General features: G+C 45.2%; 3 protein-coding genes across 3 annotated transcripts; 1 reads left to right on the forward strand and 2 right to left on the reverse strand.

The window, feature by feature from the left end:
* Nucleotides 1-2,165: 2,165 nt before the first annotated feature.
* On the reverse strand, nt 2,166-14,954 carry abcg5 (ATP-binding cassette, sub-family G (WHITE), member 5). Its single transcript, XM_038975276.1, has 13 exons — nt 14,622-14,954; nt 13,728-13,849; nt 10,663-10,799; nt 8,987-9,085; nt 8,710-8,842; nt 7,793-7,932; nt 7,531-7,660; nt 7,220-7,433; nt 6,763-6,968; nt 4,458-4,596; nt 3,659-3,844; nt 3,321-3,433; nt 2,166-3,106 (listed from the first exon to the last, which is right to left on the reverse strand). Exons 1-13 carry the CDS (start codon nt 14,915-14,917, stop codon nt 2,919-2,921), a joined length of 2,103 nt encoding a protein of 700 aa, XP_038831204.1. The 5' UTR covers nt 14,918-14,954; the 3' UTR covers nt 2,166-2,918.
* A 25-nt stretch (nt 14,955-14,979) lies between these two features.
* On the forward strand, nt 14,980-30,794 carry abcg8 (ATP-binding cassette, sub-family G (WHITE), member 8). Its single transcript, XM_038975275.1, has 13 exons — nt 14,980-15,207; nt 19,651-19,755; nt 22,448-22,595; nt 23,274-23,512; nt 25,735-25,867; nt 26,116-26,385; nt 27,105-27,249; nt 27,392-27,484; nt 27,662-27,861; nt 27,966-28,042; nt 28,812-29,079; nt 29,277-29,404; nt 30,220-30,794. The coding sequence occupies exons 1-13, from the start codon at nt 14,998-15,000 to the stop codon at nt 30,355-30,357; spliced, it is 2,154 nt and encodes a 717-aa protein (XP_038831203.1). The 5' UTR covers nt 14,980-14,997; the 3' UTR covers nt 30,358-30,794.
* A 1,508-nt stretch (nt 30,795-32,302) lies between these two features.
* Nucleotides 32,303-103,595, reverse strand: lrpprc (leucine-rich pentatricopeptide repeat containing). Its single transcript, XM_038974799.1, has 38 exons — nt 103,404-103,595; nt 102,534-102,742; nt 102,247-102,369; nt 101,884-102,005; nt 101,622-101,680; nt 101,435-101,521; nt 97,936-98,062; nt 95,485-95,629; nt 95,092-95,249; nt 94,452-94,557; nt 94,247-94,354; nt 89,268-89,386; nt 88,973-89,066; nt 88,068-88,137; nt 82,811-82,838; nt 82,383-82,440; nt 80,052-80,158; nt 79,747-79,824; nt 79,585-79,644; nt 79,387-79,500; nt 79,016-79,146; nt 78,480-78,565; nt 70,340-70,547; nt 63,820-63,944; nt 62,027-62,133; nt 58,336-58,404; nt 58,170-58,260; nt 57,086-57,228; nt 52,395-52,563; nt 51,997-52,123; nt 50,234-50,322; nt 49,945-50,149; nt 41,971-42,107; nt 41,627-41,742; nt 37,715-37,789; nt 37,281-37,365; nt 35,820-35,962; nt 32,303-32,554 (listed from the first exon to the last, which is right to left on the reverse strand). The coding sequence occupies exons 1-38, from the start codon at nt 103,580-103,582 to the stop codon at nt 32,477-32,479; spliced, it is 4,335 nt and encodes a 1,444-aa protein (XP_038830727.1). The 5' UTR covers nt 103,583-103,595; the 3' UTR covers nt 32,303-32,476.
* Nucleotides 103,596-144,179: the final 40,584 nt, after the last annotated feature.

A 144,179-nucleotide genomic window follows, 5' to 3' on the forward strand; every position in this document is an offset into this window, starting at 1 on the left:
GTTCCCAGTCCAGAGCTTCCGGCGACAGGTCCCAGTCCAGCGCTTCTGGCGACAGTTCCCAGTCCAGCGCTTCCGGCGACGTTTCACAGTCCGGAAACTCCAACGACGGTCCATGGTCCGAAACCTCCTGAGACGGTCCGCGGTCCGGGAACCTCCTGAGACGGTCCGCGGTCCGGGAACCTCCTGAGACGGTCCGCGGTCCGGAGCATCTGGCGACGACCCACAGTCCGATTCCTCCGATGATGTGTCCACGAGCGGAGTGGGTACTTCGCCCCACACCGGAGCCGCCCCCGACGGTAGATGCCCACCCGGACCCTCCCCTATTGAGTCAGGTTTTGCGGCCGGAGTCCGCACCTTTGGGGGGGGTACTGTCACGCCCTGACAATAGAGAGCTTTTATTCTCTATGTTGGTTAGGTCGGGGTGTGATTTAGGGTGTCCATCTAGGCGTTTATATGTCGATGTTGGCCTGTTATGGTTCCCAATCAGAGGCAGCTGTTTATCGTTGTCTCTGATTGGGGATCATATTTAGGCAGCCATTTCCTCTTTGTGCTTTGTGTGATCTTGTGTTTGTGTAGCTGCCTGTGAGTAGTCCAGAACGTCACGTTTAGTTTGTGCTTGTTTGGTTTTTCTATTTATTAAAATATGTGGAACTCTACGCACGCTGCGCCTTGGTCCATTCCTTATGACGAACGTGACAGTTATGCTGCATTTACACAGGCAGCCCAATTCTGATCTTTTGCCCAATTATTGACAGAACAGCTGATCTGATTGGTCAAAAGAGCAATTAAAGTGGAAAAAGATCAGAAAATGATCAGCCTGTGTAAACACAGCCCTAGGGTTAGAAGAGTTGGCTACAGCACACACTGTATGGGACCAGTCAAGGTCCATGAAGATTGTCAATAGAGCCGACCGATATATCGGTTCACCAATATTATCGTTTTGTCCCCCAAATAATTGTATCAGACCCCAAAAAACATATCGGTCGGGCTGTAATTGTCAAGATGATCATGTTCTTCTAATCTAGCTCAACTATCTCTACTTCTAGTAACCCCAGTTACATTGCATTGCGGTTGCCCTGTAATAATCCATGTGTAATTGTCTGATCATAACTGTTTTAATGTGCAACGATAACCCTTGGAATGGCTGCAGCCAGATACACATGTGCCACTGTGGCGCTTGAACTAAAATAACCTCTGGTGTGTTTCTGGCTCCAGCCAAGTGTCCACATGAAGTTTTATTTATTGTCCCTCACCTGATTCAGCTCAGATAGCACTCCTATTGGACAGGGATCATATGGTGGGTGGAGTCAGCCAATAGGAGTTGAGAGACTGGGGTACTGACTCCATGCCAATATAGAGAATGTGAATACTAAAGACTCAAACACGTGCCTTGATAGTCTAGAAATCCAGACAGAGCCATTACCTGGAACTTGGTTCAGATGTACCCTTGATAGATGGATTTTTATGAGGTCAGAATTCCGTTCTGGCCCGGGTCACACTGAGTTTATATGTTTTTACCAGCACTACTGATTGAGTCTTTGTAATAAATGTCATACATGGCATGTGTCAAGTTTATCACCTAAATGAATCTGTGTCAGTTGGACCCTGAGCTCAGCATCAGGTAACATCTTTACCTCAGCACCAGGTAACATCTTTGAAAGTCATCATAAGTAACCATTTCACGGTAAGGTCTACCTGTTGTATTCAGCACATGTGACAAATAGTTTGATTTGATTTGAATTAGTACATTTCAAGCTAGAGTCTAACAGTATCCTTACATGGTTTTAACACTATACGATCTATACGATTGTGTGAAAACCATTTAGGATGAACCCAAAACAATGATAACATTGTCGCCTCTTTCTTGTCTAAAGAAACTGGACCAGTACAAGAGGAATGTGTCCAAGTCTTAGAACTGGAGACCTAACTTAATAGACTCATCACCTCTCAGCCAATGAGAACATCACAACAGAATGTTCTGGAGCTTAGACAGACTTTACCCTCTACTTCAGACTTGGCAGACACCTGTACGGTCATTTAATATACCCAGAGAAATGCTCTGATTACGATATCCTGTAGAACTTACTATATAATACATGTTTCATATCAATTGTATTGGATTCATACATTGATTTTCCTATTCACATACACAGCATAACAGTTTGTATTGTAAGTATGTTCATTAGAAACATTTATTTAGAAAAATACATTTACTTGGCATTTTTACAACAATATGGAGATCCAACACATCCCATCATACTGGCATGTCACTTTCTGCAAGCGTAGAAAACACAGATATCCAACAATATACCTTATTTCTAAAGAAAAAAAACAGTATTACAGTAGTATTACTTCTTTACAGTGTGTCAGAGAATCATTCACTAGATTTGTTGCCATACCGACATCACACCAATCACGTTCTTTGCTCATGACACTCCTAGTAAATGTGATAGTCCAACTCAAGAACCACGTCCATGGCTGTCTTTACAGGACAGACTTTACCACAGAAGTCCAGTATTCAATAACAGCAGAAATGCCCCCCCCCCCCCTTCCCTCCCCAAATGGGCAGGGAATATAACTCCATTTCTTATTTGTGTTTCTTACTTTCAATTAGACATTTCGAAGACAGATTGAAGGGGATGAACTGCATAGAAAGTGGTGGATCAAGGGTTCGAACCCCTGCTATTGTGGAATATACACTCATTGGCCTGTCTGCCTGCTTTATATAGCAAGCTACGTGACTCACTTTCTGTAAGAGCGAACCATTTTCGTGAACGGGGTGGTGTACCTAATAAACTGGCCACTGAGTGTATGTGGTATATTGTGCAGGTTGTGCAGGTTGTGCTTACAGTACCACAAGACCAAACTACAGCACTCCCACACCCCTTTCTGTCTCCATGTTGGTGTCAGTGTCTGTTTCAGTGTTGGACGAGGCAGTCTCTGATCTTGTAGCTGATGACTCCCAGCAGCACCAGGGCAGGCAGGAAGGAGTAGAGCAGGAGGAAGTCCAGGGTGTAGCGGTCCAGGGCTCCTGGGTAACCCTGGTCTATGATGTCATCTCCATCTGTCATCAGACAGGCGCCTGGCAGAGGTATACTGCTTGTACCTGCATAGAACATAGACAGAAGTAATCAACCCCAGACTCATTGTAAAGATCAGCCGATATACAGTATGCATGAGTCTTGACATTGGCTTTTTAGAGCAACCTGATAGGGATGTTCCATACTGTTACAGTGCACTGATCACAGAATCTCCTGATTCATTTGGACACTGGTATCACTAGCTTTGTTAACTGGAGAAAGATTTGGTATGAGTCTTACTGCATGTGAAGTTGAGGCCATGGAACTCTGTGACGATGAGCAGCTCACATCCATACTTCTGAAAGGTTAGGTAGCTGAGCCACTGGAACACCACAGGCATCTGCTGGTAACTCCTATGGAGGGAGAAAAACAGAACAGGACCATTAGTTAAATTATGGTCCATAGTTTACAACTTTGAGAGTGGTTATGGGAGCCAATGCACAAACACATAAAACTTCACCAGTACCAATAATTTACTCAATGAATTGTTAAAGGGAATTGTTAAAGGATATGTAAAACAATAGCATGACAATTAGACACTGAAAACACAAGTCCATATTTCCTCGTAGTGCTCTGACCTGAGGAATCCGGAGCCCACCATGATTCCAGCTACGTTGAGCAGCGCCACTCCTGTGTTAACCATGTTGGGGTCCTGCACCACTCCCATCAGCACCAGGGTCAGCAGCTCACCCACCAGATGGGGCACCAGGATCACCGCCGAGAAACACAGGAACCTCCACATCTCTGGGTTCATCCCCACCGTCCTGAGAGAGAGTGAGACACCCATGCATGGACACACAGTCACGTGTGAGAGACTATGAATGCAAATCTACATGGTAAACACACACACATACATACACACGTTATGTTCTTCTATCCTCGTTGGGACCTAAAATACATTTACATTCAAAATACTATTTTCCATAACCCCTGAACCGAATTTGACTTGTTTTACTTTAGGTCCTCACAAGGATAGAAGAATCTCTCTCTCTCTCTCACTGTCACTCTCACTCTCACTCTCACTCTCTCTCTCTCTCTCACTCTCACTCTCACTCTCTCTCTCTCACTGTCACTGTCACTCTCTCTCTCACTGTCACTCTCACTGTCACTCTCACTCTCTCTCTCACTGTCTCTCTCACTCTCACTCTCACTCTCACTCTCACTCTCACTCTCACTGTCACACTCACTGTCACACTCACTGTCACACTCACTGTCACACTCACTCTCACTCTCACTCTCACTGTCACTCACACTCACTCAGTCACTCAGTCACTCAGTCACTCAGTCACTCAGTCACTCAGTCACTCAGTCACTCAGTCACTCAGTCACTCAGTCACTCAGTCACTCAGTCACTCACTCACTCTCTCTCTCACACACCAGTACAGGAAGGAGGAAAAGATGAACACGCTGATGATGCTGAAGGGGAGGATGTGGAAGATGTAGGCCAAGAACATCTGCCACTTTTGGTACAGGCCATCCTTACTCTCCTGGTCAGCCATGGCCCTCAGAGCAGGAACTAGAGATGACAGCATCATTAGGGCAGTGGTGATTATGATATGAACACAACCCCTGCTATTGCATCCAGGTAAATATTCCAAGGATACCTTGAATTGTTTTACCATTAAACTCTTACACTGATTGTATTAGTTTCTCTTGTATAATGTCATTTCAGCACAGAGATGTGTGTACTAAAAGTAGCTTTGCCTATGGGCTACTAAATATCCCAAAGTTCAAGACAGATAAACATTATAAACCCACTGCCGCTATCTACAGCTGTTTGGGTGCTTATTGACTCGTGGTTGCCCTTAGGTCGCTTGGCCTAGTCCCTTATCTCCTTCTATATCCCTTATCCCTACTCCGTGAGATAGGGGATGGACGAAGATGGGGTAAAATAGGAGGGTTCATTGAACTTTCTATTGAGATCTGGAGAAAAGTTCCTAGTCAGGGTCCTCTCACCAAATAAGGTCCACGTGACCAGAACATAGGCAGTTCATGTTACGCAGGCATGGTTTGACAACATTGGACCATTTTGATGTTATTGTAACTCAATATGTTTCTCCGCAGGTGTACAATAGTAGCCTGTAAATCAGCCTGATCTGATTTTTAAAATGAGAGACTTACTGAGTGATTATCTACTACTCTAGAGCCAGCAAACATAGTGCACTATTACAGGAAATAGGGTGCCATTTCAGACATAGACCATGCAGAAACAGCAAGCTAACTCACACAGAGCTACAGCGTTCAGCATGTCAGTGTAAGAAACAGCAAGCTAACTCACACAGAGCTACAGCGTTCAGCATGTCAGTGTAAGATACAGCAAGCTAACTCACACAGAGCTACAGCGTTCAGCATGTCAGTGTAAGAAACAGCAAGCTAACTCACACAGAGCTACAGCGTTCAGCATGTCAGTATAAGAAACAGCAAGCTAACTCACAAAGAGCTACAGCGTTCAGCATGTCAGTGTAAGAAACAGCAAGCTAACTCACACAGAGCTACAGCGTTCAGCATGTCAGTGTAAGAAACAGCAAGCTAACTCACACAGAGCTACAGCGTTCAGCATGTCAGTATAAGAAACAGCAAGCTAACTCACACAGAGCTACAGCGTTCAGCATGTCAGTGTAAGAAACAGCAAGCTAACTCACACAGAGCTACAGCGTTCAGCATGTCAGTGTAAGAAACAGCAAGCTAACTCACACAGAGCTACAGCGTTCAGCATGTCAGTGTAAGAAACAGCAAGCTAACTCACACAGAGCTACAGCGTTCAGCATGTCAGTGTAAGAAACAACAAGCTAACTCACACAGAGCTACAGCGTTCAGCATGTCAGTGTAAGAAACAACAAGCTAACTCACACAGAGCTACAGCGTTCAGCATGTCAGTGTAAGAAACAGCAAGCTAACTCACAAAGAGCTACAGCGTTCAGCATGTCAGTGTAAGAAACAGCAAGCTAACTCACAAAGAGCTACAGCGTTCAGCATGTCAGTATAAGAAACAGCAAGCTAACTCACACAGAGCTACAGCGTTCAGCATGTCAGTGTAAGAAACAGCAAGCTAACTCACATAGAGCTACAGCGTTCAGCATGTCAGTGTAAGAAACAACAAGCTAACTCACACAGAGCTACAGCGTTCCACATGTCAGTGTAAGAAACAGCAAGCTAACTCACACAGAGCTACAGCGTTCAGCATGTCAGTGTAAGAAACAGCAAGCTAACTCACACAGAGCTACAGCGTTCAGCATGTCAGTGTAAGAAACAGCAAGCTAACTCACACAGAGCTACAGCATTCAGCATGTCAGTGTAAGATACAGCAAGCTAACTCACACAGAGCTACAGCGTTCAGCATGTCAGTGTAAGAAACAACAAGCTAACTCACACAGAGCTACAGCGTTCAGCATGTCAGTGTAAGAAACAGCAAGCTAACTCACACAGAGCTACAGCGTTCAGCATGTCAGTGTAAGAAACAGCAAGCTAACTCACACAGAGCTACAGCGTTCAGCATGTCAGTGTAAGAAACAACAAGCTAACTCACACAGAGCTACAGCGTTCAGCATGTCAGTGTAAGAAACAGCAAGCTAACTCACACAGAGCTACAGCGTTCAGCATGTCAGTGTAAGAAACAACAAGCTAACTCACACAGAGCTACAGCGTTCAGCATGTCAGTGTAAGATACAGCAAGCTAACTCACAAAGAGCTACAGCGTTCAGCATGCCAGTGTAAGGCGACGCCCCCATAGCTTGGTAGATGATGCCAATCCGGTTCTGTACCGCTCCCTTGGTGATGTCATCGTCCAGCCTCATGACAAAGAAGGCCACAAACAGGCCATAGATGAGGTTCTGGGACAGACGCATCAGGACACCCATCCTGTCTCGAGACAGGTTCCTCACAGTCCTCCTACAGAAAGAGAGAAAGGTTAGACCATTGTCTTCCGTCAGGTGGCGTCATTCTAACACGACACGCGTTGCCAGAAGCCAGATCAGTGCAGACAGCACTGGAGACAATGGAGGTTAGACAGGACTGAGTCAGACAGTAAATCAGAGGTAGTGGCATCATACTAGCACATCATAGGCTACTATACCCTTAGGAAAAAAACAGACTTATTTTACCTTCATAATCAAACACAGCACGGTAGTTTGACCTCTGACCTGAGAAGCACAGCCAGTTTGGCCAGGCCGCTGGGTGACTCTTTGCTCTTGAAGGGGATGCTGGGTTTGTCTGTTCGCTGGCAACTCTGCTCAATCTGTCTCAGCATGCTCTGATTGATCTCTGAGTCCTGATAGGACGAGGTGATCTCGTGCATGCGGCTGTAGGTGGTGGCCTCTCTCTCACTGCAGCGCGTGTCCACTGACGTCAGATCCACTGTTGGTCAATCCATAGGGCAGACCAGGAGGGAGGGTCAATAGAGAGATAGGGGTGGTACATGAATACATTGTGTGAAGTTAATATATTACTGTACCATAGATATCAAAGGGGTTGCAGTAGTCTGGACAGTTGTAGCCACATGCGCTGAAAAAGTCCACCATCTCTCCAGGCTGGCCACAGAACACCAGCTCACCTTTACTCATTATGGCTATTCTACTGAAGACCTAGGGAACACACATAACAGAGAGTATAATGCATCAACAGACAAATATCAGGGATGAAAATAATCAGGAAAGTTGACATAATCACTGAACGTAAGGGAATAACACAAAGCAGCTTTGTTCTCTTTCCCTCACCCTGAAGAGTTCAGAGCGTGGCTGGTGGATGGTTACTATGACAATGCGGTCCCTTCTGGCCAGCTCAGCCAGTAAAACAACAATCTGATTGGCCGTCATGCTGTCAAGGCCCGTGGTTGGCTCGTCCAGAAGGATGACCTCTGAAACGACATCACATGTCCCAAAGTAACACATCGGAATATTTAACATTGAAAAAACTTCCACATCAATTTTATTCTAACTTTTAAAAACAGAGTTGAACTTTTTTAAATGGCACAGGGGCCACTCTTTGAGATAAGTGTGTTCTTTTCTGTTAATTTATCCAATTAGCACAATTAAAAGATTGCCTTTTTAAAAAGGATGAGTGGAATTAACAGATGCATTAATTGTGTGATGATTAATTCATTTCCTGGTTGATTGGCGAGGCAGCGGATGGGAACCCTTCATTAATGTGGCCTAGTGTTTGGGTGGAGAGTGCTCCGTCTAATCCGAATGAGGACTGAGACCCCCTCACCCCCTGTGGGTCCTCAGGCCCTGATAAACTCCACCTGGGACCCCCCACATGATTCACTCAGCTTAATACTGAGTGTGTAATAACCCTGTCTTTCATTACCCCCCCATCTCTCCCTCTCTTATCACCCCTCTGTCCATCCCACTCTGTTTCTAGTCTATTATTAGACTCAGGTCTCATTGTTAGCCGCTCAGAAGTGGTTGAACTTTGTGATGATCAACTTTTTCCTTCGCTCAAGGTGACATACTCTTATTCTAATCCATGATATTGAAAATGTGTTTTCTTGGTTTTGTAGAATAGCCTGTATTTTTCTACATATATTTTAGTCATGTATGGTATAGTTATGTGTTTGTTTAAGGGGTATTTACATGCTTGTCTCCTGAAATTCTGCACAGGCAATGACCAAAGACAGCTTCTTTGTACTCACTAGGGTCCTGAAGCAACTGCATGGCAATGGACACCCTCCTCCTCTCTCCCCCAGAGATCCCTGGGAAGATGCGTCCTCCGATCACACTGTGGGCCACGTGACCTAGACTCAGCTCCGCCATCACCGCCAACACCTGCAGGCCAGGCCAAGTGGTCAGGGGTCAACAACTTATCACAGTTGATACCAGAATCGCTTGAGAAATCAAAGATATCTTAATGTGTATCTGTTGTAGGCCAGCCCTGGTCTGGAGGTTATCTATAGTCTGTACGATTCACACCTTCTTGTGGATGACGTCTGCTGAGTGTCGTCTCAGGGCCAACTGGGCTGTGTATGTCAGAGTCTCCTCCACTGTCAGGTAACTCAGCAGGTTGTCACTCTACAGAGGGAAGAAAGAAAGCCAGGGATAAAGACAGATCGAAGGCATAAGATCAAAATATTAGTAGTCCATGTATTGTGTATGCACTGTATAGTGAACTCTATGTTTTCTACTCAGAGCACCATGTATCCTTTGTAAAATGGTCAACTGATGTCAAGTAGTTGTAGCTGTTACCTACCTCTGCACAGACGTCGGGGACTGTCTGTTACCTACCTCTTCACAGACGTAGGGGACTGTCTGTTACCTAACTCTGCACAGACGTAGGGGACTGTCTGTTACCTAACTCTGCACAGACATAGGGGACTGTCTGTTACCTACCTCTGCACAGACGTAGGGGACTGTCTGTTACCTACCTCTGCACAGACGTAGGGGACTGTCTGTTACCAACTCTGCACAGACATAGGGGACTGTCTGTTACCTACCTCTTCACAGACGTAGAGGACTGTCTGTTACCTACCTCTGCACAGACGTAGAGGACTGTTTGTTACCTACCTCTGCACAGACGTAGGGGACTGTCTGTTACCAACTCTGCACAGACGTAGGGGACTGTCTGCACATACGTCGGGGACTGTCTGTTACCTACCTCTGCACAGACGTGGGGGACTGTCTGTTACCTACCTCTGCACAGATGTAGGGGACTGTCTGTTACCTACCTCTGCACAGACGTAGGGGACTGTCTGTTACCTACCTCTGCACAGATGTAGGGGACTGTCTGTTACCTACCTCTGCACAGACGTGGGGGACTGTCTGTTACCTACCTCTGCACAGACGTAGGGGTCTGTCTGTTACCTACCTCTGCACAGACGTGGGGGACTGTCTGTTACCTAAGTGATCCGTGTTAAAGGTGAGGTGAACTGTGAGAGTTTTGTGTGTATGTATGGCAGCTGTATAATGTTGTCTTTCTCTTTCTGTTTACTGTGTGCCCCTAACATAGATTGAATGGGCTGAGCTTTAATGATTGACTGACAGCAGAGCCCTACTGGATTATGGAACTTTGATGTGCTCACGCACCATGGGTATGAGCGTGGAAGCATGGGTGAGTGCGTGCGTGAATGAACTCTCCTGCTCTTCTTCTTAATTACTGTGCGATTTAATATCACCATCTCATCCAAGGCTTAGGAGGGAAATTTAATGACTGGATTAGTTTATGGCTCCGGTGAGCAGGGAGGATTTTATCTGCAGTAAAAGGAGAGATTATTTCAAAGGACTGGGTTCTAAACTCAGTGATTTAATTTAGCTGTGGATACACATGAACATCCCAGAGAAAGATTACTGTATGTAGAAGCTATCTGTAACTCCAGTTAATTCCACCCTGGCTGGCCACCCATCCCCTACTTGAAGTGAGTAGAGTTGATGGAGAGAGTGTATTTGTGGACTCTTATTTACCCCATGCCATGTATTTCACCCACCCTCTCTCACTTTCTCATGCAGCAGTTTACGGACAAAGCTCAACGTAATGTCAGCCAGCTTGAACTTTATACTGCTAGCAAATATGATAAGCTAAGAACAATATTTATGGCGGTCTGTGAATAGTGAGTGAGAGGTGAGACTGTATTACTTTGTTTGTGTGTGTTTACCTGTAGCACATAGGAGAAACAATCCTGGTACTGCTCTCTTTTCAGCTTCCTCCCGTTGACAGACACATCTCCCAGTAGAGTCCCTGAGTTCCCAATCCTCCCAGAGATGGCATCCAGGAGAGTGGTCTTCCCTGAGCCTGGCACACACAGAAAGCCAAGGGCAGCACAGGATGAGACAAATATGATTGTGCGGTAGTAGAATTACAGTATTTTACATAGATTGCATGGTAAGTGGAGGCATTGTACTATAAAATGTACTGTAGGTCTATGTTAGGTATGATTTGTGCATTTATGTTCCACTGTGGTAAGTATTTAATGTTACTGATTATGTTAGTAGTTTCGGCACCCAGAAACAAATTACTCTGACAGTCTGGTCTCAGAGCAAAACATATTATATGTTACTAAAATCTATGCCACTCCATTTAGTATAATATATGTTGCGTTATGTTACATTATTTGACACGTTTATTATGATTTACTGAACAAAAATATAAACGCAACATGTAAAGTGTTGGTCCCATGTTTCATGAGCTGAAATAAAATATCCCCAAAATTGTCCATACGCACAAAAAGCTTGTTTCTCTCAAATGTTAGTGAGCATTTCTCCTTTGCCAAGATAATCCATTCACCTGACAGGTGTGACATATCAAGAAGCTGATTAAACAGCATGATCATTAAACACAGCATGATCATTACATAGGTGTACCTTGTGCTGGGGGAAAATAAAAGGCCACTCTTAAATGTGCAGTATTGTCACACAACACAATGCCACAGATGTCTACATTTTGAGGGAGCGTGCTGACATGTTGACTGCAGGAATGTCCACCAGAGCTGTTGCCAGATAATTCAATGTTAATTTCTCTACCATAAGCCACCTCCAAAGTGGTTTTAGAGAATTTGACAGCACATCCAACCAGCCTCACAACCACTTCGCCCCTGCCCAGTAATGTGAAATCCATAGATTAGAGCCTAATGAATGTATTTCAATTCACTGATTTCCTTATATGAACTGTACCTCAATTAAATCATTGACATTTTTCCATGTTATGTGTATATTTTTATTCAGTATATATTATGGTCGATAAGACAAAAATTAGATTAGGGTGGATGGGTAGGTGTATAACGCAAACGTCTAGCAACCCAAATGTTGTGAGTCAAATCTTATCACGGGCAACTTTAGCATTTTAGCACGAATTGCAATTTGTAACATATCATATGAATTGTAATTCGCAACATACGATATGTCTTACAATTCATATTATATTGTACGACTGCTATTACATTGGTAGGCCAATATAACGTAACCTAACATGCATTGGCTTGAGAAAGTATTCACCCCCTTTGGCATTTTTCCTATTTTGTTGCCTTACAACCTGGAATTAAAATAGATTTTTTGGGGGGTTGTATCATTTAATTTACACAACATGCCTACCACTTTGAAGATGCAAAATATTTTTTCTTGTGAAACAAACAAGAAATAAGACAGAAAAACTAAAAACTTGAGCATGCATAACTATTCACCAACCCAAAGTCAATACATTGTAGAACCACCTTTTGCAGCAAATACAGCTGCAAGTCTCTTGGGGTATGTCTATAATCTTGGCACATCTAGCCACTGGGATTTTTAGCCATTCTTCAAGGCAAAACTGCTCCAGCTCCTTCAAGTTGGATGGGTTCCACATGTGTACAGGTGTACAGCAATCTTTAAGTCATACCACAGATTCTCAATTGGATTGATGTCTGGGCTTTGACTAGGCCATTCCAAGAGATTTAAATGTTTCCCCTTAAACCCCTCAAGTGTTGTTTTAGCAGTATGCTTAGGGTCATTGTCCTGCTGGAAGGTGAACCTCCGTCCCAGTCTCATATCTCAGGTTTCCCTCAAGAATTTCCCTGTATTTAGCGCAATCTATCATTCCTTCAATTCTGACCAGTTTCCCAGTCCCTGCCGATGAATTTTTTTCTCCAAAAAACATCCCCCATGATGCTGCCACCACCATGCTTCACTGTGGGGATGATGTCCTCGGGGTGATGAGAGGTGTTGGGTTTGTACCAGACATAGCATTTTCTTTGATGGCCAAAAAGCTCGATTTTAGTCTGATCTGACCAGAGCACCTTCTTGCATATGTTTGAGGAGTCTCCCACATGTCTTTTGGTGAACACCAAACGTGTTTGCTTATTTTTTTCTTTAAGCAATGGCTTTTTTCTGGCCACTCTTCTGTAAAGCCCAGCTCTGTGGACCGTACGGCTTAAAGTGGTCCCATGGACAGGACTCCAATCTCCGCCTTGGAGCTTTGCAGCTCCTTCAGGGTTATCTTTGGTCTCTTTGTTGCCTCTCTGATTAATGCCCTCCTTGCCTGGTCCCTAAGTTTTGGTGGGCGGCCCTCTCTTGGCAGGTTTGTTGTGGGGCCATATTCTTTCCATTTTTAATAATGGATTTAATGGTGCTCCGTGGGGTGTTCAAAGTTTCTGATATTTTTTGTATTACCCAACCCTGATCTGTACTTCTCCACAACTTTGTCCCTGACCTGTTTGGAGAACTCCTTGGTCTTCGTGGTGCCGCTTTCTTGGTGGTGGCCCTTGCTTAGTGGTGTTGCAGACTCTGGGGCCTTTCAAAACAGGTGTATATATACTGAGATCATGTGACAGATCATGTGACACTTAGATTGTACACAGGTGGACTTTATTTAACTATTTATGTGACTTCTGAAGGTAATTGGTTGCACCAGATCTTATTGAGGGGCTTCATAGCAAAGGGGTGAATACATAGGCACGCATCACTTTTCCGTCTTCCGTTATTTTTTTCATTTCACTTCACCAATTTGGACGATTTTGTGTATGTCCATTACCTGAAATCCAAATAAAAATCAATTTAAATTACAGGTTGTAATGCAAAAAAATAGGAAAAACACCAATGGGGATGAATACTTTTGCAAGGCACTGTATCATACTAAACGGAGTGGCACGGATGTAAGTAGCATATAATACATTTTGCTCTGAGACCAGATTGACTGAGTATTTTGTTCTTCATTGCCTGTCAGCTGTACTGGTGTGTTTGTGTTGCCCACCTGAGTTCCCCAGTATTCCCATGATCTGCCCACTGTTCACATGGAAGGAGATGCCATTGAGAATCTGTCTGGTCCATTTCTTTTTGAAGGTGGCGAGGTCCCACCAATGCCCCACGCGCTCACTGACAAGGGCGCACGCACGCACATACACAAAGTTTACTGAATCTGTGTTATGAGTATAATTGGCTCGTTCCATGAAATGTGTCCCTTTTGGACCCATTTAATATCATAAGTACAAATTGTGCACCAATATTGAATTTTAAAATATAATTGTTTTATTAAATTAAGTACCTTTTAATATAGACCACATGGAACATTTAAGAAATAAGATTTTGAAATGAATAAAGGTGAATTATGGTTGATTTAAGATGAAATCGTCAACCCTGATAGGGTCAACCCTGTTACTTTATTTGGCACTTAATAAGCACTTACTATAGTAATTTGAAATGGGAAAACATGTTTTTTATTAGGTTGAACATGTGCTCTTTATTACAGAATGTAAAAATGAGGTGAAATCGACCCCAAAAAATCTAGTTACACCACCCATTTCGTGGAACGACCCAATTCATGTAATGATCTGCACAGTAGATACAGAGATGCAGCTAGACACTGCTGCTCTGCTTTAGATGAGCAGATACAATGTTTCCATTTTTACCTCCCTGTTACTGTACCAGAATAGTATGTTCAAGTACAAAATCTTGCCGCTTGATGCGACTGTTTACTGGTGTAACAAGCCCTATCTTATTAAGTAGAGTATGACCTAAATGTAATATTTAAAGGCACAATCCGTAAGATTGTTTTAACAGTTCATTCACAGTTCCAAACCAAGGGACAGTGATATCACGCATCACATTCGTAACACATCTTTCCATCTTGTCAATAGCATTAGCTTACCTGACGCTGTAGGAGACGTGGCTAACGCTCAGGCAGCAGGAGGGTTGCGGTTGGTCAGAGGGTCCTGGTCCAGACCTCTTCAGCACGCTCTTCTCCGAAAAAAAATTAAAAGATTCCTTAGACCTGCTCTCTGTCCCCTCTGGTGTTACGTCCATAGAGTAGGACCCATTCATCATGGTTTCACAGCTCTGCTCATCCAAGCCACAAATATATGTTGTCTCTATGTGCGTCTTCTTTCTGTAGTCAGCTGTTTGTGGCCATTCAGCATTACGTTGTGACAGTGGCGCCGGCACCATTAACACAGGGCTCTTATCAGTGGAACTTTGCTCTTGGGCTGTATAAAGAGAAAGGTAACAATAAGTCACAGGTCTCCCCTATGCTGTGCAGCCAGTCTATGTCAGCCTGGGAGAGGAGAGGGAAGACCAGGGAGACATACAGACTCAGAATCAACCAGGCATATGGGGCACTGACCCCTATATCAGAACTTCCACCACCGCCTACAACTCCACAAGCCATGTATACTGGAGGGACAGACAGCAGGCCAGATCCAGAGACAGGGATCGTTACCGGTGGCCCCCCACAGACGGTGAGTCAATGACGATCTACAGACCAGCTCTGACCTTCAACACAGGTACAGTGATATGGGACAGGACACACAGAGGCCGAGAAACAGACTGGGAAAAATTAGTTCTTAGGTTCATTCACTTGTTTTTTTCTATATGTTTGGGTTTAGTTTGAGTTTCTATGATTTCCGTCATTGACTCAATAAGCTGTGTAAGTCCATAAGCAAACAAGAAAATGCTCATCCAGAAGCGGCGTTCCTTGCGCCAGTTGACTAATGCAGGAAAACTTAAATCAGTTTAACCTAATTTCTACCAGCATGTCACATGTGCAACCAGAGCAAAAAAAACTCTAGACCACCTTTACTCCATGCAAAGAGATGTATACAAAGCTCTCCCTTGCCCTCCATCCGAACACTAATCCGGACGCTTATAAGAAATCCCGCTATGCCCTCAGACGAACCATCAGACATGCAAAACGTCAATACAAGACTAAGATTGAATCCCACTACACCGGCTCTGACGCTCGTTGGATGTGGTAAGGCTTGCAAACTATTATGGAGTACAAAGGGAAACCCAGCCGCGAGCTGCCCAGTGACGCAAGCCTACTAGACTGGCTAAATGCCTTTTATGCTCGCTTCGAGGCAAGCAACACTGAAGCATGCACGAGAGCTCCAGCTATTCCAGACGACTGTGTGATCACGCTCTCCGTAGCCAATGTGAGTAAGACCTTTAAACAGGTCAACATTCACAAGGCCGCGGGGCCAGATGGATTACCAGGATGTGTACAATATTTTCAACCTCTCCCGGATCGGGTCTGTAATACCTACATGTTTCAAGCAGACCACCATAGTAACTGTGCTCAAGAATGCCAAGGTAACCTGCCTAAATGACTACCGCTCCATAGCACTCACATCTGTAGCCATGATGTGCTTTGGAAGGCTGGTCATGGCTCACATCAACACCATCATCCCGGAAACCCTAGACCCACTCCAATTCGCATACCGCCCCAACAAATCCACAGATGATGCAATCTTAAACGCACTCTACACTGCCCTTTCCCCCTGAACAAAAGGAACACCTATGTGAGAATGCTGTTCATTGACTACAGTTCAGCGTTTAACACCATTGTGACCACAAAGCTCATCACTAAGCTAAGGACCCTGGGTTTGAACACCTCCCTCTGCAACTGGATCCTGGACTTCCTGATGTGCCGACTCCAGGTGGTAAGGGTAGGCAACAACACATCTGCCACAAGGATCCTCTACACAGGGCCCCTCAGGGGTGCGTGCTTAGTCCCCTCCTGTACTCCCTGTTCACCCACGACTACGTGGCCAAGCACGATTGCAACACCATCATTAAGTTTGCTGATGACACAACGGTGGTAGGCCTGATTACCGACAATGATGAGACAGCCTATAGGGAGGATGTCAGAGACCTGGCAGTGTGGTGCCAGGACAACAACCTCTCCCTCAACGGGAGGAGCTGATTGTGCTACACAGGAAAAGGAGGGCTGAACACATACCCATTCACATCGACGGGGCTGTAGTGGAGCGGGTCGAGAGGTTCAAGTTCCTTGAGGTCCACATTACCAACAAACTATTGTGGTCCAAACACACCAAGACAGTCGTGAAGAGGGCACGACAAAGCCTATTACCCCTCAGGAGACTGAAAAGATTTGTCATGGCTCCTCAAAAAGTTCTACAGCTGCACCATCGAGAGCATCGTGACTGGTTGCATCACCGCCTGGTATGGCAACTGCTCGGAATCCCACCGTAAGGCGCTACAGAGGGTAGTTTTGTACGGCCCAGTACATCACTGGGGCCATGCTTTCTGCCATCCAGGACCTCTATACTGTACTAGGCACTGTCAGAGGAATGCCCCAAAAATTGTCAAAGACTCCAGCCACCCAAGTCATAGACTGTTCTCTCTGCTACCGCACGGCAAGCGGTACCGGAGCGCCAAGTCTAGGTCCAAAAGGCTCCTCAACAGCTTCTACCCCCAAGCCATGAGACAGTTGAACAATTAATTAAATGGCTACCCGGACTATTTGCATTGAGGCCCACACACTGCTGCTACTGGCTGTTTATTATCTATGCATAGTCACTTTACCCTTACCTAGATGCACATATTACCTCAATTACCTCGACTAACCTGTACCCCCGCACATTGACACGGTACCGGTACCCCCTGTATATAGCCTTGTTATTGTTATTTTATTGTGTTACTTTTTTTACTTTAGCTTATTTAGTAAATATTTTCTTAATAACCTCTCTGGGATATGTGCAACGCTAGCATCCCACCTCGCCAACAGCCAGTGAAATTGCAGGGCGCCAAATTCAAAACAACAGAAATCCCATAATTAAAATTCCTCAAACATACAAGTATTATACACCATTTTAAAGATAAACTCTTGTAAATACAGCCACAGTGTCCGATTTCAAATAGGCTTTACGGCGAAAGCACACCAAACGATTATGTTAGGTCAGCACCTAGTCACAGAAAACCATACAGAGGGCTCACAAAAGGAGAGAGCTCACAAAAGTCAGAAATAGCGATTAAATTAATCACTAACCTTTGATGATCTTCATCAGATGGCACTCACAGGACTTCATGTTACACAATAAATGTGTGTTTTGTTCGATAAAGTTAATCTTTATATCCAAAAACCTCATTTGAAATTGGTGTGTTACGTTCAGAAATGCATTGTCTGAAACAAACATCCGGTGAAAGTGCAGAGAGCCACATCAAATTACAGAAATACTCATAATAAACATTGATAAAAGATACAAGTGTTATGCATGGAATTATAGATAAACGTATCCTTAATGCAACCGCTGTGTCAGATTTCAAAAAGGCTTTACGGCGAAAGCACACCTTGCGATTATGTTAGGTCAGCACCTAGCCACAGAAAAACATACAGCCATTTTCCAAAGAAGGAGAGGTGTCACAAAAGTCAGAAATAGCGTTTTAAATATTCACTTACCTTTGATGATCTTCATCGGAATGCACTCCCAGGAATCCCAGTTCCACAATAAATGTTTGTTTTGTTCGATAAAGTCCATCATTTATGTCCAAATACCTCCTTTTTGTTCGCGCGTTTAGCCCAATAATCCAAATGCTCAATGCGCGATCGCTTAGTTCAGACAAAAATTCAAAAATGTTATATACAGTTCGTAGAAACATGTCAAACGATGTATAGAATCAATCTTTAGGATGTTTTTATCATAAATCTTCAACAATGTTTCAACCGGACAATTCCTTTGTCTTTAGAAAGGAAAAGTAACGCAGGTAACTCTCATGGGCGCACGCCTGACTGAGCTCATGGCATTCTGCCAGACACCTGACTCAAACAGCTCGTATTCTCTCCCCCTTCACAGTAGAAGCCTGAAACAAGGTTCTAAAGACTGTTGACATCTAGTGGAAGCATTAGGAAGTGCAATATGACCCCATAGACACTGTATATTGGATAGGCAATGACTTGAAAAACTACAAACCTCAGATTTCCCACTTCCTGGTTGGATTTTCTCTCAAGTTTTGCCAGCCATATGAGTTCTGTTATACTCACAGACATCATTCAAACAGTTTTAGAAACTTCAGAGTGTTTTCTATCCAAATCTACTAATTATATGCATATTCTAGCTTTTGGGCTTGAGTAGCAGGCAGTTTACTCTGGGCATCTTATTATTCAAGCTACTCAATACTGCCCCCCAGTCCTAACCTGTACCCCCGCACATTGACACGGTACCGGTACCCCCTGTATATAGCCTTGTTATTGTTATTTTATTGTGTTACTTTTTTTACTTTAGTTTATTTAGTAAATATTTTCTTAACTCTTTCTTAAAACGGCATTGTTGGTTAAGGCTTGTAAGTAAGCATTTCACGGTAAGGTCTACACCTGTTGTATTCGGCGCATGTGACAAATAAAATAGTAGTTGAATATTCATGCTACTCTAGAGAAGTGGCAAGGATCTGCCTATCTATCTCTAGGCTTTTTAAATTACATAATGGTGACATGTAGCTCTGTTTGAGTGGACCCTGGACAGGCTGGAGGTCTCCTACACGGTTTACCAGAATGCTATATAACCTTTTATCACACACCACTCAGTTTAGGATCCATTTATCTGGAATCATAACTAATCACTTTTATACAGGACTCATCAGAACCGTCCGATAAAGTGGTAATTAAATCCATTGTGCGATGCATTGGTGGCCAGAACAATGAAGCCTCTAAAGATACACCATTTTTCTTAGATTTGCTGAGACAAATGTCTGGCAGAATATACTAAGAGAAATACAAGGGTTTATTACCATAGTAAATAAGGTAAATGGATGCCAGTGAACATATAGTTACGATATGTGAATGGCCCTCTGATAAGTGAATGGTATGTGTACACAGTACAAAACTGAGTAACTTCTTGACCGCTTCCTCACTCAGTAACCTACAGTAACCTCTACTTCTTCCTTAGAGAGGAGACACTGAGCTGTTCTCCTCTTCTGAAGAGGACAGTAGCCTGTACTTCACCTACAGTGGAGGTCGCAATGAGATAGAGGTCAGCAACCTGCACTATGAGGTAACAACACCTTTCTCCCACTCTATTCTTTCTCTCTACTCTTCCCAATTTCCCTATGCTCCTTATCACTGACTGTATCAGTCTCAGTTTTGCCTGCCTTTTACATTCTGTCAGTATTGTAATAAAGCTCTCTAGACCACCTGAGAGGTGGGGCAAGTACTGGATAGAGCAGAATAGCTGTGAAGCTGCCACCACCTTTGTTTGACCGGTATGGTCCGTCGTCAGAGGATAAGACACAACAAAACTCAACACAGATATAGCAAAAAATTATCTTTATTAAATATACAATTTCATATTTTTATGAAATGCTAGGCTACCTGCTAAATTCCTGTAGTCTCTGTAACCCAGTCAGGATTGCTGCAATGACCCTAATAATGTAAGGCAAACAGGCTATTAAGTGGGGAGGCAAGTAGCCTAGTGGTTAGAGCGTTGGGCCAGTAACTGAAAGGTTGGTGGATGGAATCCCCGAGCTGACAAGGTAAAAATCTGTCTTCTGCTCCTGAACATGGCAGCTAACCCACCACTCCTAGGCTGTCATTGTAATTAAGAAGTTGTTCTTAACTGACTTGCCTAGTTAAATAAAGGCAATTTTTTTTAAAGAATGTGCGATAACGCACTAAAAAGTGACACTACACACACACTAGTGAGATATACGTTAAGGAGAACTGATTTGGTTACAAGGTTCTAGTACTACTTCACTGCAAACCGGGCCAAGCCCAATGAAATGTAATTGTACAAACATGCAAATTCTCTGCACACAGGGGCATAATAGCCTACACACAGTCCAGAGACCCACAGTCACAGTCCAGAGACCCACAGTCACAGTCCAGAGACCCACAGTCACAGTCCAGAGACCCACACCTGATAATAAAGACATAGAACCCCTCCCCCACTTTGAGCTACATGGTCTGCAATTCTGTTCGACCCACATAACCCACACTTTAAAAACTATACATTTAAAAAGACTAGGCCGACGAAAGAGAACATTGACATAACATTTAACATTTAAATGTAACTTTTAAAAACGCATAGCTCTCCCAGCTGATGGGATAGCTAATTCATTTGCATGTCAAAGAACACGCTACAACGCGAAACGTGGTCTGTTCTCAAAAGCAGGAGAGGTGGCTCGCACTCCTACCGACCACACTATCTTATCCGGTTCCCCAAATCCCCCCTCACTACCTGTCTTCATCACCTGCTGCCCTACCCAGCAGCGAATGACAACATCTCCCCGTTTAAGGTGCAATGCGTTATCAGGACAGAGAAACCACACACATGCTGATACGGAGCACTCCAAATGAAAGACAATGGACAAATTTACAAAACTCCTAAAGTGATGGTTATAAAATTAACCAAAACTTGTTTCTCACAAGTGTATCAGGTTGTGAACTCCGCAAACAACGTTTCCACTCCAAAAATGAGAACAGTAAATGACTGTAATACCTGCATTAACAGAAATGTATGTAACCAAATGACGGGGATAAACAGTACATTTACAAGGCCTACTGGTAGCATGTAACGGGGAATTGATAAAACTGAACAATCAAAGGGCAAACATTATACACAATGAAACAATGAATGTGCTAGAATTGGCGGGAGACAGTGGAGCACATTCTAGAGGGCTGAGTGCATTCCTCCCCTTCTTCTTGACTCAACATTTTGAATTATATTCACACATGCTTTTCCGCAACTCAATAATCAGCTAAGCATATTGCCAGGCATTGGCCTACACACTTGTGATTTGAAACAATCCACAACAATTTTTTTTAAAGAGCTAATGATCCTCTGTGGCTAAGTCAAGCTCTCTGGTAAAGTATTTAGAATTATTTTATTTTGATTGAAGTAATTATATAATTTGGGCAAAACATCAATTTACTTTATGGGAAGGCAGCATCCTAACAGTGCCCTGTGCACCCGCCAACTTTCCTTTCTAATTCGCAAGCGGCTGAAACCAGAGATCTGTATATAATGTTGCTCATGTCTCCACCCTAACAATGCAAGTAGTTGTCCCAAAGCCAGTAATGCGATAAGCTTAGGTCTGCATATGATACCCATAGAAACGCATTGGATTTATTCAGGACCGATTTTGGCGAGTGAGCCCTCGAGGTCGCTACGCCGCATCCTCTCTGCTGAAACTGGCGAGTGAAACAGCGCCCCTCTGTCTTACTATATGTAGCCTATGTATCTGATGCTGTCTGGCTAGAAAAAGTATGACATGCTATACTCTTTTTGTCCGGACAGCATCAGATACAGGTTCTACACATACGGAGACAGAGGGGCGCTGTTTCACTCGCTCGGATGCTTTATCTGAGATTGATGCGTCTTTCTGTCGGCGTGCGTCTTGGTCAATCTTTCTTTCCACGTGCGTCTTGGTCAAATAAATTATCTATATTTTATTTGGACGGGCAAGGAGGTACGGTAGGGCGGTCCAGGCCCCGCCCATAACGCCGGCCCTGCTCTGCCTTATATCAGTTTCTCACAGAGTCACAGGCAGAGACTTGCAAGCAGGCACAGGTGCGAGCAATTAGTTTACATTTACATTTTTGTAATTTAACGGACGCTCTTATCCAGAGTGACTTACAGTGGTTTATGATTTAGTGACATCCTCCCTTACAAGCTGTCCCACAGCTTCACCACAGTATCAAAAAGTCTAATGTGTGTGTGTGTGTGTGTGTGCCTGTGTGTGTGTCAGGTGGACACGGCTGCTCAGATCCCGTGGTATGAGAAGCTCTCAGAGTTTAAGATGCCCTGGGAGATGAAGGGAGACAAGCAGACAGCCATAAACAAACTCAACCTGCGAGTCCGCAGTGGCCAGATGCTGGCCATCATCGGTAGCTCAGGTACATACACAGCTACTCTCCACAGGAGGCAGCACTAATCTTAGCTCTGTTTTGTCAACAACTGGCTGTACTTCTACATGAGAAAGATATGATTCAAGATAATTTACTCCAAATGGTAGACAGCACAGTAGGCCTACATTTTTTGTTTGTTTTAGGTAAGGGGTTAATTGTTACAAATAGTACAATTTGCCCCCACTACAAATCTGAGTCTTGTGAGAAAATACAACAATAATTATTGTCATCAACTATACCAATCAAAAGACCTCTTCTTACTGATAAAAATGATATATTATTAGATATATGGGGAATGTTCCACAGGTCAATATTCAAAAAAGAGAGGCGGCAAGAATATTTCGAATTCAGCCTGAAAAGCAACAGACATATTTATGGATTTAAGCAAAACTTCCTAGGCATGTAGATACACTAACCAAGCAGAAGCACATTGAATAAGAGCTTTCTAAGCGTGAGTTACTTAGTTGTTGCTTTGTGCACTGTGTTACTTTGTGCCCAGTCTCGCCTAGTTACAGTTTGTTCCAATATCCAAACTAGCATATCACTTCTAATGCATTCCCAATACATAGCTTAATCTAGTGTGGATATTCCCCAAACAGTTATGGTCTGATGATGACTATGCAAAGATATGCCTTATAACCTCTTTCATATCCTGTCCCTCCACAGGTTGTGGAAAGACCTCACTGCTGGACGTCATAACGTGTCGTGATGAGGGTGGCTCCATGACGTCTGGCCAAGTGCTAATCAACGGGCAACCTAACAACCCAAAGCTGGTGAGGAAGACCATCGCCCATGTCCGCCAGGACGACCGCCTGCTGCCTCACCTTACTGTGAGGGAAACACTAGCCTTCGTGGCTAAGCTACGGCTACCCACAAACTTCAGCCAGAAACAGAGGGACCAGAGGGTAAGCATTGGTAACTTCCCAGGTCATGTCACATGGGAAGTTATAGCAGTGTTCTTCCCAATCCCAGGGACTCAGAGGGTGTACAGGCTTTTGTTCCAGCCCAGGACTAACAGACCTGATGTTCTGTTCCAGTCCAGGACTAACAGACCTGATGTTCTGTTCCAGTCCAGGACTAACAGACCTGATGTTCTGTTCCAGTCCAGGACTAACAAACCTGATGTTCTGTTCCAGTCCAGGACTAACAGACCTGATGTTCTGTTCCAGTCCAGGACTAACAGACCTGATGTTCTGTTCCAGCCCAGGACTAACAGATCTGATGTTCTGTTCCAGTCCAGGACTAACAAACCTGATGTTCTGTTCCAGTCCAGGACTAACAGACCTGATGTTCTGTTCCAGTCCAGGACTAACAGATCTGATGTTCTGTTCCAGTCCAGGACTAACAGATCTGATGTTCTGTTCCAGCCCAGGACTAACAGACCTGATGTTCTGTTCCAGCCCAGGACTAACAGACCTGATGTTCTGTAAGTGCTGGGCCAGAACAAAAGCCTGCACACCATGAGGACCATCAACGTTATCCAACAATGTACACTGAACAAAATTAAACGCAACATGTAAAGTGTTGGTCCCATGTTTCATGACCTGAAATAAAAGATCACAGAAATGTTCAATACGCACAGAGCTTATTTATCTCAAATTCTGTGCACAATTTTGTTTACATCCCTGTAAGTGAGCATTTCTTATTTGCCAAGATAATCTATCCACCTGACAGGTGTGTGGCATATCAAGAAGCTGATTAAACAGCCGGATCATTACACAGGTGCACTTTGTGCTGGGGACAATTAAAGGCCACTCTAAAATGTTCCGTTTTGTCACATAACACAATGCAACAGATGTCAACATCGTTGCAGAGAATTTGTCAGTAGGTCCAACCATGCTCACAACCGCAGACCATGTGTAACGCCACGCCAGCCCAGGACCTCCACATCCGGCTTCTTAACCTTCGGGATCGTCTGAGACCAGCCACCTGGACAGCTGATGAAACTGTGGGCTTGCACAACCGATGAATTTCTACACAAACTGTCAGAAACCATCTCAGGGAAGCTCATCTGCATTCTCGTTGTCCTCACCAGGGTCTTGACCTGACTGCAGTTCGGGGTCGTAACCGACTTCAGTGGGCAAATGCTCACCTTCGATGGCCACTGGCACAATGAATCTTGGTTTCAACTGTACTGGGCAGATAGCAGACAGAGTGTATGGCCGTCGTGTGGGCAAGCGGTTTGCTGATGTCAACGTTGTGAACAGAGTGCCCCATGGTGGCGGTGGGGTTATGGTATGGGCAGGCATAAGTTACGGACAACAAACACAATTGCATTTAATCGATGGAAATTTGAATGGACAGAGATACCGTGATGAGATCCTGAGGTTCATTGTCGTGCCATTCATCCGCCGCCATCACCTAATTTTTCAGCATGATTATGCACAGCCCCAGCCTCAGTTCTTCCATGGCCTGCATACTCACTAGACATGTCACCCTTGAGCATGTTTGGGATGCTCTGGGTTGACGTGTACAACAGTGTTTTCCAGTTCCCGCCAATATCCAGCAACTTCGCACCGCCATCGAAGAGGAGTGGGACAACATTCCATAGGCCACAATGAAAAGCCTGATCAACTCTATGCAAAGGAGATGTGTCGAGCTGCACGAGGCAAGTGGTGGTCACACCAGATACTGACTGGTTTTCTGATCCACGTCTCTACCTTTAAAAAAAAAGAAGGTATCTGCGACAGATGCATATCTGTATTCCCAGTCATGTGAAATCCATAGATGAGGGCCTAATTAATTTATTTCAATTGACTGATTTACTTATATGAGCTGTAACTCTTGTTGCATGTTGCTTTTATATTTTTGTTCAGTGTAGAACTTAAGTAAAATCATAAACAAGCTCCATACACTCTTAGAAAAAAGGGTTCCATAAGGGTTCTTCAGCTGTCCCCATAGGATAACCTTTTTTGGATAACCTCTGTGGAAAGGGTTCTACATGGAACCCAAAAGGGTTCTACTGGGAACCAAAAAGGGTTATTCAAAGGGTTCTCCTATGGGGACAGCCGATAAACCCTTTTAAGTTCTGGATAGCACTTTTTTTTTCTAAAAGTGTAGGAATTATGATCATCATCATAACACTTCAGCTGTTTGTCATGTGACTGTGGCTGCACTGCCTGTATAGGTGGATGACGTCATTGCAGAGCTGCGTCTGCGACAGTGTGCCCACACCCGGGTGGGCAATGACTTGGTGAGAGGGGTGTCTGGGGGAGAGAGGAGGAGGGTCAGCATCGCTGTGCAGCTGCTCTGGAACCCTGGTGAGATCTAGAATGAGGGAGGGCAAGTAATGAAGAATGCATCAATGACTTATTTTGAAATGAGTGGACATGCGTTGATATAATCCAGATGGAGATGTTTGCTCCCCTCAGTACTGTAATTAACATACATTACCTTTATGCAATGTTACTGTACCTGTACTTTTAACTACTTCAGATTATCATTGTACCCAGATCCCTGTATTGAGCACAGTAAAAGGCACTAATCTTATCTCATTCTCTGTGTGCAGGTATCCTGATCCTAGATGAGCCCACGTCGGGGCTGGACAGCTTCACGGCCCATAACCTGGTGATCACTCTGTCCCGGTTGGCCCGGGGGAACCGCCTGGTACTGCTGTCCGTCCACCAGCCGCGCTCAGACATCTTCCAGCTCTTTGACCTGGTGGTCCTGCTCTCCTCTGGCTCAGCCGTCTACTGTGGGACCGCTAAAGACATGGTTCCATACTTCACAGCCCTGGGACACCCCTGCCCCCGCTACTGCAACCCCTCCGACTTCTATGGTAGGTTAAGGTAAGGGATATACTGTACGTTGGGTATACTGTATCAACGGGGCTGCCGTGGAGACGGACAAACATGTTAAGTTCCTCGGCATACACATCTCCAAGGATTTGAAATGGTCAAACTACTCTGACACCATGGTGAATAAGGCTCGACAGCGACTCTTTAACCTCAGAAGGCTGAAGAAATTTGGCCTGTCCCAGAGGGCTCTCACAGTGTTGTACAGGAGCATCATCAAGAGCATACTGTTCTGTCGGGCTGTATCACAGCCTGGTATGGCAACTCCGCCGTTGACCGCAAGGCACAACAGAGGGTGGTATGCTCAGTCCAGCGCACCATTGGGTGCCTGTCCTCCAGGACACCTACAACACCAGGTGTTGCAGGAAGGCCAAGAAGATCATCAAGGACCTCAGCCACCCGAGCCACGGCCGGTTCTCCCCGCTTCCATCACTCAGTACTGGAGGATCATAGAAAAACTAACAGACTGGCCAATAGCTTGTACCCCCAGACCATCAGGCTGCTGAATAGTCAGCTATCTGTTTCCCATGTTCCTCTCCCTTTTGACACAGACGTTTACCCTGCCAGAACCCCAATGGACATGTATCATGCTGAATAGCCACCACTACTCCCTTCTAATCTAGAAAGGGGAAATTGTGAAGTCAGTTGAGTGTATCTGAATGTGTGTGTGTACCTGTGATCATGCGTGTGTCCATCCCCTCAGTGGATCTGATAAGTATAGACCGGCGCAGCCCAGAGAGAGAGGCTGAGTGTCTGGAGAGGGCCAGGGTGCTGTCAGCCCAGTTTGTGGAGAAGGTGAGAGGGACAGATGACTTCATGTGGAAGCCAGAGGAGCCAAGCACAACCCTGTGAGTCTCTCTTATGAAACCTTCTGAGACCTTCTCAGAGACCTTCTTAATGTACTCTTTTTAATGCATTACATTAAACATCTTCTTTTGCTTTACATCATTGTAACAACCAAGTGATTCTGTTTGTCTGTCCCCCACACAGCACTCAGTCCGCACCTCAGGAGGAAGTGATAAATATATCCAAACAAAAGGACCGCCTGCCAGGCCGACTACACCAGTTCTCCATCCTCATCAGGTAAGATGATGATGCATTTGGGACATTCTGTCTCAGTTTTCTGAGAAATCTTCCATTCACATGAATGCATGATTTACGCAAATGGCCGAGTTATGTGCATACATCTTAAGATAGGATTCATCCCAGTGATCTGAGAGGAGAAACTGCAGTAACGGTGAAAGTGCTTCCTCCTCACAGGCGGCAGGTGCACAATGACTTTAGAGACCTGGTCACTCTGCTGGTGCACGGCTTCGAGGCTCTGCTCATGTCTCTGCTGATTGGCTTCCTGTACTTCGGGGCGGGGGAGGAGCGTCTGTCGATCCAGGACACAGTCGCCCTGCTCTATATGATCGGAGCTCTCACCCCATTCGCTGTGGTCCTGGACGTCATAGCAAAGTGTGAGTGGCAGCCACAGTGACCAATCAGAGTGCTCAGTTGAGAGTGAAAGTATCCATCATGAGCCAATGAGTGTTGTTCCTTGTGTAATTTTGGACATCCGCAGGTCACACAGAGAGAGCCATGTTGTACCATGAGCTGGAGGACGGCATGTATAACGTCACATCCTACTTCTTTGCCAAGGTAACAATTCACACTACTACCTCAGGGTTCCCCAATTGGTGGCCCGTGGGCGATTTTATTTGGCCCCCCAAGTTTTCTGAGCAAAAAATAATTACATTAAAAAATATACTAATAAAATACATATATATATAATTTTCGTTGTTGTAAAATCACCAGGAACTCAGTTCAAAGTGATTTTAATTGATGAAATCTGTTCCCAAGTATTCCCACGCATAAATAGAGAGGCCTATGTGAACGTATCCCACCCAATGTAGTCAAGGTTTGAAATGATTCCACTTCTGTCAAATACGCTATCTGTTTGGGCTTCTTGCAGTTTACAAATGATTTATAACTATGTTCTGCCGCCTGACCATCCCCTCAAGAAAAGAATCGGCCTGCGGCTGTCCTGGTCCTCTGTAGCTCAGTTGGTAGGGCATGGTGCTTGCAACGCCAAGATAGTGGGTTAGATTCCCGCTACCACCAATACGTAAAATATGTATGCTAAATGGCCAAAGAAAGAAAGAAGAATTTACAGTGGTTCTCAAAATGTTGGTTTACACATGAACCAGTAGGGGTCAGTATAGGACCATGCTTGCCTGACCTTAGTGAGGATTTCATACTGTTGTGTAACAACCCTGCAAACAGGACACACATTTTTCACAGTGACAAAAAGCAATGTAGCCACAGTATTTACATGCTATGTAAACTGTGGTCCAGTGTAAGCAGTTGTTAGTGAGAATATTAGTTAATGTGATGCAGAAATGTAAATGTGTGCGTATGTCTCATCCAGGTCCTGGGGGAGCTTCCGGAGCACTGTGTGTTCACGTTGGTCTACGGCCTACCCATCTACTGGCTGGCTGGCCTGAACCAGGCCCCGGACCGCTTCCTACTCAACTTCCTGCTGGTGTGGCTCATGGTGTACTGCAGTCGCAGCATGGCTCTGTTTGTGGCTGCAGCCTTACCCACCCTGCAGACATCAGCCTTCATGGGCAATTCTCTGTTCACTGTGTTCTACCTTACTGGAGGCTTCGTCATTAGCCTGGAGAACATGTGGTTAGGTGAGGAGGACACAAGTCTCTGCTCTGGTCTCCTACATTTGCCACATTCTAGGCCTTTTTTTAATGAAGATTCTATAGGGCCACATGCAATACTAGCAATCCCAATCCCTTAGAAACATATGACAGTTTACATGAGCATGACAATATGGGACCCTCTATCTTGTGTGTAACGTGTACTCTGCAACATCTCTCCTCAGTGGCGTCCTGGTTCTCCCATGCCTCCTTCATGCGCTGGGGCTTTGAGGGCATGCTGCAGGTCCAGTTCAGGGGACTCAAGTACCCTGTCTCCATCGGAAACTTCACCCTCAACATCGATGGCATACATGTGAGTCATTAGATATATAGCTCTCCAGTGTGAGACGACACATAGTACTGTAAATATATAATATATATAATATATATATAAATATAATAACATATATATAATATCTGCCATTAAGCAGACATAATTATTATGATTTTTGACCCCCTTCTCCCTAATTTCATGATTACGATCTTGTCTCATCACTACAACTCCCCAACCATGCCCACCACAAGGAGTCGCTAGAGTGCAATGAGCCAAGTAAAGCGCCCCCCCGCCAAACCCTCCCCTAACCCGGACAATGCTGGGCCAATTGTGCGCCGCCCTATGGGACTCCCGGTTGTGACAGCCTGGGATTGAACCCAGGTTGTAATGACGCTGCAACACTGCGATGCAGTGCCTTAGACCGCTGTGCTACTCAGGAGGCCTTAGCAGACACTTTAATCCAAAGTGACTAATAGTCTTTTTTTTAACCTTTATTTAACTAGGCAAGTCAGTTAAGAACAAATTCTTATTTATAATGATGGCCTAACCCGGCCAAACCCTAATCCGGACGACGCTGGGCCAATTGTGCGCCGCCCTATGGGACTCCCAATCAGGGCCGGTTGTGATACAGCCTGGAATCGAACCCAGGTCTGTAGTGATGCCTCTAGCACTGAGATGCAGTGCCTTAGACCCCTGCACCATTCGGGAGTCCATAAGTGTACATACACTTATGTATGAGTGGCCCTGGGAATCAAACCCAATATCCTAGAATTGCAACAACATGCTCTACCACCTTAGCTACAGAGGACCAACCATATAGTATAATGATATCTTTGACCTTTTTTTCTGTCCAGGTGGTGGAAGCTATGGATATGAACCAGTACCCTCTCTACTCCTGCTACCTGGTTCTCATCGCTGTCGTAGTGGGCTTCATGCTGCTCTACTACCTATCACTCAAATTCATCAAGCAGAAGTCCAGCCAGGACTGGTGAAACCATGGTTACAGAAACCAGTCTCTCGTCTCATCCTAAACGGACTGTAAAACGAACCAATGCTCGTTTCAGTACCACCCTCTGCCATTGGATGGCAGCAAAGTACTGCATTCTGTGTAAATTAGTTTCAATGAGGGATTAAAAAAAAATTCTTGGCAAATGATTTGAGCGCCACTCAAGCTTTCCATTTTACATCTTTTTTTCTTGTTTTCGTTTTTAGTGCTTAATCTTTTTTGTATATGTAAGGTTATTAAGTTTAACAATATGTGTACCAGTAGAAGGTCTAGTAAAAGCTAGTGAGAGGTTTAGTAAAGTCACACTGAAAAGGGGTTGGTGTTGTAGATTGGTAGATTATGTACATTTTGCACTGGTGCAAAAGCCTGATAAATGTACAGCGGCCATGTTTTAGATTAAAGGATTAAATCAACTGGAGTACATCCGCTTGAGTTATGTTCACATTGTGCCCCTTACTACGATTCCAGACATGTAATCAAACCCAGTCTAATACTGCCATGGAATAAACCTGTCTTCCTTACATACATGTATGCAATTTAAGGGTCAAGAGTTGAGATCTGAGGGATATTGAAACTTGGCATAAGAAAAACTAATATTCTTAATGCAAGTTGATAAGAGGTCAGTGAGTATCTTAGACTAGTCATAACTGCGTGTATAAACTTTGCACATCTGGATTTGGGGATTTTCTCAAGCTCTGTTAAATTAGATGGGGGAGCGGCAGTGAACTGCAATCAAGTCTTTCCACAGATTTTCAATGGGATTCAAGTCTGGTCTTTGGCTGGGCCACTCAATGATTTTCACATTCTTGTTCTGAAGCCATTCCAGTGTTGCTTTGACTGTATGCTCAGGATTACTGACATGTTGGAACCTAAATCTTCTCCCTCCAGTCTAAGGTTGTTTGCACTCTGAATATAGGCAAATCCTTGAGCACCTGCTTCAATGTTGCCTTTATCCTTACCAGTCTCCCAGTCCCTGCCACTGAAAAGCATCTCCATTGCATGATGCTGCCAACACCATGCTTTACGGTAGGGATGGTATTTGACAGGTGATGAGCTGTGCCTGGTTTTCTCCAGACATGGCACTTTGCATTCAGGCCAAATAGTACATTTATCTCATCAGACCACAATCTTTCACCTTATACTGTCTTTTACATGCCTTTTTGCAAACTCCAGGCATGCTGTCATGTGCCTTTTTCTCAGGAGTGGCTTCAGTCTGGCCACTCTCCCATAAAGGCCAGATTGGTGAAGTGCTGTAGTCTTGTCCTTCTGGCAGCTTCTCCCAAGGAACTCTTTCAGTCTCTACAGCACTTCACCAAGAGTGGTCATTGGGTTCTTGGTCACCTCTTTGATCAAGGTCCTTGTTGCCCGGTTGCTCAGTTTGGTTGGACGGCCAGCTCTAGGAAGTCTGGGTAGTTCCATATTTTCCAATGATGGAGACCACTGTGCTCGCGGAAACTTTCAACACTCTAGAAATTGTTTTATAGCCTATAGTTTCTGCTCTTACATGCACTTTCAACTGTGGGACCTTAGACCAGTGTTTCTAAATCATGTCCAAACTATTTAATTGGCCACATGTGGACTTCAAGTTGTAGTGAAATATCAAGGATGATCAAAGGAAATTGGATACACCTGAGCTCAATTTGGATTGTCATAGCAAAGGGGTGTGAATACTTATGTAAATTTGATATTTCCTTTTCAATACATTAGCAAACATGTCTAAAAACATGTTTTCAATTTGTCATTATGGGGTATTGTGTGTAGATGGTTGAGAAGAAAAAAAACGATTTATTATATTTTTTAATTCAGGCTGTAACAACAAAATGTGGAATAAGTCAAGGGGTATGAATACTTTCTGAAGGAACTGTAGATGGCTACCTACATGTACACCATTTCCCTTTGAAAAGTGTCTCCAGAAAAAAAACAAGTGTCAGTCTAGTTCCTAACATTTATTGCATAAATACTTCTGTACATCAATTTTAATCATCATAAATCAACATGGAGGACAGAGTTTAACATCCAGTAATACTTCCACAAGATCTGTTTTCACAGCTTATAAAAAAAACAACAAAACAAAAAGGACAGAATGAAGAAGAGTAGTGACAGTTTTATTCCTCCACTGTGGTGCTTGGCTGCGATCCCTTGGATTTCTCCTTCAGCTTTTCTGCATAAAACTTAAATGTCTCCTGGAAAGAGGGGGTCAAAGAAGAAAGGTCACCCGATAGTTGCAGTTGAAGTCAGAAGTTTACATACACCTAAACCAAATACATTTCAACTCAGTTTATCACAATTCCTGACATTTAATCCTAGTAAAAATTCCCTGTCTTAGGTCAGTTAGGATCACCACTTTATTTTAAGAATGTGAAATGTCAGAATAATAGTAGAGTGATTTTATTTCAGCTTTTATTTCTTTCATCACATTCCCAGTGGGTCAGAAGTTTACATACACTCAATTAGTATTTGGTAGCATTGCCTTTAAATTGTTTAACTTGGGTCAAACGTTTCAGGTAGCCTTCCACAAGCTTCCCACAATAAGTTGGGTGAATTTTGGCCCATTCCTCCTGACAGAGCTGGTGTAACTGAGTCAGGTTTGTAGGCCTCCTTGCTCGCACACGCTTTTTCAGTTCTGCCCACAAATTTTCTATGGGATTGAGGTCAGGGCTTTGTGATGGCCACTCTAATACCTTGACTTTGTTGTCCTTAAGCCATTTTGCCACAACTTTGGAAGTATGCTTGGGGTCATTGTCCATTTGGAAGACCCATTTGCGACCAAGCTTTAACTTCCTGACTGATGTCAATATATCCACATAATTTTCCGCCCTCATGATGCCATCTATCTTGTGAAGTGCAGCAAAGCACCCCAACAACATGATGCTGCCACCCCCGTGCTTCACGGTTGGGATGGTGTTCTTCAGCATGCAAGCCTCCCCCCTTTTCCTTCAAACATAACGATGGTCATTATGGCCAAACAGTTCTATTTTTGTTTCATCAGACCAGATGACATTTCTCCAAAAAGTACGATCTTTGTCCCCATGTGCAGTTGCAAACCGTAGTCTGGCTTTTTTATAGCGGTTTTGGAGCTGTGGCCACTTCCTTGCTGAGCGGCCTTTCAGGTTATGTCGATATAGGACTTGCTTTACTGTGGATATAGATACTTTTGTACCCGTTTCCTCCAGCATCTTCACAAGGTCCTTTGCTTTTGTTCTGGGATTGATTTACACTTTTCGCACCAAAGTACGTTCACCTCTAGGAGACAGAAGGTCGTCTCCTTCCTGAGCGGTAGGACGGCTGCGTGGTCCCATGGTGTTTATACTTGCGTACTATTGTTTGTACAGATGAACGTGGTACCTTCAGGCATTTGGAAATTGCTCCCAAGGATGAACCAGACTTGTGGAGGTCTAAAAAAAAAAAATCTGAGGTCTTGGCTGATTTCTTTTGATGTTCCCATGATGTCAAGCAAAGAGGCACTGAGTTTGAAGGTAGACCTTTAAATACATCCACAGGTACACCTCCAATTGTCTCAAATGATTTCAATTAGCCTATCAGAAGCTTCTAAAGCCATGACATTTTCTGGAATTTTCCAAGCTGTTTAAAGGCATAGTCAACTTAGTGTATGTAAACTTCTGACCTACTGGAATTGTGATACAGTGAATTATAAGTGAAATAATCTGTCTGTAAATAATTGTTGTAAAAATGACTTGTGTCTTGCACAAAGTAGATGTCCTAACCGACTTGCCAAACTATAGTTTGTTAACAAGAAATTTGTGTGATTGAAAAACGAGTTTCAATGACTCCAACCTAAGTGTGTAAACTTCCGACTCCAACTGTATATGGTAATTTAGCAGATGCAGTTCATAGTAACAGATAAAGTCAGTATGACAGTAAACAACCAAAACGGGTACAATCTACAAATTAACAGTGTGGGTGTGGACTGTGTTGGTGTATTTGTTTGTGTGTGTGTGTGTGTGTGTGTGTGTGTGTATATATCGCAATCGTAGCCAGGGCTCACTCCCCTTTCAACAAGTCCACCGCACCCCTGGGTCTAACTAATAGACTTTTCCATCCAATCACGGGCTCTTGTTTCATCTCCAAATCCTGATTAATACACAAATAAGGGATTTACACTTTTCCTCCCCTCCCACTAGTCTGCCTAATTAAGCCCTGCTTTCAGGCTGAAAAAAGTGGGGCTTTTTTGAGAAGGTGAGTGCTTTCAGGAGATTAACGTTGCTGTAACATTGTATATTCCCCTATTAACCGTGTAATTAAAGTCGATAAATAGCCGTGTTGGCGGGAGGGGCCTGACGCGGGCCGCGCTTCAAATCTCTCCTTATCTACTCTCTCAGGAGACTGCTTTGTACTCCAGCTAGAACAGCAGTCTGAAAACAGAAAGGTGGAAGAGGGTGTAGAGAAGGGGGGCACTACCTGAGATTGGTTTGTTGAAACTTTAAAGGTGATTTGAGAGCTCTGAAGACTGTTCTCAAAAAAAAAAAAAGGGGGGGGGTTATGTTTGACATTCCCCCCCATCTCTACTCTACTGTGGCAGTTTTGGAACGTGGCTGTACCTTTCCGACAGGTATTGAATAATGCAGTGAGCCTGTTATGCGAGTTCTCTCTGCATCTCTGTGGGTGGGTGGGGGGGGGTGGGGGGGCACGGCCTCGACAGAGCTTGCTCTGCAGGTGTGTGCGTGTGATTGCAGGGCAATGTAAACAACTCAAGTGGTTGACCTAGTTAGTGAGAACTCCTAGAGTGCAGTGTGACTACTTTGGCTTATTGCCAATTTGCCGGTGTTGTGTTAATGTACTATATTGTCCGATGATTCAAGTGCTGTAAATCCCTACCTCTCTTACCAGCTCATTACAACCTCATAGTACACAACTCACTGACAGAATTCTGTGCCAAACAAACCTATAGACTTGCACCTAAAAAACAAACAAGACCACTGCAATCAAAACAGATATCACTGTAATACATAGTAATGTGTAGGTTATGACTGCAGGCATAATCCAATGCAAGCCACAAAAACCCAGATAAAAGGAGAAACATGTAGAGCATGGAGCAGAGGCCTTCTGAATGGAGGCTCTCAGAGCAGGCAGACTGTTGGCTCTGATTACACCCAGAGCTCCCATCAACACACAGGCTGAAAAAAGGCTGACATTAGGTCACCAGTGGAAAAGATGCCAACCCCAGTTAGGGCTGGGGTGTGTGGGGCCCGGTACACTGCATGTGTGTGTGTTTTTGTTAGATTATCTGTAAGAGTGTGATTTGTTGCTCTGTAGCCCAGTAGACAATACAAGCCCTCATGACTAGGACAGTCTGGTGACATTGGTCAGGTTTGGATCTTCTTTCTAACAACCAAATTATATTTCTAGTCTAACACTCATGACAGACACACTGCTATACCATTGAGGTGGCAAGCAGAGCAAAGTGTGTGTGTGTGTGTGCGCGCTCACAGGTGGCTCAGTAAAGGGGACGGTTTCTCCTGCGTTCCTGTACAGCACGGCAAGTCTCTTCAGACACAGCTCATCAGCCTCCACTCCCTCCGTCTGCATCTGCTGGTACAGGGCTTTAGCCGACACCAGGTCGTTGTCCACACCTGGGTTTGTGTGTGGATGCATTTGCAAGAGTGAGACAAAGTTGATGCATGAGGTCAAAAAGTGTTGGAAATAATACATACAATAATACATGAAAACAGTGTTAATATTACCACTGTTACCTCTGACCTCTTTTTGACCACCAGGAGAACAGTGTTAATATTACCACTGTTACCTCTGACCTCTTTTTGACCACCAGGAGAACAGTGTTAATATTACCACTGTTACCTCTGACCTCTTCTTGACCACCAGGAGAACAATGTTAATATTACCACTGTTACCTCTGACCTCTTTTTGACCACCAGGAGAACAGTGTTAATATTACCACTGTTACCTCTGACCTCTTTTTGACCACCAGGAGAACAATGTTAATATTACCACTGCTACCTCTGACCTCTTTTTGACCACCAGGAGAACAATGTTAATATTACCACTGTTACCTCTGACCTCTTTTTGACCACCAGGAGAACAATGTTAATATTACCACTGTTACCTCTGACCTCTTCTTGACCACCAGGAGAACAATGTTAATGAAATAGTCAGGTTCCCTGTAAGGCAGGCAGAACAGCAGGCCTGAAGTACTTCAGAAAGTCACGTTTAGCTGAAGCAGAACCAGTCATTAGTGAACATGTGTTCCTGTTCTCCAAAAACACCTCTCAGGTTCCAGCAGACGCCGTCTGCTCCCTCTCGCCTGATGCATATTTCATTTGCTAGCTAATGACGACTTAGCTACAGGCCAGCAAGCCGAATGACGCACCCTGCTTAAGTTGCCTCACTATAGCCTAGACAGGCCAGGGAGCCGAGCACCTAACTGATATACCGAAGCTCATTGTCCTGACCTCTTCATACAATGTGTGGCGTACTCTACCCAACGTCACTAAATTGTGTGATTTGACTGTATAGTACAAAATACAGTAAGCAAAATTACAGTAAAATACGTAAGTTGGATCATTTATATAGAGTATTTTCTAAATATGAGTGCATTATGTAAAATGCTCTAGTCCAGGGGGTCACCAGTATTTTATTTTTGGGGGGGACATAAAAAAAACAAAATTTGGAAATCTATTCCAAAGTATTCCCATGCATAATAGAGAGATATATGTGATCGTATACAAACAAAAGCAAGGTTTGAAATGATTATGTTCAAGTCAATTATTATCTGTTTGGGCTTCTTGCGTTAAATTTGCACTCTACAAGCTATTTGTAATTATGTTCCAGCCCCCTGACCATTCATTCAAGAAAAGAAAAAAAAAGTCCCTCGTCTGAATCTAGTTGATGATCTCTACTCTATTCTGAGCGTGGCTTTACACAACGTTTTACCATAGCACTTCATCAGGTAGGGATACAACGTCTCCTTCTCTGTGAAGTCAGGGATGAGAGTCATCAGGGTCTTGATCTTGCCCACCTATAACAGATAGACAGAGTTAGATAAATGCCATCAAGTCATAACACCCCTTAAATGATAATACTATAGGGATGCAGGTAACCTGCGAATAAGAACGTTGGGCCAGTAACCGAAAGGTCGCTGGTTAGAATCCCTTAGCAGACTAGCTGAAAAATCTGTCGATGTGCCCTTGAGCAAGGCACTTAATCCTAATTGCTCCTGTAAGTCGCTCTGGATAAGTGTGTTTGTTAAAAGACTCAAATGTCAAATGTAATGATGATGCATTTCTCCAGGCACTTCAAATGAGGCAAATAATAAATAAGCCTTTGGTTCAGATATGATATAGTGTGGTTGAAGGAGATGGTTGTACCTGGCCTGGTTTCTGGGCCAGCCTGGACATGTAAGAGACCAGAATCTCCTTCTGTTCAGCCACAGCATTACAGCGCTAAAGAAAGAGAAGAGGGACAGGAGAGATCAGAGTCATGACTAACCAGGTTTCCATCCAACCTTTTTATGCGAGTAAAGTACATGTTGAATAATTTTATTTTTTACAACAGGAGTGATGGAAAATTATAATTTGTCGGTAAACTTTCCATAGGTCAAGAAATCCGAATACGCTAGAGGTGGGATCTTTTTGTGTCTGTAAAATTAATTATGCGAGAAATGGTGGTGGATATAATAGCCATCATATTGAAGTAAACTTCAGGTCATGTGATATTGCGTATAGTCCTCCCACTACTTGGGAAAGCATGCAGTTTATTAGGCTACATATAACAAGTTATGATGAACTTCACAGGGTGGTGAAAGTGTACGGTGATGAGCTTGATGCTCCTTTCCAATAAATATCCAGGGTCTTATTCTGGTGACATGATGATCGATGCTTGCTCATCCATATTCTCATCATGTAGGGAGCCTACCCATACTGTCTGCAATATGTTGGATAGAGCACAAGTGCCAAGACCAGTGGGCACATTCGCTATAACGCAACATTTGTGACAAAACCATCAGTAGAGTTGAAAATGCGATGGAAACGCATGTAACTAGCTTTTTTGGTGGGGTAAATTTAACCGCAAAAGTTATTTTTAAGTGCACTATGTTGTCACACAGCCTTTCCTCAACAACAAGCAAATTTGATGGATAATATCTCATGTTGGAAAATGCAGGATTTAAGAATATTCGCCAATTGGATAGAAACCTAGCTAATGACTGTGCAGAAACAAATGCGGACATGCAAATGTGCAACCACACACAGCAATTCAGGGACTTGTAAAAAGGGTACATGTACTGTAGGAGTGCATCTCTGCTTGTGAACAGGGTTCTATTTGCTGTGCCGTGCGTATTTTGTGTCTTAAGTGTTTTTGAATTGCTTTAGGCCTTTTATTATATGCCCTGCACTCCAGACAGCGCTCTGCAGTTCTAGGTTCATTACACCGCCAACAGGGTGTCAGCCAGATAACTACTTATTTCTTTATCAAATTTAAAAATGTACAGTGCCTGTTCACTTTAAAGTATAATTATCTACACTTAGCAACATAAAGGGGCTGATTGGAATCTGTCCTACGCTGTAGCATTCTAGGGGGTAATTTACTTCACCACCTTTACTTTCTGTCATTAGCCAATTACCAGAGGCAGGAAGTGAGGTAGGGGAAGTAGCTCTCATAACGAGGAAAGAATGAGTGAAACCAACCAAGGTTCAAACCTACGAAAGAATGTATGTAAACAGGCTCTTTATCACAAAGCAGCCATTTTAAATTCAGGGCTACGATTTAGAAATACTTGTTTATATAAAACAATTAAGAGGGATTTGCTTTGGGCTAAAGATGTAACCTTAAAAAAAATGGTAAGAAGTAAAGACTATGAAAAGTGTGAGTGCCGCATTAAACCCTGCCGTGCTCTGAGTCTTCTCTGGGTTCAGTGGCAATGAGGTCACATTACAAGCCATTCGTGAACGCCGTGTTTCTTTTCTTGGGTGGAATTAAAAGCGACGGCCTCAGAGGCTTTTAACCGCAGCGCGGTGTAGCAGCGTATTAAACAGAGGGCCAGAGTCACTCAGCGGCAGAATGGCTTTAGTACAATCAGGCAATTAGAACAACACTCCTCTTCTCTCCAGTCGCTCGCTCTCTCCGCTAGGACCTGTTTTATCCAGAAGCCAGACTGGCCGTGACGCAACCCCCTGTATCCCTGATCCCAGACGAGCATACTCCCTCACGGCTGCTTAAAAGCTCTGGATAAGCAGGGAATGTCAGAATATCTCTACCCCCAACCCCCCCACCTCCCAGAGCAGGTCTAGGAGGACCCTGCCTCACTGACTTCTGGTCCGACTCACTTCTTAATGACTTCATTCAACACACTTGTCATCTGCCTGGTTAAAAGCTTTTCAGAGTTTAGCTAACAGTTTCTTCTAGAATAGAATTGTTCCTCCGTTACAATAAACCTGGAAGAGGCCTGCAGAAATACCAGCCAAGTTGCTAAATATGCTCAAGTAGATGCATATTACACGAAACACAGATTCTTCTAATTTGGCTTTAATTTCTTATGAACTTAGAGTAGTATCTGTGTTCATTTTCATGTCTCCGTTGGAATCAACCATCTTGTTAATCATTGAGCAGCAGTATAATTACATGTGAATTCAAGGGGAACATGATCTGGAGGAGAGTGGCACCAGAAGGTCTCTTTTGATCCTTCTCCCTCTCAATGTTCCTGTGGCTCGAGCTACATTTAAATTACATATAACTGAGCAAACCGATCCATCTTGCATATTTTAAAAGTACATTATACTCATCGACCTTTGTGATGCGAAGGTGATCTATATTTCAATGTGACTGAGGGTGATTTGAAGTCAAAGTATGATAAATAACCTTTGTCTTCATTCAGATTGTGGATATATCGATATGTGCACGGAAATCAAAATATACTTATTAACACATTATTATACAACCCTTTTGCATTCAGAACAACCTAAATTTGGCAGTTGTCAAAAGCTTTCCAAAGGGATGCTGGCCCATGTTGATGCCAATGCTTCCCACAGTTGTGTCAAGTTGGCTGGATATCCTTTGGGTGGTGGACCATCCTTGATCCACACGGGAAACTGTTGAGCATGAAAAACACAGCAGTGTTGCAGTTCTTGGCACACTCAAACCAGTGCACCTGGCACCTACTACCGTACCCTGTTCAAAGGCACTGTTCAAATATTTTGTCTTGCCCATTCAATTGTCTCAAGGTTTCAAAATCTTTCTTTAACCCGTCTCCTCCCATTCATCTACACTGATTGAAGTGGATTTAACAAGTGACATCATTAAAGCTGGGTGTAGACTACACAACTTTCAAAATGCTAAAAATGGCTGAGCCTCTTACATTAAAGGACCAGCTTTCCTGTAGTGTTGCTCACACTAAACCATATGGGACAGACGGGGTGGTCGTGAGGGTTCTCGATACCACGCTGTCCCATGAAAACAATGTGATTACACTTAACGTAGCTACAACAAGATCTGGCTCAAATCAGCCGCAAACGTTTTCAGTCAAATATTCACGCTTTCCATACAGAGTTCAAATATATAGCCAACATTTTAAATGGAATTACATTGCTTGTGAAATGTCAGCGCTGTAACGATTTGACACTTTGGCAAGAACAAACGCACACTAGTAGTGGTCATCGCTCCTGCTCAAGAGTCTACACATTCTGGGTGATGAAAAACAACATCTCACTGGCTTCTTCTCTGGCCAGCTCTCATTGGCTACTGCTGATCATCGTGCTCAAAACGTGTTGTTGCACATCTCACACTACAAGAGCACTGCAGATTTTGTGCCGATAAAATAAAACATGTTTGAAAATATGGGGATGTCTGGGACTGCTCAAAGACGAGATCGGTAGCTCTCAGATTGAGTCTCTGACCCGTCGGTGACGACCGCCCACCCCGAGTAGGCAACTACATGAACATTTTGTCCAGGAGCTCAAAAACTTGTCTGGGACTGCTAAATCCAGGCAAAAATCATGTTTGCGCACACATGAACAGACACACAGAGAGAGAGAAATAGATAGAAAGCCAGACACGAGAGCAACACCCACAGACTTAAGGAATCATAGCATTCACCTAGTCAGTCTATGTCATGGAAAGAGCAGGTCCTAATGTTTGCCCACACATGAACACACACAGAGACAGAGAAACAGACAGACAGACAGACAGGTAGCCAGCCAGCCAGCCATGAGAGCTACACACAGAGACAAATAACTCAAACTGATTGAATGTAGTGGCTGATGTCACTGGGTGAGTGGGATACGTACGGCCAGCATGAACTTGGCGTCCTCTACCATGTTAGCCTCCAGCAGCTGTAGGAAGAGGTCTGAAGCAGCTCTGTACGATGAAAAGTGATTTGCCAGCCTCTCTGCCATGGCACTCACTACACAGAGACAGGATCACAATCAACAGAAATCTCACTCAGCAAGGTTAATGAGAAGATTGATCTTATAGGGTATACAGGTTGGTACACTGCTTGCTGATGGTCTGTTCCAAGAGTATCAACTACTGCAGTAAATTCTATATGAAAGCGGGGACCGTGTTGGACATTAAAGACACATTGTCTGAAGGTGGGGGCGGGTGAGGTTATACAGGTGTCTGTGTTCCTTACATTTATCCAGAGCAGCGCCATTGTTCTCCTCCAACACCTTCCTGAAGACAAAGGCCATGCTGGCAGCCGGACCCTGAGGCCCAGCACCCTGTGTGTAGATAGCCTCCAAGCCCTCCACTGCAGAGTCCAGGTCTCCACTGACAGAGAGAGAAAGAGACAGAGAGAGAGACAGACAGAGAGAGAGAGAGACAGACAGACAGACAGAGACAGAGAGAGACAGAAAGAGACAGAGAGAGACAGAGAGAGACAGAGAGAGACAGAGAGACAGAGAGAGACAGAGAGAGACAGAATATAGGCATTTCGCTAGGTCAAAAACAGAAAGAAACTAAGAATCCAATCTCTTCACTGAGACCTCAATGTATCCGCTGGGGGAAGTAGCAGCAGCAGAACTTTCTGGGAAAGAAATAACCAGTAAAACAAGACAGTAACAGAGATAGAGAGGTCGATGAGGGCATACAGGGAGGTATGATTAAATATTCTCTAAATATGCGAGGAGCATCCCCCTCATCATTCGTCCAAACACAGAAAGAGAAAAACAAAGTGCATCAAACTATTAACGGCTGCATTAGCATTCTCTCCGCTAACAGTGGCGTGGGGGTGTCATCCCCGCCTAGCTCCCAGGGCCAAGACGCAGGACGATAGGACAGCGGAAGTGAAAAGGCGCTCTCTCCCTGCTCTCTCGCCTGCCTGGGTCTGTCAGGAAGAACTCTGACCCCACCCCCACCACGATTGGCCTAAGCAGCTGTGACACGTGCGGGGCGGCACGATTTGAGCTGAGCTGACTGGTTAAGAGGGAAGGGTCCAGAAAGGAGCGCCACATTTAGAGATGGACCTCTGTAAATTATTCAGACTCAGTCACAGCGATCATCGTGGATTCAGGCACAGATTAAATATTAATGTGGGCTGGTGGAGAAGGAGAGGAAAGGATGTAGAGGGAGGGGGAGAACTAGAGGAAGGGAGGAGGGAGAAGGGTTAAGTGTTAGCTTGTTGGGGTCCCAGGTTAGGTTGTTCATATTTGGTGAGTTTAGCCTATTTGGTAGTGGCAACCTCTTCATAAACATTCCTCTGTGTGATCACATCAATGTTAACCAGGACATTGTGTGTGCTGTATTCCCCTAGGGTATTGTTAACCCTCTGGGTATTGAAGGCCAGGGTATTGTTAACCCTCTGGGTATTAGAGGACCAGGGTACTGTTAACCCTCTGGGAATTGGAGGCCAGGGTACTGTTAACCCTCTGGGAATTGGAGGCCAGGGTACTGTTAACCCTCTGGGAATTGGAGGCCAGGGTACTGTTAACCCTCTGGGAATTGGAGGCCAGGGTACTGTTAACCCTCTGGGAATTGGAGGCCAGGGTACTGTTAACCCTCTGGGAATTGGAGGCCAGGGTACTGTTAACCCTCTGGGAATTGGAGGCCAGGGTACTGTTAACCCTCTGGGAATTGGAGGCCAGGGTACTGTTAACCCTCTGGGAATTGGAGGCCAGGGTACTGTTAACCCTCTGGGAATTGGAGGCCAGGGTACTGTTAACCCTCTGGGAATTGGAGGCCAGGGTACTGTTAACCCTCTGGGAATTGGAGGCCAGGGTACTGTTAACCCTCTGGGAATTGGAGGCCAGGGTACTGTTAACCCTCTGGGTATTAGAGGCCAGGGTACTGTTAACCCTCTGGGAATTGGAGGCCAGGGTATTGTTAACCCTCTGGGAATTGGAGGCCAGGGTATTGTTAACCCTCTGGGAATTGGAGGCCAGGGTATTGTTAACCCTCTGGGAATTGGAGGCCAGGGTATTGTTAACCCTCTGGGAATTGGAGGCCAGGGTATTGTTAACCCTCTGGGAATTGGAGGCCAGGGTATTGTTAACCCTCTGGGAATTGGAGGCCAGGGTATTGTTAACCCTCTGGGAATTGGAGGCCAGGGTATTGTTAACCCTCTGGGAATTGGAGGCCAGGGTATTGTTAACCCTCTGGGAATTGGAGGCCAGGGTATTGTTAACCCTCTGGGAATTGGAGGCCAGGGTATTGTTAACCCTCTGGGAATTGGAGGCCAGGGTATTGTTAACCCTCTGGGAATTGGAGGCCAGGGTATTGTTAACCCTCTGGGAATTGGAGGCCAGGGTATTGTTAACCCTCTGGGAATTGGAGGCCAGGGTATTGTTAACCCTCTGGGAATTGGAGGCCAGGGTATTGTTAACCCTCTAGGAATTGGAGGCCAGGGTATTGTTAACCCTCTGGGAATTGGAGGCCAGGGTATTGTTAACCCTCTGGGTATTAGAGGCCAGGGTATTGTTAACCCTCTGGGTATTAGAGGCCAGGGTATTGTTAACCCTCTGGGTATTAGAGGCCAGGGTATTGTTAACCCTCTGGGTATTAGAGGCCAGGGTATTGTTAACCCTCTGGGAATTGGAGGCCAGGGTATTGTTAACCCTCTGGGTATTAGAGGCCAGGGTATTGTTAACCCTCTGGGTATTAGAGGCCAGGGTATTGTTAACCCTCTGGGAATTAGAGGCCAGGGTATTGTTAACCCTCTGGGTATTAGAGGCCAGGGTATTGTTAACCCTCTGGGTATTAGAGGCCAGGGTATTGTTAACCCTCTGGGTATTAGAGGCCAGGGTATTGTTAACCCTCTGGGTATTAGAGGCCAGGGTATTGTTAACCCTCTGGGTCAGGGAGCGTCACCTGGATTAAGCCGGAGACCATTTTTTCTTGAGCGGATGGTCGTGCAGCCGGAACATAATAAACATAATAAATTGAAGCCCAAACAGATATAATATGATTAAAACAATCATTTCAAACCATAACTACATTTGCGGACATTGCCTAGCGTGGGGTGCTGACTTTCAGATGGGACATTAAAACGGCTGTCCTGACTGTGGTCATTCAAAATCCCATGGCACTCGTAAGATTAGGGGTTTTCACCCCGGTGTCATGGCTAAATTCCCAACCTGGCCACATTCCATCATGGTTACCTGATCATCCCCCTCATTCCTAATTGGCATACAGTGCATTCGGAAAGCATTCAGACCGTTTGACTTTTTCCACACTGTTACGTTACAGCCTTATTCTAAAATAGATTTATTCCGTTTTTTTCTCTCTCATCAATCTACACACAATAACCCAAAATGACAAAGCAAAAACAGGTTTAGACATTTTTGCAAATGTATTTAAAACAAAGAAAACTTAAAAATCACATTTACATAAGTATTCAGACCCTTTACTCAGACCCTGGCAACGATTACTGACTTGAGTCTTCTTGGGTATGATGCTACAAGCTTGGCATACCTGTATGTGGGGAGTTTCTCCCATTCTTCTCTGCAGATCCTCACAAGTTCTGTCAGGTTGGATGGGGAGCGTCGCTACACAGCTATTTTCAGGTCTCTCCAGAGATGTTTGATCGGGTTCAAGTCCGGGTTCTGGCTGGGTCACTCAAGGACATTCAGAGACTTGTCCCAAAGCCACTCCTGCGTTGTCTTGGCTGTGTGCTTAGGGTCATTGTCCTGTTGGAAGGTGAACCGTCACCCCAATCTGAGGTCCTGAACGCTCTGGAGCAGGTTTTCATTAAGAATCTCTGTACTTTACGCCGTTCATCTTTCCTTCGATCCTGACTAGTCTCCCAGTCCCTGCCGCTGAAAAACATCCCCACAGCATGATGCTGTCACCACCATGCTTCACCGTAGGGATGGTGCCGGGTTTCCTCCAGATGTGACGCTTGGCATTCAGCCAAAGAGTTCAATTTTGGTTTCATCAGACCAGATAATCTTGTTTCTCATGGTCTGAGTCCTTTAGGTGCCTTTTGGCAAACTCCAAGGGGCTGTCAGGTGCCTTTTATTGAGGAGTGAAATCTATCTGGCCTCTCTATCATAAAGGCCTGATTGGTGGAGTGCTGCAGAGAAATGGCGCCGACAAAAGGGCTGCCTCACTTCTAGCTCTTGTATGTATTACTACTTACATCATTAGCCCAGATTTGTTTTGTGTTATTACATATAGCCGGGAAGAACTATTGGCCATCAGAGCGGCGGTAACTCACCAGCACTACAACTTTCCCGAAGCGGCTCCTTTGTTCGCACCCCCCAGGGCAACATCCTGCTAAAACACTTGACCACTGATACTCCAACTTCCGGGATGCCTACAACGCCATCCCCCACCCTCCTTTCGGCAAATCTGACTTTGACTCCATTTTGCTCCTCCTTTCCTATAGGCAGAAACACACAGGAAGTACCCGTGCTAAGGACTATTCAACGCTGGTCTGACCAAATCAGAATCCACGCTTCAAGAATGTTTTGTTCACGCGGACTGGGATATGTTCCGGTTAGCTTTCGAGAATAATATTGACGAATATACTGATAATGTGACAGAGTTTATCAGGAAGTGTATAGTAGATGTTCTACCAACGGTGACTATTAAAACCTACCCTAACCAGAAACCATGGATAGATGGCAGCATTTGCTCAAAACTGATAGCGCGAACCACCGCATTTAACCATGGCAAGGTGACTGGGAATATGGAATAATACAAAGTGTAGTTATTCCCTCCGCAAGGGAATCAAACAGGCAAAACGTCAGTAAAGAGATGAGACAAAGTGGAGTTGCAATTCGACGGCTCAGTCTTCAGACAATTACGGACTACAAAAGGAAAACCAGATGTCTTGCTTACCGACAAGCTACACACCTTCTTCGCCCGCTTTGAGGATAACACAGTGCACCGGCGCGGCCCGCTACCAAGGACTGTGGGCTCTCCTTCTCCATGGCCGACGTGAGTAAGACATTTAAGCGTGTTAACCGTCGCAAGTCTGCCGGCCCAGACGGCATCACTAGCCGCGTCCTCAGAGCATGCGCAGACCAGCTGGCTGCTGTGTTTACGGACATATTCAATCTCTCTCGAACCCAGTCAGCTGTCCCCACATACTTCAAGATGGCCACCATTGTTCCTGTACCCAAGAAAGCGAAGGTAACTGAACTAAATGACTATCGTTCAGTAGCACTCACTTCTGTCATCATGAAGTGCTTTGAGAGACTAGTCAAGGATCATTTCACCTCTACCTTACCTGACACCCTAGACCAACTTTTCTTACCACCCAAATAGATCCACAGACGATGCAATCGTCATCGCACTGCACACTGCCCTATCCCATCTGGACAAGAAGAACACCTATGTAAGAATGCTGTTCATTGACTATAGCTCAGCATTCAACACCATATTACCCTCCAAGGTCATCATTAAGCTTGAGGCCCTGGGTCTGAACCCCGCCCTATGCAACTGGGTCCTGGACTTCCTGACGGGCCGCCACCAGGTGGTGAAGGTAGGAAACAAGACCTCCACTTCACTGATCCTGAAGACTGGAGCCCCACAAGGATGCGTGATCAGCCCCCTCCTGTACTCCCTGTTCACCAATGACTGCATGGCCAAGCACATCTCCAACTCAAATCATTATGTTCGCAGACTACACAACAGTAGTAGGCTTGATTACCAACATTGAGGGGACAGCCTCCAGGGAGGAGGAGGTGGGGGCTCGGAGTGTGGTGCCAGGAAAATAACCTCTAAATCAACGTCAACAAAACTAAGGAGCTGATCATGGACTTCAGGAAACAGCAGAGGGAGCACCCCCCTATCCACATCGACAGGACCGTGGTGGAGAAGGTGGAAAGCTTCAAGTTCCTTGGCGTACACATCACTGACAAATTGAAATGGTCCACCCACACAGACAGTGTGGTGAAGACACAACAGCGCCTCTTCAACTTGAGGACGCTTTAAACTTTTACAGATGCACAATTGAGAGCATCCTGTCGGGCTGTATACCACATGGTACGGCAACTGCACCGCCGGCAGGGCTCTCCAGAGGATGGCACGGTCTGCCCAACATCACCGGGGGCACACTGCCTGCCCTCCATGACACCTATAGCACCAGATGTCACAGGAAGGCCAAAAAGATCATCAAGGACAACAACCACCCGAGCCACTGCTTGTTCACCCCGCTATCATCCAGAAGGTGAGGTCAGTATAGGTGCATCAAAGCTGGGATGTTTGTCCTTCTGGAAGGTTCTCCCATCTCCACAGAGGAACTCTAGAGCACTAATCAGGTTCTTGGTCACCTCCCTTACCAAGGCCCTTCTCTCCCGGGCCAACAAGCTCTAGGAAGAGTCTTGGTGGTTTCAAACTTATTCCATTTAAGAATGATGGAGGACACCGTGCTCTTGGGGACCTTCAATGCTGCAGGTACCCGTCCCCAGATCTGTGCCTCCACACAATCCTGTCTCGGAGCTCTACGGACAATTCCTACGACTTCATAACTTGGTTTTTGCTCTGACATGCACAGTCAACTGTGGGACTGGTGTGCATGCCTTTCCAAATCATGTTCAATGAATTGAATTTACCACAGGTGGACTCCAATCAAGTTGTAGAAACATCTCAGAAACTCCCCAAATACAGGTGTGCCAAGCTTGTAGCGTCATACCCAAGAAGACTCAAGGCTGTAATCGCTGCCAATGGTGCTTCAACAAAGTACTGAGTAAGGGGTCTGAATACTTCTGTAAATGTGATGATTATTACAAATAAAAAACTTTGCTAACATGTCTACAAACCTATTTCTGCTTTGTCATTATGGGCTATACTCGGCCTTGTCTCAGGATGGTAAGTTGGTGGTTGAAGATATCCCTCTAATGGTGTGGGGGCTGTGCTTTGGCAAAGTGGGTGGGGTTATATCCTGCCTGTTTGGGCCTGTCCGGGGGTATCGTTCGGATGGGGCCACAATGTCTCCCAAACCCTCCTGTCTCAGCCTCCAGTATTTATGCTGCAATAGTTCATGCGTCGGTAGCTAGGCGGTTATATCTGGAGTATTTCTCCTGTCTTATCCGGTGTGAATTTAAGTATGCTCTCTCTAATTCTTTCTCTCTTTCTTTCTCTTTCGGAGGACCTGAGCCCTAGGACCATGCCTCAAGACTACCTGGCCTGATGACTCCTTGCTGTCCCCAGTCCACCTGGCCATGCTGCTGCTCCAGTTTCAACTGTTTTGCCTGCGGCTATGGAACCCTGACCTGTTCACCGGACGTGCTACCTGTCCCAGACCTTTTCAACTCTCTGGAGACAGCAGGAGCGGTAGAGATACTCTGAATGATCGGCTATGAAAAGCCAACGGACATTTACTCCTGAGGTGCTGACCTGTTGCACCCTCGACAACCACTGTGATTATTATTATCTGACCCTGCTGGTCATCTATGAACATTTGAACATCTTGGCCATGTTCTGTTATAATCTCCACCCGGCACAGCCAGAAGAGGACTGGCCACCCCTCATAGCCTGGTTCCTCTCTAGGTTTCTTCCTAGGTTCTGGCCTTTCTAGGGAGTTTTTCCTAGCCACCGTGCTTCTACACCTGCATTGCTTGCTGTTTGGGGTTTTAGGCTGGGTTTCTGTACAGCACTTTGAGATATCAGCTGATATAAGTAGGGCTTTATAAATACATTTGATTGTGTGTAGATTGATAAGGGAACAAACGATGTAACAAATTATAGAATGCTGTAACGTAACAAAATGTTGAAAAAGGGGTCGGAATACACTCCGAATGCACTGTACATAAAGCGCCAGTAGGCAGAAAAGTGCTATATAAATCCAATCAATTATTATGAATTATTATTTGTATACAATCACCTCTATTATGCTTGGGAATACTTTGGAACAGATTTCCAAAATTAAAATGAATTGGAGCTGATTTCCTGGTGTTTTTACAGTGTTTTATGTACAACAATGAACATTTTTGCTCAGGAAACTTGGGGGACCAAATAAAACCACCCGCAGGGTGCCAGTTGGGTAACCCTGCTGTGTATTGGAGGCCAGGAGATTTTTAACCCTGCAACCAAGTGGTAACAGAGAGCGTAGAGAAACAGGTTCACTGCAATGCTACTGAAACCCATGATAACGGCATGACAATACCCCTTCATAAAGCTGGGCGCGATTGAGTGCTAAGTAGGTGAGTTAGATGAACCTTACTTTTTGATGTGTGCCATGGCAGTGTTGTTGAAAAAGACCATGCTTGACAGGTTGAGGGGCGTGCCCAACCCCTTCATCAGAAACTCCACTTCCTGGATGCCCTGGACATCCCCATGGCTACCAAGGGATTGCACCAATCGTGTGACGGACAGTTTTGAGGGCACCTGGTCTCCCTGCAGCATGGACTTGAGTGTGGACATGCCATCTAAGGGTGGGAGGAAGGCAACAGAATGTATGCAACAAAGAAACTCAGTGTGTGTGTTTGTGCACGCGTCACGCAAAAACCCACCTTTGGCTAGCCCTCTCTTGACCTGTGTAATGATGAGGAGGCTGTTGGCTATGTCATTCAGCTTGAACCCTGGGACACGGCCTACGGCACTGAGGAACAGAGAGACAGAAGAACAGACATAAGTCAACCATCTTCAACCTTACAGCAGAGGTGAACAACCCTCCACTCCACTGAAATGGGCATAGAGAGAAGAGGGGGAAAATAAGACTGAAACAGAGGGACAGAGTGAAAGTGAGTCCGATTGCCAATCAAGTCTGGCCATAGAAGTATTACAAAACAACCGGGTGTTCAGACTACTCCCTCTGAGGTCCTATCCAGCTCCGAGTGTGGGGGGCTGTGAGTCTCTTCTGGGGCTGGGCAGGGAGAGAACAGCTGCTGTAGTGATGAGACCCTAGGTAATGTCCCTTTCCCTCCATCCCTCAGTCTATCCCGTTGTCCTTTCAGACATCTTTTTTTCCCATTTCAGAGCCACTAATACCTCAATCAATCTCTCTTTTATTATTACAGTCTCTGACCGGATTAATCTGGCTGCTCAATTGAGCGTTGGCCTCATGCTCCTTATCGCCGGGCCGACCAACCACCAGCCCTCCGCTCACTCGGACAGATTGCTGCGGAAACCTCGGTCAGAGTGATTCTTATCAATCCCAAGGAAAGAAAATCCCTCCTGTCGCTGCCCTCTAGCCTCCCCATCTCTCGCACTCTTTTCACCCTCTCTCTGGGGTCTCCCCCCTCCACCCAACTTCCGCTCTGACCCTCCCACATTTCTCTCCATCCCAATCCCCTTAATCTCTGCTAAGCGCCCCACTGCTCAGTTATGATGCAGCCCCTCCTCCTCCTCCTCCTCTCCCCAACCCAGCCTTGGGCCCCATCTGGCTCCAGCCCTGTCTAAGTCATCCACACGCAAGAGACTGGGCTTTATACACACTAGCGGAATTATTACTGTACTGGCGTCTTGATCATCTTCCCACATGATTAAACCAACCCCCCTGCCTCCCTCCCTTCTCTGATAAATGCAAGGTCCCTCACAGGACTAAAAAACCCTGGGTTAAGTCATGCCCTATACTGGCCTGACGTAGGGGTACCTAAAGTTCTGGAGCGAAGGGGGACCGGTGGGGATGAGATGTGATGTGTGTAATGTGGAAGGTATGCGTTGAGTCCTTGTGGTAATTCTACTAACTGTTCATAAACACACAGACAGACACACGTAGGGAACTTCAACAGCCACCCGAGGGCAGTGAGCAGGGGAAGAGGAGAGGATTATACAAAGACTCTCCTGCTTGAAGGGGACAGATCATCAGTCATGTGTTATGAGCGATGAGAACCTAATTTCGCTCTCGTTTTTTAAAAGGGATAACTCCTGCTACTAAGATCTCAGGACAACCAAAAAACACACACACGATACATTACTAATCAGCAGAAGATTGTCATTTTTGTGCAAAGTCATCCGCTTCCCAGAAAACCAAATTAATCTGTGACGATAGGAAGGGGCTCAAGCGCTTCCGAGGCTTACCAGACCACTGCTGTTCACATCCAGCAGGGTTAAGGGTCAATTCACAATCACTTGGTAATCTCAAACCTAATTCAAGAACCCTGGCTGCCCTGTATACTGTAAGCTTAACCTGTGACAAACCAGAATTTGGAAGTAGCCCACTGTAAAAGTGTGTGGTTTCTTTGTCAGGACCACTGGCAGATAGCGAGGGGGAGTGAGGGAGAGGACACAGGACGTACTGACTGGTGAACACACACAGGATAGACAAACTCACATCTCTTTGACCACCATGGCGTCCTCCATACTACCCTCGGCCAGCAGAGCCCGGATCAGACTGTCGTAGGGGGCCGGGCCCAGGGTCACACCTTTCCTATCAATATCCTTCAGCATATCATAGGCCTCTGGACAGACCAACAGAGGGAGATGGAGGGAGAGAGAATGAGAAATGTAGCAGGAGAGAGGGATTGATAGAGATCACCATCAGGAAACATATGAAAAGCATTCAACAATCCACCATGTCAACGGGACAACCAAACATGTTTCGTAAAACATGTCTCAGTGGTCATGGGACAGTCTGTAGAATAGATGTTCCTGTATTAAGAGAAGCCCAGGAAATCCCCAATATTACCAATGGAGGTCTGGCAACAATATAAACTCCCCAGGGCTGCGTACCTTTAGCCTTGCCCTTCTTGCAGAGGGTGAGCAGTCTGAACTGGTAGTCAGCAGGGCTGTTCTCTGCAGTAGCAGCCTGGGTGCTGGCTGACTTGGTGGCTTTGCCCTTTGACCCTTCAGGCTTGGTCTCTGCCTGTGCTTCTCTGTCTGCAGCCTGCTCATACCACACCTATGGAAAGGTAGAGTACAACATACTGTGAATGACTACTATCAAAACAGCCACTGGTAACATATGGGTCAATATTCACACGATACAAAAACAACGGTCCCTATGGTACAAAAACGATATGAACACAAGAGCATGGTTATCCCATAGAAAAAGTGTGTGCGTGCGCAAGTGAATCTGTGTTTCATAATTCTACAATGAAGCATAGAAACAGAGTGAGTCGCAAATTGCATATCACAACCCATTTACAACATATCTGGGTGATTGGTGCATGTCTGTGTCGAGTTCAATGTAAAACTGATTTTAGTACTTCACTTAATTTCACTATTTTTCATTGTCATGGCAATTCTGAATCATGAAAACACAAAATCAACCAAAGCAAAGTAGGTAGAATGTTTGTATTGAGAATGCTTGGTTAAGAGCCACAGCGTTGATTTGCAACTCAGTTTTGGTTGCAACAACACCAAGACTAGACGACTTGCTTCTGCCATCGAAGATTCTACATTTTTCTAAAATGAGCTTTTACACCCAGCAATTTCATCAGTCAGGACCATGGATGGCACATCAATATCTCCTTGCAAGACCATCAAATATCATTGACAAGGGTAAGAATTAAATAGTGTATTCTCACCAGGATTTGGTTGATTGCCATTTGTGTATTTCTCAACATTCCATGTTTAGAATGCATTAAGGTACATCGGAGTTTTGTCGAGCAAAACGGAGAATAGTGTTCGTGAGAGTCCTCATCTTTCCATATTACACTTCTCAAAAAAATAACACATCCTAGATCTGAATGAATGAAATATTCTTATTAAATACTTTTTTCTTTACATAGTTGAATGTGCTGACAACAAAATCACACAAAAATGATCAATGGAAATCAAATTTATCAACCCATGGAGGTCTGGATTTGGAGTCACACTCAAAATTAAAGTGGAAAACCACACTACAGGCTGATCCAACTTTGATGTAATGTCCTTAAAACAAGTCAAAATGAGGCTCAGTAGTGTGTGTGGCCTCCCTACAACGCCTGGGCATGCTCCTGATGAGGTGGCGGATGGTCTCCTGAGGGATCTCCTCCCAGACCTGGACTAAAGCATCCGCCAACTCCTGGACAGTCTGTGGTGCAACGTGGCGTTGGTGGATGGAGCGAGACATGATGTCCCAGATGTGCTCAATTGGATTCAGGTCTGGGGAACGGGCGGGCCAGTCCATAGCATCAATGCCTTCCTCTTGCAGGAACTGCTGACACACTCCAGCCACATGAGGTCTAGCATTGTCTTGCATTAGGAGGAACCCAGGGCCAACCGCACCAGCATATGGTCTCACAAGGGGTCTGAGGATCTCATCTCGGTACCTAATGGCAGTCAGGCTACCTCTGGCGAGCACATGGAGGGCTGTGCGGCCCCCCAAAGAAATGCCACCCCACACCATGACTGACCCACCGCCAAGCCGGTCATGCTGGAGGATGTTGCAGGCAGTAGAACGTTCTCCACGGCGTCTCCAGACTCTGTCACGTCTGTCATATGTGCTCAGTGTGAACCTGCTTTCATCTGTGAAGAACACAGGGCGCCAGTGGCGAATTTGCCAATCTTGGTGTTCTTTGGCAAATGCCAAACGTCCTGCACGGTGTTGGGCTGTGAGCACAACCCCCACCTGTGGACGTCGGGCCCTCATACCACCCTCATGGAGTCTGTTTCTGACCGTTTGAGCAGACACATGCACATTTGTGGCCTGCTGGAGGTCATTTTGCAGGGCTCTGGCAGTGCTCCTCCTGCTCCGCCTTGCACAAAGGCGGAGGTAGCGGTCCTGCTGCTGGGTTGTTGCCCTCCTACGGCCTCCTCCACGTCTCCTGATGTACTGGCCTGTTTCCTGGTAGCGCCTCCATGCTCTGGACACTACGCTGACAGACACAGCAAACCTTCTTGCCACAGCTCGCATTGATGTGCCATCCTGGATGAGCTGCACTACCTGAGCCACTTGTGTGGGTTGTAGACTCCGTCTCATGCTACCACTAGAGTGAAAGCACCGCCAGCATTCAAAAGTGACCAAAACATCAGCCAGGAAGCATAGGAACTGAGAAGTGGTCTGTGGTCACCACCTGCAGAACCACTCCTTTATTGGGGGTGTCTTGCTAATTGCCTATAATTTCCACCTGTTGTCTATTCCATTTGCACAACAGCATGTGAAATTTATTGTCAATCAGTGTTGCTTCTTAAGTGGACAGTTTGATTTCACAGAAGTGTGATTGACTTGGAGTTACATTGTGTTGTTTAAGTGTTCCCTTTATTTTTTTGAGCAGTGTAGTTTGTAGGCCAAACCGTTCGGACGTGTTGTGGAAATTCTTACACAGGGACACTCAAAGTCCATCTTAAATGGATCATTGTTAATTATCAGTACACTGGAGAGGTTCCAAAAAAAGTAATGCACTTTAATGAACGTCTGTCAGAAGCTCTTATCATCCAAATATCAATCGGCTTATTATCCAAATTTCAAATCAGCTTTACATGTCATATCTCACAATCACACAACTTCACATCCACTTAGTACCATTCCCAAACACACTCGGTAATCTCCCTTATTACCCATGTGCATCTTCAACGATTCTCTTGTTGTTACTTGCTATTAACCTTATGTAGCGTCAACGGTTCTCTTGCCACTACTTACTATACATATAAATAACACCTCGTATTCAAAAACACCTTGTGTTATTTTGTAGTGGTTGCAGATCACAGACATTTCTTCTAAATGCCTACAGTCAGCTGTCAGCGAGGCTTTCCATGGCACCATTACACCCTCGCTCTAGTTCTCTCATAAAACTAGTGAATAGTCTTCTCTCGATAAGACAAAAATATTTTTTATTTATGAATTCTCTATTATCAGCGCGTTGAACAATTTTTTCTTCTTGAGCGGATAGTTATGCTCAATATCACCTCCTCTTGGTGAAACTTGGACGTGTTCTATGGCTACAAAGAGCAGGGAGGAAGGTGAGCCATGGTTGGCTTCGATGCAGTGGCGCGCAATAGCATAGTCTGTTCTTATTTCTAATAGCAGCCTTATTTCTAATAGCAGCGATGCGATGTTTCAATGCTCGCTTAGTTTGACCAATATAAACAGCAGCACAGATGCATTTGAACATGTATAGGACTTTTGTGGTGCTACAATTAATGAAGCTTTAGATTTTGTATTCTTTACCTGTTCTTGGGTGATATTTTTGTTGTTGTTGTATCAGTCATATTGTCAATGTACAGTGGCCACACTTGTAATTTCCATTGGGAGGGCCTGGGAGCCTAGCGTCACGCTTCTTGGTTTGCTGCATGCTAGATTGCGCGCACGGCGAAAACAAATTCGAGGGGGACATGTTGTGAACTCTGGTAGATTTGGATCACATTTGAGGATGTTCCAGTGTTTCAATACAATGGATTTGACCCGACCGGCACATGGGCTGTACTCCGTGGAAAAACACAAACGTGGGGGTGTTTTGTACTGGTTTCTATTCGTGCTAGTGACTAGGCTTTGTCATTCAGTCTCTCTAGCACGGGTATAGGCCTGTTCAATGACACTAACTACACCCATGTTGGAGGAACCTTTTGCGCATGTCATGCAAAATTTCCCTTCAAGTATAAGAATTGCGATGCGTCTTTTTTGAGTGAGGTATGTGTTAAATAGACTGAGTAGGGCCCCTCAATCTTCAGTCACCCGTTCAGCGACCGGGGGAGGGGGTTAAGCTACGCTGGCCAGGGGTAAGTTAGGCTAGGCATATGGGCCGGGGAGGCTAAAAGGGGGTGTGGGGGTTGACAACTCCAGGGCGCCTCAGGTCACAAGGGTCATCTCCAAGGGCTAAAGCCATCACTTTGAGTCTCATCTCCCTCCAGGCCTCCTCAACAAGCCAAACAAACATGGACACAACTGGAAGGAAGTTGGAAAATAATGTATTCCAATGGAGAAATAATGTATTTTGAATCAACAGAGGAAACGGGTGCAGTCAAGCGGAGGGAATGCTGGGTAATTTGGTCACATCTTTCCAGTAGCCTCTGCCAGAGTCCAAAAGAGACTTGTGCTAAAGTCCACTAAGCAGCAGAAAACATGGTGTTATTTAGCAGTGGCTGAATTATTTGGGCATTAGGGGCTAGTATTAATTCCTGTCCCAATGATCATCCCAAATTAAAATTTACCCTAGCTGTAGCTAAAATAAAACGATTTGTTGTTTCAGACGGACTGTCGCCAGAGGTGTGGAGAAATCAGACTAGTTCAGGGATTTCAACCAACTACGAGTCAACCAGAACAGAGGGGGCACCATGGCAAGCCAATGATAATGAAGCCTATAATAAACTCTGAGGTACTAAAAAGGTAGCGTCCTGCCAGCAATTCACTGTGCAACAAACTGAACATTAGCAGAGAGGATGAGCTTTAATGAAGCAAACACTGATTTGGGAAAATTACTGATTTGATGGAATAGAAATAAAAGGAGAGCTGTGCTTACTAGTGGTGGCAGAGCGGTAAGTGATTTCAGAAGGCTTTTTACCTCAGGCACCTCGAAAGGCACCTCCTGTCCATTACTCTTGAGTATGTCAGCCAGTATGCGCAGGGTCCTCTCTCTTGGTATCACGTTCTCCTCCTGCATCTTGGTCCAGGTGGCCTCCGCCTTGCGCCAGTCGTTTGTGTCCTCTGAGGGTGAGAAAGAACATGATCACATGTACGCACACACACAAACTCTTGAAAAATGTATTTTATAAACGAGACTACTTGGATAAATAAAAGGTTGAATTTAAAAAATAAAACACGCATACGAACGTGTATACGCACACAGACATCAAGATTCCTTGTTGACACTCATGCTGCTTAATGCTGAGGGAGCAATCAGGCAGAAAAGGCCTAATCTGCTCATCCTCCTCAGCTAGACACTTAACTCTGGGCTGATTTGATTTGTATCCAGGCAGGCTTTATCTGACCCAGGCTGAATTGGGAAAACAGTTCCAAAAAGCTCAATCTTCCAATCACGAGATGTAATCTAATCATACACTATCTGTGGATACTGGGATTCTGAACACATTCTCTCGCACACAAAATGGCCCTGGGGTTACGCCACTGTTCACGCCACATTGCTGCCAGGGATTTGGGGGGGGGGCAAAGGTTAAACGGTCACATGAGAAGAGGAGATGGAGGTAAGTAGTAGTGACTTTTGGGATAGTTGGGGGGGGGGGGGGGGGGGGGGGGCTTAATATAACCAGTCAGGGGTAAAGTGAGGTTCATAAACTTCCCCTGTTGGAGAATGTAGATCCAGTCAGTCCATCCATACAGCGATGGTGAGATACAGGAAAGACCTTAGAATTATGAATTAGAATCAGGGTTGGGCTCTATTCGAATTGAAGGGAGTCAATTTAGGAAGAGATTTGACAAATATCATATCCTTTTCAGTTTATCGAGAAGCCATGAAAAATAGATGCCCCTTTTTCAATCATTTATTTGAAATGTCAGTTTACTTCCTGAATTGACTGCCTTTGATTCAAATTGAGCCCAACCCTGATTAGAATACTAATAGAATAGTAACTTAATAGGATGTCGACAGGAAAGCCAGCCAGTCAGAGAAGAGTAGGGGGGGGACTTACTGCAGAGCCGCAACACGTAGTGATACAGCTCATCTCGGTCACATTCAAACAGCTTGGCTGTCATATCCACCATGCTCTCCAAAGACTCCATCTACACAGGGACACAATACTTTAGACGTGGTGTGTGCGCATGTGTGTGCGCGACTGTGTGTGGTCTCTCTCTCACCTGGTTGCCGTTAATGCATTTCTCAGCGTACCACTGAAGGCGTCCTGGTCTAGCCCTTAAACCTGGAGTCTGAGACCAACAGAAAGGACTTAATTAAAACAAATACAGCGTGGTTTATGTTAAATTAACTAGTGCCTGATAAACCTTTCTGTATTGCATACTGTTCAGAGTACATCAAAAATCCAACAAGCTGAAACATACAGGGACCTCCATTTCATACCTCATAATAAACATTAAACCCATAAATTCCTGTCATTTCCCAGAAGTGAATATCTGAACTCTAGAACAATCCCCCTGTGAGTTATCCAAGAAAGTAATATCCAACAGGCTCAAAATGACCAGAAACAAAATCACATATGAAAAAGATAGAAGATGAAGGGTGTATATGGATAATACCAGAGCCATATAATAATGGTTCTGGATAATACTATGGTATGATGCCCTTTGGACACGCACACTGAGAGGGTGGCATAAGCACACTGTATTTTTGGAGTGATATGTGTTCATATGGGCTAGGGAGGGTGGGGTGGAAGTGGTTAGAGATGGGATAGCATTTCATCAGTGCTCCAGTCAATCAGAGTGAGATAGTCCCTTGGTTCTTCCACTCTGCCCTGACATGTTAATCTGTCTATGACCAAGATCTCTCAATCCCCCTGTGCTGCAGGACCATGGCTACTTGATCAAAAAAAGACTACGCATTATGGTCTTATACAACCAGCCAAAGGACAAATTACAATTTGTTCTGTTCTCCGCCGCCGCGTCTAATCTGCTTAGCAAATAAGGCCGAGTGCAAGTGGTACATATTTTTCCTACAGCAAACAGGAACCCCCCCCCCCCCCCACCCCTCCAGCCCAGCTTGCTACCCCCCCACCCCTCCAGCCAGGGATCTAAGCCCCCCTAGGGCAAATCTTCCCGGGCATAAAATCCATGGTGATAAGTCCCTCTTCACCCACACACACTCTCTACTTTTCACTTCCAGCACATATCCCAATCCCCAAAAGGACATCTAGGTCAGATTATTAAGACAATCTCCTGCCTGCTGCTTTGTGGTTTATGAAACTCAGCCCCTTTGACTATGCTGTCTGGACTAGAGTGCCACAACAAGCTCACATCACACACACACACAGCAAAGACAATGCAGTAGTGACTGTTGCGCAAACTCACATAGCCTTTCTATACTCATCCTCATGTAGTCATACTACCCTCTCACAAATTATGCTCAACAATCTCAATTCCTTGTATTTGACACTTATAATTAATACTCCCCACTTACACAAAACTCACCGTACCCTACACACACACACACCTACCTAATGGTGCCCACCCCTTAACAAAACCACCTAACCTTAACCATAACCAAAAAGTGGTACCCATTTCTATTGTATTTCATTTAATTACCTGCAATTAAAAACCTTGCAATTATACAAAACAGAGTCAGCGGCTAGCCTCTCTGTTCTGACACTTGAAGCTCCACTGAAGAGGAAAGGTCTCTGTGATAGATCTCCGTCATCCATCTGACCTCCCAGATATCACTCATTTTAATTAGTGGGCAGAGTTAGGGGGCAGAGTTCACATGGAGAGGATCTGGCTGGGGGAACGAGAGCTTTTTCTGATTCTGACCTACCGGTCCGACATGAGACCACTTCGCTGCTATTTATACACACAGACCAGGTAGAGAGTTCTCTTCTACGTTTAGCCTCAATACAAAGCTCTGCACAATATGGAGACATTAAGCACAGTACAACAACAACATGCAGTCAGTCACAAGTTCACAAAAAAACAGAAAGGAGACCCCCCTTAGGCCTAAATCCAACTGCCCACATTTGAAACAGATTATCACAAACATACAAAACCAGAAGAATGTCAATGGAACTGAAGGGCATTTCATGTCAAAACAAAAACCCAAAAGAAGATGTTGAAATGTATAATACTAAATGTTTTGTGTTGGTCTGGTATCATCTGAAGCTTGTCGGAACCTCCCCTTCTAAGATGACATGGGACAGGGACTGTACGTTCCATTCTTAGAGGGGTATTAGTACACAATAATAGCATGTCAATATTTAAGAGGGTTTGCGAATCATAGTTCATGTCCTAAATCCTCCTTATAGAAACTCAGAGGGGACAAGCAGCTTTTGGCAAGCCCTGTCACAGGGCCAGGACACCATGATACATAGATGATCTGGTAAAGTTGAAAGAGAGAGCGAGAGAGAGAGAGAGAGGGAGAGAGAGCGAGAGCCACACAGTTCCAGCAGATAGCATTATTCTCATCCTGAAGAATCAGGATATTAAAAGGCATTCAGGGCCAAATAACTAAATCGCCTGCTCCCCTCCTTATCGAGTGACCATCCCTCTACTGTCGATCCATCCTCACCGACATCATTTTCATCTTATCCCCCCCGGACCAAAGCCTCCTCATCTGATGAGTTTTTAATAACCAGGAAGAGGCTTAGGATGGGCCCTGCCAGCCAGCCTGCTGCAGCCCAGAACAACAATAACAACCACCACTACATCTACCTAACTTTAATAAGGATCGTATGAGGGCACAGTTCTGGAAATGGTAAGGGTGTAATCCTAAACGGCATGGATTGTGTCTATGGTCAAATGAATATCTGCATTAAGACGCGCACATATGGTTATAGCATCTGCGTTCCAGCTTCCGCCCCACATACAACACACGCTACACAAATACCCCCATTTGACTTAAAACAAGAATACGCACAGACACACACCTCATGGCACTAATCCGTACTAACTGGTATCCATCCAGTCATGCAAGTGGACAGAGTAGACAGGGGAATTGAGCTGGGAGATTAGGATGGTTGGATAATTAAACATCTGAATGGTTTTGTCTAAATAAATGTTCAGTGAGGAAGAATAGACTCCTGAGCTGCAAGTGTTTGGAGTGTGTCAGGGGGAACGGCCTGAAAGCAGAGACGGCGGATGGATTGACACGAACAAAAGACACAGAAAACGAATCAAGAAAACAGGACTTGTACGGAGCGCTTCTTCCCTAGGTACCTTCAACTAATAGAAGCTCTTCTCCACTCCAGCCGCAAAACATCTTCAATATGCAGCTCTGCTGAACCCTAACCCTGCCCCCAGAATGATGTACCCCCTCAAACCTAACGAGTAACCACCTCACAACAGCCCAATTAGCACCCCTCTCCTGAAACGGTGTTCGCTGGCCATCTCAGAAGATGGCTATATCATAGTAATGTGGTTCCTGAGACGTTCAACACCTCCCCAGAGTTTTAGGCATTAACCTACCCCTTAACACCACAGCTATATACAGCAATGTGTTCAGGAATGTGCCTGTCCCCTCTAGCCAGTTAATATGCAAATACAAAAACGCAGTCAATCCTTCAAATCAGAACTGTAGCTTAACCCCTGACCTGTTAGCTCCCAGGAAATTCACAGAGATAGGATTGGCTCCAATCTCTTAATAGAAATGGGAAATAAGTGACTGCTTTTCATATAAACCACTGGCCACATCCAGCACGGCCCACGCTCAAACACACACTCCTCTGCTTCCCCCACCTGTTCTATTGTGTTGGTGGGGAATGGCATTAGTTCACATTTAGACCCAATCTAATTTAAAAAGAGGGAACTTATTACTGCCGTCTAATTAAGTATCTTTAAAATAGCTGTGTGCTGTATGCAAACACAATGGGAGGTTGTGTGGTGGTCCCACCTCAATGATTTTACGGGCCTCCCGGTGGCGGCCGGTCTGCATGAAGGCGAAAAAGAGGTCGTACAGCATTGTCATCTCGCCTCGCTCCTGGCTCACAAAGTCCATCGCTGTGGGAAGAGGAGAGGGAGAGCGAGGAGAGAGAGGTATGAGAGGCTAAACAAAACAACACACACACACTTGCAGAAAGCTTTTCCCCGCATTCTTCCAGTCCCATTAGAATGGCTATAAGCTGCTTGGCTTTCAGAGCTGAAACTTCTCAAAGAGCTGCTCTCAGCAGTCTGCTGCCAATCTCCCTCTATCAGGCACTGGCCAGGTGGAGATGTGGGGGCTCATCTGCATACACACCAGCACACACACACACAGTCTATCCATAGAGACACTCAAAACTAGTACCAATGCAAACCTCACACTCTTTAACAATCTGTACATTTGAAAAAAGGGACAAACACACAGAAAGCCATTTCCATCCATTCAGAAGTTTGCTGAGGGATAGAAATGAAGTGAATTTTTGATAACCGACACCATATGTGGTTTCCAGGCAGGGTGAGAGGACAGAGCAGCACAGGGGTGTGTGTTTAAGGGGAGCCCTGTCTGACCCTGGGCAGGGGCAGTGCCACTCACAGGGTGAGAGAAGAGGGCATAGGGCCAGGGGATGTAGAGTGGTGCTCAACAGGGGGGGCCACTCAAACCCACTCACCTACAGCACACAAAGGACTTAACCCCTTCACCACCCTTTTGTCAAGAGGAGGAGCCATTAAAATCATGATCGCCAGCATCCTCCACAGTGACCTGGGGCCCGTTGTCAATGGTGGGCTCTTAGTAGACACTACACAGTGACTACGGGCTGTCCTGGGAGAGTGTACATTGTACATCACACACACATTGTTGCACTACATGTCATGAATGTGAGGATGTAGGGAGGAGGGATGGATGAAGAGTTGAGAGACAGCCCAGTACAACACTGGGGACAAGCTCCCTGCCATCCAGGGCCTCTATATCTGAGGAAGGCCTGAAAAATTGCCAAAACTCCAGCCAGCCAAACCATAGACTGTTCACTCTGCTACCGTCTGGCAAACGGTACCGGAGCATCGACTCACGGACCAGCAGTTTTATGGCTTGGGGATAGAAGCTAAATAGTCAACTAATGATACCTGAACTATCTGCACTGACCGAGACTATAAGCAGGGACTGTGAAGTAACACAAACATACGCACTATACACACACGATAACATACGCACTATACACACACGTACGCATGGATTTTGCATTGTAGATATGTGGTAGTGGAGTATGGGCCTGAGGGGACACACTTTGTGTGTTGTGAAAACTGTTATGAATGTATTGTAATGTTTTTAAAATTGTATAACTGCCTTAATTTTGCTGGACCCCAGGAAGTGGGGATCCATAATAAATACAAATATGTACACATTCACTAGACACATATACACACAAACTACACAAAACCCTCACACATTCACAAACGCATAATTTGCTGCTGCTACTCTGTTCTTTATTTTACTCGTATTATCCATCTTGATGCCTAGTCACTTTACCCTGCCTTCATCTACATATCTACCTCAAATACCTCGTACTCCTGCACAATGATCTAGTACTCCTGTATATAGCTTCATTCTAGTGTATTCCTCGTGTTAGTTACTATTTCATTTAGTATTATTATTTTTAAACTGACTCGTTGGGAAAGGTACGTAAGCAAGCATTTCACTGTAACGTCTACACCAGTTGTATTTGGCGCATGTGATCAAGAAATTTGATTTGTGGTGGTGGCATTCACCTTTCTGTAGGAGCTCCGTATCTCCCCTCTCCACCAGGCCACAGATGACGTCGTGGATACGTGGGAGTTGTCCATACTGCTTCTGACACTCCATAGCTGCCTCCAGAGCCCCGCCAAGGTCCTTACTGGTGAGACACACAGAGAGAGAAAGAGAACATTCGTTTAAAATCAAATCTATATGGCTGAGCGAAAACAAGACTATTCCAGGCCTTTGACCTCCGTCACAAATGACTGACCTCACAACAATGGAGCCCTTTTCAGCCCTGACAGGTCAACCAGGAGATGAGGCAATTGGCCACGTTCCTTTGACAAATCTCTCTGGTAGAACAAATGATTCAAAACATTGGGCTTTTCCAGGGTGAATGGATGAATAGACGGGAAACAACCTCTTTTGTGATCTTTAGCCTTCTCTCCTGTTCTCCAACGCTTTCAGCATCCCTCACCCCCCTCACCTCACCCCCAGCTGCGCAATTTAGAGGAATATGGCAACAAAATTAGAGCGCTCCCCGTGCCATCTCCACCCTCCTCCCGCTCCTCCCCCTGAACAAAGAGCCTGGGAGTGGGGCTGACAGAGGGCTGACGGAGAAGACAGAAAAACACCACTCCAATCCCTTCTATTGTGACTGTGCCGCCATCAATCTGTTGATTGGGTAATTACCATGCCAATCACACAGAGGTCACAGCGGATAGGGCTCTGTTGGGAGGGGTCAGGTGGGGTGGGATAGCGAGCCAGAGAGAGGGGAGGGAGTGAGTAACAGGTATAATTTCTGTAGTGTTTTCTACTCTTGAAGATTATACAGCCGCCGGACAAGGAAATGTGCCTCCCACCCCAAAAAAGTCTGACCTTGGTATGGGCAGAATGGAGAGGGGGAGGTGGGTACGGGCAAAACACAGGATGTGATTGAGCTTGGAACAAACTGGGCTCAGGCAATCGGTTTTAATTGAAATGAAGAACGACAACATTATTCATCAAGCAGGAGTCAAGAGGCAATTCAACCACTCGCTTCCTGATTGAACAGGCACTCTCCAGAGAATGAGAGAGCAGCAGAGAGAGGGAGAGAATGTGTAATTTATTCCCAAAAAAAGTGAGGGAGAAACTTTTACTGGACAGGAATATAGTGACCTGTGATCTACCTGCCAGGCGTGTGTATATGAATCCTCAAACTGGAGTTAAGTTACAGCCATACATACACTCAGTCAGTGTTACCTCGTTTCAAAGGTGTTCTGTAAAATTCTACAGAATCATTTAATTCCAAGACGGTCGATCAGACATTTACACCACCCTCCCTCCATTCGACGACACCTCCATTCCGCCCACCCAAATACCTCAAACCCCTTCTTACAGGAAAAAACGTCTTTAGAAACTCCCGACCAGCATCGCAATTACAGCGCCCTCTCCTCCCATCTCCAACCAAAAAGAGAATTAACCATGTTGAAGGCTTCATAATTTCCCTAGGTACAATTTAGCTGTCACTTGCGCTCCGATTTACTCAAACACGTTCCCCCGTTAATGTCACCAACTTTGCATGTCAAGCACTTTCCAGCCAATTAAGTCCTGAAAAAAGATGGTGGCAGCGAGTGCTTTACGCACAGAACCTGAAGGATTAGACAAGAAAGATCACTTCTTTCCATCCTTTCATTATTTCTTTGCACGCCTCTCCTTCCCTCCTTCCTCTCCTCCGTCCCACTCTTTTGTTCCACAGAGATTGGCATTCACGTTATCACACCACTGTCCCCTGGAAGGAAGGGAGGGAGGGCTGAGCAGAAGAGAGTGTGTGTTGGGGAGAGTGTGTGTGTGGGGGTGTGGTGTTTGATCGTGACACCTCTAGCCTGCTGTTATGAGTTACATTAGGACACGGCTGCTAAGCCACAACATACAGTATACTCTGTACACACAGTGACAGACATATTGATTAATCTGTGGTCAAGTCCAACTTAATGGTTAGTCTGTCTCGGTTCCCCATTTCTGTTGTACAGCTGCACTTACATACTCCACTCCCAATTTGTCCCTCACCCACTCTCTCGCTCACGCACACACACTAGGAGTGAATCCAGTTCTCCATCTCAGGCCGCAGCCGCCTGACAGCTCTCCTCCGTCTCATCTCCAACTGTAATACCCCCCCCCCCACTCCTCTCCAAGACTTGTCTCTCCCACCTCCCATTGTTAGGCTCATTAGCATTGCAGGGGTGCTAATCAAGGATATGGATCCAGTAAGGCAGTTAGCTAGCGGTTAGCGTCTCTCAGAGAGAGAGAGCCAGTGTGTTGGAGCGGTGCTCGGCGGCTAACTGGCTAGGCTGACGGGCTGTCAGCGTTAATCTGGGGGAGAAGTGTTCATTAAGTCATTACTGCTGACACTGTGATGAGACAGCGTCGCCAGAATGACACGTAGCGCTTTGTCCTCCGCCGCCAACGCCTCCCTGACTGACGGCACCAACAGAGAGAAGAGAAAGAGGAGGGGATGAGATGGAGAGCGAAAAGGAGGGATGAATAGTGGAGGAGATGGGAAGGGATAAATATGGAGAAGAAAGGGGAAAGCGATAGATGTGGAAAAGATAAAGGGCAGAGACGTGAAGAGAACGGGAAACCTTACTCTGGGGATGGCAATAAATAAGACAAAAATCCTTAACTTACGTCTCTAAACTTTGTCTTTGTGCCAAGAAGAGGTCTAGGCTATACTACGCCACAGAGAGACCTTTACAGGTCTAGAAATCCCTCTATAAAGCATTCCTCGCCCTGGGTTTTGTATTGTGAGCCCAGTGAACCCCAGTCATTCAGCGGTGAACGTGGCTCTGCTCTGTGCAGGGAGAAGAGAGATCCCTTGTTTTCACTGCTGCTAATGAACCTGGGGAAATTACCAAGCTAATCTCAGAGCAGGCAGCAATTAAGGCATGAACCTCCACGGTGTGTTTGTGTTGAGCACTGACTGACAGCAAACAAACAGCCCCAGGGGGGCGCTTGCACCACACTGTTGTATGTGTCAAACGTCCATGTGTGTAAAGGTACACCCTTGGTACACCCTCTCCCAGAGCATGTTTGGGGGAAAAGGGTGTGTGTGTGTGTGTGTGTGTGTGTGTGTGTGTATATGTGTGTGAGGTGGGGGCGAAGGGGGGTTGTTTCGAACAGTGCGCCGCATGGCTGTGGCAAATCCAGCAATTAGTGCTCTGTACATAATTAACATGCAAATGAGCTGATCTACTTAAAAGCTGTTCTCACAAATAGACCTGAACAGGGGCTGAGGGGTGGGGCCATGGGGCCGCGGCTCCCAGAAACACAGGTTTTTCCCCAGGACTGATTTGCATATTACATTTTTAGCGAGAAGGCATCGATAGCCATCTCAGAGAAGCGGAGCGTGATTCAGAGTTATGTAAATAGGGGTCAGGAGAGGGAGGCTAGGGTTGTTAGGGGTACAGCAGCTGGCCCGATCCCCAAACATATACACACACACACACAAAACCTCGCAATCTAACCCCCCCCCCCCCCCCCCCCACCACCTCTGTTAGAAAGACACACAAACACACAAAAATGCATGCACAGCCCAGCCCCAGATCCAAACCCTCCCTGACTGAACCAGTTCCCCAGAATGCTCCTTCAAGCATGATCAGGACTCTGGCTCACAGCCAATGACGAACAATGAAGCAGTGAGACACAGGAAGTCCTTTTCCCAGAGAAAGTGTTCAGGTACCCTGTTGGGCATTATCATCTGGGCTCTGTTCCATTCCACCACTTAGAATGAAGGATTACTATGGGACACACACACACACACAATGCAAATAGTCTGGGTAGCCATTTGATTACCTGTTCAGGAGTCTTATGGCTTGGGGGTAAAAGCTGTCGAGAAGCCTTTTGGTCCTAGACTTGGCGCTCCGGTACCGCTTGCTATGCGGTAGCAGAGAGAACAGTCTATGACTGGGGTGGCTGGGGTCTATGACAATTTTTAGGGCCTTTCTCTGACACTGCCTGGTGTCGAGGTCCTGGATGGCAGGAAGCTTGGTCCCAGTGATGTATTGGGCCGTACGCACTACCCTCTGTAGTGCCTTGCGGTTGGAGGCCGAGCAGTTGCCATACCAGGCAGTGATTCTAGTGGTATGCTAGTCAAACCTGGGTTCAAATACTACTTCAAAGTAAATATTGAGATATACCCAAATACAAATAAATACTCCCATGCATTTGAACCCAGGTCCTAGGAGTATTTAAAATATTTTCAAATACCATAAAACTTCAAATAGCCGCTTGTCCCTGTGCCTGGCAACAGCACACATATCAGCAAATAAACGGCTGTTTCAAATAAAACACAGGGTCTAAATGAATTGTTACATTAAATAATTCAGTAATGACTCGAAAAAATTGCTATTATCAATATTTAAAATCGGCAGTAAGAACTACTAGCCAGTGGCTGCTAACTGCGGAGAACTGCTAGCTAACTGGCAAGTTCAAACAGTCACTTCAGAGTACAGACACCTAGAAAATTGGCAAATCGCCGTCTATTCACAAAAGTAAGAACTGACAAAAATGGACAGTCAAAGTGGAGAATAATAATATACAGTAGCAGTCAAAAGTTGGAACACCTACTCATTCAACCTACTCTACATTGAGGAATAATAGTGAAGACATCAAAACTATGAAATAACACATATGGAATCATGTCGTAACCCAAAAAGTTTTAAACAAATCAAAATATATTTTATATTTGAGATTCTTCAAAGTAGCCACCCTTTGCCTTGATGACAGCTTTGCACAATCTTGGCATTCTCTCAACCAGCTTCATGATGTAGTCATCTGGAATGCACTTCAATTAACAGGTGTGCCTTGTTAAAAGTACATGTGTGGAATTAATTTCCTTCTTAATGCGTTTGAGCCAATCAGTTGTGTTGTGACAAGGTAGGGTTGGTATACAGAATATAGCCATATTTGGTAAAAGACCAAGTACATATTATGGCAAGAACAGCTCAAATAAGCAAAGAGAAATGACAGTCCATCATTACTTTTAGACATAAAGGTCAGTGCAGTCGCAAAAGCCATCAAGAACTATGATGAAACTGGCTCTCATGAGAACCGCCACAGGAAAGGAAGACCCAGAGTTACCTCTGCTGCAGAGGATAAGTTCATTAGAGTTTACTGCACTTCAGATTGCAGTCCAAATAAGTGCTTCAGAGTTCAAGAGACACATGTCAACAACATCAACTGTTCAGAGGAGACTGTGTGAATCAGGCCTTCATGGTCGAATTGCTGCAAAGAAACCACTACTAAAGGACACCAATTAGAAGAAGAAGAGACTTGCTTGGGCCAAGAAACACGAGCAATGGACATTAGACCGGTGGAAATCTGTCCTTTGGTCTGATGAGTCCAAATTTGAGTTTTTGGGTTCCAACCACCGTGTCTTTGTGAAACAGAGTAGGTGAACGGATGATCTCCGCATGTGTGGTTCCCACCGTGAAGCATGGAGGTGTGATGGTGCTTTGCTGGTGACACTTTCAGTGATTTGTTTAGAATTGAAGGCACACTTAACCAGCATTGCTAACACAGCATTCTGCAGCAATACACCATCCCACCTGGTTTGCGCTTAGTGGGACTATCATTTGTTTTTCAACAGGACAATGACCCAACACACCTCCAGGCTGTGTAAGGGCTATTTGACCAAGAAGGAGAATGATGGAGTGCTGCATCAGATGACCTGGCCTCCACAAATCACACGACCTCAACCCAATTGAGATGGTTTGGGATGAGTTGAGTGCAGAGTGAAGGAAAAGCAGACAACAAGTGCTCAGCATATGTGGGAACTCCTTCAAGACTGTTGGAAAATAATTCCAGGTGAAGCTAGTTGAGAGAATGCCAAGAGTGTGCAAAGCTGTCATCAAGGCAAAGGGTGGCTACTTTGAAGAAACTCAAATATAAATCAAATTATATTTTAACACTTTTTTGGTCATTACATGATTCCATGTGTTATTCCATAGTTTTGATGTCTTCACTACTATTCTACAATGTAGAAAAAGTAAAAATAAAGAAAAACCCTTGAATGAGTTGGTGTCCAAACTTTTGACTGGTACAGTATATATATATATATATATATATTTTTTTTTTATGGAGGCATACTAAGACAAAAATGAATGTGACAATGTGTAAATAATAACACATTGCATGAAATGAAGAAATTCATAAAAAATGCTGGAAGTGAAAACTGAAAATAAACAATTAACTATGCAAATGAGCCAAAGCTGTGTGCATTATGGAAAAAGACACCTGGCTCAAATAGAAGCCTGTCTCTAATAAGCGCCTGTTGTATTCAGTGATTTAAACAAATAACACACCGGGTTATTAATTTAAGTTTTAAGGACAAAATTTAAAAATGGCCACATTATTTGAAAATACGCTATAAGTTAATATTTAAATAAGAAATAATTAAATAAATGTATTTGAACACAGGTCTGATGCTAGTATGCAGTCTGGACACTAGAGTCTAGCCCACAAGTCCTATAGGAGTACCTGACAGCTGTTAGGACAGGAGGAGGGAGTACTACTCACGTCTCCAGGTGGGCTGAGACCAGCGGGGAGCAGAGGTTGGCGGTGGGCGTGGCCAGGCCAAGGGTGAAGATGGTGTCTTGGAGCCTGCGGACAGCTGCCACGTCCCCCTTCATGGCCGCAGCATTGAGGACGTGGAAGAGCAGGGTAACTGTGGTGTCCCTCACAACCACCTCCTTCTCCTTCATTTCCTTCAGCATGTCCACCGCCTCTGTGATTTTGGGGGAGAGATGGAGAAGAGAGTGGGGGGGGGAGAGATAAAGTCAACATGGGAGCTGGCCAAATGCATGTTGATAAAACTACAAGCGAATGCCAACATCTGACACAATTACTCAATAAATGTCAGCTAGTATTACAGTCAGTTACTTGTGGCTTAACTGCCTTGTCCTAGAGAGACTTAGGGGGCCAGGAACTACAATGGGGTGGTTAAAATAAGTAGTCAGCGCCCAATCCCACTTGATGGGAAGACTCCAAATGAAAGAGGGAGGGAAGGAGGAGACAATGTGAGAGAGAGAATGAGAGCGAGATGGGGAGAAGGTGATAAAAGGCCCCTTAGATAATTTCACGTGGGGAAAACAAACCGCTATTAAAACAGCATTTTACACCCAGCAGGAATGCAAATCGGCCCGTATAATGCCAATTTCCTGCTAATTGCTACTTGCATTTCTAAACGAGACTACAATTACCGGGCCGCTTTTTCCCGTCCCTGTGCCGAAAGCGATGGGGCTAAATTATAGGTGTGCGGCGAGTGCCCGGCGTGCCCTGGCCCCGGGTCCTACAGAGGTAATAATGGAGGCTTTTCAGCAGGCCGGGCACCCATCTGGCTGACTGGGCCATGCGGAGTGAACACTCTCCTCTTCTCATCTCTCTCCCCCGGCAGCAGTCAGCTGCTCTGTGGCAGGGCCAGACAATTAAGATGTGTTTACACTGTGTTTAGAGGCGTGCTAATGGGATGATACCGATAGGGTCTGTTTACACCGGTGATACTAATCATCACAGCCTGGTCAGAGAAAGAAAACATCTAGCTCGCCAGTACCCACCCCATGTAAACACACAAACTAACTATTATTGGCTTTGGCCCTCAACTACCACGCATATGTGAGTTCTGGCCTCATTTGGACTCAAACCCCAATTGCTACTCACAGTGTGAGTGCTGTGGCTAGCAGACTAAATAACAGCCAGAATAGAAAGGACCCTGTGTTGACCACTACAGGTGAGTGCAGTTGGATCCCACCATCCCTCCAGTTCTGGCAGTCTAGTTCTCTGGCTAGCTATTATACCTCTTCAACCAGAGTGTTCTCTCAGGGATGAACACTCCAGTGACACGACAGCACACACACACACTGGTGTGTGCTTTGGCATCCAAATTCCAGTCTGCCTCTCAATCTCTCCCTCCCCCCTCATTTTCACACGTTGTTATGCAAATGAAGCAAAGTCTGTGACTGTCACAGATTTAATGAAGCAAAAAGTGAAATTGGAAAGGGGAAGAGGGGGTTCATGTGGGTCACACTGGGTTTCTAAGAGGCAGCTTTTGTTTTGTGTCTGGGGCTCATTCTGTTCTCTCCCCGGGGCGTCAGGATGGGGTGGATATGGATCTGAACAGGGCCCAGTTGGGCCATGTCCCTCTGGGGTTGGGGTGACCCTACATGTACCTGTGGACATCCCCTTCACTGGATCTCTGAATATATTTCTCTATAGGATGATACTGTGGAGAGGAATCAAAGCCTTGACAAATGACAAAGAAAGCCTTGGCTGCTGTTCCCCAGAATGGTTGGGTTTTCTGCCTGCAGGCCACGGCCTCATTGTGATTGAATGGTATTGGATGAAAACCTGCAGACAACTGATGAAGAAAACATGGAAAACCAGCTGTGTGGTTCTATGAAATCGATTGATAAATCAAGTACCAAGTATCAAGGGGTAGGACACCAGCAAACACTGCAGCTCTTGAGAACTGGACTAAGAGGCTAGAGTTGAATTCCTTAGCTGTAGGTATGAACTCACTGGGCCAGGGATATTTTTTTAAATTTTATTTCACCTTTATTTAACCAGGTAGGACAGTTGAGAACAAGTTCTCATTTACAACTGCGACCTGGCCAAGATAAAGCAAAGCGACAAAAACAACACAGAGTTACACATGGAATAAACAAACGTACAGTCAATAACACAAAATAAAAATCTATATACAGTGTTCCAATGTAGTAAGATTAGAGAGATAAGGCAATAAATAGGCCACAGTGGCAAAATAATTCCATTCAGCATTAACACTGGAGCGATAGATGTGCAGATGATGTGCAAGTAGAGATACTGGGGTGCAAAAGAGCAAAAATAAATAATATGGGGATGAGGTAGTTGGGTGGGCTATTTACAGATGGGCTCTGTACAGGTGCAGTGATCGGTAAGCTGCTCTGACAGCTGATGCTTAAAGTTAGTGAGGGAGATAAGACTCCAGCTTCAGTGATTTTTGCAAATCATTCCAGTCATTGGCTGCAGAGAAATGGAAGGAAAGGCAGCCAAAGGAGGAGTTGGCTTTGGGGATGACCAGTGAAATATACCTGCTGGAGTGCGTACTACGGGTGGGTGTTGCTACGGTGACCAGTGAGCTGAGATAAGGTGGGGCTTTACCTAGCAAAGACTTATAGATGACCTGGAGCCAGTGGGTTTGGCGACGAATATGAAGCGAGGGCCAGCCAACGAGAGCATACAGGACGCAGTGGTGGGTAGTATATGGAGCTTTGGTGACAAAACAGATGGCACTGTGATAGACTACATCCAATTTGCGGAGTAGAGTGTTGGAAGTCAAAGTCAAGGATCGGTAGGATAGTCAGTTTTACAAGGGTATGTATGAGGGTATCACTCAGCATGAGTGAAGGAGGCTTTGTTGCGAAATAGGAAGACGATTCTAGATTTCATTTTGGATCGGAGATGCTTAATGTGAGTCTGGAAGGAGAGTTCACAGTCTAACCAAACACCTAGGTATTTGTAGTTGTCCACATATTCTAAGTCAGAACCGTCCAGAGTAGTGATGCTAGTCGGGCGGGCAGGTGTGGGCAGCGATCGGTTGAAGAGCATGCATTTAGTTTTACTTGCATTTAAGAGCAATTGGAGGCCACGGAAGGAGAGTTGTATGACATTGAAGCTCGTCTGGAGGTTTGTTAACACACAGTGTCCAAAGATGGGCCAGAAGTATACAGAATGGTGTCGTTTGCGTAGAGGTGGATCAGAGAATCACCAGCAGCAAGAGCGACATCATTTATATATACAGAGAAAAGAGTCGGCCCGAGAATTGAACCTTGCGGCAACCCCATAGAGACTGCCAGAGGTCCGGACAACAGGCCCTCCTATTTGAGACACTGAACTCTATCAGAGAAGTAGTTGGTGAACTAGACGAGGCAGTCATTTGAGAAACCAAGGCTATTGAGTCTGCCGATAAGAATGCGGTGATTGACAGAGTCGAAAGCCTTGGCCAGGTCGATGAAGACTGCTGCACAGTACTGTCTTTTAATCGATGGCGGTTATGATATCGTTTAGTACCTTGAGCGTGGCTGAGGTGCACCCATGACCAGCTCGGAAACCAGATTGCATAGCGGAGAAGGTACGGTGGGATTCGAAATGGTCGGTGATCTGTTTGTTAACTTGGCTTTCTAAGACTTTAGAGAAAGAGTGTCTCCCCCTTTGAAGAGGGGGATGACCCGCAGCAGCTTTCCAATCTTTAGGTATCTCAGATGATACGAAAGAGAGGTTGAATAGGCTAGTAATAGGGGTTGCAACAATTGCAGCGGATCATTTTAGAAAGAGGTTCCAGATTGTCTAGCCCAGCTGATTTGTATGGGTCCAGATTTTGCAGCTCTTTCAGAACATCAGCTATCTGGATTTGGGTGAAGGAGAAGCGGGGGAGGGACTTGGGCAAGTTGCTGCAGGGGGTGCAGAGCTGTTGGCCGGGGTAGGGGTAGCCAGGTGGAAAGCATGGCCAGCCGTAGAAAAATGCTAATTGAAATTCTCGATTGTCATGGATTTATCGGTGGTGACAGTGTTTCCTAGCCTCAGTGCAGTGGGCAGCTGGGAGGAGGTACTCTTATTCTCCATGGACTTTACAGTGTCACAAAACGTTTTCGAATTTGTGCTACAGGATGCAAATTTCTGTTTGAAAAAGCTAGCCTTTGCTTTCCTAACTGACTGTGTATATTGGTTCCTAACTTCCCTTAAAAGTTGCATATCGCAGGGGCTATTCGATGCTAATGCAGTACGCCACAGGATGTTTTTGTGCTGGTCAAGGGCAGTCAAGTCTGGAATGAACCAAGGGCTATATCTGTTCTTAGTTCTACATTTTTTGAATGAGGCATGCTTATTTAAGAGATGGTGAGGAAAGCACTTTTAAAGAATAACCAAGCATCCTCTACTGATGGGATGTGGTCAATATCCTTCCAGGATACCCGGGCCAGGTCGATTAGAAAAGGCCTGCTCGCTGAAGTGTTTTTGGGAGCATTTCACAGTGATGAGGGGTGGTCGTTTGACGGCTGACCCATTACAGACGCAGGCAATGAGGCAGTGATCGCTGAGATCCTGGTTGAAGACAGCAGAGGTGTATTTAGAGGGCAGGTTGGTCAGGATGATATCTATGAGGGTGCCCGTGTTTACAGATTTAGGGTTGTACCAGGTCGGTTCCTTGATAATTTGTGTGAGATTGAGGGCATCTAGCTTAGATTGTAGAACGGCCGGGGAGTTAAGCATATCCCAGTTTAGGTCACCTAACAGTACAAATTCTGAAGATTGAAGGGGGGCAATCAATTCACATATGGTGTCCAGGGCACAGCTGGGGGCTGAGGGGGGTCTATAACAAGCGGCAAGTGAGACTTATTTCTGGAAAGGTGGATTTTTAAAAAGTAGAACCTTGAACTGTTTGGGCACAGACCTGGATAGCATGACAGAACTCTGCAGGCTATCTCTGCAGTAGATTGCGACTCTGCCCCCTTTGGCAGTTCTATCTTGGCGGAAAATGTTGTAGTTAAGGATGGAAATTTCAGAATTTTTGGTGGGGGAAATCTGACATTTGGATAGAACCCAAGTTAACGAGAGTGTGTGGGGGGGGTTAGGGGGGGAAAAAAGTTACCCGCTCCCCGACTGCCCATCAGCATGTTACACACACCAGCAGAGTTGTACTGGGGGAAGGAACATGTTAGCTAGCCTGCGAGGGAATGAGCATCCATCAGAGGAGAGACAGCTCATCTCTTCTTCTCTCCTTCCTGACGGCACCACTAATCACCACGACCAGTGGCTCGGCGCTAACATGACCAAATGGAGGCTAGGCGTCCAAGCAGACGGAGTGGTATGTATATCAGCCAAGCCAGCCAGCCAGGGATCTGAAACTCATCCAGCCACATACTGCCACGGCCAGGTAAACAAATATCACACAGGCCATTAATCCCTCTAATTTCCCTGCCTTGCGTTCCACTAGGCCCCTGCAGACCCAGGGCTGTGTTTACCGGTGGACCCCACAGAGGCTTTAGCTATCCCTATGCAGGGGGATGAAGGGAAAGGTGGAGAGGTGAAGGTGGAGGTAAAGGAAGGAAGTAAGGAAAACAACAAAGCCATTAAAAGCGGGGAGCCAGTGAGCGGTCCTGCCACAAGTCATGATCTTCAGTGCGGGCCTGGCTGTCTGTAGCGCGGCCCGGTAGACCGGGGCAGCGAGGTGTGCTAATGTGGATGACAAGCCGCCGCCGCACTCACTGGGGCTAATGGCCAGCTAACCCCCCCCTCCCACCCTCCCTTCACAGCACCTCTGCTTGAATTCACATGCAAATTTGTGTGTGTGAAATGTTCAAGCACTTTCCCGGACATGATATGCCATTAGTATCAGGACGGATTTCTGTAATTCTGTTAAAGTAGCGCAAGTCCTGTAATTTTCTCTCGCTCTCTCTCTGTGACGGGGGGAGACAAGGCGGACAGAAGGGGGGGGGTGAGAGTGACACGCATCTTGAAGGAAAGAGAGAGAGGTAGCGTGAGAGAGACGGGGCACACATTTACGCTGTCACTGTGTGCACAAAGCAAAGAAGAAACACTTTTATTGTAATTGGGTCTTACATGGGCAGGCAGAAACCCACCGTGGCATTCAGATAATGGCTGGTTAATGTGGGCGTCCTGAGAGTGAGAAAAAGGCGGCTGCTGCCTGCTCCTCGCCACATGCATACAGCCTGCTCTGAGAAAATAATTACTCCTTCAGCAGACATTTAACTGCATCAAACACTTCCTTCACTCAGGAGTTGAACTTTGCTGTTCTTTCATATGGCTTATGGATATAGGCATCTTGTAAAGAAAGATATACAGTTGAAGTCAGAAGTTTACGTACACTTAGGTTGGAGTCATTAAAACTCGTTTTTCAAAATTCCAGAAAATGATGTCAATTAGCCTATCAGAAGCTTCTAAAGCCATGACATCATTTTCTGGAATTTTGGTGTATGTAAACTTCTGACCCACTGGAATTGTGATACAGTGAAATAATCTGTCTGTAAACAATTGTTGGAAAAATTACTTGTCAAGCAAAACTATAGTTTGTTAACAAGAAATTTGTGGAGTGGTTGAAAAACGAGTTTTAATGACTCCAACCTAAGTGTACGTGTACCTGTGGGTGTATTTCAAGGCCTACCTTCAAACTCAGTGCCTCTTTGCTTGACATCATGGGAAAATCAAAAGAAATCAGCCAAGACCTCAGAAAAAACATTGTAGACCTCCACAAGTCTGGTTCATCCTTGGGAGCAATTTCCAAACGCCTGAAGGTACCACGTTCATCCGTACCAACAATAGTACACAAGTATAAACACCATGGGACCACGCAGCCGTCATAACGCTCAGGAAGGAGATGCGTTCTGTCTCAGAGATGAAAGTACTTTGGTGCGAAAAGTGCAAAACAATCCCAGAACAACAGCAAAGGACCTTGTGAAGATGCTGGAGGAAACAGGTACAAAAGTATCTATATCAACAGTAAAACGAGTCCTATATCAACATAACCTGAAAGGCCGCTCAGCAAAGAAGAAGTCACTGCTCCTAAACCGCCATAAAAAAAACAGACTACGGTTTGCAAAAGCACATGGGGACAAAGATCGTACTTTTTTGAGAAATGTCCTCTGGTCTAATGAAACAAAAATAGAACTGTTTGGCCATAATGACCATTGTTATGTTTGGAAGAAAAAGGGGGAGGCTTGCAAGCCGAAGAACACCATCCCAACTGTGAAGCACGGGGGTGGCAGCTTCATGTTGTGGGGGTACTTTGATGCAGGAAGGACTGGTGCACTTCACAAAATAGATGGCATCATGAGGGCGGAAAATTATGTGGATATATTGAAGCAACATCTCAAGACATCAGTCAGGAAGTTAAAGCTTGATCGCTAATGGGTTTTCCAAATGGACAATGACCCCAAGCATACCTCCAAAGTTGTGGCAAAATGGCTTAAGGACAACAAAGTCAAGGTATTAGAGTGGCCATCACAAAGCCCTGACCTCAATCCCATAGAAAATGTGTCGGTAGAACTGAAAAAGCGTATGATAGCAAGGAGGCCTACAAACCTGACTCAGTTACACCAGCTCTGTCAGGAGGAATGGGCCAAAATTCACCCAACTTATTGTGGGAAGCTTGTTGAAGGCTACCCGAAACGTTTGACCCAAGTTAAACAATTTAAAGGCAATACACTCAATTAGTATTTGGTTGCATGTAAACTTCTGACCCACTGGGAATGTGATGAAAGAAATAAAAGCTGAAATAAAATCCCTCTACTATTATTCTGACATTTCACATTCTTAAAATAAAGTGGTGATCCTAACTGACCTAAGACAGGGAATTTTTACTAGGATTAAATGTCAGGAATTGTTAAAAACTGAGTTTAAATGTATTTGGCTAAGGTGTATGTAAACTTCTGACTTCAACTGTAGATGTACAGGCTTAACCAAACCACACATTTATCCCTAAAATATGACTGACCGGGAACAAGTCTGGTGTTAGCCTGCTGAGCTAAAGCCAAAGCATTAGCTCAGGGAGCTAACGGATGTCTTCAGGTCTTAAGCATGGTGACTTTTCAGGCAAGGTTTCTCAGCAACTAACAGAAAGCAACTTCCCTCGACTATGTTGCCCTGACAGTGTCTAATGCCCACTCACCTTCCAGTCTGCCCTGCTTGGTCAGGACCTTGACTAGAGCCACGTACTTGCTGGAATCCAGAGACACAGAGGAATCCTTACGGCTCCTAGACATGGGGGGGTTGAGAGAGTTAGACCATAGATTAGAGAAATGTAAAAAAATATATATATATATTAATTAATTTGTGTGTGAAAGATCTCGAACGTGGCTGATGCAGTTCATGTCACAATTGCAACTCCCATCTCCCTACAATTCAGATTCCTCTACCCCCCCCCCCCCCTCTGATGAAGCAGTGCATGGGAAAGGGAGACAGAGATTGGAGCTGAAGGTGAGTGCAGCACCGAGGCCTTTCTGTTTCTGAAAGGTTACAGATGCAGGGTGTGGGGCGAGGAGAAGAGATGGGGGTACATACGCACCGGATTCATCAGAACACCCCTGTCCACTGCTCTGGCCCGGCCAGTGCATTAACGTCTCTCCTAATCCAGCTCATGTTCAACTTTATTGCTTAGCTGGACCGAGTATAGGGGAATGTGTGTGTGTTTCCCAGTCCACTTACAGCTCTCTTTTCAAGTTCAGCGCCTCTTCCACATTGTCATGGCGACAGCAGAGGTGGATGAGGGTGGCGTAGCTCCCGGCAACCATGTCTGCCTCGTGTTGTTTTTTCAGCTCCAGAGCCCTGTCCAGTTTCTGTCAGAAAGACAAGACGTCTTTAAAAATCAACCTTCATCTCAAATGCTTAATCCTAAGGCTGGACTCATAGCTCACAACTGCAGAGCCGCAATAGTCAGCCGGCCCAGTAGGACATTAACAACCCTCATTTAATTGTCTCTTACTGTCGAGCAGCAGACTATCACTCTGGAACTGAACCAGGTTTAAGCGTAACAAACATTACCCAAAAGAGAGAGGGCATGTGTGCTGAGACTGTACCTCCTCGGCACACAGAGTGAGGATGAGTTGTTTCAGGGTAGCTCCTACTGGTTTACTGTCAGCCTTCAGCTCAGCCAGCCTGCTCTCCAGCACCAAAACCTTGCCATCCAGACTCTGAAAGGTAGACAGGAAAACATTACACACACTCTCCCTAAATGACCATCACCTATATCTCTAAAACCCAATGAATACACTCACAACGACTCTGTTGTCTGAGAAGTTCAGAGGTTCTTGGCTGTCCACCAGGGCGATGACATCCTAAAAGAAACCAAAAGAACCACGTAAGAAAGAAACCAAAACTGCATCATTAAGAATACCTTCACATACAGCAGCTGTGAGTCAGTGATTTAGGACAGATACCTTGATGAGCTCAGGCACGTGATAGGAGTCTAGCAGGTTTCTGATCCCTCTGTAGATGTTCCCTGGGATGATGATACCCTGCAGGCCAAACACAGGAGAACAGGATTAAAATAAATTCTCTTTCACCTTGGGTTGTCCATTTTAGGAGGGGGCAGATTGCTAATCTGAAATTTGAGATTTGGGACATGGGTAATCTGAAACTCATTATCCGCATAGACAACTCTTAATCTGAGATCAATGTGTGTAAGCCTGTCAGAGGGGTTGTATTTATGAATGGGATGAGTCAAATATCTGTGTGTGTGTACCATGCTCTTCAGCTGGTTGAAGTACTGCCTGAGCTTGTCCTCCTGAGCCTGCACCTCTGCCTCAGTCATGCTGTCCATCAGGTTATAGAGAAAGTAGGACACAGCCTCTGTAGAGATGGAAGAGAGGAGTGATGTTATACGTGCACACACACACACAGATGGATACAAGGACATAGAACGTGGTCCCAGGATAATGGCTGTGTGTGTGTGTGTGTGAGAGAGAGTAGTGCTGACGGTATTCTTTGAGTGAAGCAAACAGTAATGCGTGTCGGGCGGGTGGCAGTGGGTGACAGCCTCGCACTCTGGGGCGGCCGTGCGGAGGACACAACGGGAAGTGACACGGATAACTGTCTCCATCTCTCCCACCAGCACTGCAGCCCGGTCAGACCACACACAGACACGGAGAGACACAGCCGCGCCACACACACTGAAAGACACACATTCCTGACAAACTAGACTGAGACGCAGGCTGTTTGTTCAGCACTGTGTCAGCAGCCTGGGCCCATTTTCCCTGACAGACAGGCTGTCCCTCTGGCCAGGTCTCACACCCACCCTATATCTAGGGCAGGACATGAACGTGCAAACAGTCTTCATAACGCAGAGTGAGCGCATCAGCAGACTCCTGCAACGGAGACTGCAGATATATACGCAGTGAACGCATAGACAGAGACACAGACACAGTACCCTCAGAAAGTATTTATACCCCTTGAGCACCCACCACCTTTTGTTTGTTATAACCCGAATTTGAAAAAGGATTCAATTGAGATGTGCCACTGATCTACACACAATAATCCACAATGTCAAAGTGGAATTTTGTTTAAGAAATGTTTACAAATTAATGAAAAATTTAAAGCAGAAATGTCTTTAGTCAATAACCTTCAACGCCTTTGTTATGGCAAGCCTAAATGGATTCAGGAGTAAACATGTGCTTAACAAGTCACATAATAAGTTGCATGGACTCACTCTGTGTGCAATAATAGTGGTTGACATTATTTTTTTATGAGTACTCCATCTCTACCCCACACATTCAATTATATGTAAGGTTCCTCAGTCGAATAGTGAATTTCAAGCAAAGATTCAACCACAAGGGAGGTTTTCCAATGTCTCGCAAAGAAGCGCATCTATTGGTAGATGGTGCATCAATACACCCAGTCACTACAAAGTAACCGGCAACTGAGTTAGGAAGGACGCCTGAGGAAGGAAACCACTCAGGATTTTCACCATGAGGCATATAGTGATTTTAATGGCTGAGAGAGGATGGAACAACATTGAAGTTAGTCCACAATACTAACCTAAAATGACAGTGAAAAGGAAGTATGTACAGAATAAAAAAATATTCAAAAACATGCATCCTGTTTGCATTAAGGCACTAAAGTAATACTGCAAACAAAAAGAAACTTCAAAGAAATGTACTTTTGGTCCTAAATACAAAGCATGATGTTTGGGGCAAATCCAACACATCACTGAGTACTACACTTCATATGTTCAATCATGGTGGTGGCTGCATCATGTAATGGATATTCTCGTCATCGGCAAGGACTAGTTTTAAAAAAAGAAAGTAATCGAGATACGCACAGCGAAACTCCTAGAGGAAAACCTGGTTCAGTCTGCTTTCCAACAGACACTGGGAGACAAATTTACCTTTCAGCAGGACAATAAAAAAAAAACACAAGGCCAAATCTACACTGGAGTTGCTTACCAAGATGACATTGAATGTTCCTGAGTGGCCTAGTTACAGTTTTGACTTAAATTGGGATGAAAATCTATGTCAAGACTTGAAAATGTCTAGCAATGATCAACAACCAACTTGACAAAGCTTGAATAAAAATGGGCAAATATTGTACAATTCAGGTGTGCAAAGCTTGCAGAGACTGACCCAAAAAGATTCACAGCTGTAAATCGCTGCCAAAAGGTGATTCAAACATGTATTGACTCAGGGGGTTGAATATCTAATAAAGATAGTGTTTTAATTTTTCATGAATCTTTAAAAAAATGTAAAACATTTTCTTCCACTGACAGAATTGTGTAGATCGTTGAAAAACAATTAAATCCCAATTTCTAACAAAATGTGGAAAAAGTCAAGGGGTGTGAATACATTCTGAAGGCACTGTACAGACATGGACACAAATACTTGACTGTCCCGTGTGGCTCAGTTGGTAGAGAATGGAACTTGCAACGCCAGAGTTATGGGGCACCAGCACAAATAAAGTATGAAAATGTATGCGCTCACTACCGGATTAGAGTATGCTAAATGAGTCCAACGTAAAAAAATAAATAAAAATAGATAGTGTTCTTATGGCCAGATTTTCATCCATTCACAAATGATCTTACCAGCAGATCCTGTAGCTCCCTGAGAGAAACGATCATCTTTGTACAGCAGCTCAGTGATCTGAAAACAAACACAACCTTAAGAGATGCATCTCATACAAAGACACACCTACATACAAATCACACAGCATCACACCTGAATAGTGAAAACTCATGCCCCAGAATTATATAGCAGTCATATTGTTGCCTTTTAAAATGCATCAATACAATCAACAGGGGAACGGTTAGAAAAAAAACATTGCAGAAATAAATATCTATAAAACTGGTAATAGTCTAGAGGTCATCCAAATTGCAATCAAGATTTTATATGTCATACATTTCTACCTGCAACATTATGAACCTTCCACCTGCTTCAATAAACCCCTGACAGTTTCTCCTAGCCGATTATGAACAGAGCTGAAACCAAGCAGCAGTGCTGTGCATTGTCTTACCTTGGCCATGCTCTCCAGATCGTCAGACCTGTAGGGGGCAGCAGAGGACAAGACATCAGGATACAAGGACACCGACAGAAATAAGCACACAGAATCAGGATACTTTGGCTGACAGAGGCAGCCCAATTCTGAATTTTCTTTACCTAGTTCTCAAAACATATATCTGATGTGATTGGTCAAAGACCAATTTGTGGAGAAAGAAATTATGAGAATTAGGTTGCCTGTGTAAGCGCAGCCACATACAGTACTAGTCAAAAGTTTGGACACCTACTCATTCATGGGTTTTTCTTTATTTTGACTATTTTCTACATTGTATAATAATAGTGAAGACATCACAACTATGAAATAACACATATGGAATCATGTAGTATCCAAAAACGTGTTCATTAATCTAATCAAAATATATTTTATATTTGAGATTCTTCAAAGTAGCCACCCTTTGCCTTGACAGCTTTGCACACTCTTGGCATTCTCTCAACCAGCTTCATGAGGTAGTCACCTGGAATGCATTTCAATTAACAGGTGTGCCTTGTTAAAAGTTAATTTGTGGAATTTCTTTCCTTCTTAATGCATTTGAGCCAATCAGTTGTGTTGTGACAAGGTAGGGTTGGTATACAGAAGGATAGTCCTATTTGGTAAAAGACCAAGTCGATTTTATGGCAAGAACAGCTCAAAAAAGCAAAGAGGAACGATAGTTCATCATTACTTTAAGACATGAATGTAGTCATCTTCAAACGCCCAGAAAAGGCTACTCTCCTCGATGTTATCCTCACAAATAATCCTGATAGGTATCAGTCTGGTGTTTTCTGTAATGACCTTAGTGATCACTGTTTTACAGCCTGTGTTCGTAATGGCTGCTCAGTGAAAAGACCTGTCCTGATTTGTCATAGACACTTGCTAAAAAACTTTAATGAGCAAGCCTTCGTTCATGACCTGGCCTCTGTAAATTGGTATAGAATCAGCTTGATCCCTTCCGTCGAAGACGCTTGGACCTTCATTTTCAATATTTTCAATGATATTGTTAACAAACACACGACCCTCAAGAAAATGAGAATTAAAAACAGGTTCAGCCCCTTGTTCGACAGTGATCTTGTGGAGTTACTACACCTCTAGAATTGCATTTGGCGAAAGGCTCGGCACACTCATACTCAGGTTGACTGGCTATCGTTCAGGCAAATGAGAAATAAGTGCACTCAGGCTATCCGGAAGGCCAAAGTTAGTTACATTAAGGAGCAGTTCTCTCTCTGTGGGTCTAACCCCAAGAAGTTCTGGAGAACGGTTAAAGACATAGAAAATAAACCCTCCTCCTCACAGCTGCCCATGCCCTTAATGTTGATGATGTGGTTGTTATTGACAAGAAGCACATGGCTGAGCTCTTTAAATCACCACTTCATTAAGTCAGGATTCAAATTTGACTCAGCCATGCCTCCCTGCCCATCCAACATTTCCTCATCTCCCACCCCTTCTAATGCGACTATCCCCGATGTTTCTCCCTCTTTTAAAATCCTGCCCCGCTACAAAGTTTCCCCCTGCAGGCAGTCACTGAGTCCGAGGTGCTAAAGGAGCTCCTTAAACTTTACACCAAAAAAACATCTGGGTCAGATGGTTTAGACCCTTTCTTCTTTAAAAAGTTCATTTTTTATTTATTTAACTAGGCAAGTCAGTTAAGAAAAATATCTTATTTACAATGACGGCCTACCCCGGACGACGCTGGGCCAATTGTGCGCCGCCCTAAGGGACTCCCAATCACGGCCGGATGTGATACACCGCCAAGCCTGTCTCTCCTTTCTGGGGAGGTTCCCATTGCTTGGAAGGCAGCCACAGCTCGTCCTTTATTTAAAGGGGGTGATCAAGCTGATCCAAACTGTTATATGTCTATTTCACCGTTTATCAAAAAAGTTTTGGAAAAACGTGAAAATAAATCAACAGACTGGCTTTCTTGATGTCTATAGCATTCTCTCGGGTATGCAATCTGATATCCACTCAGGTTATGGATGTGTCACTGCAACCTTAACGGTCCTCAATGACGTCATCATTGCCCTCGATTCTAAGCAATATTGTGCTGCTATTTTTATTGACTTGGCCAAAGCTTTTGATATGGTAGACCATTCCATTCTTGTGGGCTGGCTAAGGAGTATTGGTGTCTCTGAGGGTCTTTGGCCTGATTTGCTAACTACGTCTCTCAAAGAGTGTAGTGTATTAAGTCAGAAAATCTGCTGTCTCAGCCACTGCCTGTCACCAAGGGAGTAGCCCAAGGCTCAAACCTAGGACCCACGCTCTTCTCAATTCACATCAACAACATAGCTCAGGCAGTAGGAAGCTCTCTCATCCATGTATATGCAGATGACAGTCTTATACTCAGCTGGCTCCTCCCCGGATTTTGTGTTAAATGCTCAACAACAAAGCTTTCCTAGTGTCCAACAAGCTTTCTCTACCCTTAACCTTGTTCTGAACACCTCCAAAACAAAGGTCATGTGGTTTGGTAAGAAGAATGCCCCTCTCCCCACAGGTGGGATTACTACCTCTGAGGGTTTAGAGCTGGATGTAGTCACCTCATACAAGTACTTGGGAATACGGCTAGACGGTACACTGTCCTTCTCTCAGCACATATCAAAGCTGCAGGCTAAAGTTAAATCTAGACTTGGTTTCCACTATCGTAATCGTTCCACTTTCACCCCAGCTGCCAAACTAACCCTGATTCAGATGACCATCCTACCCATGCTAGATTACGGAGACATCATTTATAGATCAGCAGGTAAGGGTGCTCTCTAGCGGCTAGATGTTCTTTACCATTCAGCCATCAGATTTTCCACCAATGCTTCTTATAGGACACATCACTGCACTCTATACTCCCCCGTAAACTGGTCATCTCTGTATTTCCGTCGCAAGACCCACTGGTTGATGCTTATTTATAAAACCCTATTAGGCCTCACCCCCCCCCGACCCCATCTGAGATATCTACTGCAGCCCTCATCCTCCACATACAACACCCGTTCTGCCAGTCACATTCTGTTAAAAGTCCAAAGCATACACATCCCTGGGTCGCTCTTCTTTTCAGTTTGCTGCAGCTAGCGACTGGAACGAGCTGCAACAAACACTCAAACTGGACAGTTTAATATCAATCTCTTCATTCAAAGACTCAATCATGGTCACTCTGACTGACAGTTGTGGCTGCTTTGTGTGATGTATTGTTGTCTCTACCTTCTTGCCCTTTGTGCTGTTGTCTGTGCCCAATAATGTTTGTACCATGTTTTGTGCTGCTACCATGTTGTGCTGTCATGTGTTGCTTTGTTCTGAACGGATGATCTCTGTATGTGTGGTCCCCACCGTGAAGCACGGAGGTGGTGTGATGGTGCTTTGCTGGTGTCAACTGTCAGTGATATATTTAGAATTCAAGGCACACTTAACCAGCATGGCTAACACAGCATTCTGCAGTGATATGCCATCCCATCTGGTTTGAGCTTAGTGGGACTATCATCTGTTTTTCAATGACCCAACCTCCAGGCTGTGTAAGGGCTATTTGACCAAGGAGAGTGATGGAGTGCTGCATCCGAGGACCTGGCCTCCACAATCACCCAACCTCAACCCAATTGAGATGGTTTGGGGTAAGTTCGACTGCAGAGTGAAGGAAAAGCATCCAGCAAGTGCTGAGCATATGTGGGAACTCCTTCAAGACTCATGAAGCTGGTTGAGAGAATGCCAAGTGTGCAAAGCTGTCATCAAGTCAAAGGGTGGCTACTTTGAAGAATCTCAAATATGTTTTGTTTTTTGCACTTTTCTGGTTACTACGTGATTCCATATGTGTTATTCTATAGTTGACGTCTTCACTATTATTCTACAAAGTAGAAAATAGTAAAAATAAAGAAAAACCCTTGAATGAGTAGGTGTCCAAACTTTTGACTGGTATTGTACATACACAGGAATCAGCACAGAGACATACAGCAAGCTTCTATAAGAACAATATGACAGATTACTGACATATGAGTCCCAATGGAACATGACAACTCTGTTAATGTCACATGGCAAATCACCAGTAAACAGACAGGGATGACAAGAGCCTGGGCCTTCTGAAGGAGCAAACTATCAATTCTGAATGCTCTAACAGAGATACATGATCACTGAAAACAATGCAACAGGGACAGAGATATATACACACACACACAGGACAGAGAAGAGGACTGCCACTTTGCCTTGACAAATCATCTGAGGAAGAGAGGAACTTGACTGAAGGGAAGAAAAGAGGCACCCTATACAATATTTAGATGAATAGTCACCCGAAAACCATGTCAGACACACCCACACAAAACGATTCCTAAATTATGATGACACAGCCGTGCGTATGTGGCGTTGTCAGCTGGTTTAAGAGAGGCACAGAGACGAGAAGAGGGTGGAGGGGGAGCGGGGGTCTTTAATGATTAAATTATCCCTTGACCTTGCTCTGACAGAAGCAGGTTGTGGAGTGTAGTGACATGGCTCTGACACAGCACACCCTACCCAGTGACACCCCGCTCTTCTTTGGCGTCAACCCCAATTATGGGCATAACAGGCCGCCTGCCAACGACAACACCGCAAGGCTCACAGCTGAATCTATAACAGACAGCCAGTCTACCAGGAACATCGTCCAGAGACCAGTGAGAAACGAGTGCAGATGTAGTCGAAATCATTCACATGACATTCATCTAGAAACTTGTCAATCTTCCTCCTGAGGAGGTGATGATGTTTCTAACATCTGCAATATCAGCCCTTTTAACTATCATTTCATAGTCATAACTAACGAGTGTGTGTATATTGGTGTGAGGGGAGGACAGTACAGCAGCACACAAACACCAGTAAGTATGCCAGGACCTCTGGGCTCCCTGGGGGGGTCAAAACAGATGAGGGCAGGAGGAGTGGGTGTACAGCGTAAACATGTACATCATTGCCCTCCTGCCTGTAGCCTGCCTACAGACCTCAGGCTGGGTAGGGGCCAGGCACAGCCTTAGGGGCAGGGCTCAGAGTACCCTCATTAACATATATCCCAGGGTGCTCCTGGGCCAGGGCTGCAGGTCAGGACCACTGACTGACTGTGTCCATATGCATGAGGCGGCCAGGGCCCGGAACTGGGTGACCTGCTACAGGGAGAACAACACTGCAGTCTAACTCACTCACTGACAGAGGGGGAGAAGGCAAACCAACACATTTGCACACACACTTTACACTTGTAAAGACAAACAGAGCACTCTTACTCTAAAAACAGTTACCACGTAAGAGAACTCACCTTCTGAAGCCCTGGATGAGACTTCCTCTGAAGGTACTCAGGTCCAGGGCAGGGAAGGAGGGAGCAGACACTGGAGAGGGAGTGAGAAACAGACACATTCTGAGGAGTACACTAAGGATGTTTGGTTTCCCAAAGCCTTTTTAGATAGAAGTGACATGTCAATGTGGTGTGAAAGACCAATAAGACTAAAGAGAAATATCCAAGCAACCAGATGGACAAAAAAAGAGGTGTGTGACAGATTAAGTGAATGAGAGCAAACGGGTAGAGTGAACGAGCATCCATTATTAAACACCCCTCCACCTCATCCCCTCCCATCCCATCGCTCTTCACCTCCACCAGTTTAGGCGCGTTGCTCCCTCGATCCCCCGCTCCGCCAAACATATTCACACACACTAATCACTTAAAAGCCCTGATGAGCTAGGAGTGTACGCGGAGCGGAGAGAGAGCGAAAGAGAGAGAAGAGCAGGCGAGAGACCGCTCTCTGATGGGGCAATTAGGCTCCAGGCAAAACAGAGGCCAGATGCTGATGACGAGAGTCAACTCCCCGGTGCATCCTACATAACCCAACCCTGGGCCCAGAGAGTTACGCTAGGTAGATAGTGCCTCTTGAACGTCTCTGAACTATGAGTGACTAGGAATGGGGCCATCATGAATGTATGTTGGTGTACATAAGTGAACAAAGAAGGTGCATTAGACATGATTACGGGCATAACGACCTGTAATAGATGTATGTTGGTGTACATGATTGAGGATAACAACTAATACAGTAAAGATAGTGATGAAAACAAGGGAAGTGCATTAGACATGATTATCGGCATAATGACCTGTAATAGATGTGTGTTTTGACATGTTGAATGGACAGAGGAAGCCATTAAGACAGAGTTGAAATACAGGTAGATACTCACTCATAACCAACAGTCCTGCCAGGTTCCCACTACCAGCCTTAGAGCGCATCTCAGAGGACAAGAAACCCTCAGACTCCAAGGAGCATCCCATTTCCTACAACAAATACACACCATTCACATGAACACATAAAAATATATAAAATGCAACCATACACACACACACACACACAATCAGAAATGAGCAACACACATACACATCTCATCTTGTACATGGGTGGGGTAGCGCTTCAGGCACTGGTGCCACTTCATGTGGAGGCCACCCACCCTACACACCCACCCACCCTACACACCCTACCTTGAATGCGTCCCGGGCAGCGTCTATGTTCGGGAAAGCAGGCAGGACGTAGAAGGACATTGTCTCTACATCAGCTGGTACATCCACTTCCTGCATGCCCTTCAACACCTCCATGATCCCTGGAGGAACATCAACACAGACTAGCATACCCAGCTCTGCTACAGCACAGACTAGCATACCCAGCTCTGCTACAGCACAGACTAGCATACCCAGCTCTGCTACAGCACAACAGTGGACATCAGGGATAGTGTCAATCCCATTTCCAGTCAATTCAGGAAGCACACTGAAATTCCAATACCAATTTCCTTTAATGCTTTTGAGTGAGGAACATTTGGAATAGGGTATACTTTCGGAGTTGACGGGAATTTAAATATAAATGGACCCCAACCCTGCAGCATCCAGTGGTTGAGGGGCCGGGCTCCAAACCCATTACCACCACCCTGCTCTCCTCGCAAGCCTCCGCCCCAGGTACACATGCATATGGAACAGGCACTTTGCTGCCTAGGCCTGGATGGACATGAGGCCAAGAGTGGAAGGAACCAGTGTGACTGTGTGCGTGCGTTTCTCAGGGTGAGAAATACCTAGCTATGTTTTCATGTATGTTTCCATGCAGACTTCAGCAAAAGGGCAGGCTAAGTGTTTCAGTGATGTATGTGAGCGCAGAGACATATCCTGGCTCCCTCACTCTGTGTGTGTGTGTGTGTGTGTTTACACTCCACTCAGGCCCACACAGCTCTCTGTATCTCAGTCCTCTGGGGAAGGTCTCTGTTCACCTGGTAATACCCTCCACTGCCCCAAAACACACCTGAATAAAAGATAAGGACCTGCTTTTATCCACCATTAAAACCTAACTTAGGAGCCCCAGCCGGGGGTGGAGAAGGAGAGAGGGGTAGCATTAACCAGGTAGGCACCTGGCTCACTCAGGCCACTCCATTATATGTCCTTCATTCACCCCTCTCTCCCTCACAGCTCACTGCCCTCACTGCTTTCAAGAAAAAAGAAAGAGAAAAAAAAGTCGATCTGATGCTTTCTTCTCAATGGAGCCTGTGAGTGTCCTCTCCTCTCATCCTTTCTTCATTTTTTTATGAAAGGAGAAGAGCACCTGTTTTCCTGTTGAATAATCTATGATCCATTTCTGGGCGAGCCAGACTGATAGAAAACATGTCAATGGAGCTGGTAAGTGTCAGTCCCATGTTTTATGAGCTGAAATAAAAGAGCCCAGAAATGTTCCATACGCACAAAAAGCTTCTCTCTCAAATGTTATGAATACATTTGTTTACATCCCTGTTAGTGAGCATTTCTCCTTTGCATGTTGACTGCAGGAATGTCCACCAGAGCTGTTGCCAGAGAACTGAATGTTAATTTCTCTACCATAAGCCACCGCCGTCATTTTCAAGAATTTGGCAGTACGTCCAACCGGCCTCACGTATAACCACGCCAGCCCAGGACCTCCACATGCGGCTTCTTCACCTGCAAGATCATCTGAGACCAGCCACCCGGACAGCTGATGAAACTGAGGAGTACCTCTGTCTGTAATAAAGCCCTTTGGTGGGGAAAAACTCATTCTGATTGGCTGGGCCTGGCTCCCCAGTAGGCGGGCCAGTCATATAAAATCCATAGGTTAGGGCCCTATTAAAATGATTTAAATTGAATGATTTCCTTATATGAACTGTAACTCAGTCAAATTGTTGCATTGGTATTTATATATTCAGTATATACTGTATATGACCTGGTTCTCACATGAGATTCTAGAATCAGCACTTTTTCACTAATGCAAGTGTGCGAGGGAGTGAGTTGCTTTTAAAAGCAGCAAGGTAGGCGCTGGTTCAGTGGTTACTTGGTGAACTAACGCCAAACATCGGGGTTACAAACAGGCTTCATATACACGTTCATAAACTCACTGCATAAAGTAGAATTAATGATCCTTTTGATATTTAGGTAAAAGGTGTTAAGACAGGTTAGCGAACATTTCTTTTTAGCTTTTTCCAAGTGCACTTCATCTTACAAATTAAGCAGGATTCACACTGTGGGAATATCTAGCCCTCTAATATTGCACAGGTGAGGCATGAGACTGGCTGGAGCACAGCAGAGGAACTTCACAGTGACTGACAAGACTGACTCCTTGGGACTGAAGGCTTACTTCTCATCTTAGACGTCCTGATACATGCGCAGGCCAGACTATAACTACATGTCCACTGAGGCAGAGGAGACTAGATGAGAAGCCCTCTGAGTCAAGAGATTGACAAATAGAAAGGGAAAATGAAAGAAGAGAATAGCAAGGAGAGGACCAGAATTAAGTGAACTGGTTGCTATTTCTTACACTCCTCCTCTGTCCTTGAAATGAGTACCTGTACCTTCTCTGCCTCACTCTCCCCCTCTCTCCCTCCATCCGTCGCTCTCGGTTTTTGTCTCTTGGAGTACAGGTGGCTGTGACGATGTCAGATGGAATCACTTCTTGTTCCATTAATTACCACACTAACACTCACAGGGTGGACTGAGGGATGGCAGGAGAGGAAGTGGTGAGAGCTGGGTTAGAGGGAGAGGGGGCATTTGTTGAAGAGGTCGAGGAGAGTTGGTTGGGGAGGGGGGGGAATAGACTGGATGCCTGGTGGCAGACAGGGGGGCTTTAATCGGCACCTCACAAAACATAAAAGCATCTTCGTAAAGCAGAGGCGAACAGAGGCGGCTCGCCGCACCACTTTCTCGCTCTCTCCCTCTCGCCGTTGTCACAAGTGATAAGCGCGCGATCCCTGCTCGGGAGTGACAAGCCGGCCGTGGCTCACGGCTGGTGGGAACAAAAGCAGAGCATATGCTTCCTCAAACTCGCCTGCCCAAATCCACACCTCATCAAAATGCTAAGTTTTTTTGCCCCCGCTCCTGCCCGCCAGTGACACCTGTGGACAGAAAGTGACATGGCGCTTAATATTTCATGCCGGTGCACAGTGGTGCGGGTAATCCAAAGTGAATTCCCTCAGAGCGCTCGCATTTACATGAAATCAAGTCACTCCGCATCAGTCACATCACCTCCACCACGCTGACCCCGAACGCTTTTACACACACACACGGATGGACACAAACACGCCCCTCCTGCAGCCATAGAGCGGCTGCATCATTCATGAGGGTTAACGCTAACAACACAGGGACCAGAGTATAAAAGAAAGAGAAGTTTCTTTGTTTCCGCTAAGCGGTCTGACAACTAAATGGATGTCCGAAATGTTCAAACCAGGGTGGAGTCTGCTAACACGCTACTCTGAACCTTCTGAAGCAGACATTCTCACCTATAACTAAGACTCAAAAAACAAAAAGACTATGTATCGCTTCTCAAAGGCAGAACATTTTGTGACATGACGTCCAAATGTGGTCATTATGACACGAATTTGAACTGGCCTTGGACCATTTCAGTCTAGCCATTTATCTTTCTGAAATAAAGTAGTAACACAAGCAATCATTTTCTATATCAATATATGAAAACACTCCCAATCACTGTTGAAGGATAAACTGCTCCTAAACCCCCTTCTCCCATGAGGCCTTGTAGTTTCTTCAGGGCTGAAACTGGACTATAGGAAACTAGAGGCTTCCACAGCCACTGTAGCAGAATGACCTGTGACCCCTACGCCCACAGCCCCCAGGAGTAGGTAGGGGGTGGGGGATTAAACCCCTCAGGCTACCGTCCCCCAATCCCCACCAAAAAGGGGGACCCAATCCTTTCCCCCTCAGGGCAGGGTAGAGGTCACATCAGCCTCCTCCTCATATGAGAGAAGAGCATCGCTTAGATAAACCTGCCATTATGCTAATTCACCGAGGGACGTTGAAAAGGAGTGAGGTAGCGCAAAAGATGGAGTGCAGCAGAGCAACAAAAGGGGAAGAAAGGAAAGTACAGTTTGACAGTCAGACAACCAAAACAACTTCCAGTCCTGGGCCTGTTTTAGTCTAGGAGGAGAATAAGAACGTACATTAGTTATCCTGCGACCTTCCTTGACCTTTACCAAGATCTATTCCTAGAGGTCCCCTGAGAAAAACGGGGGGGGTCATCATCCGTTCCGTTCTGCCTGGAGTGCCCTCTCTCCATCTCAGGCTCAGATCCGACCTCTTTCCCCCCACTTGCCCCCAAACCAGTGAAATCGTTCCAGGGTGGACCACTCTGGCCCATAAATATTTGACAGGCCCTGCTCTTCTAAAAGCCCCTTACGAAGGAGTGGTCTGGAGAAGTCATAACCTGGCCAAGGCCTGAGTATGCTGTGGGCTCCGAGAGTCTCTCTATCCAGAGAGTACTACATAAAGCCTGTATCTCTACAGTAGACAGACACACAGCAGCATTGGCCCTCAGGGCATCACATTAGGCTCTCACATACACATATGCCTTTCTACCACAGTGACTTAAAACCAATACCTCAACTATCTTCAATCCCTTCTAAAAATGCACACATTTTAGAACAACTATTTCAAGCATCAGAGCATCTAGTTCCAGGAGTGCCTCTCTCATAAAATATATGGATGGTATTGGAGCGACAGAGAAGTCTGTGGGTGTACGTCATGTGAGTGACCTCTCAGACAGTGACATCAGACAGGTCCCATCATGCCCTGCGGTGGGTTAGGGATCAGACCCGGCGCCCACCAGGGAGTGGTATGGAGGCGTCGCCATCCACAAAGCCGTGACGGACAGCTTCCTCACTCATTCTGAACCCTGTCACTCTCTGTGTTAGCCCCGTGAAGAGGAGAGCGACCCAGGGACACCCTGGCAAGTGAAGCTAACATGGGTGGTCAACTTGGAACGTCAATCTACTACAATGGTCAGTCCAGAGGGTGGTACTGGTTCATATCTGCATCTCCAACCACAAAGCATGAATGGGCTAAACAAATGAAGATGGAGGGTTCTATCGAGAGAGCACTGGAGCTGAAATGACCCATCCAATCCCTATTTATCAGTATTTTATATCAAATGGTTTCGTGTTTGTAGGTTTTAAATCACATTTCCATACCTGTTGTGTTCTGGTCCTTAGCATGTTGTGTGAGGAGGGGCCAAAAGTAGTGGGGTCTGATGGGTTGCCCCTGTTCCTTCATCATCTTCATCACCTCCACTGCAGTAGCTGGAGAAAAGGAGGGAATATTAGAGAGATGAAGAACTCCCTCGGCTGTGTAGCCTCCTACTCCTTCCTGTGCATTTCTCAGAAGGATGTAGCGTACCAGTCTTCTTGGCCTCCAGGCAGCAGTAGAGGGTGAACTGCAGGGGAGTAGCGTGGTTGCTGGAGTCCTGCAGCTCCTTGCAGTAGCGCGCCATCTTATCCACTGGCTAAAAACACAGACAGATGGACATTTATTGAGCAGCTCATTTGTAGAATCCGGTGTCGTAGATAAGGGTTGGAACTAAAGTGTGCAGAAGGGTAGCTCTCCAGGAGGCGAGCTTGGGCAATCCTGGTCTAGAACCATTGTTTCCCCTAGGATTGTTTTCAACAGTGGTGGCAAAGTTAGCGGGGGGAACATGGTGGTGGCCGTGGCCAATGGTGCGGTTTTAGAGGCTCCCCTCTTGACCGCAGAGGCAATTTGTTGTTAAAGCTAATTTCCTGCAATTCTACACATTTGGCCATGGCTTACGCCTTGTTGTTATGCTATCTGAGTAACTCAAGCATTATAACAAAGATTTTCCCCGACTGTCTAGTTTTCATTTAGGTAATTGTTAGTTCTCAAAGTATATAGCTCCATTATCTTTTGCACATACTTTATATATGTTTGGAATTGTTTAAGTTTACTCTAAAAACGTTATACCATCACAAAATTGATTTAAACTTTGTATTTTTTTTTTGCAGTGGAAACACTAAAGCCTTACCTTGTCCATGTTGACACAGTGGCGCAGGAAGAAGTTGCCCAGGGTGGGGGAGTCTCCACTCTGGGTCTCTTGCTGCAGGGTGGGGAAGGTCTTCAGCACGGTGAAGGCTGTGTCCTCCTGGCCCTGGGTGATCAGGCTCAGACACAAGTTCATAGCATCTACAGGGGAGAGAGGACAAGAGAGATGGGTTGACTCATCCAATTGACATTCAATTCATCAATATCATAATATTTGTTATCTCAACAACGCATAACCAGAATGTTCAGGGGTAGTTTCAGTCCCTGCACCATCTAGTACAGGACACCTCAACAATAAAGTGTTGAACCTTCACTTGCATTGCAAGTTCCTGAAAAATCACTGTAAAAAGTGCTAGTCCTCCAGAGCTGATCATACCTGGTACATATCCTCTCTCATGTCTCATACGCTCCACTATCTCTGGTACGTGCTGCTGATGGCCTGCCTTGGACAAGCTGAATACCACCTGCATCAGGTCTCTGTCCATCAGACTGGTGTCTGTGTTCTCCACAGCCTCCAGAGTCTGGGGATGGGACACACGGGAGGGTCAGTTCACACTCACACACACCAGGGTTTCTGTTGACCGATTTTAATTTACCGGACCCATATGCATTGTGTGTGTAATCTGATTAGGGTATCCACCCATGGTTCTCAGAATGACAAATCACAGTTAGAATATGGTAATTACCAGAATATGGTAATTAACAGAACATGCAAGTCGAGGATGAAACGATGTGCGGTCCTTCTTATTGAATTCTTATGTGCACTTTAAACATGTTAGACTGTCCACATGGACTTTTTCTCAGTCAACAAGATGAGTAATGAACAGCAAAATCACTAGCCTATGTCAATCTACTATAGTAGAACAGTCTAAGGTAATTATTCTATTGGTCAGCTTGTCAAGAAAGAAATAGCCTATTCCAAACAGCTTCTGGGACAGTTTTGGTAAGACACGTCTCATAATATATATTAATTGTTCAGGTTTCAAACAATTAAGTATATAGGTTTTTAAAATGAATACTGCCTCCAGCTCATTGCAAAGTGATGTGTGACGCACTGATTAAGCCTGCCTTCCATTGCCGTTTGATGCCGCGTTCAATACAAATGGGAGCTCGGAAATCGCAGTTTTCTTGTGTCCAAGAACACTGGGGGGGGCTCCGACTGGGAAAAATCAATTTGAACGGTCATCCAACTCGAGAACTCGGGCCTCTTTCTATAGCTCTGACTTTCCGACAAAGATCACTGACGTCATGATTTGACCTAATATTTTTCAGAGTTCCCAGTTGTCCAGAAAGCCTAATTCTAAAATGGATTCAATCGTTTCTCCCCCCAAATCAATCTACACACAATGACATAATGACAAAGCAAAAACTGAAATATCACATTTACATAAATATTTAGACCCTTTACTCAGTACTTTGTTGAAACACCTTTGGCAGCGATTACAGCCTCAAGTCTTCTTGGGTATGACGCTACAAGCTTGGCACACCTGTATTTGGGGAGTTTCTCACATTCTTCTCTGCAGATCCTCTCAAGCTGTCAGGTTGGATAGTGTCGCTACACAGCTATTTTCAGGTCTCTCCAGAGATGTTTGATCAGGTTCAAGTCCGGGCTCTGGCTGAGCCACTCAAGGACATTCAGAGACTTGTCCCCAAGCCACTCCGTTGTCTTTGCTGTGTGCTTAGGGTCATTGTCCTGTTGGAAGGTGAACCTTCACCCCAATCTGAGGTCCTGAGCGCTTTGGAGCAGGTTCTCATCAAGGGTCTCTGTACTTTGCTCTGTTCATCTTTTCCTCGATGCTGACTAGTCTCCCAGTCCCTTCCGCTTAAAAATATCCCCACAACATGATGCTGCCACCACACTTCACCGTTTCTTCACCAGGTTTCTTTCAGACGTGAAGAATGGCATTCAGGCCAAATAGTTCAATCTTGGTTTCATCAGACCAGAGAATCTTGTTTCTCATGGTCTGAGAGACTTTAGGTACCTTTTGGAAAACTCTAAGCAGGCTGTCATGTGCCTTTTTACTGAGGAGTGGCTTCCGTCTGGGCACTCTACCATAAAGGCCTGATTGGTGGAGTGCTGCAGAGATGGTTGTCCTTCTGGAAGGTTCTCCCGTCTCCACAGAGGGACTCTGGAAAGCTGTCAGACTGACCATCGGGTTCTTGGTCACCTCCCTGACCAGGCCCCGATTGCTCAGTTTGGCCGGCGGCCAGCTCTAGGAAGAGTATTGATGGTTCCCAACTTCTTCCATTTAAGAATGATGGAGGCCACTGTGTTCTTGGGGACCTTCAATGCTGCAGAATTTTTTTGGTACCCTTACCCAGATATGTAATTATGTAAATATGGTATTTCTGTTATTTATTTTTAATACATTTGCAAAAAAAAATGACCAAAAACAGGTTTTGCTTTGTCATAATGGGGATTGATAAGATTTCTATCAATTTTAGAAAAAGGCTGCAACGTAACAAAATGTGGAAACAGTCAAGGGGTATGAATACTTTCCTAATGCACTGTACATAATGAAAATACTCCACACACGGGCCAATTTAATTCCACTAAATTATGCAAATGAACCTATAGACCGCCGATAAGCATGATCAGTTAAATCTATTTCCATCAATGAATAGGCTAAAAAGCATTATTTCGCTAAAATATTTTTTCTTCTCCCAGATAATTGGCAGGCTGCAATTTTCTTTATCGATTTTTTTTTTTACACAAAAAGCCAGCCATTACTGGCTGATGGAAACCCTGACATACACACTACAAGGTGACATAGTGCACTTACCTACTAGATCTTATCCACTCACACAAACCCAATGGTCCACTCACCTGTTTGATCTTGTCCATATCTCCTTTCTCTGCATAGGCGTTGAGCAGTGCCACATATGTGTCAGGGCCCGGCTCGATGCCTGCCCCCTTCATGACTTGCAGGATGCTCTCTGAACTCTCCATGTCACTGTATGGGCACGAGACACACACAAGTCAACACAATAAGACTGATGGGTTCAGATTTGTAAACGTGACAATTTTGTTAATCACTAGTTATACTAGAGACATGAGGGGTGCCATAGTCTAGGGCAGTGGTGCTCAACAGGTTTTGCCTGGGGGCCCAAATTTGACAATAACAATTGAGTCACGACCCAATATTATGGACTGTTGATGATTACATTTTGCAATGTACTGCAGCTGCATTCTTGGGCAGGCTTCACTTGCAAAATAGACTGTCTCACTGGCCTACTATTATGGTATTAAAGAAAGTAATTACACAGCCAAATTAACTTAGAAAACAAATTCAAGAGAATAAGCCATTTTAAATTAGGAGACCAGTTCAGGAGTGGGGTGTAATACATTACCAGACTCAGAACATGACATTAAAACCAGTCCAATAATGTTAATGAACAGTAACACATACCAGTTAAAATAGAAAAAACAACAATCATTAGGAATTCTTAATCATCAATTACCATGTGAATAGTTTCACAACCGTAAAGTATTTTTTTTAAAAGGTGTAAGTTTAACCAGTTCAATAACATGTAATATGAATGTCAGAATTAGTTAATAATAATTACCCTAGTGAACAATAACTCATTAACCTGTTTATGTATTGTGTGTGTGTGTGGCCTATCAGTGGGAAAGCTGGGGGTGTTTCTTCAGTTTGATAAGTTTATTGAAGTCTGGGGTGATGGTTGACAGGAAAACTCGGAGGTCATGCTGTCTGTCCAGTTTATTTCTGCTTTTAGTTGTTTTCAGCACGGCCATAGCAGAGAACACACTTTCACACAGATAGGTAGAACTGGAGCATGATTCTGATTGCATGGCAGGCGTTAGCAGGATACTCTCCCACTAAGCTGCACCAGAACTGTGGCAGTGTCATTTCCGGGATGCGCAAGCTCAGTCCGCGATCGAATGACAGCTCCACCAGCTGATCCTCTTCATTGCTGGGCAATGTGACGCTTCCCATCTCTACTCGAAAGGGGTCCCCGTATCCAGTCGTCGTCTCATGTTCTCCTTCGGGAAGTAGTCACAACATTTTCCCTGCAGCCTGACAAGATGCTGTTTAACGTTTTTTTTCCCCCAGTGTGTCGCCGTGCGCTTTGTTGATCAGATTGTGGGCATTGGGAAACATGTCAATACTCCTGTCAGAAATATGATTTGCCCAAATGGTAAGCTTCATCTTGAAGGCATCCACTTTGTCCCTCTGTTCAAATCAATTGCGCCCCCTCCCTTGCATTGACACATTGAGCGAATTCAAATTATCAAAAATATCTGCCAGGTGGGCAACCTATGTGAGCCATTCCTCACAATCAAAATGTTCGGGCAGAGATTACTTATTTTCCTAAATAAACGCAGCAATCTCCGCTCGAAGCTCATAAAAGCAAGCTGGCACTTTACTCCTGGAAAGCCAGTGGACCGCTGCATGATAAAACACCTGCTGGTGCCCACTCCCCACAGAAGGCCTGGAAACACCTTTTCTTTTTGATATAGTTGACACACATCTTGGATAGTGTCGTGGAGCTCAGGCATCATGTCCTCCGCTGCCAATGCCTCCCTGTGTAGGAAGCAGTGGTTCCACGTTGCACTCTGTGCTTCCTCCAGGATCTGCTTTACTACTCCTAAGTGCTATCCCGTCATGGCAGCTGCCCTATCAGTGGTCACACCGACGCACCCATCCCAGACCAGTCCCACGGAGCCCAGGTGCATATCAATTGTGTTAAAGACAGCCTCTGCAGTGGTGGGCAAATCAGCACTAAAAAGGAACTGCTCCTCAAAGTTATTATCCCACACTTGTCTAACATAGACCATTAGAATTACATGCTTTGCCACATCTGTGGATTCATCAAGCTGCAGTGTGTAATGGCCATTTTCACTGAAGCGCTCTGATGTCCTCAGACACGTCCTGGATTCTCCCCCTCATGGTGTCATTGGATAGGGGTATAGTTTTAAGTTTGTTGGCGGCTGACTCTTCCAAGATTTCAGTGAACATATCAATCGCAGCAGGGAGTATAAGATCCTCTGCGCTGGTGTGGGCTTTTTGGCACTTACCTTGTGGCCCAGCGCATTGCTATTTTTATTTTATTTTTTAAGTCAGCTGTCTTATCTTTGTGACTTGGATGCTTGGTGTCCAGATGCCTTTTCATTTTGGAGGGTTTCATTAGCTGACAGTCTGTCTTCTAAAACCATAATTGATGAAGTCGGGGTCGTATTTTCTCTTCTTGACAGGGACTGGGATACCTGCCTTGTTGTTGACATTGGAAGCAGCAGTAGATGAAGAGGGAGCTGAATGTTTTAAAAACTTGTCCATTATTTTACTCTGACAGCTAACCTACATGAGTTAAATGACAGCTAACTATCCACATGTGCAATTCCTGCAGAACACATCTGCATAGTTAGCTGTCAATCAAACTAGCTGTCAGAAGATCTGTATTATCTGATTGGACGTGTCACATTTAAAACGAAATAATGTTGCAGAGTGACATTTTTATTGGATTAGTGTGTGTGTGTGTGTGTGTGTGTCAAGAAATCCGCCATTTCATTGGATCAGTGTGTGTGTGTGTGTGTGGGGGGTGTCAGTGAGTGTGTGCAGCGATTAAACCCTCCAAGTCCGAACGTAGCTAGTCATTTCAACACTGCTGACGCGCTGCACGTGTAAAGTCAGCAACAATAAGTGGTGCAGCGCACGCACACCAGTGTGTCGCGGTAACGTTGTGAAAGTCAGCATCAATATGCGGCGAGGCCGTATCCTTTCAATATAAAAGTTTCAGTGCGGCGGTTGCCTTTCTAAATATTAATTACATTTTTTATATTCTTGCAAAAGTCCCATGACCCCTTAAAATCATCCTACGACCCCCATGGGGAGGGGTCGCGACCCACCAGTTGGGAATCCCTGGTCTAGGGTCTACACCAGAAGTTAATGGTTATCTGTAGCAGGAAGATGATCACATGTTGGCAGGCACTGATAAGGGTGGAGAGATGTGGATTAGTGAGGAAGGGGGTTTGAGGTAAGGTCACATGAAGGGAGAAGGAACAGTTTATTGCCCGTATCACTTAACTTCCTGCCTAGCAATAATGTTTAGAGGAGAGACTACCCAAATTGGGGTATATACATACTATCACTGGTGGAACCATGTCTTTGTCTTATGCAGCTCTATTGACCCAATAGGTGAATAAACTTGGTTGGAGCTTGGTCTGTCAACTTCTTACTCTGATACAACCTAACAAGACCAAAACACTAAGAATTAGGCGGTAGGGGCACATTTATACTTATCATTGACATGCATTATAAATACATAACCTACAACACAAGCAAGGGTTCAAATATGACACTCACCCTGCACGTGCATGACCTGTCACTAAGGCGTTGAAAACAGCCTCTGTGATTGGCAGGTCCTTGCTCTTCATGAAACCCAGGATTGTACTGAAAGGGAGTGTGATGAGGACACAATAAACAGTCCTTCACTTCACATTGCTCCGATATCAAGTCTCTGTCTTAATAAACTGGTAAAAGTCTGTCTTACCTGGCACCCTCAATGTCCCCATCATGGCAGTAGGCTGCAATCAGTCTCTGGAAGGTCACCTAAACAGGAGGAGAGCTGTCATCTCAAGCTTTCATCTATATCGAAGACCTTCATCTTAGCATGACGTAAGTGCTCAGTTACAATATACAAAGAAAGACAGCTAAAAAAGAAAAGCAAGAACAAAGTTCCAGTTCATTTTCCCCCGTAAAAGTCATAACAAAGAACATCAAGATAATAGATAAGATGCAGTGAATCTACTCACTCTGTTGGGCTGCACACCAGCTGCCTCCATCTTGGCCAAGAACTCTGTGGGGGAGAACTTGAACTCGTTCTGCAGGTATACCTTGAGCAGTGCGTTGTAATGACTGGCATCGTATGAGGCACCTTGACAGTAAAAAAGGAACATTTACTAATCACCAACATGACCACAAACTAGTCAGCCAATTAATTTTGTCATCTCAATACCCTATTTTTCTTCCTACAACACTGTTAGTTTCAGTCGGACCTCCATCCACCCTCCATTTTCATTGTCCTCTGACCCTCCTACATCCACTGATAATTTCTTCCCAGTGCCCTGTCCCAATAATGCCCTCTGGGTTTGGGTTCTATGCCCGCAGCCTTATACCCAGCTCATGTAGCTTGTCCCAGATTCGGTGCGCCAGCTCAGTGCGTTCCGCCAGGGGCATCTCAGGCAGTAGAGAGCCACAGCTCCGCAGGAGGAGCAGGGCCTGGTTCCCACTAGGGTAGCCTTGAGAAAGAGAGAAAACAATATAGAAGTACAAGCCATGTGTTAGTTGGAGGGGAAGCATGTCAAGGTGTAGAAGACATTTTTTTTAATCAAAAAAGCAGTGAGGTGCTAGTCTGAGGTTCTCAAAGGAAGGAGGAAAGTGGTCAAGGTGCTTAACTATTTACCTGTTCGGCAGATGTCGTGGAAGATGCGCAGCAGCAGGGTCTTGGTGATGCGTCCCGTCCTCCTCACTGAACTGTCAAGCTTTGCCAGGGCCCAGTCAAACTGCTGGGCCTGCTTAGATCGCACACCCAAACTGGACTCATCAGTGGGTAGCCCCCGCTGCTCTGTGACCATGGCGTAGTGACGTACCCCTGCATAGGGCCACGCACACCTAGCAGAGGGAAGACCGGGCAATGGGTTATACATGGTTTATGGCAATAGGCTATAAGGTTTACAGCAAAGATAACGTTTTGGATCTCCCATTAAAGGCCACAGTGCCACAAGAATGACCTTGACCTGAGCACCCATGCTTCCTTACCTGATCCGAAAGGCACTCATCACCCTATACCCTGTGGGCCTGAGTGTAGTCACCAACTCCTTCAAATTACATAATCGAACCCCTCCCGGGCTTGCTAACGTTATTTTAATGGAGCAGAAGATGCCGTCAAGCCCTCAGATTGTAGCCATCAGTTCTCTGTATATTTATTGTGCAGAATCAGGGTTACTAGTTTAAATACAATTAGTTAATAGTCGTCCCATACAACATAGATAGCTAGCTAACGTTACATGATTTTGTTATAATTAACTATGTGAATTGAACGTCATTAGGACTTATGCAAGGAGGCCATATTTTTATTACATACTAGATTGTTGACTAAATAATACAGGCTAATACCAGTATATAACATACATACACACACATATCAAAACATTTGCTCTCATGATAACCGGTCATATTAATGTTTAAGTACATTACTATGACTGTCATTGAAGCTCAATGACAACCGTAGGGTGCCAATCCAGCATGGACCGGCTAGCCAGCATTACGCTACCTGTGTACACTGTATGGGCCTGGGACGATTTGTCTTGAACAGACTCCGGAGCCTTTACCACCGATCGTTCCACTGTACAGTCGACTGAGCTGCGGTCCATTTCTGTTCGTCCCTGTTCTTTGAAGAAAGCCCGAAGGCGAACATTTCAGAAGCCGTGCAGATCTCAAGAGTGCTGCCATGTTTAACCTAAAGTGCGAGGAATGGAAGGGCATCCGCACCACGTGACGGGTTCAAAGGCTAACGGTCGAGAACAAGAGATCAGTAGAGGGGTTTTGCTTATTGTCGAGTTATATTATTCCCCCAGTTTGAATCAATCTGAGAAGTGTTATAATTTTACATGATAGACATTTGTAAATGTACATATTATGACCATTACTTGTCTATTTTCTATCTTACATTGCATTGTCTGGATTTATTATACGGCAACACCCCCAACAATAAAGTTATTCTATTGATCCACCTCCGTTTCATTACATGAGGACAAGCACGAAGCGTCTTAGTCTGGTCATGAATGTATACTGAACAAAAAATATAAATCCAACATGCAATAATTTAAAGATTTTACTGAGTTACAGTTAATATAAGTTAATCAGTCGATTGAAATTAATAAATTAGGCCCCTATGGATTTCGCATGACTGGGAATACAGATATGCATCTGTTGGTCACAGATAGTAAAAAAAAAAAGTAGGGATATAGATCAGAAAACCAGTCAGTCATTTGACCACCATTTTGTCTCATGCAGCACAACGCATCTCCTTCGCATAGAGTTGTTGATTGTGTCATGTTGTCCCACTCATCTTCAATGGCTGTGAGAAGTTAAAGGATATTAACGGGATCTGGAACACACGTCGATCCAGAGCATTCCCAAATGTTTTTATTTAACCAGGCAAGTCAGTTAAGAACGAATTCTTATTTACAATGGCAGCCTACCTGGGAACAGTGGGTTAACTGCCTTGTTCAGGGGCAGAACGACACATTTTTACCTTGTCAGCTCGGGGATTCAATCCAGCAACCTTTCAGTTACTGGCCCAACGCTCTAACCACTAGGCTACCTGGCGCCCCAAACGTCCTCAATAGGTGACATGTCAGATGAGTATGCAGACCATGGCAGAACTGGGCCATTTTCAGGTTCCAGGATTTGTGTACAGATCCTTGCAACATGGGCCTGTGCACTATCATGCTGAAACATGAGGTGATGGCTGCGGATGAATGGCACAAAAATGGGCCTCAGGATCTTGTCACGGTATCTCTGCATTCAAATTGCCATTGATAAAATGCAATTGTGTTCGTTGTCCGTAGCTTATGTCTGCCCATAACCTCACCGCCACCTTGGGGCACTCTGTTCACAACGTTGACATCAGCAAACTGCTCGCCCACACGATGCCATGAACGTGGTCTGCGGTTGGGAGGACGTTTAGACGTACTACCAAATTCTCTAAAATGACATTGGTTCATTTCTTGTATTGTAGAGAAATTAACATTCAATTATCTGACAACAGCGCTGGTGGACATTCCTGCAGTCAGCATGCCAATTGCACGGCCCTTCAAAACTTGAGACATCTGTGGCATTGTGTTGTGTGACAAAATTACACATTTTAGAGTAGCCTTTTTTTGTCCCCAGCACAAGGTAGACCTGTGTAATGATCATGCTGTTTAATCAGCTTCTTGGTATGCCACACTTATCAGGTGGATGGATTATCTTGGCAAAGGAGAAATGCTCCCTAACTGGGATAAAAACAAATGTGTGCACAAAATTGGAGAGAAATAAGCTTATTGTGCGTATGGAGCATTTCTGGGATCTTTTATTTCAGCTCATGAAACATGGGACCAACACTTTACATGTTGTGTTCATATTTTTGCTCGGTGAAAACTGGGAGTTTATACATAAGTGTATATGGAGTGTGTGACTCTCTTTGTTTTATAGCTAAAAGTATACTTGAAACACATTATAAATACACTTTTTTCGTAAAGAAAATACAGGAATTCAGATACCATTTTAGTATACAATATTTCTAAGTTATGAGAAATATACATAAAATATATATTTTATATATACTTAAGTAAATAAAAAGTGTACCAATTTAGATCATTTTAATAATTGTAAATGTATTTAATATACTTCATGCTAATAAAATACAAATAAAATTGACATAAATACATTAAATGTAAAATATGTTACTGAAGTATGATTTTTTTCATCTGCTTGGGTGAGGTGGCAGAGTTCCATTTTGTCATGGCTCTATTTAATACTGTGTGTTTCCCAGCCTCTGTTCTGGACCTGGGGACTGTGAACAGATCTCTGGTTGCATGTCATGTGTGATACCGATAAGTGTCCGAACTGTGTGCCAAATGCTTGAACAGACAGTTTGGTACCTTCAACACCTCGCACCTCAACTTTGAGCCAGGAGAGATTGACATGCATGTCATAGGGCTACTTAATGTTAGATCCCTCACTTCAAAGGCAGTTATAGTCAATGAACTAATCACTGATCATAATCTTGATGTGATTGGCCTGACTGAAACATGGCTTAAGCCTGATGAATTTACTGTGTTAAATGAGGCCTCACCTCCTGGTTACACTAGTGACCATATCCCCTGTGCATCCCGCAAAGGCAGAGGTGTTGCTAACATTTACGATAGCAAATTTCAATTTACCAAAAAAAAAGATGTTTTTGTTTTTTGAGCTTCTAGTCATGAAATCTCTGCAGCCTACTCAATCACTTTTTATAGCTACTGTTTACAGGCCTCCTGGGCCATATACAGCGTTCCTCACTGATTTCCCTGAATTCCTATCGGACCTTGTAGTCATAGCAGATAATATTCTAATTTTTGGTGATTTTAATATTCACATGGAAAAGTCCACAGACCCACTCCAAAAGGCTTTCGGAGCCATCATCGACTCAGTGGGTTTTGTCCAACATGTCTCTGGACCTACTCACTGTCACAGTCATACTCTGGACCTAGTTTTGTCCCATGGAATAAATGTTGTAGATCTTAATGTTTTTCCTCATAATCCTGGACTATCGGACCACCATTTTATTACGTTTGCAATCGCAACAAATAATCTGCTCAGACCCCAACCAAGGAGCATCAAAAGTCGTGCTATAAATTCTCAGACAACACAGATTCCTTGATGCCCTTCCAGACTCCCTCTGCCTACCCAAGGACGTCAGAGGACAAAAATCAGTTAACCACCTAACTGAGGAACTCAATTTAACCTTGCGCAATACCCTAGATGCAGTTGCACCCCTAAAAACTAAAAACATTTGTCATAAGAAACTAGCTCCCTGGTATACAGAAAATACCCGAGCTCTGAAGCAAGCTTCCAGAAAATTGGGACGGAAATGGCGCCACACCAAACTGGATGTCTTCTGACTAGCTTGGAAAGACAGTACCGTGCAGTATCGAAGAGCCCTCACTGCTGCTCGGTCATCCTATTTTTCCAACTTAATTGAGGAAAATAAGAACAATCCGAAATTTCTTTTTGATACTGTCGCAAAGCTAACTAAAAAGCAGCATTCCCCAAGTGAGGATGGCTTTCACTTCAGCAGTAATAAATTAATGAACTTCTTTGAGGAAAAGTTCATGATCATTAGAAAGCAAATTACGGACTCCTCTTTAAATCTGCGTATTCCTCCAAAGCTCAGCTGTCCTGAGTCTGCACAACTCTGCCAGGACCTAGGATCAAGAGAGACACTTAAGTGTTTTAGTACTATATCTCTTGACACATGGATGAAAATAATCATGGCCTCTAAACCTTCAAGCTGCATACTGGACCCTATTCCAACTAAACTACTGAAAAAGCTGCTTGCTGTGCTCGGCCCTCCTATGTTGAACAAAATAAACGGCTCTCTATCCACCGGATATGTACCAAACTCACTAAAAGTGGCAGTAATAAAGCCTCTCTTGAAAAAGCCAAACCTTGACCCAGAAAATATAAAAAACTATCGGCCTATATCGAATCTTCCATTCCTCTCAAAAATTTTAGAAAAAGCTGTTGCGCAGCAACTCACTGCCTTCCTGAAGACAAACAATGTATACGAAGTGCTTCAGTCTGGTTTTAGACCCCATCATAGCACTGAGACTGCACTTGTGAAGGTGGTAAATGACCTTTTAATGGCGTCAGACCGAGGCTCTGCATCTGTCCTCGTGCTCCTAGACCTTAGTGCTGCCTTTGATACCATCGATCACCACATTCTTTTGGAGAGATTGGAAACCCAAATTGGTCTACACGGACAAGTTCTGGCCTGGTTTAGATCTTATCTGTCAGAAAGATATCAGTTCGTTTCTGTGAATGGTTTGTCCTCTGACAAATCAACTGTACATGTTGGTGTTCCTCAAGGTTCCATTTTGGGACCACTATTGTTTTCACTATATATTTTACCTCTTGGGGATGTCATTCGAAAACATATTGTTAACTTTCACTGCTATGCGGATGACACACAGCTGTACATTTCAATGAAACATGGTGAAGCCCCAAAATTGCCCTCGCTAGAAGCCTGTGTTTCAGACATAAGGAAGTGGATGGCTGCAAACTTGGCTGCAAACTTTTAAACTCGGACAAAACAGAGATGCTTGTTCTAGGTCCCAAGAAACAAAGAGATCTTCTGTTGAATCTGACAATTCATCTTGATGGTTGTAAAGTCGTCTCAAATAAAACTGTGAAGGACCTCGGTGTTACTCTGGACCCTGATCTCTCTTTTTTTATCCCCTTTTCTCCCCAATTTTCGTGGTATCCAATCGCTAGTAATTACTATCTTGTCTCATCGCTACAACTCCCGTACGGGCTCGGGAGAGACGAAGGTCGAAAGCCATGCGTCCTCCGAAGCACAACCCAACCAAGCCGCACTGCTTCTTAACACAGCGCGCCTCCAACCCGGAAGCCAGCCGCACCAATGTGTCGGAGGAAACACCGTGCACCCGCCCCCCTCGGTTAGCGCGCACTGCGCCCGGCCCGCCACAGGAGTCACTGGAGCGTGATGAGACAAGGATATCCCTACCGGCCAAACCCTCCCTAACCCGGACGACGCTAAGCCAATTGTGCGTCGCCCCACGGACCTCCCGGTCGCGGACGGCTGCGACAGAGCCTGGGCGCGAACCCAGAGACTCTGGTGGCGCAGCTAGCACTGCGATGCAGTGCTCTAGACCACTGCGCCACCCGGGAGGCCCTGATCTCTCTTTTGACGAACATATCAAGACTGTTTCAAGGACAGCTTTTTTCCATCTACGTAACATTGCAAAAATCCGAAACTTTCTGTCCAAAAATGATACAGAAAAATTCATCCATGCTTTTGTTACTTCTAGGTTAGACTACTGCAATGCTCTACTTTCCGGCTACCCGGATAAAGCACTAAATAAACTTCAGTTAGTGCTAAATACGGCTGCTAGAATCCTGACTAGAACCCACATTTTTTATCATATTACTCCAGTGCTAGCCTCCCTACACTGGCATCCTGTTAAGGCAAGGGCTGATTTTAACCTACAAAGCATTACATGGGCTTGCTCCTACCTATCTTTCCGATTTGGTCCTGCCGTACATACCTACACGTACGCTACGGTCACAAGACGCAGGCCTCCTAATTGTCCCTAGAATTTCTAAGCAAACAGCTGGAGGCAGGGCTTTCTCCTATAGAGCTCCATTTTTATGGAATGGTCTGCCTACCCATGTGAGAGACGCAGACTCGGTCTCAACCTTTAAGTCTTTACTGAAGACTCATCTCTTCAGTGGGTCATATGATTGAGTGTAGTCTGGCCCAGGAGTGTGAAGGTGAACGGAAAGCCTCTGGAGCAACGAACCGCCCTTGCTGTCTTTGCCTGGCCGGTTCCCCTCTCTCCACTGGGATTCTCTGCCTCTAACCCTATTACAGGGGCTGAGTCACTGGATTACTGGTGCTCTTCCATGCCGTCCCTAGGAGGGGTGCGTCACTTGAGTGGGTTGAGTCACTGACGTGATCTTCCTGTCTGGGTTGGCGCCTCCCTTGGGTTGTGCTGTGGCGGAGATCTTTGTGGGCTATACTCGGCCTTGTCTCAGGATGGTAAGTTGGTGGTTGAAGATATCCCTCTAGTGGTGTGGGGGCTGTGCTTTGGCAAAGTGGGTGGGGTTATATCCTTCCTGTTTGGCCCTGTCCGGGTGTATCATCGGATGGGGCCACAGTGTCTCCTGACCCCTCCTGTCTCAGCCTCCAGTATTTATGCTGCAGTAGTTTATGTGTCGGGGGGCTAGGGTCAGTTTGTTATATCTGGAGTACTTCTCTCTTATCTGGTGTCCTGTGTGAATTTAAGTATGCTCTCTCTAATTCTCTCTTTCTTTCTCTCTCGGAAGACCTGAGCACTAGGACCATGCCTCAGGACTACCTGGCATGATGACTCCTTGCTGTCCCCAGTCCACCTGGCCGTGCTGCTGCTCCAGTTTCAACTGTTCTGCCTGCGGCTATGGAACCCTGACCTGTTCACCGGACGTGCTACCTGTCCCAGACCTGCTGTTTTCAACTCTCTAGAGACTGCAGGAGCGGTAGAGATACTCTTAATGATCGGCTATGAAAACCCAACTGACATTTACTCCTGAGGTGCTGACTTGCTGCACCCTCGACAACCACTGTGATTATTATTATTTGACCATGCTGGTAATTTATGAACATTTGAACATCTTGGCCATGTTCTGTTATAATCTCCACCCGGCACAGCCAGAAGAGGACTGGCCACCCCTCATAGCCTGGTTCCTCTCTAGGTTTCTTCCTAGGTTTTGGCCTTTCTAGGGAGTTTTTCCTAGCCACTGTGCTTCTACACCTGCATTGCTTGCTGTTTGGGGTTTTAGGCTGGGTTTCTGTACAGCACTTTGAGATATCAGCTGATGTAAGAAGGGCTATATAAATACATTTGATTTGATTTGATTGACATTCGCCCTCCATGTACATCTAAGTGCAATACATGCTGCTCTGTTTTGGACCAACTATGTCCTTCTTCGTCGCACCTGACAACACAACTGGACAGTAGTCCAGGTGTGACAAAACTAGGGCCCGTAGGACCTATATGGCTGACTGAGATATCAAGAAAGCAGAGCAACACCTTATCATGGACAGACCTCTTCCCATTTTAGTAACCATTGAGTCTATATGTTTTGACCATGATAGCTTGCTATCTAGGGTGACACCTAGCAGTTTAGTCTCTTCAACTTGCTCAATAGCCACATTATTCAAAAATAGATCCAGATGAGGTTTAGGGTTCAGCGAGTGTGATGCAAAAATGATGCTTTTATTTTTTGAGATATTTAGCACCAGCCTATTGCTAGTTTCCCATTCTAAAACTGAATGGAGATCTATGTTAAGGGTATCAGTTATTTATTTGACTGTTGCACACAGGCTTTATTAAAGGTCAGTGGAAGGTCATTAGTAAAAACAGAAAATAATAATGGTTCAAGCCGGCTGCCCTGCGGTACACCACACTCAACCAAATTTGCATTAGAGAGGCTCCATTAAAGAACACCCTCTGTGTTCTATTTGATAGGTAACTGTACATCCATGAGGGTGTTAATCCATAAGACCTACATTTAGTCAGCAATAAGTTATAATTAATGATATCAAAGGCTGCACTGAAGTCTACCAAAACAGCTTCCACAATCTTCTTATTATCAATTTATTTCAGCCAATCATTGTGTAAGTGCATAGCATGTTGAGTGCCCTTCCCTATAAGCATGCTGAAAGTCTGTTGTTAAATTGTTTTCTGTAAAATAACATTGTATTTGGTTGAACACGATTTTTCCCAAAAGTTTGTTAAGCACTGGTAACGGGCTGATTTGTCTGCTGTTTGAACCATTAAAAGGTGCTCTGCTATTCTTGGGCAGTGGAATTACATTTGCCTCCATCTAGACCTCAGGGCACACTCCGTCTTCTAGACTTAGATTGAAGATGTGGCAAATAGGAGTCGCAATGTATTCCCCTACCAACCTCAGTAATTTACCTTCCAGGTTGTCGGTTCCAGGTGATTTGTCCTTATTTATAGATAGCAATCAGTTTTTCACCTCTTCCACACTAACTTTGCGGAATTCCAAGCTACAGTGCTTGCCTTTCATTATTTGGCCCATTATACATGAATATGAAGGCTCAGCATTTGTTGTTTGCATGTCATGCCTAAATTTGCTAATCTTGTCAACAACAAAAAAGTAGTAAAGTGGTTGGCAACATCAAAAGGTTTTGTTATGAATGAGCCATCCGCCAGTCAGTGAAGGGTGGAGCTGAGTTAGCTTTTCTGCCTAGGATTTCATTTAAGGTCCTCCAGAGCGTTTTACTACAATTCTTTATATAATTTATCTTTGTTCCATAGTATAGTTTCTTCTTCTTTTTGTTTAGTTTAGTTATGTGATTTCTCAATTGACTGTATGTTTGCCAATTTACTGTGTTGCCAGACTTATTGGTCATTCCAATAAGACAAAGTTTTTTAATTCATCATCTTTCCATGGGGATTTGGAAGTTTTAACAGTCAGTTTCTTTATGGGTCCATCACATGCTTGTCAGTAACTGGAAGAAGCAATTTCCTAAATGCTTCAAGTGCAGTGTCAGGATGTTCCTCATTACAGACATCAGACCAACAAATATTTTTCATATCTTCAACATAGAAATCATTATTTATTTGTTTTTTCTTGTGAAGCACATTGCGTCGCATTCCATATCTGAAATGTGCTGTATAAATAAAGCTTGATTTGATTTGATTGTAAAATCGCTCTTGTATGATCGCTTATACACTATTTTAGGTCCAGTCTTTGAAACATTGATTTTCCTAGATATGTCTATTATATTATGATCATTACATCCGATGGGTGTGGATACTGCTTTAGAGCAGATTTCTGCAGCATTAGTTATGATTGGGTCAATACAAGTGGATGATTTAGCTCCTGTTCTGTTTGTAAGTACCATTGTAGGTTGACTGATAACCTGAACCAAGTTGCAGGCACTGGTTACAGTCTGAAGCTTTTTTTTTGAGTGGACAGCTTGACGAATATAACCTACTGTCGCATTTCCAAGGAAATCCAGTTGGGGACGCTCTTGCCCCATAGAATTGGGTGAGGTGAGTGATAAGACAGAGGCCCTTCAGTGAGACCAAACTACATGGTTGGCAGAGAACAATGACAAGTTACAATTCCTAAATTACAATTGTAAACAAAAGTTATTGTTCCTTGTGTAAAAATTGCCTCAAATAATAATATTTATTAAAGTAATACATGTTCAAGGTTGGTTTCGTTTACAGAAACAAGGCATGTCTGACTTTTGTTAATAGGAAGGAAATTCTCCAGGCCACATTTAGGTCTATTTTATCTTTATGCATGCAGCAGCATCTACACATAACTAGATGCTGTTTTCAATTGTGCCCCTAGGTTTATTACTGGTGATGGTTATAGAACTCAGCATTGTGTTTTGTATCAAAAAGTGGGTTGGGCATCTTTGTATGTAAGGAGAGAGCAGCATTCTCTTATGTTTATTTACAATGCACTCATGCAGAAACTGTATCAATCATCATTAATTAAATGTACACTTACAAACGACCAAACACAGTCACAGGCTTGGATAACACTGGAGGCCCCTTCGGTCTCCCCTTACACTGAACAAAAATATGAACACAACATGTTAAGGGTTGGTCCCATGTTTCATGAGCTGAAATAAAAGATCCCAGAAATGTTCCATATGCACAAAAAGCTTATTACTCTAAAATGTTGTGCACAAATTTGTTTAAATCCCCCTTGGTGAGAATTTCTCCTTTGCCAAGATAATCCATCCACCTGACAGGTGTGGCATATGAAGAAGCTGATTAAACAGCATGATCATTACACAGGTTCACTTTGTGCTCGGAACAAGAAAAGGCCACTTTAAAATGTGCAATTTTGTCACACAACACAATGCCACAGATGTCTCAAGTTGAGGGAGCGTGCAGTTGGCATGCTGACTGCAGGAATGTCCAGCAGAGCTGTTGCCAGAGAATTTAATGTTCATTTCTGAGCAAGTTTGGGATGCTCTGGATCGACGTATACGACAACATGTTCCAGTTCCCGACAATATCCAGCAAACTCTCACAGCCATTGAAGAGAAGTGAGACAACATTCCACAGACCACAATCAACTTTATGCGAAGGAGATGTGTTGTGCTGTATGAGGATGGTGGTCACACCAGATACTCAATGGTTTTCTGATCCACCCCCCTTTCTTTTAAGGTATCTGTGACCAACAGATGCATATCTGTATTACCAGTCATGTGAAATCCATAGATTAGGGCCTAATTCATTTATTTCAATTGACTGATTTATGAACTGTAACTCAGTAAAATCTTTGAAATTGTTGCATTTTCAGTTGTTCAGTATGGTTGGATAAAGCTGCTTTGACTTTATGTGGAAGATCTCACATAGATATCTGAAAGGAGATGATCTGATCACCCTTGGTCAATTCAGAGAAATGATCAGAGACCTCTATGTTGAGAAATGTGTCTCTTCTTCTTAATATGTTTTGTAATTTTGTATATTGTATGTTGTATATGTGTTTGATGTATTTATGCAGGGCTCATCTGAAAAAGAGACCCTAGTCTCAGGATTACTTCCTGAGGTTTAACAATACACATCAATTACACAATACATGAAAAGCAAACACGAAACATGAAAGCAAAACACAATCATGTGAAACAAACGCATTCATTAATAAAAAGGCATCTGCCTGAATTGCCCGAAAGGCACCACTCCACAATCTTTAAAGAGTTATGGAGATCATTCCACATGAGGCGCAAAAAAAACTAAATGCAGATTTACCTAACTGGGTGGTGATTGATGGACACTTATACGTCTGAAGGTTAACAATGAGGTAAGGTATGGCGAAAGTTTATGCAAGAGGCCTTTATAGACAAAAAGAGCGCAATGCATCTATCTACGAGACTTCAAAGAGGACCCGCCTACTTTCTGATACAAAATGCAATGATGTGTTCTGAACCTATCGCCCGAAATAAAGCGCAATGCGCTTTGATATACTGCATTCAATTTCTTCAATACAGCTGCATTCATATAGATATCAACACATCACCGGGGGCACACTGCCTGCCCTCCAGGACACCAACAGCACCCGATGTCACAGGAAGGCCATAAAGATCATCAAGGACATCAACCACCCGAGCCAGGGCCTGTTCACCCTGCTATCATCCAGAAGGTGAGATCAGTACAGGTGCATCAAAGCTGGGACCAAGAGACTGAAAAACAGCTTCTATCTCAAGGCCATCAGACTGTTAAATAGCCATCACTTGCCGACTACCACCCAGTTACTCGACCTGCACCTTAAAGGCTGCTGCCCTATGTACATAGACATGGAATCACTGGTCACTTTAATAATGGAACACTGGTCACTTTATTAATGTTTACATACTGTTTTACTAATTTCACATGTATATACTGTATTCTACTCAATGCCACTCCAACATTGCTCGTCCTAATATTTATATATTTCCTAATTCCTTTCTTTTACTTTGAAATTGGTGTGTATTGTTGTGAACTGTTAGATACTAATGCACTGTTGGAGCAGGGTGTAACGATCTTCTTTGTCTGATGAACAGGAAGGATCGGACCGAAACACAGCGTGGTTAGTGTTCATGCTTTATTGAAAACTGAACACTAAATACAAAATAACAAAGTGAATAAACGAAAATCGAAACAGCCCTGTAAGGTGCTACAACACAAAACACAAAACAGAAAACATAGAACACAAAACATAGAATGCCCACCCCAACTCACGCCCTGACCAAACCAAAATAGAGACATAAAAAAGGAACTAAGGTCAGGGCGTGACACAAGGAACACAAGCATTTTGCTACACCAGCAATAACATCTGCTAGATATGTGTATGTGATCAATAACATTTGATATGATTTGATCACCATAGTCAGTAACCAGAATGAATGTTGTCTGAATGATTCGTATTCTGCTATATTTAACGCAAGACAACTTGTTCCTATAAAAGAAGCCTATTTGAATTCTTAATTTCTTAACTAACTCATCAACAGGCTTTTTGAAAGATAGCTTTTCATCAATCCAGATCACAGGAGGTTGGTGGCACCTTAATTGGAGAGGACAGGCTCATGGTAATGGCTGGAGAGGAATGAGTGGAATGGTGTCAAATACGTCAAACACCTGGTTTCCATGTGTTTAATGCCATTTCATTCGCGCCATTCCAGCCATTATTATGAGCCGTCCTCCACTCAGCAGCCTCCTGTGATCCAGATATTTATAAGCGGGGACGCGGTCAATGAGGCTATGCATTGGAGCCCTCTACATAGAAAATATGTGTCAACAGCATAGAGCATTCTCAAGTCAGATTGTCATTACCGATACGATTTACCACAGTACCCCCTCAGTGGTAAATACTCAACCTGTCAGACGTCAGCCGCAAGCTGCTGCTGTTTGTTTTTAAAGTGGCGTGTTTACCATGGGGCTGTGAGCAGAGGCTGATTGGCTTCTACTAGGGGTCAAGTTGGGTAAAGGTCACCCAGGTGGTGTGTTGGCAGGCGTGGGCCGACGCCCTGTGGGTCGCTGTGGAGCGTCAGAGCCGGTGGAGGTCCGGTGAGGTTGACGTGTGCCATGCCTTCCCCGGCTCACCAGGGTGACATTTGCCCCCGGTAGTCACAGCCCCCATCTCCCCCCACCCCATGCTGTATGGCATGCCACCTCGCATGGTGTTACCCAACTGACAGGTGACAGTAAACAGGCTCTGCCTGCCAGGCACGTCCACCCCTGCTGGAGCTGTCCTCTCTCTGTCTGAGCCTCTGCCCGTCTAGACCCACCCGTCTGCCCACCCAGAGAGGGCCAGGGGGAAGAGGGGGAGGGCGCTTTGGCAAGGCATGGTGAGGCAGCTCAACCTGATGGCACAAATACCAACCAACACACAGCCTTAGTCACCGTGCCTTATCTTGAGAGAGATTAAACCAGAGTCACACCATGGACAGGTCTAGTAGTAGAGGGAAATTGAACTCTTTTGAATGATGAATGTGTTTCCTAATGGCCCAGTGAGTGTAAGTGATGCTGCTGTGTGCCATGTGGTGACATGAGCATATTATAACATTTGAGCTGCCTGTATTTCCCCTCTAGCAACTAGAGCACATCTTTCCCCCAGGATGAGTGCAGCTCCTATTCTTCAGTTTGTTTATGCTCACTGTGTTATGCCGTATTCCCTGTGTATCCCCTATCAGTGCTGTACTGTGAGATAACAGAGAACAGCCTCAAACATATACCACTGGCTTCCTTGTCTCTCCTAGATCACACCGCCTCACTCTTTTATAATTTAGCCAAAGAAAATATTCCTCCTGATCATGCATTAAAGATACACTGGTTTATAACTGGCGGGTGAGAACAGTACATTATGTGTGAGGGAGCTTTTTCTCTCTCGTCTCTTGAAACTGTCTTCCTGTCTGATCGCAGTAAGCATGATAGGCAGCTACTGTACCACAGACAAGGGGATAGAAAGATTTAGGCAGAACCATAATAGATGATGGTATTAATGTTAGTTCACCAGTAAGGTGCTACAGATGTAGGATCTTAATATGATCACCCTGTTGCAGGAGAACTTTGCTGCAATGCAGGAAATGTAAAACTTGTAGTGTATTTTAGGTTTTTAAAGGCTTCTGAAGATTGTAATTTCTACTTTAACATTTCAGATTTGATTTTCCCTTCACACAAAAATGTATCAAACCCTACAAAAATGTCCATTAATTATGATCCACATAATAAATCACATTTCCTGTTGCTGCAGTATTGTTTTCCTGCTGTAGCAAAATGGCTCAAATTAACCCTTGTGTTGTCTTAAGGGTAAAAAATGACCCGACACTATGTTTAACAGCAGAGAAAACCCCCTAAATTATATTTTTTTTACTTGAAATTTGATGACTTTTTCTAGAGTGACCCCAACATTAGAAAAAGTGAAACATCGCCTTTGTTCATATTTCCATGAAAGCTGTACACCACCAGGGTACAAAGATTGTCTTAGGGTCATTTTTGACACAGCAGTTATAAAATCATTTACACACCACAAAAACCACAAAGACACACACACACACACACACACACACAATGAGAAATTAAGAGTATGTGTGCTACTGATTGAACTCAGACAAAACTAAAACATTCTTGTGCATGTGCAGCATCTCCTCTCCACGATCCCAAACATGACTCAAGTTCACAGACAAAATAAAAACTATTTCAGACAAAATAAACAACATTTCAGACAATGCCCAACAGGTCATAGATCTGATTTTCTCAGATGTCCAGGAGGAACAAGAGAACAATGATTTAGAAGAGGAGGTATCTGTAACGGTTTTCTTCCTGGGATGAAGGAGAGGACCAAAACGCAGCGCGGCTAGTGTTCAACATGATTTAATAAAGAATATATGAGAACACTACAAACAACAAAACAATAAATGTGAAAACCGAGACAGACCTATCTGGTGCAGAACACAAACACAGAGACAGGAAACAACCACCCACAATCCCCAACACAAAACAAGCCACCTATATATGATTCTCAATCAGGGACAACGATTGACAGCTGTCTCTGATTGAGAACCATATTAGGCTGGACACAGAAACAGACAAACTAGACACACAACATAGAATGCCCACCCCAACTCACGCCCTGACCATACTAAACAAATACAAAAACAAGGGAAAACAGGTCAGGAACGTGACAGAACCCCCCCTCAAGGTGCGAACTCCGGGCGCACCCCTAAAACTCAAGGGGAGGGTCTGGGTGGGCATCTGTCCGCGGTGGCGGCTCCGGCGCAGGACGAGGACACCACTCCACCATTGTCTTTATCCCCCTCCTTAGCGTCCTTTGAGTGGCGACCCTCGCCCCCGACCCTGGTCTAGGAACCTTCCCAAAGGTCCCTCCTAAATAGAGGAGATAACTCAGGACAGAGAGGCGGCTCCGGACTGAATGGCAGCTCCGGACTGAGTGGCAGCTCCGGACTGAGTGGCAGCTCCGGACTGAGTGGCAGCTCCGGACTGAGTGGCAGCTCCGGACTGAGTGGCAGCTCATGACTGTAGGGCCGCTCATGACTGTAGGGCAGCTCGTGACTGTAGGGCAGCTCGTGACTGTAGGGCAGCTCGTGACTGGAAGGCAGCTCATGACTGGAAGGCAGCTCATGACTGGAGGGCAGCTCATGACTGGCGGGCAGCTCATGACTGGCGGGCAGCTCATGACTGGAGGGCAGCTCATGACTGGAGGGCAGCTCATGACTGGAGGGCAGCTCATGACTGGCGGGCGGCTCATGACTGGCGGGCGGCTCATGACTGGCGGGCGGCTCATGACTGGAGGGCGGCTCATGACTGGAGGGCGGCTCATGACTGGCTGGCGGCTCCTGACTGGCTGGCGGCTCTGGCAGCTCCTGACTGGCTGGCGGCTCTGGCAGCTCCTGACTGGCTGGCGGCTCTGGCAGCTCCTGACTGGCTGGCGGCTCTGGCAGCTCCTGACTGGCTGGCGGCTCTGGCAGCTCCTGACTGGCTGGCGGCTCTGGCAGCTCCTGACTGGCTGGCGGCTCTAATGGCTCGGGACAGACGGGCGGCTCTGAAGGCTCGTGGCAGACGGACGGCTCAGATGGCGCTGGGCAGACGGACGGCTCAGATGGCGCTGGGCAGACGGACGGCTCAGATGGCGCTGGGCAGACGGATGGCTCAGATGGCGCTGGGCAGACGGATGGCTCAGATGGCGCTGGGCAGACGGATGGCTCAGATGGCGCTGGGCAGACGGATGGCTCAGATGGCGCTGGGCAGGCAGGCAGCTCAGACGGCGCTGGGCAGACGAGCAGTGCAGGCAGCTCAGACGGCGCTGGGCAGACGAGCAGTGCAGGCGGCGTAGGGCAGACGGCCGACTCTGACCTGCTGAGGCGCACAGTAGGCCTGGTGCGTGGTGCCGGAACTGGTGGTACCGGACTGAGGGCACGCACCTCAGGGCGAGTGCGGGGAGAAGGAACAGTGCGTACAGGGCTCTGGAGACGCACAGGAGGCTTGGTGCGTGGTGCCGGAACTGGTGGTACCGGACTGGAGACCCGCACCTCAAGGCTAGTGCGGGGAGCAGGAACAGGGCACACTGGACTCTCGAGGCGCACTATAGGCCTGGTGCGTGGTACCGGAACTGGTGGTACCGGACTGGAGACACGCACCTCAAGGCTAGTGCGGGGAGAAGGAACAGTGCGTACAGGGCTCTGGAGACGCACAGGAGGCTTGATGCGTGGTGCCGGAACTGGAGGCACTGGGCTGGAGACACGCACCACAGGGCTAGTGCGTGGAGGAGGAACAGGGCTCTGGAGACGCACAGGAGGCTTGGTGCGTGGTGCCGGAACTGGAGGCACTGGGCTGGAGACACGCACCACAGGGAGAGTGCGTGGAGGAGGAACAGGGCTCTGGAGACGCACTGGAGGCTTGGTGCGTGGTGCCGGAACTGGAGGTACTGGGCTGGGGCGGGAAGGTGGCGCCGGATATACCGGACCGTGCAGGCGTACTGGCTCCCTTGAGCACCGAGCCTGCCCAACCTTACCTGGTTGAATGCTCCCCGTAGCCCGACCAGTGCGGGGAGGTGGAATAACCCGCACTGGGCTGTGTTGGCGAACCGGGGACACCATGCGTAAGGCTGGTGCCATGTATGCCGGCCCGAGGAGACGTACTGGAGGCCAGATACGTTGAGCCGGCTTCATGACACCTGGCTCAATGCCCAATCTAGCCCGGCCAGTGCGGGGAGGTGGAATAACCCGCACCGGGCTATGCACACGTACAGGAGACACCGTGCGCTCTTCCACATAACACGGTGTCTGCCCGTACTCCCGCTCTCCATGGTAATCACACACTTCAGGGCGAGTACCGTGTATACTACGCCAAACCAACATCTCTCTCTCTTCGCTCTCCTCCAATATCACCAACAACTCATCAAATGTCTCATAATCTCCCATCCTTTCACTTTCCTCCAATCTGTCCAATAACTCCTCCACATTCTCCGACTCGTACCTCAATTTAGCCAACTGCTCCTTATGGTAAGCACGGGGAACTGGCTCAAGTCTCCCACTTGACCCAGCCACACTCCCCGTGTGCCCCCCCCCAAGAAATTTTTGGGGGAGCCTCTCGGGCTTCCAGCCACTCTGCCTTGCTAGCTCCTGCTGCTGCTGCTGCTGCCGCTGCTTCCCGTAGCCACGCTGCTTGGTCCGAGTTTGGTGGGTGGTTCTGTAACGGTTTTCTTCCTGGGATGAAGGAGAGGACCAAAACGCAGCGCGGCTAGTGTTCAACATGATTTAATAAAGAATATATGAGAACACTACAAACAACAAAACAATAAATGTGAAAACCGAGACAGACCTATCTGGTGCAGAACACAAACACAGAGACAGGAAACAACCACCCACAATCCCCAACACAAAACAAGCCACCTATATATGATTCTCAATCAGGGACAACGATTGACAGCTGTCTCTGATTGAGAACCATATTAGGCTGGACACAGAAACAGACAAACTAGACACACAACATAGAATGCCCACCCCAACTCACGCCCTGACCATACTAAACAAATACAAAAACAAGGGGAAACAGGTCAGGAACGTGACAGTATCTGAAGAAGAAGATGGGGAAGAATACAACCCAGAGCACAATGCATCATCTTCAGATGAAGAAGAAATCCCCAAAGCTGAAAGAGAGACATTTTTGTCAAAGAACAGCAAAATAACATGGTCCTTGTCACCATATGACAACCAGGGAATGATGGCAGCACACAATGTCATAAGGATAATCCCAGGGCCCACAAGACATGCAGTTGCCCATGCCCAGGTCATCGCCACAACATTCTACATGTTCATCACACTAGCCATCGAAAAAATCATCCTGGAGATGACAAATTTGGAGGGTTTCCGTAAATATGGAGACAACTGGAAAAGGATGGATGAGATTGACCTGCCTACATAGGGCTGCTAACCTTAGCGGGTGTGTAGGTCCCGAGGCGAGGCTACATGTAGTCTCTGGGATGCAGAGAGTGGAAGGGCGATTTTCTGTGCCACAATGCCACTGAAAGTCTTTCACACGTTCTCAAGAATGCTACGATTTGATAACTGTGAGTCAAGACCTGCAAGATGTGTGAGAGACAAACTTGTGTCCATAAGAGAGGTCTGGGAGAAGTGGGTGGAGCCATACCTCTACAACCCTGGGGCTGAAGTAACAGTGGATGAGCAACTGGTTCCATTCAGAGGTACATTTCTATTTTCATATCTGTAATATAAGTGATTTTCACTGTTCATTTTATTATGTATTGCTGTAATATCATTGATTTATGTGATTGTTTTCTGTGACACTGATACTAATTACTGATAGTAATCTCTTTTGTCAAAAGGTCGCTGTGCTTTCAAGCAGTATATGCCCAGCAAGCCAGCAAAGTATGGCATCAAGATATGGGTGGCCTGTGATGCACAATCCAGCTACGCTTGGAAGATGCAAGTCTACACAGGGAAGCCGACCGGTGGATGCCCGGAGAAGAACCAGGGGATGCGGGTTGTGCTTGATGTGACAGATGGACTGAGGGGGCACAATGTCACGTGTGACAATTTCTTCACCTCTTATGAAATTATGAGCTCCCCCCTGCACTCCTCGCAACAAGGGTGGAGAGGCCTTCTCATCAAAGTTTGCCTTCACCCCCACCACCACTCTAGTTTCTTACCTCCCAAAGAGGAACAAGAATGTGGTCCCCCTGAGCACACTGCACAAAACGACTGATATCGTGAGGACAGGAAGCCAACCATCATCCTGGACTACAACCACAACAGAGGAGGAGTGGACAACCTGGACAAGGTGATTTGAACTTACAGCTGCAGGAGGATGACTGCCCGCTGGCCCCTGGTCATCTTCCATAACATCATTGATGTGTTCTCATACAATGCCTTCGTAATATGGAACAAGATCAACCCTACCTGAATGCCTGATAAGTGGAAAAAGAGGAGGGTGTTCCTGGAAGAGCTGGGAAAGGGAGCGCCGCAGCAGCCTCTGCAGTGCTTGTGAAAGCTGTTCAGGGGCTGAATCTTGATCCACCTGAGGCTGCAGCTGGTGCAGGCAAGAGGAGCAGATTCCAATTCTGTCCCCCAAAGAAGGACTGTAAAACAAATACTATGTGCTGCACATGTGAGAAATACATCTGCAAAGTCCATGCACACACACTTGCATACTGTCCTACATGTGCTAATTAGAGTTGATTGATTTATGTTCTTCATGTTTTTGTTTTGTATTTATTATCTCATTTTATTCTTATTTATTGTTGTTGTTTATACACCTTGTGGGTGGGGGCAATGGTAAAAAAAAATGGGAGAAGACTAGTATTTTGTAGTTGAATTCCTCAATGTACAGTATATAAGAATATATCACTATGTTGCCAAAAAAGTTCAAGACTTATTGTTTCCCTTCAATAAAAATAATTCAAAACTACTTTCTGCACATTTCTGCTACTTTCTTAGGCGATACAAGTGCTATCTCGTGCTAAAAAATGTATGTTTACACCTATGCAGTACCTTTAGCAATAATAATAATAATAATAATCCTCTACTTTAGTAAAGAAAACAATTATGACAGGTGTGTTGTAATAAAAATGAGTGGTGTCCACTGATTGAATGCAGTCTTTCTGCATTGTGAAGTGGGAAAACCCAGATATTCACAAAGTTTGTGATGAATGACAGGTTGTTTCTTCATGCAAAAAAAGATTTGGGGTTTAACATTCAATTAAGCTGCTTTATTATAATAGGGGTTTAGTGAAGGCGGGTCATGTTTTACACTTAGGACAAGGGGAGTATACAGAATGTTAAGACTACACAAGGGTTAAGATCATACATCTGTAACTGTGGGACTGAAGTAGTAGCTCATCCTGTCCTGTAGGAGCATCTCTCTATTTACTTGTGTTTTTACTGGCCTGCTTAAGAATTGATTGCTGCCACCACCACCTGCCCTTCTCCTGCTTCAGAACGACGAGTGAGCGTGTGTAACGGCGCCGAAGTGAACATGCCAGGCAGGCTCCAGGGTCCAAAGGGCCATGTGAGCTAAAAGTATGATGCGGAGGGGGAGAAGGAGGATATCTCAAGGTCACTGAATAATGAAGGAGGGAGGGCACCACCGAGCAAAGCCCCCACTCTACTCTCCTCCTCTTTCTTTTTTTTCGCTGAATGAACTTGGGAAAGGCCTGTTCTATTTTTCCACAGCATGAATGCATTTGTGTAAGTGATCTATAATTCATCACTATTATCCATTATTTACTGATTATTTTCTTTTCTTTTCTAAAAGATTTTTGCCCTTAGTCTTACATTTGCCCGGCTGTCCCCTAATTGATAACATGGGCCAGTCGATTCATATAAACAAACCTCTTTCCCTCCTGCCCAGGACCGGAGGTTTTCCCATCTGTGTAGTGCAGCGTGAACTGTGCTAAAACACAGGTAGATGGAGCACTACCCTCTAAGTGACCTAAAGTATGTGTTGACAGGCTCTCCTGTCCAGGTGAGGTCCCAGCACTCTGCTGCTTGTTAGTTATATCCAAAAGGATTCAGCGCTCCTGTTTCTGTCCTGTGCCTACGCCAGCGCTTTCTTGCCTGATGGTGGCAGGTGTCTGAGAGTATCCATCCACCATCACACCATCCCCTCGAGACCAAACCTTGACACTACTATATCACATGACTCAATGTCACCCCCGCACCCCGTCCCCGTATGGAGAGATGGAAGGAAGGAGGGAGAGAGACATGGAGCACAAACAGAAATGGAAAGAGAGAACTGTGTCTCCCTAAGGAGTGGTTGCTGTCCATCTGCATCAGGAAGTGTGAATGTGAAGGCAGCAGGAGAACTTTCCCCAGTGTGAGGACAGTTGTTATCCTCAAACCCCAGAGAGATCAAGTGTCACATATGTGAAGATCGCAGGTTGAGCTGGTGGCAAATCAGACACTACAAACACAGTGTGTGTGTGTATATGTGTGTGCGTGTGTGTGCGTGCGTGCGTGCGTGCGTGCGTGCGTGCGTGCGTGCGTGCGTGTGTGCGTGTGTGTGTGTGTGTGTGTGTTGCTTGAGTGTGTGTGTGTGCGTGAGCGCATTTATGTGTCCTATGAGACATTATTGGGGTACAGTCAGTATTCTTGTTTTTCTATGGTGATTGTGGAAATTGAGATTGTAACAAGCGCTGTGGGTGGACCAAAAAATGGACAGCTGTGCCATATAGATTAGTTGGGAAGATATTTTTTTTTATAGTTGGGAAGAGATTTTCACTGTACAGATTCCATGGCACTTGGTTTATGAACTATATGCAAAATGACTCCGGATTCAAACATTGAATTTTTCAATTTAAATTATTATACAAAATTCTTGCAACCAATAGAATGTTATATACATGTGTCACGTTCCTGACCGGTTTTCTGTTATTTTGTATGTGTTTGACGGTCAGGGCGTGAGTTTGGGTGGGTAGTCTATGTTATGTGTTTCTATGTTGGTTAAAGGGTGACCTGATATGGCTCTCAATTAGAGGCAGGTGGTTTTCATTTCCTCTGATTGAGAGCCATATTAAGGTAGGTGTTTTCACATTGATTGTTGTGGGTGGTTGTCTCCTGTGTCAGTGTCTGTGTATGTTACGCCACACGGGACTGTTTTCGGTTTTGTTTGTTCGTTCGTTTTATGTAGTCATTTTTCCTGTTCATGCGTTCTTCGTGTTTCATGTAAGTTCGTCGTCCAGGTCTGTCTACATCGTTTATTATTTTGTAAATTGTTCAAGTATATTTTCGTGTTCGTTTTCGTCCTTGTGAAATAAATATAATGTCAAGTTACAACGCTGCGTCTTGGTTCAATCCATGCTCCTCCTCTTCGGATGAAGAGGAAGAGGAAAGCCGTTACAGAACCACCCACCAATCCAGAACCAAGCAGCGTAAGTTCGAGCAGTGGCCTACTAAACAGGAGTCTTGGACATGGGAAGAAGTCTTGGAGGGAAAAGGACACTGGGCACATATTGGGGAATATCGCCGCGCTCGTGAGGAGATGGAGGCAGCGAGAGCCCAAGAGCGGTGGTATGAGGAGGCAGCAAGGAGACGTGGCTGGAAGCCGGAGAATCAAGCTCAAGACCGGAGATATGAAGGTACGCGGCTAGCAAGGAAGCCCGAGAATAAACCCCAAAAATTTCTTGGGGGGGGGCTAAGAGGTAGTGGGCCAAGGGCAGGTAGGAGACCTGCGCCCACTTCCCAGGCTAACCGTGGAGAGCGGGAGTACGGGCAGACACCGTGTTATGCAGTAGAGCGCACGGTGTCTCCTGTACGTGTGCATAGCCCGGTGCGGGTTATTCCACCTCCCCGCACTGGTAGGGCTAGATTGAGCGTTGAGCCGGATGTCATGAAGCCGGCCCTACATATCTGGCCACCAGTACGTCTCCTCGGGCCGGCTTACATGGCACCAGCCTTACGCATGGTGTCCCCGGTTCGCCTACATAGCCCGGTGCGGGTTATTCCACCTCCCCGCACTGGTCGGGCGACGGGGAGCATTCAGCCAGGTAAGGTTGGGCAGGCTCAATGCTCAAGGGAGCCAGTACGCCTGCACGGTCCGGTATTTCCAGCGCCACCTCCCCGCCCCAGCCCAGTACCATCAGTGCCTACACCACGCACCAGGCTTCCAGTGCGTTTCCAGAGCCCTGTTCCTCCTCCACGCACTCTCCCTATGGTGCGTGTCTCCAGCCCAGTGCCTCCAGTTCCGGCACCACGCACTAAGCCACCTGTGCGTCTCCAGAGCCCTGTACGCACTGTTCCTTCTCCCCGCACTCGCCCTGAGGTGCGTGCCCTTAGCCCGGTACCACCAGTGCCGGTACCACGCACCAGGCCTATAGTGCGCTGCGAGAGGTCAGTGTGCCCTGTCCCTGCTCCCCGCACTAGCCTGAAGGTGCGTGTCCTTAGCCCGGTGCCTCCAGTTCCGGCACCACGCACCAGGCCTACAGTGCGCCTCATCCGGCTAGAGCCATCCGTCTCCCCAGCGCCATCTGAGCCATCCGTCTCCCCAGCGCCATCTGAGCCATCCGTCTCCCCAGCGCCATCTGAGCCATCCGTCTCCCCAGCGCCATCTGAGCCATCCGTCTCCCCAGCGCCATCTGAGCCATCCGTCTCCCCAGCGCCATCTGAGCCATCCGTCTGCCCAGCGCCGTCTGAGCCATCCGTCTGTCCCGAGCCATTAGAGCCGCCCGTCTGTCCCGAGCCGTCAGAGCCGTTCGTCAGTCAGGAGCCGCTAGAGCCATTCGTCAGACAGGATCTGCCAGAGCCGCCAACCAGACAGGATCTGCCAGAGCCGCCAACCAGACAGGATCTGCCAGAGCCGCCAACCAGACAGGATCTGCCAGAGCCGCCAACCAGACAGGATCTGCCAGAGCCGCCAACCAGACAGGATCTGCCAGAGCCGCCAACCAGACAGGATCTGCCAGAGCCGCCAACCAGACAGGATCTGCCAGAGCCGCCAGTGAGCCATGAGCGTCCAGAGCCGTCAGCCAGCCATGAGCGTCCAGAGCCGTCAGCCAGCCATGAGCGTCCAGAGCCGTCAGCCAGCCATGAGCGTCCAGAGCCGTCAGCCAGCCATGAGCGTCCAGAGCCGTCAGCCAGCCATGAGCGTCCAGAGCCGTCAGCCAGCCATGAGCGTCCAGAGCCGTCAGCCAGCCATGAGCGTCCAGAGCCGTCAGCCAGCCATGAGCGTCCAGAGCCGTCAGCCAGCCATGAGCGTCCAGAGCCGTCAGCCAGCCATGAGCGTCCAGAGCCGTCAGCCAGCCATGAGCGTCCAGAGCCGTCAGCTAGCCATGAGCGTCCAGAGCCGTCAGCCAGTCATGAGCTGCCCCTCAGCCCAGAGCTGCCATTGATCCAGAACTGTCCCTCAGTCCAGAGCTGTCTCTCTGTCCGGAGCTGCCCTTCAGTCCGGAGTTGCCCCTCTATCCTGAGCTACCTCTCTATCCTGACCTACCTCTCGGTCCTGAGCTACCTTATCCCGGTGCTGCCCCTTGTCCTGGTGCTGCCCTTTATCTTAAGGTTAACATTTAAATTAAGTGGGTGTAAGATGAGGGTGGTCATTCTAAGGCGGAGACGTAAGTTGGGATTGACTATGGTGGGGTGGGGACCTCACCCAGAGCCTGAGCCACCACCGTGGTCAGACGCCCACCCAGACCCTCCCCTAGACTTTTGGTGGTGCGTTCGGAGTACGCACCTTGAGGGGGGGGTTATGTCACGTTCCTGACCGGTTTTCTGTTATTTTGTATGTGTTTGACGGTCAGGGCGTGAGTTTGGGTGGGTAGTCTATGTTATGTGTTTCTATGTTGGTTAAAGGGTGACCTGATATGGCTCTCAATTAGAGGCAGGTGGTTTTCATTTCCTCTGATTGAGAGCCATATTAAGGTAGGTGTTTTCACATTGATTGTTGTGGGTGGTTGTCTCCTGTGTCAGTGTCTGTGTATGTTACGCCACACGGGACTGTTTTCGGTTTTGTTTGTTCGTTCGTTTTATGTAGTCATTTTTCCTGTTCATGCGTTCTTCGTGTTTCATGTAAGTTCGTCGTCCAGGTCTGTCTACATCGTTTATTATTTTGTAAATTGTTCAAGTATATTTTCGTGTTCGTTTTCGTCCTTGTGAAATAAATATAATGTCAAGTTACAACGCTGCGTCTTGGTTCAATCCATGCTCCTCCTCTTCGGATGAAGAGGAAGAGGAAAGCCGTTACAACATGGGGGATACAACCATCCCAGCTCTGCAGATTTTGCTGTGAAGAGATAGAGTCATTAGATCATTTATTTTGGTACTGTCCATATGTAGCTTGTTTTTGGTCACAGGTCCAGGAATGGCAGAAGAATTGTAACATTTACCTGGAGCTAACGCTGCAGATAGCAATACTGGGTGATTTGAAAAGTCGTAGTCAATCGATCAATAATATTATAATATTTTTAGCAAAAATGTTTATCTTTAATTTTTAATCTGTAGAAACTATGAGAATAGAAAGGTTCAGAACTTTTGTGAAGCATCACAGCACAGTTGAAAAATAAATGGCAAATAGAAATCCAATATGGATGGTGTTAAGAGATAGATGGGAGGAGATGAATTGAGCTGAAGGGTGGGACTAATAACAACAAGATAACAATTAAAAAATATACTGTGTCTGTAAAATATATATAGGTTCAGAACTTTTGTGAAGCAGCACAGTTAAAAATATATGGCAAATAGAAATCAAACTGGATGGACATCAGAAATAGATGGGAGGGGTTGAGGGTAGCTGAAGGACTAAAATCAAACAAAAGATAACTGTTGTAAAATATACTGTGTCAGTAAAATGTATATAGTAGGTATAATCTGGAAGTAGAAGTCTAAGTGTTGTTGTTCATTAGTTTACTCCAATTAGGGGAGGGGTGGTAGGCTTAGGGGAAAATAATAAAGGAAAATATATTTTTAAAAGATATATATACAGTACCAGTGAAAAGTTCAGAAACACCTACTCATTCTAGGATTTTTCTTTATTTTTACAATTTTCTACATTGTAGAATAATAGTGAAGACATCAAAACTATGAAATAACACATATGAAATCATGTAGTAACCAAAAAAGTGTTAAACAAATGATAATATATTTTATATTTGAGATTCTTTAAAGTAGCCTCCCTTTGCCTTGATGACAGCTTTGCACACGCTTGGCATTCTCTCAACCAGCTTCACCTGGAATGCTTTTCCAACAGTTTTGAAGGAGTTCCCACATATGCTGTGCACTTGTTGGCTGCTTTTCCTTCACTCTGCGGTCCAACTCATCCCAAACCATCTCAACTTGGTTGAGGTTGGGTGATTGTGGAGGCCAGGTCATCTGATGCAGCAAATAGCCCGTACACAGCCTGGAGGTGTGTTGGATCATTTTCTTGTTGAAAAACAAGTGATAGTCCCACTCAGCGCAACCAGATGGGATGGCGTAGTTTTGATATCTTCACTATTATTCTACAATGTAGAAAATGGTCAAAATAAAGAAAAACCCTTGAATGAGTAGATATATAAATTTACAAAAAATATATACGGGGGATTAGAAATTATGCAGACAATTACAGTGATGGAAGCTACAATCTATCTGCAATATGAAAGCTGATCTACCCCCCCCCCCCCCCCCCCCAAAAAATAAAATGTTTTACAAATAAAGTGCTGTGGGTGTGATATCTTTGTGAGGATCCTCATGGCAAAGGCATTTGTACAGTAACTCCCCCTTACCCAGTAGCCCAAGGCCCAGCCAAGCCATACTGACAAACGTATCAATTCCTCTATTATAAATATACTGAATACTGTACATTGAGACAGGCACATCTATCTCACTGTTTCTCCTGTTTCCCTCTAGCACATGCTATCTTTTCCTCTCTCAAGTACATTTTCTTTACATGCACATTCTAAACCATATACAAAGACTCTTCCTCTTTATATTTATCCTGTGGATTTCTACTTTTTATTCTCTCTCATCTCCCTCTGTGTGCTCCTATGCGAGGAGTGACTCACATCTCTGTCTCGGTGGAGCGGAGGTGGAGATGACCATCCTCCACTGATCCCAAAACACAGTGACATTCAGCCCCATGCAAGTATCATTAGCACCATCATTATATCGATATTAGCCCAGTGGATCAGTTCACGCTCCACCACCTAGCTCCCTCACCGCGTGGCGTCTGCGCTGTCTATGTCACCACTCATCAGGGTCCTCAGAGAGACTGCACTTCTCTCCCGCCCTGCGGAGCGTGATGGAAGGATGGCAGAGGGGAGATATGTTTTATCCACACCTCTGTCTTAAAGCCGTGCCAGCCCTGTGCCATCTTGGGGATTGTGTAACCCTGGGTTGTTCTCCTTATTAACTCAGCAGAAGGGGTGGTTAAGTCGACCTTGAGTGAGGGAGAGGGAATCAAAGGAGGATGGAGGGAGGGAGGCTGGAGGGGGCAGTGTATGCCCATTCCAATGATGCCCCAGGGCCCAGGCCTGGCTATAATCACCTGAGGATTAAATCTGCCTCCCTGGTCAGCGGCTCTTGCTCGTCTCTCTCCCAGTGCTATATCCATCTCACTTCTGATATTCTGTGAGGCAATCCAGCATGAAGAAATTCCTACACACACTTCCTCGCCATCTCACCTTAGTCTCTCTCCATGTGTGCAGCTGTTATGAGCAAATACAGTTCATGGTTGTTACACTACTGGAGAAGTGAGTTGTAGTGGTGTTGTGTCAAACTCATTCCATGCATGTGTCAAACTCATTCCATGGAGGGCCGAGTGTCTGACTGAACCAGCCAAAAGAGGATTGGCTCCCCGTCAAGGGAGTTTTTTGCTTGCCACCGTCGCTTCTGCTTGCTCTTCTGTGGTCTAAGGTTGGTTCACTCCGTGGGTATCTCGTCCGTATGCGTGTACTACCTCAACTATATCGCCAAGCATTCAGCACCTGCAGCTCACTTCTTCTCAAGGGTCCAACTAACTTGCCGTTCTTTTTTGGGGGGGGATTTGCCTTCACCGCAGCAGTGATGTCTACCTGAGACCCTACAGCACGTAAAACCCATTCCACGGAGGTCTGTGGGTTTTTTGCTCCTCCCTTGTACTTGATTAATTGAATTAAGGTCACTAATTACACTGAACAAAAATAGTTACAGATCATATAAGGAAATCAGTCAATTTAAATAAATAAATTAGGCCCTAATCTATGGATTTCACATGACTGGTAATACAGATATGCATCTGGTCACAGATGCCTTTAAAAAGGAAAGGTAGGGGCGTGGATCAGAAAACCAGACAGTATCTGGTGTGACCACCATTTCCCTAATGTAGCATGACACGTCTCCTTCACATAGAGTTGATCAGGCTGATTGTGGCCTATGGAATGTTGTCCCACTCCCCTTCAATGGCTGAGAAGTATTGTATTTATTTAGCTAAATTAAGGCAGTTATACAATTTATTAAACATTACAATACAGGCCCCTATCCTCAGGCCCCTACTCTGCTACCACATCTACAACACAAAATCTGTGTGTATAGTGCATATGTTATTGTGTGTGTGCTTCACAGTCCCCGCTGTTCCATAAGGTGTATTTGTATATATTTTTTTTAATCTAATTTTACTGCTTGCATGAGTTACTTGATATGGAACACAGTTATCAAGGCACAAGGCGACACCCAAACGCAGACACAGGACGCAGATGGTTGGAGTCTTACAATGTTTATTAATCCAAAGGGGAAGGCAAGAGAATGGTCGTGGACAGGCAAAAAAGGTCAAAACCAGATCAGAGTCCAGGAGGTACAGAGTGGCAGGCAGAATAGTCAGGCAGGTGGGTACAAAGTCCAGAAACGGGCAAGGGTCAAAATCGGGAGGACTAGAAAAAGGAGAATACAAAAAGCAGGAGAACAGGAAAAACCGCTGGTTGACTTGGAAACATACAAGACAAACTGGCACAGAGAGACAGGAAACACAGGGATAAATACACTGGGGAAAATAAGAGAAACCTGGAGGGGGTGGAGACAATAACAGGAACAGGTGAAACAGATCAGAGTGTGACAACAGTTCCATTTAGCCATGGCTCTATGTAGTACTGTGTGCCTCCCATAGTCTGTTCTGGACATGTCTTGTGGAGTATGCATGGGTGTCCGAGCTGTGTGCCAGTAATTTAAACAGAAAGCTTGGTGCATTCAACATGTCAATACCTCTCACAAATACAAGTAGTCATGAAGTCAATCTCTCCTTCACTTTGAGCCAGGAAAGACTGACATGCATATTATTGTTAGATCACTGTGTACATCCAAGTGCCAGCCGTGCTGCCCTGTTCTGAGCCAATTGCAATTTTCCTAAGTCCCTCTTTGTGGCACCTGACTTCACAATTAAACAGTAGTCCAGGTGCGACAAAACTAGGGCCTGTAGAACCTGCCTTGTTGATAGTGCTGTTAACCTCTCTAGGGTACGCAAACGTCCCACCTGACCAACATCCAGTGAAAGTGCAGGGCGCCAAATTCAAACAACAGAAATCTCATATTTTAAATTCCTCAAACATACATGTATTATACACCATTTTAAAGATAAACTTGTTCTTAATCCCACCACAGTGTCCGATTTCAAAAAGGCTTTATGACAAAAGCATACCGTGCGATTATGTTAGGTCTGCACCTACTCACAAAAACACAGCCATTTTTCCAGCCAAAGAGAGGAGTCACAAAAAGCAGAAATAGAGATAAAATGAATCACTAACCTTTGATGATCTTCATCAGATGGCACTCATAGGACTTCATGTTACACAATACATGTATGTTTTGTTCGATAAAGTGCATATTTATATCCAAAAATCTCAGTTTACATTGTCGCGTTACGTTCAGTAATGTTTTGCTTCCAAAACATCCGGTGATTTTGCAGAGAGCCACATCAATTTACAGAAATAGTCATCATAAACTTTAATATAAGATACAAGTGTTATGCACAGAATTAGAGATATACCTCTCCTTAATGCAACCGCTGTGTCAGATTTTAAAAAAACTTTACGGAAAAAGCAAACCATGCAATAATCTGAGTACAGCACTCAGACAGCAAATCAAGAGCCATACAGATATCCGCCATGTTGGAGTCAACATAAGTCAGAAATAGCATTATAAATATTCACTTACCTTTGATGATCTTCATCAGAATGCACTCCCAGGAATCCCAGTTCCACAATAAATGTTTGATTTGTTCGATAAAGTCCATCATTTATGTCCAAATAACTCCTTTTGTTAGCGCGTTCAGTTCACAAATCCAAACTCACGACGCGCAGGCAGGTCCAGGCGAAAGTTCAGAAGAAAAGTCATATTACAGTTCGTATAGAAACATGTCAAACGATGTATATAATCAATCTTTAGGATGTTTTTATCATAAATCTTCAACAATGTTCCAACCGGAGAATTCCTTTGTCTTCAGAAATGCAATGGAACGCAAGCTAACTCTCACATGAACGCGCGTCACGAGCTCATGGCACTCTGGCAGACACCTGGCTCAAAGAGCCCTCATTCCCCCCTCCTTTATAGTAGAAGCATCAAACAAGGTTCTAAAGACTGTTGACATCCAGTGGAAGCCTTGGGAAGTGCAAAATGACCAATATCCCACTGTATCTTCAATAGGGAATGAGTTGAAAAATAACAAACCTCAGATTTCCCATTTCCTGGTTGGATTTTTTCTCGGGTTTTTGCCTGCCATATGTGTTCTGTTATACTCACAGACATCATTCAAACAGTTGTAGAAACTTCAGAGTGTTTTCTATCCAAATCTACTGATAATATGCATATCCTAGCATCTGGGCCTGAGTAGCAGGCAGTTTACTCTGGGCACGCTTTTCATCTGGACGTGAAAATACTGCCCCCTACCCCAAAGAAGTTTTAAGGCAGAGTAGCGCTTTATTATGGACAGACTTCTCCCTATCTTAACTACTGTTGTATCAATATGTTTTGACCATGACAATTTACAATCTAGGGTTTACTCCAACAGTTTAGTCACCTCAACTTGCTCAATTTCCACATTATTCATTACAAGATTTAGTTGAGGTTTAGTGAATGATTTGTCCCAAATACAATGCTTTTAGTTTTTGAAATATTTAGGACTAACTTATTACTTGCCACCCATTCATAAACTAACTTGTTAAGCGTTGCAGTCATTTCAGTTGCTGTAGTAGCTGACATGTATAGTGTTGAGTCATCCGCATACATAGACACACTGGCTTTACTCAAAGCCAGTGGCATGTCATTAGTAAAGATTTTAAAAATTAAGGGGCCTAGTCAGCTGCCCTGGGGAATTCCTGATTCGACCTGGATTATGTTGCGGAGGCTTCCATTAAAGAACACCCTCTGTGTTCTGTTAGACAGGTAACAAGTAACACATGTTATCCAGACACTGACTGTTAGCACTTGGTGGTCTATAGCAGCTTCACACCAGAATGGGCTTTATGTAAGGCAGATGAACCTGTAGCCATATTACTTCAACAGTATTTAACATGAAATCCTCTCTAAGCTTTACAGGAATGTGGTTCTGAATATAAATCGCCACACCTCCAATTTTGGCATTTTTGTATTTTCTGTAAATCTTATTAGCATGTATTGCTACCACTGTATCATCAAATGTATTATCTAAGTGAGTTTCAGAGTTTGCTAGGAATAGCTATTCCTTATGTCAATCTGCTCCGATCCTCTCGCAGTCACTCCCGTTCCCTTTCACCATGTTGCTAGATATTGGCAGGAACTGGAACATGTTGATCCAGAGCATCCCAAACATGCTCAATGGGTGACATGTCTGGTGAGTATGCAGGTCATTGAAGTATTGGGGCATTTTCAGCTTCCAGGAATTGTGTACAGATCCTTGTGACATGGGGCTGTGCATTATCATGCTGAAACATGAGGTGATAGCGGCAGATGAATGGCACGACAATGGGCCTTAAGATCTCATCACAAATTGCCATTGATAAAATGCAATTGGGTTCATTGTCTTTAGCTCATGCCTGTCCATACCATAAACCCATGATCATGCTGTTTAATCAGGTTCTTTATATGCCACACCTGTCAGCTAGAGGGATTATCTTGACAAAGGAGAAATGCTCACTAACAGGGATGTTAACAAACACATTCATAACATTTGAGAGATATAAGGTTTTTGTGCATATGGAACATTTCTGGGCTCTTTTATTTCAGCTAATAAAACATGGGACCAACACTTTACATGTTGCATTTATATTTTTGTTAAGTGTAGTGAAGAACTCCGCTCACCTGGTTGTCTAGGTCTTAATTGAAAGGAAAAAACTAAAACCCACAGACACGAGGCCCTTCATGGAATGAGTTTGACACCCCTGCCCTACAGAGTCCACCCCCCTGGATCTTCATCTGTAGCCCTCGGCTTCATCCGGTCCATTCTCATTCCCCCCCTGAATCCTCATTCTCACATCCATTCCATTTCCTCAATAAATATTCAAAACCAATGTAATGTCTGGTCCTTAAACTGGTGTTAAGGATTAACAAAAATGCAGGAGAGCGGAACAGACGTGAATGTAAAACTTAAATTGTTGCCTTAAACGCAGCTCCCTAGCAACTCAACAAGCACCAGCTGCTTACCATTGCCAATTAGCCTCCACTACCGTTTGCAACACTTAAAACTAGTTGCCTGGAACGCAACTCTTCAAACAATCTCCAGCTGCTACTAACTGCTAATCAGCCTCCACACCTCACTCTCCTTTATCACCACTTCTACCCTTAGACCACTCCCAAGTGGCGCAGCGGTCTAAGGCAGTGCTAGCGGTGTCACTACAGCCGTGATCGTGAGTCCCATAGGGTGGCGCACAATTGGCCCAGCGTCGTTCGGTTTAGGGGAGGGTTTGTCCGGGGTAGGACGTCATTGTAAATAAGAATTTGTTCTTAAAGGATCTAACCCTCTTTTCAATTTTCACCTAAAATGACATACCCAAATCTAACTGCCTGTAGCTCAGGACCTGAAGCAAAGATATGCATATTCTTGATACTACTTGAAAGGAAACACTTTGAAGTTCGAGGAAATGTGAAATTAATATCGGAGAATATAACACATATTTCATCATCGTTGAAATGCAAGAGAAAGGCCAATATAAACTCAGCTAAAAAAGAAACTTCCCTTTTTCAGGACCCTGTCTTTCAAGTCTCCCGGGTGGCGCAGTGGTCTAGGGCACTGCATCGCAGTGCTAGCTGCGCCACCAGAGTCTCTGGGTTCGCGCCCAGGCTGGGCTGGGTTCGCGCCCAGGCTCTGTCGCAGCCGGCCGCAACCGGGAGGTCCGTGGGGCGACGCACAATTGGCATAGCGTCGTCCGGGTTAGGGAGGGTTTGGCCGGTAGGGATATCCTTGTCTCAGTATGTAAAATGTAATAAAATGTATGCACTCTACTGTAAGTCGCTCTGGATAAGAGCGTCTGCTAAATGACTAAAATGTAAATGTAAATGTAAAGATAATTCATAAAAATCCAAATAACTTCACAGATCTTCATTGTAAAGGGTTTAAACACTGTTTCCCATGCTTGTTCAATGACGGTCGTTAAGACACTAACAGCTTACAGACGGTAGGCAATTAAGGTCACAGTTAAGGTCATAAAACTTAGGACACTAAAAAGGCCTTTCTACTGACTCTGAGAAACACCAAAAGAAAGATGCCCAGGGTTCCTACTCATCTGCGTGAACGTGCCTTAGGCATGCTGCAAGGAGGCATGAGGACTGCAGATGTGGCCAGGGCAATAAAGTGCAATGTCCGTACTGTGAGACGCCTAAGACAGCGCTACAGGGAGACAGGACGGACAGCTGATCGTCCTCACAGTGGCAGACCACGTGTAACAACACCTGCACAGGAAAGGGTACATCCGAACATCACACCTGCGGGACAGGTACAGGATGGCAACAACAACTGCCCGAGTTACACCAGGAACGCACAATCCCTCCATCAGTGCTCAGACTGTCCGCAATAGGCTGAGAGAGGCCTGTTGTAAGGCAGGTCCTCACCAGACATCACCGGCAACAACATTGCCTATGGGCACAAACCCACCATCGCTGGACCAGGCAGGACTGGCAAAAAGTGCTCTTCACTGACGAGTCGCGGTTTTGTTTCACAAGGGGTGATGGTCAGATTCGCATTAATCGACAAAGGAATGAGCGTTACACTGAGGCCTGTACTCTGGAACGGGATCGATTTGGAGGTGGAGGGTCCGTCATGGTCTGAGGCGGTGTGTCACAGCTTCATCGGACTGAGCTTGTTGTCATTGCAGGCAATCTCAACGCTGTGCGTTACAGGGAAGGCATCCTCCTCCCTCATGTGGTACCCTTCCTGCAGGCTCATCCTGACATGACCCTCCAGCATGACAATACCACTAGCCATACTGCTCGTTCTGTGCATGATTTCCTGCAAGACAGGAATGTCAGTGTTCTGCCATGGCCAGCGAAGAGCCGGGATCTCAATTCCATTGGGCACGTCTGGGACCTGTTGGATCGGAGAGTGAGGGCTACGGCCATTCCCCCCAGAAATGTCCGGTAACTTGCAGGTGCCTCGGTGGAAGAGTGGGGTAACATCTCACAGCAAGAACTGGCAAATCTGGTACAGTCCATGAGGAGGAGATGCACTGCAGTACTTAATGCAGTGGGTGGCCACACCAGATACTGACTGTTACTTTTGATTTTGACCCCCCCCCTTTGTTCAGGGACACATTATTCAATTTCTGTTAGTCACATGTCTGTGGAACTTGTTCAGTTTATGTCTCAGTTTTTGAATTTTTGTTATGTTCATACAAATATTTGCACATGTTAAGTTTGCTGAAAATGAACGCATTTGACAGTGAGAGGACATTTCTTTTTTTGCTGAGTTTATGACTTTCACAAGCACAATTGTGATTTTGGCCACTAGATGGCTGCAGTGTATGTGCAAAGTTTTAGACTGATCCAACAAACCATTGTATATCTGTTCAAAATGTTGTATCAAGACTGCCCAAATGTGACTAATTGGTTTATTAATACCTTTTCATGTTCATAACTGTGCACTCTCCTCAAACAATAGCATGGTATTATTTCACTGTAATAGCTACTGTAAATTGGACAGTGCAGTTAGATTAACAAGAATTTAAGCTTTCTGCCCATATCAGATATGTCTATGTCCTGGGAAATGTTCTTGTTACTTAAAACATCACGCTAATCACATTAACGCACGCTAGCTCAACTGTCCCGTGGGGGGGACACTGATCCCGTAGAAGTTTTAACTGACCTGCCTAGTTAAATAAAGGTTACATCAATTATTATTTTTAAACCTGACCAAACAGTCATTCATCCTCTCTGGGGGGGGGGGGGGGATTGCCTTCACCACAGCAGCCTAACTACCACATCCTGACAGTGATGTCTACCTGAGACTCCAAGCCAAACCTTACAGACTCCACCCCCCAAGTCCTTCATCTGCAGCCCGCGGCTTCCTCTGGTCCATTCTCATTCTCACAGCCATTCCATTTCCTCAATTAATATACTAAACCCATTTCATGTCTGGTCCTTACCCGTTAACTGCCAAACACAAAAACGACATTCACTCATTACTTTAATGCACAAGTGACATAAGACCACGTCGACAGTGGTCAGGGAATATAGTCGATTTATTATAAACTCTATGAGGGAAAGCGCAATATACATCCTGGAGGGCTGTTGCAGACAGAGAGAGGGGTGTACTTGTATTTTGGGGCTGTGGAATGCACACACACATACACACAGTGTTCCTCTCACAATACGTTAGTGGTAGCTGGAAAAGGTTGTGGGGAAGCTGGTGTGACAGCAGTAGGGCCCTGGCTGTGCCCCTGACACAGGAGGTATGGGGCACATCCAGACAGGTTTGGGGAAGGAATTAGGAGGTGTGATATTGGGTATTGCCCCAAGCTCTGCAGGTGAGAGGGCTGGTGTGTGTGTGTTGTGGGGGTTGGTTCTTCTATCCTTGCCAGGACCTAAAATCCCCAAAAGTCCCCACAAGGATAGTAAAACACATCCCCATGAGGACAAAGTTTATTTGAAGTTTGGGCAGTTTAGTTAAGGTTTAGGGTTATGTGTTAAGGTTAGGGTTATGTGTTAAGGTTAGGGTTAAGGTTAGGGTTAAGGGAAGGGTTAGGGGTTAGAGAAAATAGGATTTTGAATGGAAATACATTTTTGGTCCAAATGAGGAAACAAGAGAAAAATATGTTTGTGTGTCACTTTACCCTACTCACTTTACCCTGCCTTCATGTACATATCTACATCAAATACCTCGTAGCCCTGCACATTGATCTGGTACTGGTACTCCCTGTATATAGCTCCACATTGATCTGGTACTGGTACTCCCTGTATATAGCTGCACATTGATCTGGTACTGGTACTCCCTGTATATAGCTCCACATTGATCTGGTACTGGTACTCCCTGTATATAGCTCCACATTGATCTGGTACTGGTACTCCTTGTATATAGCTCCACATTGATCTGGTACTGGTACTCCTTGTATATAGCTCCACATTGATCTGGTATTGGTACTCCCTGTATATAGCTCCACATTGATCTGGTACTGGTACTCCCTGTATATAGCTCCACATTGATCTGGTATTGGTACTCCCTGTATATAGCTCCACATTGATCTGGTACTGGTACTTCCTGTATATAACTCTACATTGATCTGGTACTGGTACTCCCTGTATATAGCTCCACATTGATCTGGTACTGGTACTCCCTGTATATAGCTCCACATTGATCTGGTACTGGTACTCCCTGTATATAGCTCCACATTGATCTGGTACTGGTACTCCTTGTATATAGCTCCACATTGATCTGGTACTGGTACTCCTTGTATATAGCTCCACATTGATCTGGTATTGGTACTCCCTGTATATAGCTCCACATTGATCTGGTACTGGTACTCCCTGTATATAGCTCCACATTGATCTGGTATTGGTACTCCCTTTATATAGCTCCACATTGATCTGGTACTGGTACTTCCTGTATATAACTCTACATTGATCTGGTACTGGTACTCCCTGTATATAGCTCCACATTGATCTGGTACTGGTACTCCCTGTATATAGCTCCACATTGATCTGGTACTGGTACTCCCTGTATATAGCTCCACATTGATCTGGTACTGGTACTCCCTGTATATAGCTCCACATTGATCTGGTACTGGTACTCCCTGTATATAGCTCCACATTGATCTGGTACTGGTACTCCCTGTATATAGCTCCACATTGATCTGGTACTGGTACTCCCTGTATATAGCTCCACATTGATCTGGTACTGGTACTCCCTGTATATAGCTCCACATTGATCTGGTACTGGTACTCCCTGTATATAGCTCCACATTGATCTGGTACTGGTACTCCCTGTATATAGCTCCACATTGATCTGGTACTGGTACTCCCTGTATATAGCTCCATTCTAGTGTATTGTATTCCTCTTGTGTTACTATTTGTATTTTTTATTCTATAATTGTTTTACTCTGCATCGTTGGGAAGCATTGTTGTTTTTGGGGCATGTGGAAGGAGGATAAGGTCATCCTTATGGACATTAACAACGTCTTGATGCCCCTCCTGTCTGTATAATGGCCAATATCACTATGAGGATATCTCTTCTACTGAGAACCATGAAATATATTAGACAAATAAACCTTATGGCACAGAACAGAGATGATCAATAGAGGAAAATAAACGGTAAACAATATGATAATGCAATAATGTGAGATATTATTGAGTTTGGCTCATTATTTTTACTGTTTACTGAATAGTATGAATCAGGTACATTCAAATGATTGTACCTTAATGTTTAAAGCCACGAGAGGAGCAGGTTATTCTCAATTATTGATTGTGTACATGTACAAGTTGTTTACAATGGATGTACATATCTAGTGTGTAGTCTATACATACAGTATGTGAGTGTGTGTATAGCTATAGTATTGGTGTGCTGCTGGGTTTGTGCATTATACAGTATATGTTACACACACACACACACATGCACAAACACACACGCACACACACACAGGCTAACAAATATACATTCATTCCTACCTCCAGCCTTTCCCACCCTGCATTAGCATAATATTTTAATGGTGTTGATTACTAATAAGTAATTAAAGGGAGGAGTGGAAGGGAGTGAAGAATGTAAAAGAGGGAGAGAGGGAGAAAGGAAGGGTAGGCCAGGGGGAGTTGAGTGTTCAGTCATGCACAGGCAGCAGAGTGTCTGACATCAGTGTGAAAAAGCCCTGTGAGCAAGCACACACACACACACACACCCACACCCACACCCACACACACACACACACACACACACACACACACACACACACACACACACACACACACAGTCTCACAAGACCCTGAAAGACCTCCTCTGGCAAGGCCTGGAAACACTACACACATTTGCATACACACATACACACTCATCAGCATACATACCCACACAACCACTCATGTCCATCTGCTTAATGTACAATGTGCATTCACTTTGATACCACGGTACTATTTGCTGTACGGTTGACACCCTATCCAGGGTCTGTTGACACCCATTTGTTCTATGGCTGACTTTTGGCAGCCATTTTACCTGTACAGCTAAACACCTGCAGGTCTCAAGGGGTTCTCTGTTTCTCAGGTGACAAGGTGACGTTCCTCAGACAGTATCCTCACCTCCCCATCTCCCTCTCTTTTTTCTACCTCTTCTTCCCTATCACAGATTTCCCTCTCTCTCAAACACAATTCCTCAAATGTTCCACACATCTCTCTGCACCTTTGACCCCCACAGCCCTGAGCTAAATGACATTTGGAAAACTGTCCCTTTATGTTCCTTTTTCAATTTCACTATTTCGGCTTTTGCCTTTGTCCTTTTCTCCCCCTCCATATCTTGACAACATTTTGGGAAGGTGAGGATCGCCACCTGATCTGACCTTTTCCCACCTTCCACCACAGCCAATAGCAACAAGGCTTCTTGTTCTGTCCTGCGCCATTAGAAAGCGTGACCTTTAGAACTTCACCACCAGGATGGCATTTCTGTTAATCCATCTGTCCAGCTTCATAAATTGGTAATGTCTAGAAATATGTGGGGTAAATCGTTCAATTGAATTAAAATCACAGGTGGCTCTTCAAATGAATGAACATACAATATACTGTAAGTCGTATCTGAACATTCCCCCACGGTGAATGAAAGATCCTGTTTGGTTGCTGTTTATTCTGCATCCATATTCAACTCCAACTACCTCTAATCTCTAACTCACTCTGTGCTCTGATAGGCTTAAGGATGGAGGAAAAAGAATAGTAAACAAACAAACAAATAAATCATTAAACACAGCTATAGCCATTATAATCCAAGGAACAACCGAGCGCATAATCAAATTGCCCCACTGAGAAACGAAAAAGTAAACAAAAATAAATTGGGAAAGATGAGAGAGAGAATGTACCTGGCCCCTTGACCTGTACAATCTTTGTGGCCCCTGGCTCCTTGAACTGTACCCTGTCTGTGGCCCCTGGAGAAGGATAGGTGCATTTCGATATTCCCACTGAGGCCTCTCTCTCCCTCTATCTTTCTTTCTCTTCCTCTCCCTCCCTCTCGCTCTGCAGTCAGACTGTGAAGTCCTCTCTGTGATTTGTGGCGGTGTGTAATGTCAGTCGTGTCGCCTCGCATTACTTTTCTGCGCTGTGAGGAGACGCCGCGTGCCATCGCGCTCCACTGAAGACGCCACTGACAGAATCAGTCCCCCCGCTCTGTGGCACTTATCAGTTAGAGTCTGCGTTCCCGGGGGGAGGGAGATTACTGTTGCGCTGCTTCTGCATTCTGCTGCGTCGTGAAAACAGGGCCCTGGGGGCGTTTAGCGGCAGAGGTGGGGGGGGGGTTGTGTTTTTAGGAGCTCATGGAGAGATACCTTTATTTTTTGGAGGCAGAGGAGGCGAGGATAAAACCCATTGTTCTGTGATCTGGCTCATACATATCACCACTTCTACATCTCCTGCTTCGCTACGATCAACACATTGGCCCCAGAATAACCCTGATCATCACTGCACCCATCTCTCGTATAATCTTACTTAACCAAGAAGTAAAATATCTAGTAATCACACATAATCTGTCCTCGTGAGATTAATGTACGTATAATCCCCCCTTTCTTTTTCTCTCTCTGTCAGATTGTTGCCCATACTTTACACAATGTCCATCCCCTCTTTATTTTTCAACATCTGTCAAATAATTCCTCTGCTCTTGTTTTCTCCCCTCTCCGTCTCTCCCTTCCACCTTCTCTTCCTCTATCCCCTCCCCTCAGACTTTGGAGTGTTCACTGAATCTCATTAGCTAGAGATTGAACCCTCTACTCATGTCATCTGTCTCGTCTGTCAGAGTAGAGCACTCACTCCCTCACTCAGCCTCTCCTAAGGGACGTCTCAAACTTCATCAGCACTCCTCTCGTCCTATTCTTCTCTTCCTCTTCCTGTGTTTCTCTTACAACTCTGAGCTGATTTACATTCCACCCCATAGCACAACACAGCAGACCTGTCCAAAATGGCCACCGCCATCTACACCCTCCACCTGGCCTTAGGTGCCTTGTCCAACCCTGTATCTGTCTGCCCTTTAGCCTCAAGTCAATATCTCTGCCCCTCACTCATTTCATCCATCCATCCACCCATCCATCTATTCCTCCATCCCTCCATCCATGGGCCCAGTGGCCAGGCAGATGTGTTAGGCCCTTGACAGGATGGCTGTCACTCAGGATGTGGTGGGGGTGTGAACGGAGCCGTCACGCTCTTTCAGGATCATATGCTGGGTGTCAGCCACATCGCAAGGAGACCCACACCCCCCTCTCATGACCCCTGCTGCATCATATCCCCTATGCATACACACACACGCGCGAACACACACACGCAATCACACCCACGAACTCACACACCCACGAACTCACACACCCACGAACTCACACACCCACGAACTCACACACCCACACACACACACACACACACACACACACACACACACACACACACACACACACACACACACACACACACACACACACACACACACACACACACACGCTATACACTCCCTGACACGTTCACACCCCCACACAAACCCAGAGAAACCCTCACACCCCAGTGCCCTGAAGAAGAACTTTCACACTGATACTCCCCTGGTGGAGAAGCTCCATGTGAATGATGGGACAGTGGTTCACTCCATTACAGTGTGGGAGTGTGAATGATGGAACAGCGGTACACTCCATTACAGTGAGGGAGTGGGTCTGTGAATGATGGAACAGTGGTACA

Source organism: Salvelinus namaycush, chromosome 35, assembly GCF_016432855.1.
Source record: "Salvelinus namaycush isolate Seneca chromosome 35, SaNama_1.0, whole genome shotgun sequence".
Taxonomy (NCBI): domain Eukaryota; kingdom Metazoa; phylum Chordata; class Actinopteri; order Salmoniformes; family Salmonidae; genus Salvelinus; species Salvelinus namaycush.

Excerpts from the sequence above, each read along its gene's own strand:
- abcg5 (XM_038975276.1), bottom strand. The coding sequence starts at position 14,917 with ATGGTGCCGGCGCCACTGTCACAACGTAATGCTGAATGGCCACAAACA. Across the intron at positions 7,434-7,530 it reads CAACCCCTTTGATATCTATG|TGGATCTGACGTCAGTGGAC; the intron begins GTACAGTAATAT and ends ATTGACCAACAG. Across the intron at positions 3,107-3,320 it reads TGGCCTCAACTTCACATGCA|GTACAAGCAGTATACCTCTG; the intron begins GTAAGACTCATA and ends TGTTCTATGCAG.
- abcg8 (XM_038975275.1), top strand. The coding sequence starts at position 14,998 with ATGCTGTGCAGCCAGTCTATGTCAGCCTGGGAGAGGAGAGGGAAGACC. Across the intron at positions 15,208-19,650 it reads CCGGTGGCCCCCCACAGACG|AGAGGAGACACTGAGCTGTT; the intron begins GTGAGTCAATGA and ends CTTCTTCCTTAG. Across the intron at positions 27,862-27,965 it reads CCTGGACGTCATAGCAAAGT|GTCACACAGAGAGAGCCATG; the intron begins GTGAGTGGCAGC and ends GGACATCCGCAG.
- lrpprc (XM_038974799.1), bottom strand. The coding sequence starts at position 103,582 with ATGGCAGCACTCTTGAGATCTGCACGGCTTCTGAAATGTTCGCCTTCG. Across the intron at positions 62,134-63,819 it reads TACGGAGCTCCTACAGAAAG|CGATGGACTTTGTGAGCCAG; the intron begins GTGAATGCCACC and ends CTCTTCCCACAG. Across the intron at positions 52,124-52,394 it reads CAAGAAGGGCAAGGCTAAAG|AGGCCTATGATATGCTGAAG; the intron begins GTACGCAGCCCT and ends TGGTCTGTCCAG.